Source organism: Brachypodium distachyon, chromosome 5 (assembly GCF_000005505.3).
Source record: "Brachypodium distachyon strain Bd21 chromosome 5, Brachypodium_distachyon_v3.0, whole genome shotgun sequence".
Taxonomy (NCBI): domain Eukaryota; kingdom Viridiplantae; phylum Streptophyta; class Magnoliopsida; order Poales; family Poaceae; genus Brachypodium; species Brachypodium distachyon.
Window position 1 is genome coordinate 21552217 of NC_016135.3, and position 106801 is coordinate 21659017.

The following is a 106801-nucleotide window of genomic DNA, read 5'->3' on the forward strand; positions in this document are numbered from 1 at the left end:
GCTACGTACCGAGGTATGTGCAACGCTTGCCAGCTTGCATCGCCCATGTCAGCCCTGCTTGGATGTTCTTTATTGTTGCAGCTCTGGTCGTGGGAGAGGTTTTCTATCGCCCGACCAGACGTTACGGGTGATCACCCTAACCCTGAGCAGGAGTTGTTTGACTTAGAACACATCAACCTGCCTGCTTTCGCGACAATTTGGACACGTAGCAAGGTATGTCGAATGTGAAATTTATACATTAGTTTACATAAATCATGAATGAAGCTAACTTCTTTTTTTTTACAGAGATGCTTTGCACACGATCAGGTCAGGAATTGCTACCCATCATTCAACGAGCAGTTCGATGTGTTGCACTCTGAGGCGGTTGTCTGGGAGCCGTACACATAGGACGCCATGGATGATAGATACCTTGGCGGGATGTCCATGATCTGCACGAGAGATTACGCTTACTGGATGACAAAATCAAAGATCATCTTCAACGTCAGCGTGGAGGAGATGGCCCAGCAGAGGGTCATGAGGCAGTTTGGGGCACGCCAGTTGGTCGTTCCTCCACCGACGGAGGATCCACTTCCACAGATTGTCCACAGGTATGTGCAGTTCTACAATTTATGATTGTCGTTCAGAATTGTCCATAATTTAATTGTTCAACTTTCTATTGCGATCTCAGGTTTACCAGGAAGGGAAGTACCAGGACCCAGACTCAGTGGCTGCAGAGGGTTCAGTCGTACGTCACAGAGTGGGAGACTGCGACAACACGGGTTTGGTCATTGGAGGCCTTTGATATCGATATATTCAACAGCTATTTGCAGAGGTACATGACAGCTACCCGATTGAGCATCATTCAGCACTCTCACCCCCAAGAGATAGCCGAGCCGAATTTGCAAGATATGTACCCTAGCCAGTCTACTTCAGGCTCTAGACAGCACGCGGTAAGTATTTTCTCTTAACATAATGCATATGTTTGTTACGTACTTTGCCATATATATGTAATACTCTTCGTGCCAATTGCAGGCTCAGTTGACACAGGATCTACAGGCCGAGTTCGTTGCGTATGGATGTTCGCTTTCGACCGGTCCACTTCTACTACCATGGGAGCCGCACCAGTCCTGGCTTAGACGAATGGAGGAGAAGCTACGCTCTGTTTACGCGGCTATCACGTGCACCCGCACTTCGAACTTCGTTCACCACCAGGCATCCGTACGGCCCCCTCGTCCCTCCACGCACCAGCAGCGGCCACGTCAGCAGGAAGCACCGCACCTTCGACACCACTCGCGTCCACGTCTACCAGAGCAGTCGACGCCCAGGCCACCACCTCCTGAGCAGGCCGGAGGTTCGTCGTGGCACCAGCCGCAGTCTTCTTTTGACTATTGGCACCAGCAGCAGCCCTCTTTTGAGGCTGGAGGTTCGGCGTGGCAGCAGCAGCCCCCCTCTTTTCAGGCTAGAGGTTCGATGTGGCAGCACCAGCAGAGTCCCAGATAAACTTTGAGTTTCGTCCACAGACCCAGCCACAGGGTATGTATATTTCTATCTATTGTGTTCATTACCATGACTGCTACATAATTCTAATACTAAGTACTTTCCCACATGCAGGAGCCTACGGGCATCAGTCGTTGTTGTCCGAACCCTCGTGGGGTAGTGAGCAGGATCACGCTCAAGGAGAGGACTATTCTGTCCAACACAGCTGGATGTTCAATACTCCGCCACCAGACCCCACACAGGAGGATACACAGTATCGTGAGGATGGGTCCGTGATTCCTCCGCGCAACGTTGTGCCACCTCATAGGTATGGCTGGACCACGCCACAGGCACCCCCGGAACGCCGTCCCATACGTCGTGCCTGATATTTGCATGTAGGACCTATGTATGAGACATATTTCTACTTATGTATGAGAGAGACATGTTACTATTTTTCGCATTCTTATTCAAGTTACATTTGCAAATAAAAAACGGCAGGACTGAAATACTTATGCAATAGAAAGACTGAAATTAAAACCGACAACTTAAAATAAGATAACCTAACTCTAGCCCTACGAAGATGAAGTGCTCTTGCCCTTAGACGATGATGTGCTCTTTCCCTTCGACGGTGCAATACTCTTCCCCTTGGACGATGAAGAACTCTTACCCGTTTTGCTTGGCATGAAGATATCTTCATCGGACGATGATGTACTCTTCCCCTTGCACGATGATGTGCTCTTTCGCTTCGACAGTGCAGTACTCTTCCCATTGGACGATGAAGAACTCTTACCCGTTTTGCTTGGCATGAAGATATCTTCATCGGATTCCTCCTCTTCAACCCATAACAATGAATGTTTTCTAGCCCATTGTAGGTATGACTCACTCTTACCTTCACTGTGCTTCTTCCACCTTTCGTGCAACCTTAGCAGTTCTTGCCGTATCTCTGCAGAAGTCCTCAATGAGAAATTGCACCTATATAATTGGTGGCCCAGCTCAGTTAGTAGGGTGTCACTACTAATGAGTTCGTCCCATGGAACTATCCTATTATCTACCTTGAAATCACCGGCTAACCACAATAGCTCATGGGACATACCTGACCAAAATCTACGATCATTTGGGAAGCCGGACGACATCTTCCCAGACGAAATGGTGAGACTACACTTCAATACCATGGACGGTCTTTTATAGTTACAGAAGATACAAATAGAGGGGAAACGGTGGCGGGAGAATGAGTTTGAGAGCCTATAAATACCTCATCTCCGGTAGTCATCCAAGCATCCTTCCTACTACTGTTTTTTCTAATATTCCAGTGTCCCCCAATAAGTATGCCTTGCTCCGACCAGGGCGAGAGGCCGAGGAGGATGAAAGATGCGATGTTGCCTCGGGGGGTGGAACATCTCAGGTGTTGGTGCGGCAATCTATGCAAGGTGAAGGAGGTGACAGATTTTTCAGATAAGCTGGGCATGAGGTTTTTCATGTGCGCGAACTATGAGTACGAACCACCTGTCCCGGTTTCGCCGTACGACAAGCCTCCGGTAAGCACATTTAGGTGTTCTAAAACATGTTTTCTGTGTCATATTCGATTTATTTGTAACATTAGGCTATTTTGCAGTCTCCTCCGCCCCTATGCATGTGGTATCGTTGGATTGACACGGAGATGCCGGATTGGGCGATGGAAGAGATCAAAACAAGGTCCCGAAATGCATGGCAGCGTTTCCACGCAGAGGAGTGTGCGGAAAAAGCTGCAGCCCAGGAGAAAGAGGAGCAAGAGAGAGAGCTGAAAGAGCATAGGGAGAAACAACGTCGTTGGATTGACGAAGCACTAAGGAAAAACAGGAAGAAAGCGCTTGAGATGCAAGAGGAGGAACGAAGGCGCAAGGATGCTCGTGAGGCAGAAAGGGAGAGGCAAAGAGAAATGGCTGCCGTGGCAAAGGCTGCAGAAGAACGTGGCGATACGAGTGGAAAATGGCCTAAGTGGACTCAGTAGTGCTTGTGTTTCAAATGTATTTGCTATATTTAATTATGTCCAATTGCAGTATTATCAATGTATGATTCGAGACAAAAAATGGGCCTCGGTCGTGTATGCGTTGATCATGTAACGAACTAGCGGCGAAGCCTAATTAGTTTCAATCGGATTCGGCGTGTTACTTTTATCCAAGTTGTCGACTCTTTTAGTTCAAAACACCGCAAGGATCCGAAACAAAAAATGGGCGTAATTACTTCCAATCGGCCTAGCCGAAACCGACTGCATCCAGTCGGCCTGGCCAAAACCGACTGCGCCAGTCGGCCTGGGCGAAGCCAACTGGGCCAGGCCGACTGCCTCGTGGAGGCCCCGCGCGCTGAGCAGCCCGCTTCCAGTCGGCCTGGCCGAGGCCGACTGGGCCTAATCGGCTTGGGCCAAGCCCGACTGGGTCCATTCGGCCTCGGCGAGGCCGAGGCCGTATTATTTTTGATTTTTTGAAAAATACGTATTATTTTTGAAAATGATTTAAAAAATCTTATTATTTAATTTTTTAGCAAATATGTTACTCCCTCCGTCCAACAATACGGGGCCTAGTAGATTTTCTTTGACCAATGCTTTGACCACAAATTTCTTTATTAATATATAATTATATGACATAGATTCATATCGATTATGTTCCTACTCAAGAATATTTGCTTATGGTTATGATTTTGATCATATTAGTCACACATTCATGAAGTAATTTGTGGTCAAATGCTTGGTCAACCGAATCCTAATATGCCTCATATTATTGGACGGATGTAGTATTCCCTCCAAATCCAATCCATAATAAGTGTCTCATATCTTGTACTAGGTTAACAGATTGACAACCCGCTTTGCAAGGTGTGTCCCTGGTCAGAGTGCGTTCAACGGTATTAGGTTCTCATCTGTTGCGGTGAGCGACTCATGCAGCTATTCAAAACCTATAAGGTTAGTCCGGCTTGTGCAGTTTTAGACTTCTGCAATTTCATCGTTGGAGACATGGAGAGTTTTCAAGATACGGATGACGGATCAAGAGTTGTTTCCTTTAAAAAATCTTGATGTAACTTTTAGTTTCATTAGGGCTGTTGAATTTCCTTATAATTTCAATCACTTGTACTTTGTTTATTGAATCAATAAAGCCAGATGTTTCTAAAAATAATAATTCTTGTACTAGGTTCCTTCAAAACAAAAAGGTTAGAAATGGTCTAGAAAATATCCCAAGTAAATTATATAGGTCATGATATAGTAACATCCCACCAAAATCAGTTGAAATGATACTTTCGTTAGGAGAGTAAAACAGAATTTCAGTATAGTAGCTTTATATGCCCACGTAGGAAGGAAATGTGCTTTTTTTCTACGTGTGTATCACGTTAAGTCGTGAAAAATTGTAGAACACATACGCAAACAAAAGGGTAGAGAAACTGGATATAACAACAGATTTACCAGAAAATGGTTGCAAGCAAGATGCATGGAGTAATCACATTATCAACATGTCATTTTGTTAATCTGATATTCATGAGAATATAACACCCCCAGCTCTTTACAGTCATGAAGTATGAATGTACAAACAAGTGTCAAAATATGGGCTTCTGTTTTTAAGGAAAAATTTCTTCACAATCCCCTAACAAGAACTGACATTGTAATAATCAATTCCTTGTACCAATTTTTAGCAGGGGGGAATAACAGGATATGCACACAGACTACCGTATCAGGGTTCGAGGGTTACAGCTATTTACAACGCAGCATCACGTGAACTTGCATAGGCAACAAAATTGGCCAGTGTTGCAGAAGGTTACGGCAACTGCTGTAACAAAGGGCCATTTCATTTTTCTCATGCAGTTTGGTTTAAAATATACCAATCCTGCATATAGTTAAATCCTTAACTCTTTACTGCCCAGCGACGCCCTCTTATCTCATAGCCATCAGGCGTCTTATCACCACCTCCCCAACTGTCCACAGCAGCCACTGAGCTGAAATCTCTGCGATGTTTTTTGCCCTTCATGACCCCACTGTCACTTGTGCTCCCGCTTAATAGCGGATCATCAATACCACGAACCGGTCGCTCTGGTGATTTCGCACTCACCCAATTGTCATCCTGGCTTTTCTTATACTTGTCTTTCTTTTTCATCAGTTTGTCAAACCGCTTCTCCACTGGCCGCACTGCTTGGTTAACAGTGAACTTAAAATCCTTGATCACCTAAAGATAAGAGGTGGAAGATGATACTGTGAGCAGATGCGAAACATTTATCCATCTAAGAAGAGTGAAGAAGACATGATAAAATAAAATGTATTGACAGTTCCATAGTAAAAGTTGTCCATAGATGTCTACAACTCACATATTCCCCACTGCCGATAACGAAGTCTCGAACACTCTCCTTTATGTTTGTTGCACTTCTCTCATCTGGTTCGAACTGTGGAAGCTTCATTTTGCTGGGCCGGTTGCTTTCCCTGATTTCGTAAGGATCTACAGGCTCAGAAGATACATAATCTCCAAGGACCGAAATGTTTCCAGGTGACTGGTTAGCTAAGAGCTCATAGGGCTTAGCAGGGAACACATAGAGGTGAACAACTGAAGCAATGCCCATCTGTGCTGGAGGAAGACATGATGCTATCAGATATCTACAGCAGCTAATCAAGAAACACACCGGGAGTGTAATTTCATAAACCTAAAGCTAAGAAAACTTTAAAAAGCAAACCAAACTAAGAAAGACAAAGTACCTCTATGCAAATAATGAAATCTTGAATACTTGATTTTAACTCCAAGCTCTGAGCTAAAGGACTTCTAAGCATGCCCAAAGCATACATTATTGCAATCACCACCCCTTGCCACCAAGTCAAGAATACTATTGATTTGAATGAAAGAAACTTAGCCAGAGGCTTTATATGTGCCAATTCGTCCTTGGTAGCTGTGTACCATTCTACTAAACAGTACAGGGCCCAAAATTGACTGAAATTCAGGACTGCAGCAAAGTAAGGGTATCTGCATCAAAAGAGATGTGCAGGGGTTATAAGATAAAATGGAGCAAAACATAAGCATATCGAAAGAAATTCATTGATTTAGCTATCTCAGCTTGGGTTTTGAGGGAAAGAGTGGAAAGTGAGATCTAGATTAAACTTTTGATGATTGGGAAGCAAAAGTGAAGCATGTTCTGATCTGTTTCATTCATCGTGATGAAGATTAAATGAAAAACTCTACAAAGTCAACTCTTCTGCATAAAGAACTCAAGTATGGACAGTACCTTATTCTCATATGAGACTAGATAAGCAGAAGAGAGAGAATAATCTTACCCACAACGCAAATTGAATTCACCCTCACAATATACACCGAAAGCTTCTAGAAAAAGAGATAAGCTGGCTGTGAGTGTCTTTATAATAACCTGCATGAGCAAAGCACTTTAACTAACTTATTCTGAATTTTCCAGAATTAACAAATAGCAATATGAGATAGTGGACATACATATTGGAAGATTCCGAATTTGATAATCTGGTAAAACCGTGTGCCCATTCGCCAGGGTTTCAATATTAAATTCACAGGAAAATGATGGTGTATGATTGCTTTCTCAGGGGCATCATGCAGAAGGGGTTGTCCAGAACCCGAGCCGCCTTCCCTCTTCAAAAAAGCAATTGTTTTATCTTCCCCACCTACATATAAACACATGCAAGTAAAAAAAAACATACAAGTAAACACCCACAAGTACAGAAAAAGGAATTAACAAGCTGCACCAAACACTACAATACATTGCCAAGTCATAGCAGAACACAGAGGATGCAAAATGAAAGGAAACAATTATGGTAAGGCAATTAAGATTAAGAGTCATGATACACTTGTCTTAAGACAAACTATGAACTACAAACTCTTTAGTTCAGCATATGGTGTAAAGATGAGATGATTGCACTTTCTTTTGAAACTGGAACAGACAGGGGAATCGACTGACAGACACCAGCTGGACCACCAATTCATAGGTGGAAAACATTTTTTAATATTCCTACTAATTTAAATTATGCAGTTGTCTTTAAAAAAAATTCATGCATCAGCTAAAACAGTTAAGTTTTTGCGCATGTGAAAACAAGAAAGTATCTTTTGTATCAGCAAAAAAAAACCAGACTAACGCCATTTGTTTTGAGCTCTTTGGCCAATATGAATCAGAAGCAGCTCCCAAAAAGGCACCACTTCTTCAAGCTCCTAGATACCTCGACGCCTGTGATGCTCACTAGGCTTTGTGTGGTCAGATGGACATTCACTGATGACACATTGCAGTATCGCACAAGTAGAGGAATCTCTTTTGTGGTACCATTCAGCTTGCTAGGCCCTTATCTCTCGCTAACTTCCCAAAATTGCCCTAAGTAAAGTAGTGTACAAGAGGGGTCTACTCTGTAAACTAAATTGCCCTGTTCAGTCATAACCACTGGTTCAATGCTTCTTGTATAAACCGGTGGCTTCGAACAACATTTTTCCGGCCCAGCCAAGAGTTTGATCTTTCGGGATTTGGGGATAAGGGAGCGTTGATGCCTCTGGTTAAATTTCTTTCCCGGGAAGTCCAGTCTGGTTTCATACTATGCTATAAATCAACTGAGAAAACCATGCGATCTAGTATTCATATGTACAGGGCAATAATGAAGTCAAGAGGCACTCCCACCACAAGGTTGAGTTGTTCAAAAGTATGTTTTACCCGTATTCTGCAAAAGGAAATTTTAAGTGCGAAGTATAGCAACAGCCTGAACATTAGCACTTCAAAGCAAAAAGTGTATCTTTATCAGTTGTCCAAATCTACACTAAATACAAGTAAAGAAGAAAAGGTAACTGCTGCAGGTAACAAAGTAGAGGTAATCACAATGTCACTAGACACAACTTACCTAAACATGCAGTAATATATCTTCCAAAGCAGTACATAGCAAATGCCTCATAACCATCGCGCAAGATTCCACAGTAAACATTGGTATTTGGATCTATCAAAGAAACATACTGTTCAAAAAGAAGAACAATATCATTAGTACATTACACATATTGTTGAAATAATTTAACACATGGAGAAATCGACTAGAGGTTTTACCGACTCAATTGCATAGCAAGGTACCATCAAGATAACACCGAGAACAAATTTCTGTTCCTGCATAAGTAGAGCAAAACACAAAACTGTAAAAAAAGTGCTTCTTATACTACTTGTAACGACTGACGGGGATCGACCTTCTTTTCCTCAAAAAATACTACTCCGGACTTGTAAACAAAACTAGGTAAAAAAAACTGATGACAAAGTTCAGTAATAGAAAAGCAGATAACCTCTGGGTTGTTGTACGCCGAGAGATGCTCAAATATCAGGTACATGGAGAGGGACAAGGCAAGCAGCACAAAGAATCCAGCAACCAGCGTGGCCCATGTGGGAGCTGTGTACTGCGCCATCAAGGGCATGAGGAGCTCCAAATTGACCCTCATGGCGGCCGGGAAGCACTTGTTCGCGGCGCGGGGGGACGATCGACGGGCGGCCAATTCTGACCTACCCAAGAGGATGCGCGGGGAACATAGGGGGCGTTCCCGGCGTGCGAAGAAATCTGACCTACCGGAGAGGCACGGCGCGGGAGCGATCGATGGGCCGCCGAGTCCGCGGTTGGATCGAGGCGATTTGGGCGTCGCGTTGCGGCGGGAGGGCTCTCCGGGTGATTTCCGGCGAGACGGAGCGGCGGAGAGGGGAGGCGAGGAGTCCCGAGTCGTGACGGCGTCGGCGGTCTGTTCCACCCTCTGTCCTGTGGGCCGGCGGCTTCTGCAAGGTGATGACTTGGCAGAAAGGTTTTAACCAAACCAGCTGCCTACTAAGGTCAAACGGAGACCAAATCGCGGTCCAGCTGGGCCTCTGCAGCCCACACAGAAAAAGGCCCAACCGATCAATCGACCTGTCAGGCCCGCCAGAATCTCGTTTCTCTGCATTGCTTCTTCTGCAGTCTGCACTGATGACTCTGCATCATCCTCTCCGCGGATCTCCTTCGCTTCTTTTATTTTCCCACCCCCTTCTTGATTCCGCTATCCCACTTTCCAGCATCCCCTGTCATCGGCGATGGGTATCAATCGGTAAGGTACAGACGTACAGTAGGGGATTGATTAGCCGGCCTCTCCACGATTTTGGGATCGATTGCTCCATCACTGATGTGTTATCAAAGGGTAAGAGTATGATTGGTTTGCACTCAAAATCTACTTCTGACAATATTTGAAGACCATAATTCTGGTTGTTTTTTGGCTAGTCGCAAGAAATTTAAATCAGTATGACTCCTTTCCCACTCTTTTTTTACAGCACACTCCTTTCCCACTCTAGCTTATCTGTTTTATCAACATTGACCAAACTATGGGCAAAGTAAAACCTTGGCCACATTTGGGCTCAAATCAAACATATTTTCAGTCTACCTAAATTTTGCGCTTGATCCTATTAGCATAGATAGACCAATGATTTTTTTTTTTGCCGGAGGGTGCACTTGGGTTCTCACATCAAACAAATGCAAACCACCAGCGGACTGTAGCTGGCACAGGCTACCTAGTGCAATATAAATAAATAAATGTAGATAAGTATTTCCAATGCGTATAGCACAAAGAAATTCTTCTGCGGTACAAAGATATTTTCTTGGACAGAAGCATAGTTTTATATTTAACATCACTATAGAAAGAATTAAGAAAAGAACCACGACAAATTGTTCAATGTTATGCAATCATTTTCGAATGCCAGAATCTGGACGGAACCACTGTATATTTCATGTATCCAACAATTCGAACAACAAAATGGAACTCCAGCAGATTCTTTACCATCTCGCAGAAGAAAAGAGAGGTTATTGCTTCATTTCATGCAAACACATGTTCTTTACAAGGTTCCACAACACTAAAACGAAGGCTAAACCATTATTAGCCGCGGCATAATCGGATGGACTGACTACTCAGATTGTCGTTCATGACATAACATATACATACTAAGATTATTGCAACGTCACAAGTGTGCTGTAAGGAAATCTGATGCACTTCTGTGCAACATCGACACATTTTCCTTGTTTTGAGAGCAAAGCTAAAATCTATCCAGAGGAATAGATTCAACAAGATCGCAGCCGAATATTCATTGCCTCACCTGACTACAGTAGTAAGAACACCGCAGGCTCCACTTTTGCTGCACACCCGAACTTGAGTGTACTGTATTTCCGGTGCACGCCTGTAAGCTTGCCTCCTCCGGCCTTTTGGTGGAATTGTACCATCATGTTGGAGCACTCACTAACAGAACAAACAAAGAAAGAGAAACAAATGAATAGACAAGTCATGATGACCCTTGTAAATGACATACATATTTGTAAATACGGGTAATTAGTAACTGAACGCAAACTTACATGAGCTGATCTCTGGAGTATCTGCTATGTAACTCACAGATCTTTGTCCAGTGCCGGCAATGATTGATAGCACATTGTGCAGTGTAAACCGCAGCGGCAGCAAGCAGCGAAGGGCGGTACTTGAGCATTTGGTATTCAACCAGGCATAGCTCAAGCATGAAAAAGGAAACTAGCTCTAGCTGTAATTACAACATGCATGGAGTTGTGTCAGTCGCAAAGGCAAAATTTTAATTTTGTGAGTTGCTATTCAAATATGAAAATTCTAAGCAGTAGGTTATGATAATTCACCTGCTTGTCAGAATCTGCTGCCTTCAGAAATCTTCTCATAAAAACATATGGTGTTGGTACGGACATGTTGAACTGCAGAGTGTTTAGAATCAACTTTTCCTGCTCAAATAGAAGGTTTGCCTATTAGTATGGAACAAGCTGTAACATACATTAGAATAAAGAAATCATCAGAAGGTTACAATTGATGACTTTTGTCATGGTGAACCAATTATGTAAATAAAAATGTACTGTAAACATATTTCCACAATGCATTGACCATGCATTTAGTGGGAGTGCATACTGTATTTTTTTTTGGGTAATGCATAGTCTATTTAATGATATTACCATTTCCAGAATCTGTCCTCTCGTATAAGCCCGGTCAGAAATTAGCACCAGATCTTCAACAACTGGAACTGAGACTTCCTCATATTTACATGCAAGAAGCATAGCTGTCACTCCAACTAGCTGCAGCTTCTTCCTTGGCACTACCTTTTTTTCTAAGAATCTGTCGATTATGTTGACCGTAAGAAAGAGTGTCTCATCCATCAACTCAAACTTGTAATGAACCTATCAAAAATAATATAATGTATGAGTCCCAAATTCACAGTTTCAGATTAGTACAATTTACAAGATTGAGAAAGTCCAGGGTTTGCAAGCTTTTCTACCTCAATGAGCCAATCTACCAGAATAGCTCTCATCTTTTCATTTATGTCTTCTTGACTGGACATGTAATCAGGGTGCACACAACTTGTCTCCTGCATAAAACCGTATTGGTATCTAGTAATACTTAAATAAAAGTTAAGGAGCCCAAACCCTTGAACACACAACAGGAGAAAGAGCACTACTAGCACATGCTTTTGAGTCATGTCAATGAGCACATTGCTATCAGCTGCCACAAAAATGTTTTCCATTTTGAGTATAATTTGCATCAAGGAGATCACAATTTGTTATGAGCACATATCAGCAAAACAAGGATAGTATATTTGACATAAAACAAGATGAGAAGGCAGTGTTGTTATCGTGTTTTAGCTTGACGATTGTTATTACAAGGAGAGGGAAGACCATCACAAAATCCCTACCTTGCAATAAACTACTCTAAGTTTCACTCAAAATCCATGGACATTATAATTCATGTCGCACTGTCACTTAGTGATGCAAGGACAATATATTTGACCTAAGCATAATTATGGAAAGGCGAGGTTGTTGTTGCGTTTTAGCTTCACAATTGTATATATAGATGAACCAGTTCCAGTGTCTCCCAATGTCCCATTGCCTCTTGCAGCTTGTTTGGCACCCCTCATTTCATTTCATTTGGTACAAATGAAATGAAATCTAATTTTTGGTACGATTTCATTTGGTTGAATTTGAATTCCGGATTCAAAAATCATGTTTGTCTACCACATGGATTTGTAGAGTTAGAGACAATTCCAGAGAAATGATGGCTTGTAGAGAGGAATTGAGGTTAGTTGTATTGTGATTCCATGGAATTGCAAATTGAATTCATGTAGTCAATTACGTGCCAACCAAACAAGTTAGTTTCTAGAATTCAAAATGAATTCCACAATTCTAGTCCAAAATGATGGGTGCCAAACAAGCTGTTAGTGTCATATCACAATCGCTCCAACCAAAAGTTTCAGCATTTTATACTCAAATTAGTTTCTCAACAGCGTGGAAGATCCTAATCCTTATCAGTAACTTCATTTTCAGGAAGGCATCTTTTTTGTTAATGCATTTCATTAAAGCATACTACAATAATATTGTTGTGTGAAGTGTACTAATTACAGGATCCCGGACAAATTCATTTATTTTATGTTCTTTGCATAGGGAAATCTTAGTCATTCAAGCATAATTAACTAAAGCATCTGGCAACTCCTCCACATTTCATAGAAAATCCATCATTTCTTTTCTTTCCTTTTACAAAATGTAGATACACATTACGAAATGAGGAAGAGCAGATCACCTCATTTTCTCTGTAGAACTTGTATATCTCTTCGACATACTCAGTTGCAGCAAGCGGATTCCCCAAGTCGGCACTGTCGATATCCATGAGAGATTCATCCACATTCTCGTTCTGCTCTTCCTCATCCTGCAGTACCAAATTTATCAGTAAGTTGGATCCATCCCCTTCACAGCATTAAGCATCACAGACGATATACCATTTCATCATTATCGTCAACCGACTCAATGTCGTCGTCAGTAGTGCCATCGGGAATGGGCTCATTATGGGGATCAACTCCTGGTGCTACTGGCTCACCTCCGGGATTCAAGGAGGCCGCGAATTTCCTAATTACCAGAGTACCATCAGATCAATGCTTTGTTCCAAGAAAGTCAGAGCACAAGAACAGTGCGCGTCCTAACCTCGTCACAGGGCGGCGGCTCACCGGTGCCGGCTTCTGCTCATCCCTCTTCTTCCTGAAAAGAAAGGGAGCGCCGCGCCCGGATTAGAATCTCGATCCAATAGACAATGGGGAGAAAAAAAAATATTTTTGCAAGATCTTTAAGGTCCTTAGACTAGGGGATTACTCTAGCATCGGTTTCTTGGCGATTGCGCAGGGGTACGGCTGAGCCCCCACGTGGTTGTTGATGTCCCTGAGCGGTCTCCGGTTCCCCATATCTGCACCGATCAAGGACATATCGAGAGATCAGAAAGGGGGATCGCGACGCCGCAGGAAACAAAACCACATCAAGAAACCAAGAAATCGAGCCGCGGCGGCAGCGCACCTCGGACGCTGGGCACGGGCTTCCCCACCACCGGCCTCCGGTTCTCCCTCGCCCTCTCCATCGCCGACGCCGCTGCACCTACACACCCAAAAAGTCGATTCGTCCCCTTCAGGATCCAAGAACTCCGGTATACAGAACGGAATCGCGATTGAGGAACGGGACGCACCCCCTAGACGCGGATGCGGATCGCACTTCTCCGATCCAGGCGAGAAACGGGGCTGTGGGCTACGAATGCTGCAAGATGCCCATGCGGAAGGGGGATACAAACCGCGGCGGCGGCGGCGTTAATAGCAGTAACAGGAGGCGTACCCGTACAACAACGGCAACGCCTCCAATCCCTATTTCTCTCTCTCCCCCCTCTCTGACCGCGTCGGGATTTGAAGGCGGAGAGAGAGAGGGAAAGATTCAGATTTTGGCGATTTGTTTTTTGTTTCGTTCTGTGGGGAGGAAGGGGGAAGGAGAAACAAAAATGAGAGAGTGAGGGTGTCACGTACGAGAAAGGAGGGGGTTTGTCTGCGGGAGAGAGAGAGGGGGAAAACGGGAGCGGCCGGTGAGGGTTTGAAAACGGCAGAGCGAACGGCCAACGGCTAGTGGGCCGCGCGCACGTGCTTTCAAATTCGCCCGGTCCGTGTGGGGCGCCCTTGGACCCGGGCCTGCTTTAGGTTTTGGGCTAGATCTCCGTCACGGCGCTTCCTATCCTTCCTGTTAACGCTGACCTCAGCCATGGGTTCTTATCTGGTGGTCTTTATTCTCAAAAAAATAAAAAATAAAATCTGGAGCGGGTCTAGGGAGCCGTCAAAGACACGCGGAACAGGCTGGTGGGGGATGAACGGATGATGCTTCTGGGACCACAAGTCAGTCGTGGCAAACGCCCAAAACTTCAAACCAGAAGGGTTGGTGGGTGATCTTGTGTTGAAAAAAAAAAAGGAAAAGTGCAAATTTCCCGGTGTCAAAGAACGACAGAGAGAGGAAACAGTTACAGCCGGATGTGCATGCATTTAAGCGATAAGATCTGCGTCAAAAGAAATGCACAAGTTTAGTGCATTTCTTTCTGTTCTTAAAGCCCTGAGAGTTGATTTCTTTTGCTACACAAAAATGTTCTGTCTTACGTGAGACGTTGTTCATCCTTGGTGCCAAACCTCTTTTCTTTGACATCCTATCAGTTGCAGATAGGGACGCAAGCGAGATTCTACTTAATCGACATGCTAGTTCAAACATGTGGTAACCCATTTGCATCGCTGGTTGCACATGCATGGTCTAGGACAAGGCATGCCCGATAAATCGAGATCCTTTGTCAAATTTGAAATCAATATCTATGCACAGTAAAAAAACTATTCTCTCTGATCCTTAATAAGACTGATGTACTAAATCTCCGACACTTATTATGAATCGGAAGGAGTACGAAACAATGTTATACATAGGACACAGTATTTTTGCGTGACTTGTACAAATTGATTAGAGGCGACTAGTGAAAGAAAAACATTATATGTTAACACATAGGATAGATAATTCGTTTATTTTGAAACATCATGGCTTAATAAATGAGACCAACCTAAGTACTCATCACTTTGTCCCGAACTAATCGATAACACAATAGTCTTGCCACGCAGTAAGATGATTGCATTAAATGAATGATTTTAGGTGATTATAGGGTGATCTTTTTGTCATTTCATGCCTTGTGCGCCTGGAAAGGCAAAGGGAAAGGGACAGAAAGATTGGTGCTGTGCATGTGGTTTGTATGAGTGTGGTCTTTGTAACCTAAAAAAAGGTGATGTGAGTTTACCTAAGTTAATTAACTTACACAAAATATCAAGACGTATTGGGTTGGTCAAGAAAAAACAGACTATCTGGAGAACTTTGCATGAAATACTTACGATGTTGTGGGGTTTAAATGAAAATCGATAGGAGGACCATTTTTTTAATAACAAAATTCATCTAAACCATCAGAACACTTCCGCCAACCTAGTGGAGCAATTTTTTCCTGAAAATGAAAGCTTTATTGATCTCAGTGACCAAGACATTTGTCCCATGTTGCAGCATATTTCCATGAGTGGATATATTTCCCCACCGAAATATGGTCTTAAACACGGTTCATAAATTTAGAAAACGTACTCCTTCCTTCCCATATTAAATGATTCAAATTTGTTCAAATACGGATATATCTATGCTTAAAAAAATATTTATGTACATGTATAGAATGTCACTTAATATGGGACGGGAGCAGCATAGTTTATTGCTTGCTGGGAGCATGGGAGTATTTTTCTTTCTAAAAGTTTCTAAAAGGTAATTAGGCTGGGCGGCGCCCTGACAGCGCATTGCACAGAATAGAAGTTAGGGAGTCTCCGGTGCTCATGGGACATGATTGGCGTTGCAAGTTTGCCTGGGGATGATAATACAAAAATGAGCCGTGCCAGTGCTTCGTCAGCAAAATAACGGGGCAGGCAGACACTGCTGCACTGCGCCTGTCGAATTTGACTGATTGTCGCCAGCGTGGACTGGCCGATTTGAAAACCTTACAATGTTTGAGCCGTTGAGATGAGTGGTCGCATGTATCTGACATGACATCCGTGATGCCGGATGGTCGGTTCACAGCTCAATGCAGGAAAAAGTAGGAGTACTAGCATAACTTAGTTTTTTGGCCAGTTCTTAACCTCATGGGCAGCTTTGTACACTATTTGTCAAACAAAAAAGCTACGCTGATCGAACACAAAACAACCTTTCGGTTTTCAAGTTCTTAGAAACTTGTTAATTTTCAAAAGAGAAACATTGCTAAAACTACTCTCGGTTGAGCAACGCCAAGTACAGAATATAACCTCTCTGCAAAAATGCCTCTTGCAAATGCACAGCGCAAACCAATTCAAACGATATAGTACTACCAAACGTTGGCACTTGGATTCACGCATTGAACAGATACAAACCACCAGCTGAACTGTAATAAACACAAGCTACACTGATCTACATACTCAACTCACACTTCCTTCTCCACATGCCGACACCAACGAATCTAGTTCTGTAACTGAGCTTAACTAATGCACAACCTATTCTATGAATCTATAAAGATTGCTTCCGCCTCTAGAAATGGTGTACTCCTCGCTGTTCCTCCTGCACGCGGTGAGATGGATATGTACATGGAAATGCTTTGCAAACATCCTAAATGTTTAGCTATCAGGTTTGCCCATTTGAAGGCGGAGTCTGACTTTGTTCAATTGGTTTCATGGTTTTTTGAGGAGGGCCACACAGACTCAACACAACCTGAAATATTCACCAATTTTAGGGTGAGAACTCATGGGAATGTGCGAGACAATTAGGAGATGGTAAATGATCAAAATGCTAACCGGTAGGAATATAAGCCCGTGCAGAAAGCCAATGAGTACAAGCGCCAGGTACATTTGGAAGTAATACACCTGCAGCCATTTGGATTAAACAAAGGCGCTTCAAGCTAAGCTCATGCAGAGATAAGAGCTTAAGAAGTGCGGGTTAAGATGGAGGTACCACAAAAACTTCAGACTTTGCAAAACGTAGGACAATAACCCCCACAAGTTTGGTCAAGGTGATTCCACTGAAAAATCAATACGGGAGTCAAGCCAAGGTAGTATAAATTTGTAAACACCACAACTGTACAAAAATCAATGTGGAAAGATGGCTAATAACTGCAACTGGACTTCAGTAGCAAGTATAGTTATAGCATTCAGAATTTTTCTAATGTGGAATGAACATTTAAATGAAACAGTTAAGTGCTTACATGTAACACTAACTAAGTCACATGTATATATCACGAGCAATCAAGGATAAGCTGCAAGTGACTGTATTCAGATGATCTTCCTATTTTCTTATTCAATGCTAATTCCTAATTATGTAAACAATGATGAGGCTAACCTGAATACAGAAGCACCTATCGTTGATAGAGCATGCCTTGCACGGTTTTCTCTATCCCCAATGCCTATCTGTATATTGAAAGGCAATATGAAGGGTGTAGGAATGATATGGAAAACAACAACCAAGATAAACGAAAAATATAATTGTCGAAAAGTAGCAATAAATCAGACCTTATTTCTATGGTCTTCATTACTGGACATAAAGAAAATACTCCCTCCGTCCAACAAAATATGTCTCAAGTTTGTCAAAATTTGGAATATCTAGACATGACTTAGTGTATAGATGCATTCAAATTTAGTCAAAGTTGAGACATCCTTTGTTGGACGGAGGGAGTATATAACTATTCAGAAATGCACAGTAATGCTATCTCCAAGAGTCTAAAGCAACAATCACAAAACTCAGCTAAACCGAAGGATTTCAAACTGATCTGGCATTTCCAAATGTATAATGTACCTACCATAAAGGCATGTGTGATATGAACACAGAATTCAACAGCAATTCCTATTGACATAACAAGGTTTACGATAGAAATTGCATTGAGCTGAATGCCAAGGACAGCCATCACACCCTGCCAAAAGTTTGGAAGAAACTGTTATCCCATGATAATGAAAATTATAACAAACAGTTATACGCTGAAGATCAAATTTCTAGAACAATTGTAGAAAATACAGCAAAGCTACAATAAGCAGTATCATTGCTAAAGACTCAAATTGTGCTGTAAATCCTTAACATTGAAGGTTTTGTAAAAATGTTTGTATGCTTCGGCACAATTAAGCCAACTGCTTTCACCAATAGATGAACAAATCCTAAATATTTTAGCTAATAAGCTACTCCCTCCATTCCTAAATATATGATGTTCTAGCTTTGTCTCAAGTCAAACTTCTTAAATTTTGACCAGGTTTATAGAAGAATCTACCAACATCTACAACTCTAAAATAGTTATATTAAATCTGTCATGATATATATCTACCACTATACTTATTTGACATTGTAGATATTAGTACATTTTTCTATAAACTTGGTAAAACTTTAAGAAGTTTGACTTAGATCAAAGCTAGAACATCTTATATTTATGAAAAGAGGTAGTAGCTGATATATGGTCCTACTTGGCAACCACTCATATTCAAACATATATACCCTTTATGTTCATTAGAGGCCGTGGAATTTGAAAATATATTGTATTTGATCTTGGACAGAAGAGGGCTAAACATACCATCAGATCCAGGACTATCATGGCCAAAACAACTAAAATGATCGCCGAAGCCCACAAACTGAAAATGAAAGAGATAACAGATCATTACGATTTAGCCAGTCGAAGAGCAACCGAAAATAGTTAGCGCCGAGTTTCTGAAAGGTGTTACTGACCTGCTAGTGAGTAGGAAGCAAACAACAAATACTGTACCTGTTATTGTTTTACATACCAATGAAATGTATCAAATGAAAGTAGAAACATTATGAACTAAGCAAATTATTATGTTTGCCATTATTTTATCTGTTAAGGTTTTGGTTACGATTGGTAGGTGGTCCTGGCAGCGGACAGCGGTGACTGCAATACAGCTGCCATGATTATAGCACCGGTAGATCAGCAATGCACAGCCGAAGGCAACTAGAACTAACTTCTTGATTGATCTTCATAAAATAAATCTTGCTTGCTTGTATAGAGGACTTCCAACTCAAGATAGAACCCAATTCAAACAAATCTTTCATAATTCTAAGTCATCCAATCATTCTTCCTAATTCTGACTCCCTAACTTATCTCAATGGTTTTGGAACATAACTTAATGCCAGCCCCTTGGTACCCTGGCTATAGGCCTAGCTCCACCTGATAATATTCAGCTATTAATTCCAAAGGATTGTATGGCAGAAGCATGATTCCTTTATTGTTCATGGATAGCTAAAGTTTCTAAATAGCATGTCTGGAGCATAGAGCATCAAAGCTCCAAGTTAGTTCCCATCTGGGTTTAAATTCAGATGAACCATATTAAATCTTTTTTTCATTATTTGGGGGATAAAATATGCATTCAAGTTTCACAGTGGGTATCACTGTTGAAACTCCAGGAACTGAAATGATGACAAAACGTTCAGGTAGGAAGTTGGCACAGATTTCTACTGGTAACTGGTCTAGTGCAGTAGAAATGTTGCCAAGGCAGCAGTTCAATACATGGCTGAGAATTCGCAAAGTCCAATTAAGCTGGGAACTCAGCGGATCCCAGCAAAACTTTTGTGTCATTAAAAACAGCCGCTAACTCTGACTAACTTATGTATATAAATCTGTTCACTAAATGCCTGCTTTCTAATGCCAATTCCAGCTGATAAAATCAGTTTACCATCTAGCACTCATCAATTTTTTGGTTCTTCAGTGCAATCTAGTGAGCCAATTCTTGCAAACATATTAAAAATAACCAAGCTGCACTATCTCCTATCAGGACCTCCCCTAAAGTTTTCAGCCCCTAACAAGAATCAAGCTAATTTAAAAGAAAATGTCGCACACTCATTCTAGGAAAGAGTATAATAATTCTCTCTGATACCATGAAAAATGCTCACACATAATAAATAAGAACCCTGTTAGAACTATAACATAAGAATATACCAATGAATCTAACAAACTATGAATGTGATAAGAAATAACTAACCAAGGCAAACACATATATGCATGATAGCTGTCTTCCATATGCCGAGATATTGCTCAAAAAATATATAGAACACGGAATATGGGAAAATTTGCATCTGTACAACCAAGATATATCAAGGACTTTGTTAGACAAATATAATCTAGCCATAACTACAAAAGATAAGAATAATCACTAGGAAATGTAGAGCTGTTACTATTATCATAAACCTGCTCTGAAAAGGCAAAGCTTGCACAAACTTGCCTATCTTTAAATAGCTAGCAACCTCTAACATTTATGTTAACATCTAGGGATAAGGTGTTCAGTAGAAAGCCAAAATAATCAGCAATTTAGCATGTACTGGCTAGTTACTTGCAATAATCTTAGACCACTGGTAGAATCATCTGAGGTGCTGAACTCTTCAATTTTCATCCACAGAGTAAATCCACTGGTTTCATTTAGTTTAATGTATATTATAATGACTAAGAGTGAAAAATGTTGAATCTATTTTTTGTAGGTCACAGGAGAAGCTACTTAACAACAGTAACACTTAGTGGTTAGTGATTACATCCTGTAGCTAGTTCTACAACTTTTTTACATTTGGAAACAGCTCGTCCACTAAGATATTTTTAATACTTTTCATACATCAACTGATAATTTAAGACCATCTGCTTCTACAAAATGTTTGCAGGAAAAGTACCTGTAAATCTTTGGACACTTGAGAACTGAAGTCCCGAGCAGCTCTTAGTGAGTTAACATAGTCAGTCTAGAAGAAGACAGTATCAATATTACTTGAACTTTACAATGTTGGAAAGGAAAATAGTGAAAATTATGATGGGCTGCATGCTAATCCATTACCTGCTTATTAAGGGGAGTATGATATGTACGGAATGCTGACGCTTGTATGATGCCACTTTCATAACCTGACAAAAAAGAGAGTTTCCAAATAAAGTATGGGAATATAATATTAAATTTCAATTGATTAAAATGTATTCACATTATAAATATTTGCAATTTCAAAGGCAGCATGATAACATGAATGTGCACCAGCACTACATACCACTGAGGTTCAAACTTGTAGAATAAGCTCCTTTGCCCCCTTTAGAACAATCACTTGATGGAAGTGCATCCAGAAACCATGGAAGTTTCTCTCTAAATTGTGTTGTCGATGGACGCCCGTTTTGCAGGTCAGAATGTAAGAAGCACTGAGACAAAAGCATAACAAGTAGGTTGGAGATATGCTATTTACCCATAACAAGTAATACGGCAAAAAAAGTGCAGAATGAAACGGTCTCAAATTGATTAATATGCTAAAAGGAATGAAGGTCACAATTCAATAGCAGTACCGTTGTGCAATTATTGCAGGATCCATTTGGACTGCATGAACCTGAATCTTGATCAAGTTGACAGCAAGGAGGCTGCAGAGTAGAAATTCAAGTGTCACTAACCAAATCGCCAACAGTAAACAGTTACTCCCTCCGATCCTAAATTGTTGCCGAAATATTACATGTATCTAGACGCCTTTTAAGAATAGATACATCCATATTTTGTCAAATTTGAGTCAAGAATTTAGGATCAGAGGGAGTAATATTTTCTTAGCTAGTACTCGTATTAAGTGTTTCTGTTTCTCCCAGAGAGGGAAATACCCACTGCTTTGGACAAGAATTGGTTGTTTTTTCTGACTAATAAATATATAGCACAAATGAGTTACAGCCTCAAAAGAATTCAGAGATAAGTTCTGAACCTGATCATCTGGAGGGCAATAGTTTCCATTAACAAATTTTCGACAGCATCCAAATGCTTCAGGAGACATCCATACTAGGAAGTCATCAAGCCATGAAGCAGCAGGTTTTGCTATGTAACTTGTCTCGGGAGATAAAGATTGTCTTGCTATCTGCAACCACAATGTTAGTATGAATGCAACCACCATGTTAAATGGGTGCAGTGTTATCAATAAATGATAAAGATTGTCTTTCTATCTAGTACTCCCTCCGTCCCATATTAAGTGTAACAACTTTGTCTAGATATGCATGTATTTACACACTAAAACACGTCTAGATACATGCATATCTAGACAAAGTTGCGACACTTAATATGGGACGGAGGGAGTACATGCTTATCAATATGGCATCACTTGAGTTACATCAGGAGCTGACTTGTAATAAGGAAGCTCATTTTAAATGTATTTTATTACTAAATTGAGCTAGCAATTCAATCATTTTGAGCTGAATATTACAGGAAAAATACATTGATAAAAGACAGAACAAGTTTTATACCTCATTCGAAAGAGAGTTTGAATTACACTGGTTGATCGAACATATCTGATTAGTGTTTTCCGACGCAGAGCTGGAAACAGTGTAACACATCAGAAATCAAGTTTTATTATTTCAGTTAAGTGTGCAACTCAGAAGAGCTCAAGTAAATAGCATCTTTCTAAAGGCAACACTGCAACAGTAACAGATCACCCAGAAACATGAGAAACTTGGTTCATTTATTAACTTTTGCTGTATCCAGAACAACCTGAAGACAAGAATTGTGCTGGATGTAAGGTAATAAAGCACAATGACGCGTCCACAAATATTCAGCACTTTTTTGTTTCCCAGTGTAGAAGAACTTGTGTGTCACATGATTTTCCTCTTCTTCTTTAAAGCATACAGAAAAAATAGCACAACTATTTAACAACTAGTTTTACCTGTAATTGAAGTCCTTCACAACAAAATATAGTGGTGGTCCAACTTTCATGTACTTCTCTAGGTCATTAAAATAACCCTGTAAATATTACAGTGAGCATGATCCTAAAGGAAACTGGAAGGTACCTAGAGAAGCAATTAAGGTTTAAGAAACCAAAAATGCAAGTGACAGTAAACCTGTAAATAAGAATTTCGCGGAAGAACGATTTGCTGTTCCAACCCTGGTTGCAGTCTAGTAGTCATTGCCTAATTAGAACAAACGAAGCACTTAACATAACATTTTTGTCAAAAAATAAAAATGCAAGCGAGGGTATCTCTCAAAAGTCAAAAGAGAAAAACGTAAGCATTTTATTTCTAATTTAATCATTCAGTCCAAATTTGCATTAGTCAACTACTGGAGTTGAAACATGTGACTAGACAAGAGCAAAACTACCTTACTGTAAGAAATACGCATCTGATTCCATATTGATTGCCATCAAGATTTATAACATAAGAAATAGACAGAACACTAAGTTGATGGTCTCTGTTCCACCAGAGTACTTCAATGAAAAAACTAGACTTGTCCTGTACTTAACAGACTGATATGTTCACCAGATGTAAACCTGTTGGTAGAAGCTAATAAACATGATGTTCTGCATGTAAAAATACAGGCACTTACAATGCTTGCAAATGCTAATCCTACAAATGCAGCAATCACAATAAACTTCACTGCCCGATAGCCAAGAATTGGTCCATGAATGTCCTACATCAAAACAGAGCACCTTAAGTTATAAATGAAGACACAATAAAATCTTGAGAACCTAAAACATGAATATCATTGAAAACCAGAACAATGGTTGCTCTGGTAAATGAAGTCTAAATGTTTACCTTCATATATCGTGCAACCAAGTGAGGCCCCTGATGGGGGGAACCTTAATTTTGGAAGACGTTAAAAAGGGAAACCATTAGAGATGAGCCAAAATGACCAAGCATTTGATATAGCTTCTAGCCTTCCTTTTTGGAAAGCATACGCAGAATTTAATTTGGACGCTTACCATCGCCAGCGACAGTATCCGTACTAGAAGTAAGTCTTGCACAAGGGACACAATCAATCCTGCCATCTTCAGCCCTCCTAAAATCAAGTACAATAAGGGCTACGAAGGCTGTCACTTGGAGAAGGAAATCCAGAAGAACTGCCATTGCTGTTCAAAACAGTCGATTGGAAACTCCAACAGGAAGAGCCAATTATGGATGGAAGAAAGGAAAGGTAAAAAAAACCAACCAGCAAATATGGAAAATACTCTGGTGGCAGGCATTGGATTGATTGCACTGACAGCAAAAGCTAAAACTTCAGCCAAACTGGCTAATGTAATGGATGGTCCAACTTCCACCAATGCGTTACTTACACGTTCTTCCAATACCAACCCATATGGTTGGCGCTTGACAGCATGCACAAGGATACACATGTTGTCCACACCAACCTAAAAAGTCACATCTGTCAGTTTCATCTAGTTGCAGAGTGATTAGAACATGTATCTTTTGAACAAAGGGCAGATAAAATGAAGTAGCAGTATTGATCAATCTCCCTTGCAGAAAAATGGCTAATATGGTGAATGCAGCCAGAATATATATATATATAGGCAATGCAGTTTTGTTGTAGCATAGCCTTGTTTTTTGCCTTGTAGCTTAACTCTTTTCCTTATTTTCTTTGCCTTATTTTGTTTTGCTGCAGTTGGTTTGTACTTTGTGCTATCTTAGCACCTTCTCCTTAATCAAAATGACATGATGCTAGGTGTGTTCGAGAAGAATGTCAGGCGATGCAATATAGGCACTAAGTGAGTTTATATATGTGGGGAAAGCACACATTACAAAGCGTCAAGTGCACAACAAGGATTAAACAATATGAAGGTGCCACAGAAAACCAATCTTTAGCAAAGATAGTTTGATAATCAACATGAAGAAGCTATGTTACAACTCAAATGTGTCAAACAGCAATGTATAATGATATTCTTTGTTTTCTTAATGTAGCAAATAAAAAGAGTGTCAGAAAAGTGTGATTGGATTGAAGAAGAGAAAAGCTAGAGACAGAAGACTTACTGCAAGCACAAGAAAAGGAATTACTTCCATTATGATTAGAGTTGACTTCATTCCAATAGCACTAAAGAATCCAATTGATCCTAAAACTGAAAGCATCACCAGGACAACTCCAGATAAGCCAAGAAGTACCTGCAAAATTTATCTTACCAATGAACCATATTGCAAGACATATTTGACATAGTTAGAATAAAAATACTTCTGGTATCTAATGGATAAATTATCTCTGGAAAAAAAAACTGGAGATCAAACTATTATATGAACCAAAGATGAATTTCTTCTCAGAACTTTTTAGCCGGCTTTTGCAGAACAGCAGCGGAGGGCCCTATAATGTATTAAATAAATAACTGCGGCAGCTTACTACCTCCATTCCAAAATAGATGACATTTTAGACTGTGCAGGTAAACTTCTAAATCTTTTAAAACTAACAAACAAAAAATTGTTGACAGTGAATGAATATGAAACTAGCTCTGTCATCAAAACATAGTTTTACATATAAATATTCTGTATTTTCTAATATTTTATCTATCTATTCATTAAAAAAGTAATGGTCAGAGTCAAAGTTACATGTCGGAGAGTGTGAAAGTCCGAAGCCCTCTATTATGAAGACAGGGTATATGCAGCTTTTATGCTTGTAATTTCTTTTTTTTTGCCATGCCTTCTTTTTTCTTATTTTTTTTTACAGTTATCTTGCATTTCATGAGTTGTATTAAATTGTGAAATCTACTGATAAATTTAGTAAAATAACGAATTCCATTGAATGTACAGCATAAGTTTATCCATGTTATAACCTGGCACCCAGATTCACACTGTCAGTCACAAATTAAATATTTTTGAAGATAAGGAGTGGCATATAAAGGATCTTCCCATCATTGATTAGCATATTCATACCTTTGATGAAACAAGTAATGACCACAAGCGAGAAGGACGATCACCAAGTGTGAATGATATGTATGCAAACATCACAATATAGCTTATCTGGTTTCAATCAAAGGAACAAATAAACATCAGAATATGTAGGCAAACAGGGAATTCTGCAAACAGATGAGTAAGAGTTTGCATATATGATATATATCTACCACTATTGTAATTGCATCAGCTGTACTTTCTCTGTTTAATTCATCTTGGATAGAGCTCTCAGATGAGAAGGACAACGTTAGATTCTGTGCTAATACCATTGGCAGTATTTCGTCCTGCAAAAACAAAAAATCTCAAAAGTCATCAGATGTAAGTTTCTGCACAAGTTAAATATATAAATTGCAACGATTGTAGGGTTCATATGAGAAGTTGCAAAACACTGTAGATAAGAAACTCTACAGGAAATAGTAAAGGTGATCTCAGGAAGAATAAATGCTGGACACTTCAAAGATATTTCATTCTTTAAGCAGGGGCAGTGGGAGAGTACTGACATGTGTCATGGGAACTGCTTAAAAATATGAGTTGCTTCGGTACAGAGCACTTGAACCCCACTTAAAAAGGATGCTGATTATATAACACTAATCAACATTAGATGGGTAATTAGGACCTACTGGCTAGTGGCTACCTCAAACGAGGCCTGTCATAGATCCCAGGTATACCAGATCCTCAAGGTGTTCATGGTTACAGTACATGCAGGAGTGCAGCGCATGTCTCAGGGAGATAATCCCATTAATCAGTTAGAATGCACAAACGCCATCCTTAGTTTATTTTAAAAATTATGTATCTTCCTCTTCTTAATGCAAATGCCTGGGGGGTGGCTTACCCCTTTGCACGTCGAGTTTAATCGATGAAGTTGAATACATGTAGAAGGATGCGAACAAAGAGCATTTGCATTGCTTCTTCAGATAAACATGGGTGGAGAAGTCACAAACAAGCAATGTCAACATTCTTGGTTTGCTCCGACAGTTTGGAGGATTTTGGAGGCGGCGGAGATCGGCAATTTGGGGAAGATGAATGAGTGGGATGAACCCAAGTTAACCAATTTGGGCCTAAATTATGGGCAAGTTTCCATAGGGTGAAGTAATCCTACTATGTGAAATAGACTATACTGTCCTCTAGAACTAAAGAGGCAAGTTTTAATCTCAAAAATTGAGCTGGACCAAAAGTCATAATAAAAAGGTGCATCAAAGCAAACCTCTAAAAATAAATGTTCGAGAAATAACTTGTATAGAGCAGGTATCAATTAATGGTGGACTTCTAACTGTAAACTGCTTGCTGGGTACACAAGCTCATTATTACCAAAAAAGAGAGCACATAAGCTTAGAAATTGAGTGAGAATTCCCAACCTTTACAAGATTAATATATGCCCTTTCCCAAGCCACAGCTTTTCCATTCTCTTGTCCTGTTGTCTCGACCTTGTTGTTCACAGGATACGTTATTATGAATGCAGAAGCCTGCCAAGCAATAGTACGTTAACAAGGAAAAATAGGATATCAGAATATGGAATCAGCAAAAAAAATTAGATCATGAAGGTGTAGCATTTTACCTCAGAAAAATTGCTTCCTGGAAAACCACCTAATATCGTACTAGGATCGATAGGTGATTGAAAAGTGCTCAAGCATGTCTCTTCAGAACTGTAATGCTGTAAAATAGCAGATATATTGTTAGGTGTTCGATACATACACCAGTTGACAAAACTAACCAGTATCCTGATATTCAGTTTTCAATGTGATCTAGTTCGTCAATAGTTTACAAAGGTCTACGTTGCGGTAGAAAAGGTAACATAATCAACATAACTTCCAGTAAAAAAATGACTCAAAGGAGATTTCAACTGTGAAGATTTACCTGAAAACAAAATTTAGCATGGTCTATACCTGAATCATCATACTTTTTTCGATCCAGCTGGAAATACTGCAACATTAAACCATGAATTTAATATAATTGCATGGAAGTAACCATACCAAGGTGTATATCAATAGAAAGGATTTTATATATTCTAGAGAAAATATGTTACTCCCTCCGGTCGGAATTACTTGTCGAAATATCACATGTATATAGGCACCTTTTGCACATAGATACATCCGTATTTGGGCAAATTTGAGACAAGTAATACCGGTCGGAGGGAGTAATTAGTTTCAGTATCCAGACTAGACACTACTAAATCATCACCTGCAAAACACTTTGAGTAGCGCAGTCTGTACTGAGTGGTTTTAGGCAGATGTCAGCAAGGGATACTGTCGATCCAGAATAATTTGCACGTAGATCATCAACCTATGCAATTAAAATGAGACATTAGAACCACAAAGTAGGTGCAGTGCAAAATTGACATGACTGGGCTTGATACCTTGTTCTGAATTTGAAATAGCAATTTCATATTGTTCTCATTTACTATCGTAGGAGCTTCAGACTGGTCAGATGCAGAAGTGGCTAATACAAGCTGCAGTTACAATAGTAACATAATTTACTACGAATAGTCGTCTTCGAATGTAAAACAGGACAAAGAAAGCCACGGGTAGGAACATGTTAACATCAACACCTTAAAAATAGTTGGTTGATACGTTGGAACTAAGTTTATTACAATGCGTAAACATTCACATAGTTGAACAATAAGAAAGTCATGAGAACTGAAAAAACCTGCTCAATCCTATAAAATGGTGCAAGATGACTGTCAAAATATTGCTTTTCATCGGCAGCCCGACTTCCAGGACTAACCCAGAGCTGCAAAAAGAAAATGAATTAGACAGAATACCTCTGAAATGTAAATGCATCACAAATTCCTGGAAAATACACACTGAACATCTGGGGTTTAAAATGTTAATTTATCTTGTGGTTTATAATTGCCGCTGCTCTGACTTCTTCTAAATCAAACCATTCATCCAATGGGAAGCAACAATAAATACTGGATCTGTTTCTATAAATGCTGACAAGTAACACCACCATCAAAGTTATAACCTTAAGGATAATCCCATCTTAAGACAGCTAAAGATGTAAACGCTTTAATTTTTAAGATTTTCTCTCCAACATTTATTTACTTTTGCTGATGCCTCTTTTTTCTAAATATTCATCAGCTACTTTGCCAGGACAAATTTTTCCAACATACTTTGGGAAAGTTATTGATATGGCCATAAGCAGGGAGGATAGAGAACACCATATTAGTCCAAATCGATGAAAGAAAATGCCACCACCAAGAAAAAGAACAAGAAATGTTCTAAATGTACATCATCAGTCATCAGTGTATTTGTTATTTTTATTTTATTTGTGACTAAACAATCTAATTATGCATGGGTTTGCATGTTTATCATTTTGTATGCTTCAGATTGAAGATTATTTATGAGTTGTAAGAGAATGTCTAGTATCTGCATGAAACTCACTAAAGTAATTAATCTCAATACAGGTCAAGATATTAACTATAGTTTTCAATCATATAAACTCAAATTTCTCCTAATTATGAACAATTGTAGAAATTTCAGCAACAGTAAAAGAACTGTTGCTATGATAAGATGATATGGTGACATTAGTATAGCGATAAGTTAAGTACCTTTTCTGGCCGTGTCTCAACCTTGAAACGAATAAGACCAATGCATAATATGACAGGGACAAGTATGGATGCGAATAACACAAGAAGAGGATGTCTAGTAACAAAAATTCCATGCCTCCTGCAATACTCTGAACAGATTAACACAATAGGCAAACACCACTGATCTAAATACAACAGGAGACAGAATTCAACCTAAAGAAAGTCGACATGTAAGTTTGGACAACAGAAGATGATGTAGCTTCGGGCACCTGATATAAACAAAAATTAACCAGAGAATCATATTAAATATTGAACACTAGAGGGTAATGTTAGACAGAACCAAAAATAATCTCACTGAGCAAGCAAACTCGTCTTTCAAAGATTTGGAAGAAAAGAACCTGAACATGGTTATCAGGAACATTGTCATTGTTGTTTGAATGCAACTTATCTTCAGAATTCTTTGGTGTTTTTGTTTGTGAGGAGAAGCCAGTTCTTCCTCGTCTTCTGTATAACAAGCCCCATAATAAAATTGCACATAGCAACGCAAGGTACACAATCACTAATGAAAAGTCCAAGCATTCGGCCTGTGCATAAATAAAAATGAATAACAGTTAAGGGTACACAATAAAGGAAACAATCAACAAGGAAAAGATTGATGCAAGTTTGGAATGAATAAGACTTAACTCGGCTCTGAGTTTTTCCATAAAAACAGATAAAAGTAAGGTGCTACCTTTAGGGAAACCATGTTAACTGAACAGGAGGTTACTGTCTTCGACTGAGGCAACAAAGATCCTGTGCAAACTGAAGAAGAAGGACAATCGCCACATGAACAGCCTAAAGATGGATCTCCACAAGAATAGATTGTTGCATTTAGAGGCTTCACCCTCGATGACTGATCAAAATCAGATCGGTATGTTATCAGATAAGGTGAGCCGGGCTCATTAGGATTTGCCTGACGCCCAAGGAATGTAAACCACTCTGCAGTATCAAGTATGGAGGCATCATGGTACATTGTGCATAGGAATTACATAGTCTATTAGTAGCCTGCCACTACTGAAGCTTATAATTATCAACTGAAAACTAGCTCAAAGCCCATCCAGATTGCAAGAATAATACTCCCTCCGTTCCATAATTCTTGTCTCAAATTTTCCCCAAAATGGATGTATCTCTTCCTAAAAAACGTCTAGATACATGTAATATTTCGACAAGAATTATGAAACAGAGGGAGTAATTAATAACACTAAATCAAGTTTCTACAATAAAATAATGCAGGCAATGTAATTGCAATCTTGATAACTGGGATAATTGGATACATGAAACTACAGTCTACAAGCCTCATCAGTTTGAGAAATGACACTGCAATCATCAGGCTTGCGAAAACGTCGTCGCAAGCACTATAAGCTTCGTAAAATGCCGCTCCCCTCCACATCTTCTTCCTCTTGATTATCAAAGCATTGCTAGCAAATCCTTTATGCAATCTGAATTCAATTTAACAACCGAAGAAAGAAATGCTACTTAAGCATGCTTTAGCCTGCCCACAAGAACCTCTTAATTATGAGAGGGATGCCCAGATCTGGTATGGTATGTAATCTGGGTTTTATCTGGACAGTTACCGCATGCTTTAGGCTGCCAGCTTACAAAAGCCACACCACCTTTGTGGCCAAGGTGGTAAATGGGACAACGCAAATCACTTTTTCCTTGCCATCCTTGAAGATGACGATCCTAGGAATGCTTCTGATGTCATACCTCATCATCACGTCCTGGTTGTCATCTGTGTTGAACCTGATGCAATTCATCCTACTAGCATGTCCATGAACAAATCTGATGAGAGGGTGCATCAAGTAGCTGAGACCAAACCACGGACCAAGAACTTTACAAACTCAACCGCTTCCCAAGGATGGCTTTTACAGATTTTAGTCACTGATGATGAGACATTTTGGTGCAAAAGTAGCAAATTATTGAGGGTGCTGGAATTTTGGAAAACTTGGTGTCTCAATGGCATTTTTCAATGCCTGTTGAGTGCAATCGTATTTCTTGAACTATCACTTGTAGAGGCATTTATCCAATTACTCTATTGACGATCTTACAATGAATGGTTTAACCTCTTACCTTTGTAAGTTTTAGCACCCCCACCGAGAAAATCCATTGCACGTGTGTTCAGAGTGCCAAACTTCACATCCTTACAAGAGCTATATAACTCTTCACCATAATTGCTTGTTACATAGTAATCTATGCCATCAACAGTCATAGTTTTATTAACCTAAAAATGACAGAACAGTGTAGCTTGTTAGTGTTATTAAGCATGAGAATTACTCTATGAATATTTCATTTCAATACGTTTGGCGGTTTAACTGATGTAACAAAAATGTGGAGAATACCCATCAAAAAATTCCATAAAATAGTGACAAAAGTTAATTAAGGTAAGCAAATGCAGACCTGTTTTGCTGAAGTCACGTTAATGAAGAGGCTTTGGTTCGGAGAACAAGACATTTCACAAAAGAGATTCAAGAAATTTCTCAGGCAAGCTGGGCATCCAACAAGAAATGGAACAGCCTGCAAAAGCATTGAAATTACCAGTTACCACCAGTTGACCTTTACTTTGACTGAACATAGAAATTTGAAATAGAGATTGCCAAGAAGATGCCACATCATTTGATATGTGAAAAATAATCAAGTTGACAACATGATATGTGAGAGTACGACGGAATTAATCTTTAGTTTGCATGCCGGGAGATTAAGAGCTCATTGTGTAACCAGTTAACATCGTTATAACGTACTGAGAAGTACTGAAGAAATAATGCAACAAAGACCAAGGAAAACAAACAATCAACAATTAGAAATGTGTTGAAAGAGGCTGTAGTTTGCTGCTAGACACAAGTGAAGACAAATCTGATAATAACCCATCAGTGATCACTAATATTTTTTCAGACAGTGATCAGTGCAACAGGAACTAAGCAGAGATAATTCAATAAGTGCGTAGGAACATCATGTTCAAACAAGGCAGCACCTGACTAACAAAATACGCTGCGGTTTCACAGTTCATTTGTCACAAATTCAGCAAAACATTGCTTCAGAACATCAACGCAAGTTGATAGAGTAAGTGCAATCAGTGTATACTACGTTCTTTATCAACTGAATTCACTGCATGAGAACACTTAAGTGTTCGAATAAATATGTGATGTGACCACATTGATATGCTAGTTCGATGAACAGTCCATATTCTCCTCCAACAGTCAGGACAATTACCTGTTGGACTTGTTGGTGTAAAGTGTCAAACTGATCAACTGTACAACAGACATCACCGGTGATAGTGGGGCACAAACTTTGGATCCTCGTGGAAAATAAAGCGTCTGGCTGGAAAAGCAATAACAGCACTTGATAAACAAGTAAATCACAATGGTGTAATAATACAAACTTATGCAAAAAGTAAGAAAGGCACACTGTTATTGTGCTTTCTGTATAAAAAGAGCACTGGAAAGTATCGGGATAGTCTCTCCTGCTATGTTATATTCAAAATGAACAGCAAACAAGGGTTGTACAGTCACCTTAACAGCTTTTGTTGCATTCACACAGTTTAAGACCTTCCCGTCACTTCGGTGTGCACAAATGCCATACATGGAACAGTATCCTTCGGCAGGTACTACCCTAAGGTAGCAAAGACAGCGCAATTAACACCAAAGGTTCTTTACAAAATATGAGCGTGAAGGGCTCCATGAACAGAATATCTCATTAAGTGCCAAAGTATTTTAAATACACCAAATAGTAGCCTATTTCATGAGATAGGATTTCATGCACCTTGGTGCAAGCGCACCCAGTTCATCCAAATAATCAAAACACACTGTAAGTTCTTAAAAAGTTTTGAAAAAATTGTGAGTACATATGTTGGCTTGATGTACGCAAAATTTGAGAAAAATATGTGTATCATCTGATAATTTACATCCACAAATTATTTCAGAATTCTCTGAAGCTTGGACATACGAAAAATCACCCAGGAGCACATGCACCAGGGTGCACTATTCTACTTTTACCTATTTTAGGAGCTACTCATAGATGATCTAAGAAAAGTTCCTGTTAATTGAACACGTTGCCCTGAAAAATTACCTTGAAGTACCACCAGATTGTTGTGCAGTTGTGGGAGGCACAAGAAAGACTATCTGCATCTCAGGAAGACAAAATAAGGTTATAACAGTATGGACTGACCATGTTGATTATACAAGAAATGCATCACATCGAAGTGCAACCAAATGTCCAAATCCACGAGCATGAATACCACACTACATCTGCGCAATTGGCTTCTTACATAATCTTGTTCTCGTTTCAGTCCCTCTATCAGAGGCTGGGGGGACTTTCTCCTTTTCGGGGAAAAAAAATCTGCCCCTCCATGGAGGGTCATGACAGTATTTTTATCCAGCGGCTTCAGATACATAAAATGAAAACAACAGTTTTGAGCACCTATACAAGTAATGTTGATGCCACAAAGACAACAACCTAGCGACTTCTGAGAAGTTAGAAATTTATTACTACCTTGTTGCAACTTATACTCCCACCATATGTGTGGAAATAATCATTAGAGTTTCGTGTATAACCACCAAAACAATTAGTGCAAATAAGACTTATAAGTTTATGACAGCATGAATTGTTTACAGGTCCATGCTGAAGTTCAAAGCCAGTGCAAAAGCAAGTACATCAACAAGATGCCATCTAACAACCAAGATCACCTCAAAAGATCTAACAGCCAAGAATTGAACTGACAAATGAGAATTCGACAGCTAAGCCCCTAAACCGATAGAACAACATGGGACGGAGTAATTAAGCTGCAGAAACAGATGCTCAAAAGAAGGAAAAAGATATGTGCCACATCAAGTCCTTTGAAATCTAAATGAATTACAAACATTGCGATATTCAATCTGAAGTTTTGACATCGCAAAGTTAATATTTGAAATGCCTGTGAAAATTCAGCTGGGCTAGGGAACATAGCAAATTGTGAAGAAAAAAAACTCGAACATGTACCCAAATGTGTGTCAGTTCTTATAAGAAGAAACCATTGATATGATAATGTACAATGAACGCCTCAAACAAAAAGAAAGAAGAGAAACAAACGCCAAAACAACAACACAGGCAAGAAGAAGAACAAAAAAACACAGCAGCAGAACCCCAACTGTACAGGCCCGTCCCTTGCTGCTCAGGAAACAGACTGCTCAGGGACTCTAGCGTGCAGCGGCAAATGCCTCAGCAAAATTGTGAATGACCTTGCAGCATGCAAAACTGGGCCATAGCTCTCTCGTAACTTGGAGAGAGAAACAGTTGCAGCTCTACATAGTCCAAATTAAAACAAAATGCTTCCAAATTTGACAGTTATAATTTCAAAAATAACGATCCTACCCAATTATATAACGGTATACAGAACAAGAGCACATTTCCAATCAAAACGTGAAAATATTCCCAAATTCGGTTAAGAATGGCATACTGATCCTGTAAAACTCTGTCCCCAATCTACACGGCAATAGGCAATTGCACACATATCGAGACTAAATATGAAAACGGAATCGGAACTCTGAATAGAAAAGCAATCACCACGTACTACAATCCAATGGAGAAACCCAAAATCGAACAAAACCCATCGAACACATACAACTCGGAATAAATACAAACGAGCTAAATTTGCTTCTCCAACGCAGTAGCAGCAGAACTGAAAACAACCACGCGGGCACCAGTGAATAGAGACCACATGGTTTCAGACCTCCAATCCAAACACACCGCGCATGTCAGAAACTAGCAGAGTAGCAGTGTTGCAGCAATTTCCAGTCCGATGCTTCCAACCCTCCCAATTCCCAATAGTAATAAACATCCCACAGAGACTCAGGCTAACGACAAAGGAATGGTAAACCAAAGCACGCAGTAAATATGAGGACGTAGTACTGTAAAAACACAGCGTACTGCAGACTAAAATTGAGCATCCCAATATACTCGAACTGGTGGTGAAAAACTTGCGCGCTGATGACGCCATGGACGGGACGAAATTTGCAAGCCCGCACAGGGATAAACCACAGTGCTGAAACGGAAACGCAAAGCAGGGCCAAACCCGAACCAAACGGTCCAAAACACGAGGTGCAGCGACCCCGACCCTTGATGGCTGGCCCCTCGAGAGCGGCGGCGGCGGCGGCGGCGCAACGCCCACTCGAACCAGAGAGAGACCCACCTGTACCAGAGCCACTGCCGTGGCGGCGATGACGGCGCCGCCGGTGACCCCTCGCCGGCGGCCGGCGGGACCCATCTCCCCTCGGATTTCCCTCTCGATCCCTTGCAGCGGAAGCACGGATTAATGCCGAAACGGAAGAGGTGGTGGGAGACAAAGGGTGGACGCGGTTCAGTATTTGGGGGATTGGACTTTTTTGCAGCGAGAGCCGCACGACCGAAATATATAACGGCGAGCTGAGCTGCCAGCCTGCCAGTGCCGATCAGCCGATAGAATGCGCGCTGCGCGGTGGCGGCTGCCGCCTCACGCCGAGAAAACCACTACGGAGTAAAAAGGAGGATTTTGCGGCCAGTTCCTCTCTCTCTCTCTTTTTTGAAAGGGTTTTTAGATCTCGATACATGTGTTCAGGAAAATATGGTCAGGTTTTGGACCCACGTATCAGTGAAACAAAGGTCTAGAAGTTCGTTGGGCGTATGTGGAGCTGGAGCGACCAGGATACGCTGGGAGCCAAGCTGGTGGGTGGGGCTGGAGTACGTATATTAGTTGTATTTTAAATAGCCAGCTATGTAGTAAAATGCTGTCGTCAACAACTAATTAATGAAAAATAAATACGCTAGCTACGTATATTTGCGTAGCCCAAGACAAGTTATGGTTATAGTGCTACCTCTTTCTAAATTTGTACTCCGTATAAAAGTGACTAAATATACGTGTGTTGCTACGAAATTTTAAAAATGTGTATGAGTTGATTGCGTTAAATGTTTGCATCCTCGTGTCTCTAACTTTTAGCTAAATAAGTAATAATCATATCACAATATATATACACTAAACTAATCACCTATAATAATAAAAAGTGCTGTACATATACCTATCATGTATGAATGGATCTAATGGTGATTTTTTTTCTGAAAATATAAGTAGCCTTGATGGAGTGTACAAACGACCACCAATTCAAATATTTATAAGGGTAAAGATTTTGACCAACTATTATACTCCCTTCATTTCATAATAAACCTCATATACTAGATTTGTTTGTTTGAACGAATACACCTCTTGTTTGCGGTGTCTGGTCATTCATGTTGGTTTGAGAGTAATGAGTATGGGCGGTTGTTGGCCTAGTGCGGAGTATTATGAAAGAAAGAAATAAAATTATATGAGATGTAGTATAAGGGAAAGGAGGGAGTATAAATGATACTCAATATATGGTATATAAGTTAACCACTGGAAACTATATACGGATCTAATGATATCATCTCTGCGTCACAATAGCCGCATAGTGCTAGTATAATTGTTGGTCAAATTTTGACATAAATTTTTTCGTTAGGCTTGTATATTTGGAACGAGGGTTTATTAATTTTCCCCAAACAGAATTAAATAAAATCTCTTGTAGATAGCATGCAAATACAAGCCACCGAAAGTGTAGTGTTCAAACATGCACCTTATGTGATGATAGTGTAAACGCAATGCATCAGGTTGTGTCCCCGACTGCGTTCCATCATTGTTGTTGTGCTCATCCCTATGGCCTCCTTCGGCTTAATTTCAACTTCTCCCATGAGCCGAACACTTCCGTTTAGTGCACACAGCCCTCCTCTAATCCAAACCTCGCCACCGAAGTGCGCCGACCTAAGGTAATCGTCAGCTTAATGAGTGTGCTTAAGCGAAAGTAAGTACTCCCTGTCTCTCATTGAACATGTCACCATCCCACCGTATGCACATGTCGAAAAAGGTGGAGTACTGTACTAAATTGTGGACACGTTAAAACACACTGACTAATACAGTTTCTATGAGTACCACTCAAATCCAGCCAGTCACTGAAATGGCACTTGGGACTTTGAGATCAAATAGCGTTCGTTGTTTTTCAGTGTCTTTGGATCGCGCAGGGACGGTGGTATACACACCTATTGATTCGGCAACTGTCTTATGCTTTTGGCAGTACGCACGTTTCTTATGAGTATTTGATCAGATTGTTCGATATCGCCGTATATTCAGTCCACAGAGACCCGAGCAGTGTTACCTTCGCATGCACCCGGCGTCTGCTGAACAACAGTGGACTTGTGGTTGTGGCTGCGTGCAAGAAGCGTGACACGTACTGGTTGGTCAGCAACTCGGAATCAGTTTACCTGTACAGGGGAATGACCATGCCATTCTCTTTAGCTGCTCTTTACTTTAATTTCCGTCCTGCAAGTTTGACTCGAATGAACGATCCACCGCACGCACCGGGCACCCCCCCTTCCTGCCTGCCTGGTGCCTACGCACTGCTTAAGCCAAACAAACGTCAACCAATTCCACGATCATCGTGCAGGCTATCCATAAATAATTAACACGGACGCCGGTCGCTGTCTCACCAACCCAGAAAGGCATGCTTTCCAACGGTGGAGGGCAACGAGTGCCTGGCCGGACTTGTGCAGAGGGACATTTGTCCCACGCGAGACGCGCGAGTGCTCGCTCATTATCGTCTCCATTAGCACAAAAGAGGCACTTGCGTACATCAGGGTCAGGCAGGGCAGGGAGGGCCAGCCCGTGCTCGAGAGATGGAGGGCCAGCGCGCGTGATTCAGTCGACGTCTGTTGAAAATCTCCGGCGGGGAAGTGCAGACAGTTCACACCTAGCTTGTTCTTGGACGCATGGCGCCTGAACTCGCTCCTCTGTGTTCAAATTGGGCAGAGCTGAATGTATTACTACTCCTTGCCGTTAGATTACCTAAACTAAGGTGACACGAGCCAAAATTAGCTGCTACACAAAAATATATATCCATGTACCGTACTACTCCTTTGCCGTTAGATTACCTCTAAACTAAGGCAGTGTTTGGTTCTGAAAATCAAGTAGGACCTAATGGAATGGTTCTACTTTTTGCGAGATTCCCGGGTTTGGATGAAAAAACACTTAAAAATAAAATGGAACCAACTGATTCCTACGAGAGGAATATTTCCATGTTATTCGGAACAAACCCGTTCCGCCGAAAAAGCAGGTATCTACCCGTTCCATCTCTCTCGCGAGTTCCTCTCACCCGACGCTCTCTATCTCTCGTTCTTCTCACCCGCCGCAAGCCGAATCCTCACCTCCACCACCTCCCCCGACGCCATGGCGGCAGCTCCCATCCTCCGCAGATCTCGGCGCCCACCCATCTCCTGAATCCCTTTTCTACGAGATCCCGATCCCGACCATCTACGGTGGCTAGGTAGGCCGGCGGCGGGGTAGTCAGACGATCGAGGTCTGCTCTCCGGGCCTCCGTCGAGATCTGCGGCAGCGGCAACTTCGGGTTCTCGTACACAGCCATGCTCGGCGACGGCGTCGGGCGTGATACTTCTCCGAGCACATGCAGGCGGGATTGGTATTAATCAGTGGGCGATGGATTTGGATTTGGGTGTGCAAAAAGCTGAGGATCATCCAGGGGTGGCGCTCCTGTACGTACGAGGAGTTGCCGATGCACCAATTAATTTTTCTCTGTCCATCTCTTTGCATGGATCGCCATGGCCGTTGCTGCTCAGTGGGATATTTGCGATTGAGAAGATTCCTTGTTCCTGCAATTCCACGATGCTTTAATCTAGTGGTGAATTTTATCTGTGTTATGTTTGATGTATGGGTATAGGAACTGTTGATGTTGAAAAATACAAATAGATTGTTGCCGATTTTTTTTCTAAAGTCACAACTCTGGTAATAAAAATATTATTGCTTATACAAACAAAATGTTAATTCAACTGGAGAGGTAACTTTAACCGAAGGTGAGTACATCATTACATCACATTACATCTCTCCAACCAAACAAAACATGAAACCATTACATTCCACTTTATTCTATCTCAACCAAACAACAAAGTAGAACCAACGTTTCATTCCACCTCTGCAAGCAAACAGAACCTAAGGTCACACGAGCCACCAAAATTAGCTGCTACACAAAAATATCTATCCATGTAACGGCAAAGCCAGCCCTCTCCATCCTCGGCTCGTGAAGCTATACACAGCTTGTCGTACCACAGTGAGGTCTCCTCTTTGTCCAAATAGTACTAGTACGGTGAGGTCTCACAGTCACGTTTTAACTTATCAACTCCCGTTAACTCTTGACCAATATTTTGGACCTGTAATAATTGAGCAGGCCGGGCCTTCGCTAGCTACTCCACTGTACGGCAGAAAAATTGCCATGGAGACGAGCACGAACACGTACGCATGCACGGACCTTCTCCTAATCTCTGAACCCACACATACGGTTTACGGTTATACTAGCTTAGTTTGGCCAGTTAGCTGGAGTACTACACTATTCAGGTCCCTGTCACGTTTTAACTCTCCTCAACTCCTGATTTTGACGGTTTTCCTATTTCAACCAAAGTCGCACGAACGCGTACCTTATCGATATCTTAGGTTGACCGGAAAGATGAGACCTCATCGGTGTACACGTCCCGGCCAATGTCGATCAGGCATATCATGACAACGCTCTCTAGGTAAGAGGTACGGCTAGCTCTGTTCTTCCGACCTTGACGCGCGCGTAGCTCTCAAGCCTCAACGTTCCTTGTCCGTTTTACTGTGCGCCATTTATTTGCGTGAGCTATCTAGTTTGCTGAAAATTTGAAAATTTTGCACGACACGGGATGCGCGTAAACTTTCTGGTTGCGCGTTAAGAGTGGACAGGGACGTGCTCCTGCATCACTGAAGCGACAGCACTGGAGGAAACGGTTCAGATCGCCCGCCTGCTGATTGTGGTACTACTAATAAAAATGATATCCTTTCGTCTCGCCACCTAGTTCATGCAGGGCTGATCACGATCCATCCTTCAACTAGACCGATCTCAATCATCTCAATCTCAAAGGTCCTGTCCGTTTGGTTTTCTGCTTCAGTTTTTGATGTTTCTAGCAATTTCAAAATCACTTCTTCCGTTTACACATGAAGCTGAGAATCACGTCCATGTGTAAATAGAAGAAGTGCTTTTGAGATTGCTAAAAATATCAAAAGCTGAAGCAGAAAACCAAACAAACAGGATCTAACCACCAGATATCGATCAGAAGTGGAGCACGCGCGACGTGTGTGGAAAGCCATCTCCACGTAGTCTTTCTATATAGAGAAAGGAGGAATGATACTACTCCCACGGTCAATATTAATTGTCTCAATTTGCACAGATACGGACGTATCTATACCTAAAAAACGTTTAGATACATGTAATATTTCGATAACTAATATGGATCGGAGTGTCGGGGGGATAATCCCGGGTAGGGTCATGGCGACACAACTCTAACCAAGATAACGGAGGCAAAGCCGGCATAGCAACGTATGCCAGCATCATAAAGTTAAACTAACGATAAGCCGGCATCCCGAGCGTATGCCGGCATAGTTTTCTTATCTTGTAAGTTTGCAGTATAAGGACGAACCCCTTGACCTCGGCGGTGCCGAGATCCTTCAACGGTCTTATCCTGACCACGCGGTGCAAAGTAAAGCAGCGCCATCATCGTCTCAGAAAAGCAGTCAACGCCTGCGTACCGATGTCAGGTGACCACACTAGAGAAGCACCGAAAGGGAATCTATGACGGAAGCCAGCAGAGGATAGTTGTACCCGTTGCAAGCTGGCAAGGAAAAGTAAAGTTATCTTGTCCCCTGCGGTACTGCCTGGAGGGAACCGAGCCGCGTGCCCGGCGGGGCCCAAGGAAGGTGACCTTAGACTCGGCCCGCATGTCAGTGTGACATGCCTGGCCCATAAATAGAGCACTACACCTTCCTGGAGAGGGGATCGAGCACTTAGACATTTTAGGGTTTCCCCTTCTTCTTCTTCTTCTTCTTCTTCCTCCTCAAGAATACAGCTCAAGGAGCGCCATTGTAGAGCTTGTCTATCTCGGCTAATAGAAGTCTTACCTCGGCAAGAGGGCTCCGAACCTAGATAAATCTGTGTGTGTGAATCGTGTGTGTTCTTCTTCACGTCCTCCCTCCTCCGGTTCCTCCTTCGTCCATCGGCCCCAAGTTTAAGCCATTCTATGGCAACTGCCGTGACACCACCACGACACGGAGGGAGTAGTAAAATAAAATATGAGACGACGTGGCTCAACTCATCTGCGAGTACACGGCGCACCGATTAATAGTCTCTTGATTTTGATATAGCTTGCGTTTTCCATGAGCAGTGGTGGCTTTTTATATGCATCTCTAAACTTGCTGCCAAATTTCATTAACTAGTAAATGAATAACAAATTTGCTGACGATTTTACTTCAACTAGTAACTTTTTTTCCGAAACGGTGTAAAAGCTTTATCTCATCATGTTAATTAAGAAAGAGTGTACAAATGAAAAACAAAGAAAAAGATTAGCCGAAGGCTAACAAGCAAGTCTATTCTCGCGGTAAAAAGAATCTCAAATCGGTGACACCCGCAAACCCCCAAGAGGTAGGCTCCCTTTTAATTTTACTTGTGATGACCGTGGGCATCACCCAGAATCTTTCAGGACACCCTCATGTTTCTTCCATTCAAAATCTCTCCCAAAAAAAAAAGCATCGCCAAGATGGTCATGCCTTTTCGTCAGGTCCATTGAATGTTGATAAGGGAGCACCACTAATCCTTGACCGAATTAAAGCTTGATCAAATGAGCATATCAACATGCACATATGAGGCCCAACCAATCTCTAATCATTCTCCAACACGCAGCGAGTATCAACATTTGAAAAATAAATGGGCCTCTGATTCATGACCTCTCTTGCATAGTTGACGTAAGTTGTAGTTTGGCCATCCTCATCGTTGAAGTCGATCAGTAGTCCAAACTCAACTTTGAATAATGAGCCATGCAAAAAAAAAAACTTTCCAAACAACAGTCTACATGATTGAACTGGCCCGCGGTTCCTTCGTCGAACTGAGCTCTATACGCCCACATGTTGTCGAATAGACTCCCGAGGTGCACACACTCCGTGGATGTCGTTCGGAACATCTTCCTCCAGGTTCACGCCTCGTAATCGTCCCCATAGATCAATGAATTCAACGAGATGTTACACCGTGAGACCTCCAGAAATGTTGATGTTTCTAACCCTAAGATGACGGCCCAACACTTTTTTGACACATGAATTCTTCAGTTTTGAATTTGCAAAGATGGAAGGAGCTATGTCTTTGGGCTTGCACCCGTCAATCCAAGGAGAGTGCCAGAACCTGCCGGTTTGCCCGTCTCCGATCGTTATGCATGTCACCTTGTAGAAGAAGTCCATATATATCATCATCACAAGGATGCATGCCCCAACCTAGCCCAAGCTCTTGCCTGGTCCTTCCATCGAAGCCACAGTCACCGAAGGCGGAGTGCTTTCGAAAATTTATCGAGGTCCAGAATCCCCAACCCACCTAGATCAGTTGGAGAACATATCAAATTCCAATTCGCCTTGCATTTTCCTCCCATAACCCTGACAAAAGGTTGTGGTGTAGCTTAAAATGAAAGGTCGGAAAACTAAAAGCTATAGTTGTATGGTTTTTAGGTCCTGTCAATTTTTCTTCTAATCGAATCACAAGGACTGATCATCATGCTTTAGGTCCGGTTTTTCTTATAAACGGGATCAATTTTTTTTCTAATCGAATCGCAAGAACCGACCGATTGTGCTTAAAAAGTAGTTATATTCGTCCAGCATACATGTAAGGGGATGATGAAGGTATGCGAAGCCTCCCCACGGACACCAACCAACACTCAGATAAAACAATCAGGACCTCCTAAGCTGATACTCAGACAAAGCTATAGTTATATGCACGGCGACAGTGGAGTAGTTCCACTGTGCAAGTCGCTGAGCAGTACTGCTTTGCTTCCCCCGTAGTGTCATCGACGTACTACTGATCTTGCAACTTGCAAGTTGCGGGGGTGCTTAATTAGAGAGGATTGATGGTCCATTTTTGTGGCCGTTGTGGGTCGATCGGTTGCTTTCTTTCATCATGGTCCCGCTGTCCCGGGCATGCATTGACACGTATTTGTTCTGGTAGAAGAGAGCAACCACATGTCTCGATTTAATTCCCGGTGTAGTACATCTGATCGCAGCTTTCCTCAAAAAACATATGATCGCCGCGGTGCCGCAACCTAGCCATCGCGCGCGGCTATCAAGTACGGAGTACTATAGAGAGGAGGTCGAACGTTTGCCAAGGAACAGCGCCGCGCGTGCGTGGTACACCTGTCTGCGTCCGATCGATTAACCGGCAACTAAACAGAGCAGCTAGCGTCTCTCTGTTATGTTTATGTACTCCCACCCAATTAATCGAATCAAATCACAATGAGCATCCATCGTCCATGTGATCAGATTGACATGTCCAATTTCTTATCGCCGCTGTCTAAAATAATTTTCCTTTTCGAGGACTAAAATTGACCCCCGGCGCCGGCCGGCCCTGGCCAAAAGGCCCAAAAGGAAACTTTGGGATCCGGTAACAATCCGGGTGCGGCGCGACCGATGATGGCTCGTGTTTAATGGCACGGGCGCGTACTTGCCTCGGCGGGAAGTAGGACGCGAAGCAGAAAGGGACAACTCAGAACAATCAGACTCCTCCAAGTCTGGACCGTAGCCCCGGTTGGCAGCTCTCGACGATCATCAGCCAGGTTGCGGCCATGCAAGCTGCTGAGCTTTTCGTTGTCGCTGTCGTTCTTCTGACATGTACGTGTCGCGGCCTGGCGGGCGTACATACCCGCCATGACACGTATGCGTGTACGCAACCCCGATTAATTACGTGCAGAGCGTAGCCTAGCTATAGGCCCTAGCGAAGGGGACAACTGACAGATCTTGGGGTTCTACATGCTGTGGGCACAGAGTTGGAAACCAATCCTATCCGCTGATCCGCACCTCCTAAACCTGACAGTTCAGCAAACGTCGCAGTGCCAGACCGTCTATCATGTGCCAAAAATTTCAGAAACGCAAGCTCAGCGTGCCTGGTTTTCTTAGGCGTAAGAAATCTCCGCCCCCTAGACCGGGAGAATGCAGATGACAATGCAGATCGACTGAGATTCCGTTCATGCACCCGCGAGTCTAGCTAGCAGCCTAGCACTCGTATGTGCTACGTGGAGTGGTATGTATGGGATGGGACTTGGTACACGAACGACTGTACATTCGCGTGTAAACTCGGGAATGTTCAGATCTGGAACAGGCCATGCCCTTTAAGAGCGAGCTGACAAAATTGTTGTTGTGACTATAAATCGAAGGAGCAATCGTGCTGCTACATGGGTCCCCGGCTTTTTTGAAAGCGGTGAAATTGAATTTGATCCCCACGAATCAGGCGCGTTGCACAACTCTCGAGCGAGACTACCGGCTGGCAGGGCGACATGGTTTGGACTTTGGAGCATGATCACACACGCACGCACGCACTAGCGGCACACCTTTCAAGAGGTTGCTCACCGAAGAAGTGCTGCTGTGTAATCAGATCTCATGCCTGTATCAGCGAGCAAAGGCACGCGTGTTTCTGTTCAACACCTCCACAAAGCCGCGACAGAAACTACATATTTACACCATAAAAAGAGACAGTTCAGAAACTACATATTTACACCATAAAAATACTAAATAAGAGGACACGAACTGAACGGAAAAAGTTCTCCGTATTTGCTACGAGGAGGAGGATGTAGCAAAGATTTTTGCAGAGCATGGACACGGCGTTCCTAGTAGCGCTGAAACGGGGGAGATTAGGAAGGAGCACCCTCCAACATTTGGGCCTGAAAGGCTGAAAGTGTACAAAAACCTAATCTCACTTTACACATTACAGAACCGGGTGGCCATTTGCGTCCACAGCGACCGAAAACGAGCCAAGATCACAAAAGCCCAAGACAGGGAAAACTGGGCCAAAAACCCGGTGCTGGGCTGAGCTCGACCAACATCAGGCCTTTCCGCCTGCTATCTCACCCGAGGAGACGGGTGGCTGCTGCTGCTCCGCCCGCCGTCCGACCTCGGCCGCGGAGACTGGTGATGGTGCGCGTGCCCGTGCCCACCCCGCGGGGCGGCGGAGGCGGCCCGAGGCGACTCCTCCTCCGGCGAGGCGCGGCGGCGGTGGTGGCGCGGCCTCATCCCCTCGATCTCCTCGAGGACGGCGACGACCTCGGCCATGGAGGGCCGGTTCCTGGGCTCGCCCGCGAGGCAGCTCAGCGTGAGCTGCGCGGCCCGCAGCGCGGCCTTGGACGGGTACTGGCCCTCCAGGCGCGGGTCCACCAGCCGGGCCAGCTTCCGCCGGTCCGCCAGGTACGGCTTGGCCCAGTCCACCAGGTTCAGCTGCGGGGCCGGCCGGGCCGTGTCCAGCGCCCGCAGCCCCGTCAGCATTTCCAGCAGCACCACCCCGAACCCGTACACGTCGCTCTTCACGTACAGGTGCCCTGCAGACCGGACAACGCCCGAGCTTAGAAATTTCAGTTTCATTGCATTCCATGCACAATGGGTGCCTAGAGGGTGACCCGGGGTGATGTTGTTACCTGTGGCGACGTACTCCGGCGCCGCGTAGCCGTAGGTGCCCATGACGCGGGTGGTGATGTGGCTGTCGCCGCCGGTGGGGCCGTCCTTGGCGAGACCGAAGTCGGAGAGCTTGGCGTTGTAGTGCTGCATGACGACGAGAAAGAGAAAGAGACAGCTTAATCCACTGGATGTGCGGCGGGTCCGGGCTTTGTGACTTCGCGGGTGCAATCTCGTGGATGAGCATACGTACCGTGTCGAGGAGGATGTTGGAAGCCTTGAAGTCTCGGTAGATGACGTGCTTCTCCGACGAGTGCAGGAAGGCGAGGCCGCGCGCAGCGCCGATGGCGATTCGTAGCCGAAGGCTCCAGGAGATGGGTTGGACGGATCCTCCTTCTGCTTGCAAACAAATGCATGTTATGTCACCTGAACAGGCCCCATGTTTAGTCATGTCACTACACTATTGGTTGGCTGTAATGAGGCAATAATCTCTGTGGCGTCTAATGACCACAACATCACTTTTCTTTTTTCTTTTTTTCTTGCGAGTTGACCATCACATCACACTTAAACAGACGAAATCCAAAATCATTGTCAGACGTCAACCCAATCAACATCAAATCGAAACCAGTGAAGTTGCAAGGAAACAGTCAGGAAGAAACGCCAAGATGAAACGAAAGAACGACAATAATACTAATTGCAGGAGAACTCACTTCTGAAGAGGTGATTCTCCAAGCTCCCCTTGGCCATGAACTCGTAGACGAGCAAGAGCTCCTTGTCCTCCAAGCAGTACCCCAGCAGCCTCACCAGGTTTGGATGCGATATCCTCCCGAGAAAATTCACCTCGGACTGCAAAAAATATTCCACAGAGAGAGCGTCACGGATTAGATCAGCACGAGATCGAAACAGACCAAACACACGCCGGTCGCTGGGCCTAATTAACAGACAACCGGCACGCAAATGCTGAGATTTCAGCAAGAATGTAGAAAGCAGACCGGCCAGGACGGCACCAACCTTCACAGCAGACAGCAATACGGCTAGCTTATATGTCACGTGACGTGAGGAGGTGTGGCTACCGAATAATTAACAAGTTCATTCATAACTCTATATGAACATCTGAAAACGATGGTCTGCTGGCCACGTGAACACGTACGCGGTATGTAGCTGGAAATTTGGCGCTAAGTCGAGCCACAACCACAATTATTGATGCGATTTTTTTTTTAAAAGCTCTTGCAAGTTTATCCTCTCTCAGCATTTCTGGATCAGCTTGACGAAAACTATAGTACTACTGCCGAATCGCGTCACGCGTGACATTACCACCCTCCTCTGTTCTCTAGCTAACGACTCTCTCTACCTTGGACGGCGACGTGAATTAAGCGCGTGCGGCAAACGCTAGTAACAATACGCACCTGCCATTCTTGCAGGCCCTGGACGCTCTCCTGGCTGAGCTTCTTGACGGCGATGACCATGCCGGTGCCGCTGCGCACGGGGTTCATGGTCTTCTCGTCCACCCAGCCCTTGTACACGCGCCCGAACCCGCCCTCGCCCAGCATGCTGTCCGGCTTGAAGTTCCTCGTCGCGGCCTTGAGCTCCGCGTACGTGAAGATGCGCAGGTTGGGGGTTTCCAGGATCGTGCCCTGATCTGGCTCCGGAAAGGCCCCGGTGACGCTGCCGGCTGCCGAGGTGCTGCCGCTGCTGCTCCCCCCGGTCGTGGTGCTGCTGCTCAAAGTGCTCCTGGACGAGCCAGGGGACCTCCTGCCGTGCCCTGCGCCGCCCATGCCGACATGGGCGGTGGGCGCTGCCGTGGGAGGGGGACTGCGGCTTGCTGTTGCTGCTGCTGCAGCCAAGAAATTGGTGAGCCACGGAAGCAAATCTGGAAGGTGCTAGCAAACCAATGCTTTCGCGTGATGAAATTTGGTAAGATTTGGGGCAATCAAGAACAAACCGGTGAAGGTAAACCAATGTCGAATTAATCGATCAACACAGACTAAACAAGGAAATGTTCCGAGGAAGAGAAATCGCGGTGTTACCTTGGGGCTGTCCATGATGGCGTGGTGGTGTCTTGACGGCCTCCGCCTCGGCTTCTTCATAGCCGAAGCAGTTCCCCATGGAAGCAACTGCGCAGAAAGCTCGATCGAAATCTTCTTCTCTAGCCAGAGCCTCTGTTTTTAGCTCGACTACTGGTGGTACTGCCCATTTCTTTGCTGCCGAGCTTCTGATATAAAAAGGCCCGCCTCTGCTCCCCCTCGTGCAGACGTACGTACGTGCGACTGCCGAGGCCGAGGCGTACGCGTTATGGAAGACCTGCCCGGGCCGATGGGATTGGTGGCTTTGTCGTCTCGGGGATTTTGTCTGTGTGCTTACGATGACATGGCTGTTAATGGTGCGCCGCGTGTCAGCCATGTGAGTTTCGATTTAACTACTACTCCCAAATGTCTCTGCGTCTGCGGGGCGAATAAAGTGCAGGATTTGATGGGCGTTTACTTGCGGCAAGTCAAACGGGATGCTCTCGTTAGTATCATAAGTCGTCGGTCCCCCTTTAACTATCCAGGACCCATCGATCTCTTTCGACGTGGCTCCGGTTCCTGGCAGGTTGCAGGGGGCGGGGAGGAAAGTGATTCCGGAGAGTATGACATGTCGTGGTTCACCGTCTGGACGATTAACATGGCGGGGGAAAGCGGGGCTGGACATGCTGTCTTGAATTGAAACCTTGATGGTGATCGAGAGACAAAGGCCGAGAATTTCCCTCTGCACGAACCTGTGCATGAAGGATCGATCAGGTGATGAGAACTATAAACCGATAGCGTGCAGCCTTGTTCCATCTTGTTAGGCAAACACAGGACAAGCCTGGGAACTCCAAAGCAGTGGCGCTCAGCGGAAACATAACTAGCTAGCTTACGCCATCATGCGTGGAAACCATGTCATATGCTAAAACAAACAAACTGGCGTGATACGATCTTCTGTCAACGCGACTGCGACCTGTACTGCAGTGCACATGTTTTGCAGTTCTACCCATCCTTGGCCGCCGGACCTAACCTAAACACGGTAACACCCATGGACAAAATCTTTTCTGAAGAAGCATGACACGGCATGAACAAAGATCGCAAGATCTCAAGCTTGTTCGTCTTGGACCAGATGCACAGCTCATGCGGTATCACCGATTCACCCGATCTGTGGATTACGGAAGCCTACCCGCACTCATTAACGATACCAGATTAATCACTCCTCGTTCCTCTTTCGGGTCGGTGGGGCCCAGCTTTGGACACTTAACCTGAAGCTCATTCGATTTCATGTCACTAAAGCGCATGCCTTTTCTGTTTCTTTATTTGAGTCGAAACTCGAAAGTGCATGGCTTTGACAAAGCAAAGACAAAAGGCGCCGTTTTGTATTTGATTGACTAGTTTGGTAAAAGACCTCACGATGAGATCGGATGGGATTGCCAATCTTCTAGCCGATCCGTGCGTTTGGATTATTATTTGTACTATATAAGCATTGACCCTGCTGATGGACTTTGTTGCGTGTGGAGTTCACATCGAATTGACAACTGAAGCTCGCCAAATCAGGTATGCCCATTGTGTCCCGTCGAGCGTGATTAATTGTATGCCCCATCCCCCCGCGCGGGCTCCAGCTCTACGCGGCTCGATCGAGAGACCAACCTACACGGTTCGTGTGGTGCTACTTGCGAGCAACGACATTTGCGAGCGAGAGGATGGGAAGGGGCTGGGACGAGAAGGAATCTTAGGACCCATGACCTTAACATGAGGCGGATGGAGTAATATGTATAGTTCAAGCAGCAATAATGCACACTCAAAGGGTAACAAAATTAACACAACAACTCGGTTGAACTCCACAACTAGTTAGATGTTCTTCTTGTACTCATACCTGGCAAGTAGAGGTGCAAATAGGTAATCCCGAGAGTAATCATCTAATCCTTTTTAGTTCAAACAAATGAACAAACTATTTAAATTAACGTCATTTAAAAAATCTGGTTTATTATTTGAACTAAGTAGAGTTAAAGGGTACTCTCGGGCTAAAAAAAAATAGGGCTTGTCCTTGTCGCGTCATGCAAGCTCTGGAGTCCGGTGCGAGAAATGGTTTGATGAATCATGATGCCACCAATCATAAGGACAAGCCGGTGCTGGTGTTCTCCCAGCGACTTGATGGACGCTTCACCCCCACGGGCCCACGGCAACCTGGGACTTCCAGCTAAGAAGATTTCAGACTTCTCTTTTGGTATTGTATTATTCTCTGAACTTGGCAGCAGAGTTCCTTCCTCGGCATGTTCAGACTCAGTTTCAGCTAGATCCGTTCGCCAGATCGGCCAGAATGCAAAACCATCCGGAGACACAAAGCACCAGCATCACCATCAGAACACAACAGTACAACACAGTTTACAAAGATGTACTGACTACTGAGCATACATGGTTCAAAGCTAAGTTAACCGGACAGCATTGGCTGTCTTTGGTATCTGGCACTACGAACTTCAGGAATCACCTTCCTGCTGTCCAAGGAGCTCTCCCCTTGCTACACATGACATGAGAGTTCAATGCTAGGTCTGACGAAGGAGGAGAAATCTAGCGGGTCGCTATATTTTTAGCTCTGTATCTCCTCTTGAAGACGTCCTCCCTGAACTGCTTGGTTTCAGCCATCAGGTCCAGGGCAGGCTTCAGTGTGATGGTCTCCTTCTCACTCTCCAGCATCTTCTTCCGCTTAGCCAATGCCCGGATGGCGTCATGCTTCTCCTTCTCCTTCTCCATTTCCCTTTCCTTCTTCTTGTGCTTGGCCTTCTCCCGCTGCACACCATCTCTTTCTGTGTCATCAATCACATACTGCAAGAGATGAAGTATGAGTTGTGCTGGTGTCAGCAAGTGAGAACTACTTCACAGACTATGATTTTCCGATGATTATGTACAGAAAGAATAATTCATATGTGATTACGTGAAGAGGAATAGAAGATGCCGTCAGATCTACCTCAAGATCATGGATCAGGGAATCAAGGGACTTGATTTTTCGGTGAGGCCAGCGGGGTATCCCATATTGCCGACATTTCCTCTTCAGTATGCTGACTCCAATCTTCAGAGTCTTGGATGCTTCCCTGATTGGAAGATGGAAGTACTGAGCTATGTCAACTAGAGTAATGCTAGCTATGTACTTCTGGTTGGCTCTCCGCTGCTTCTGAACTGGTTCTGGGAGTCCTGCATTACCTAACGTCATATGGAGATTATTAAGCATTCAAGTAACAGAAATGCAAATATGAAACAGCACAAACAAGATAAAGCTTCACAAACAGACAGTTAGCTGTGGGTTCAAGAAAAAAAAAGATAAATCTTACAAGGAACAATACTTTAAATGGAACTAAAATAGTTCATTCTATTTATATTTCTATCAGGGAAAGTATGATGTACATAAGAGAGAACAGACAGGCCATAAGTTCCATGAAAAGTAACGGTAAATAATTCAACCGTCCCCTTTTTCATTAGAGTTATTCAAATGCCATGAATCCATTTAACAGCTCCAACATAATTCCAAATTCTGAAAGATTTCAAGAATTGCCACAAACAACTAATGTCACACACAAAAAGTTTCATTGTAACAAAATGTAAAGATTAACCTCATTTCCAACTTTGTATTCAGTTAGCAGAAGTATGGTTGTGTCAATTTTTTCTTCAGATAGTAGTTGTGTCGATTTTGAACTACTCCCTCTGTCCAACAAAGGATGTCTCAATTTTGACTAAATTTGAATGCATCTGTACACTAAGTCATGTCTAGATACATTCAAATTTTGACAAACTTGAGACATCCTTTGTTGGACGGAGGGAGTACATGTTTCCATCTATATAAACTTCGTTACACAAGGAGTAAAAGCATAGTTAAAATTATACTAACAATTGAATTATTAAGCTTGACCATCCTATTGAATTTATCTTTCCTAGATAACTGTTCTGCTGATTGTCTATCAACAGTTTTCTTTGGCAACAGAATGGTAATCAATTAGCAGTTAGCCCATGTTTCTTTTTTGGCAAAGGAAGCTAGCTAGCTACTAACTCATATCATGTTAGGAGGATAGGATGCATTGGATGTCACTTATTTCGGGACGGAGGGAGTATTATACTCCCCTCTAACAGTCAAACTCACTATCATTGTTTACTATGGAGTACTATATAGAGACCACCCCTATCGTATCAATTAGTGTAGCCCACACCTAAACCCCTGGTTGACATCCACCACCTGACACTATCGGAACACTAAACCTTCTCTCACGGGTGTCAGCCTCAGATTTACATTTGATAGATTTCCAAATCACAATGGAAGAAACGCAATCACCTTCACCAGTTTGGGGATCGTCGTCAGAATCAGAATCTGATTCACCAATCTCGTTAGAGGTTCTCTCCCTTTCATCCAAACGGGTCGATTGCTCATCTGGATCACATTGAAGCTCTGGGACCTTTTCAGAATTCTGAAACTGAAACACCTCGTTCAGGTCCTCGTACAGGGAAGGCACAGACATCAGCCCAGGATTCCTGATAGGAAAAAGAAAATTAAGCCTTTTCAGCACTCAGTCGCAATCAGCCAAAAATATTTTCCGGGCAGAAACAGTTCGGGAAGAAACGGAAGAAAAAAAATTGGATATCGAAGAATCGCGCATCAGCATTCGTCTGAGCTTTGGGCGATCGTACCCGGATGGGGAGAGCATGGGCGGAGGAGTGGGCGGCGGCACAACGGCGGCAACGGAATCGAATGCTAGGATGCAGCGCCAGGCGCCCACCATTTTCCCCTCGTGGTACACGGGCCGGCCGACCCAGTCCGCCGAGAGCAACCGCGGCGCGACGACGGGGGCCGGGAGCTCGCGGCACGAGGAAGGGGAGAAGGCGAACTCCCTCTCCACCCACTTCTCCCACCCGCAGTCCCCTCCCTTCGCGACGACCCTATACCCGTGCACGCTCCTCACGGCACCTGCAATGGCCAAAAGCACAGCACACGCAACAAAAAAACCGTACGTCACCACGCCGTGCGCTGCGAAGAAGTAAAAGAGAAAGCAAAACGATCGGGGAGAGCGTGAGAGACCGTGGTCAGTCGTGTTGACGAAGACGGCGAGCGCGGAGAGGGTGGAGACGACGGCGTCCATGGAAGGATCTTGGTGGGGAGAGATGGGTTGGGGGGCGAAATTGGCAGGGGGATTGTTGCTTCCCAAGCGTGGATGGAGAGGATCCGTCCGCTGGCTTGCACCGGCGAGTTGAAGCGGGCTGCGACAAAAGGGAGGGGTGGTCTGTGCCGCGTGATGCTACCACGCTTCAAACCAGAGCTGGCATCTGGACCAATTTTTGAAAGCAGGGGGTTCCTATCCCCCTTCCTCCAAGCAAAATGTGTAGTCTCTGCTCATTAAACCCTTCGATTTTTGGGCTGCAATGAGTTGGATTCATGAGTTGGATTCCGACGTCTTTCTTCCTTGTGCCGGGGACCGCCGTCTTCTCTCTGTGCGGGCTGCCTTCCTCCTCGTCCTTTCTAATCTTCTCTCCGGCGTGCTTTGGGAGCCGCCGCCGCCGTCCTTGGCATCGTCAAGTTGGATCATCATTGTGCCCGATCAAGCATGTATTTAACCCCCGATGAGAGCTCGTTACTCATTGCCGCTCTTTCCTCTTTTTCTTCCTTCCTTCTATTTTTTCTCCTGCTCCGCTTGTCCGCTGCCGCGGCAATGTTAGGCTTACAAGGCTAGTGACAAATGTATGTGTCTTTGTTTCTTTCCTTTGTCTCATGCTTCCTTCTACTCCTCCTATTCCGCTCATCGCTGCCCATGACACCGTTAGTGTTATATGGCTAAGTTTTCGCGTCTTTGTTTTTCTTTCCTCTCTCTCCTCCTTCCTTATACTCCTTCTGCTCAGCTAATTCACCGCCCACGACAGCCTTTGCGTTATAAGGTGGTTTTAAATGTTGGTGCATTCGTTCTTTTTTCTTTTCTTTCCCTCCTCCTTTCTACTCCGCTCATTCGCCGCCGCGACAATGTTAGCATTACAAGGCTAGTTTTAATTAATTGATTGTGCCTTTGTTTTTTTTCCTGTCCTTTTTCCGTCTTCCTTATATTCCTCGTGATACACACGCGACGGTCTTAGCGTCATAATTTACAAGGCTAGTGTCTCAATGTTTGTGTCTTTGGTCCTTTTTCTTTTTCCTTTCTCTCCTCCTCCTGCTCCGCTCATGCGTGCGACAATGTTAGCATTACAAGGCAGTGTTTAAATTTTATGTCTTCGCTTTCGGAAAAATATAAAAATTGTACTTAAAGTCACAAATATATTTTAGCCATGCCGGATGAGCACGGTGCTCTCGACTTCAGGAGCAACGCGGCACCGATACTTTTCTGGTTTGTTGAAGCGCCAGAAATTCTCAAAAAGAAACTGATCACCTCGCGTGTTCTCTTCTGGCTAACTGGAACGCCAGGACCAGTTCAACTGAAACGTATCCGCGCGTGAAAAGGGAAACGTATAACGTATTGGTCCAAGTCCGCGTTCAGGTCCCCTAAAAAAAGTCTCAATTCAAGGAGAAAAGACAATAAACGACACCCTGTCATTCTTCTCCCTACCGATTATATATTCATTTACTATTTATTTTGCCTTTCTACTCATTTACTACTCCTGCTCAGTGGCGCCCTTGCAACAGCCTACTGCTAGCTGGCTCTCCGGTCTCCACTGCCCGTTTTGACGTATACACGTCATGCTTGGTTGCTGCTTGCCCGTGCGGCAGTCATCGCAGCGGTAGTGCGTCACACTGGCAGGCGGGACCGAGGGGCGCACGTATGCGGGGAGATTACAGGTGGCACCGATCACACCTGGAGTTGGTTGGATCCGCTTCTCTTCTTGCTCCACACTCACGGCGTCTGCACTGCACCGGCGCGGGCACCACCGGGCTCCTATGATTCTCGGCTTCTCGCTTTCCATCGGAGCCGCGAACAAATTTTTGTCTTTCTTGAGTGACGCCAACCACCGACCGGACGACGGCCGCAATGCTGGTGTGCGTGTGATAAACTGGAACTGTGGAACAGGACAAAGCCGGACACTCCCTCGGTCCATTTCCTCTCAGTCAGAGCACTGCGCCACTGCCAAATTCAGCACGAGTCGTAGGTCCGCTGCGGTATCCCCGCCTGAAAGAAGGGATGAAAGCAGATGCATTTTTTTCTTACTTTTTCCTCAACCTGATTGTTTGTTTGTTTGTTTTCCAACCTGATACAGACTAGAAGTGGAAACGTTTTAGGGGCCTAAACTCCTAACTGTCTAATCTTCTTCGAGGTAACTCGTAACTGACTAACCTTTGTAAATTTCAGCGTTCACTTGTTTTCCGGTGATCAAAATACAGAAAAGAACATGACTGTTTGCTATACAACTCGCAAGGCAGACTGGTGAAGGGACGATTCTTTTCTGTTGCTGGCCTGCTGCGAACCGAGAACCAATCAATACACCTGACGCCCGGGCTGGAGGACTAGTGGAAGCTGGAGCCTAGAGTGTATTCAGGCTCATTCTTGTCTGAGAATTGAGAATGACCAGATTTCTGTGAGGAAGCCCTGTCGACTGCTCAGACTTTGACATGGTGGATTCATCTGTTCAATCGATTGGGAGAACTGAATATAACGAGTGACTTCTGCAATCCGGTACCGCCCCGTCTTCCTACTCGGGACACAGATAGATATTCGCACTTCTGCAGGGACCTTCTCGTAATCACGCGGCACGCCAGCTCGCCGAGTTCTCCGTCGAGGTCCTCGTCGTGCTCTATCCAATACCCACCCACCCACCGACGAGCGCCGCGATCACCGAGCACGTACGCGCGTGCTCCGACGATCTCCCGATCACCTTCCGCCGCCTCCTCCGACCCGAGCCCCAACCCGGCGATGTGCATCGCGGCGTGGACATGGCAGTCTCACCCGGCGTACGGCCTGCTTCTCCTCTTCAACCGCGACGAGTTCCTCTCCAGGTGCCCCCCTCCCCCCCTTTCAATTAGTTTACCCATCTCTCTGTCTTTCTTATCCGTTTGCTGGCGCGCGAATTGTGTGAAGACCGACGCGGCCGGCGGGGTGGTGGGCCGCCGCTGGGGAGGAGGGCGAGGAGATCCTCGGAGGCAAAGATGAGCTAGGCGGCGGCACGTGGCTGGGGTGCACGAAGGGCGGGAAGCTGGCTTTCCTTACCAACGTCCGGGAGCCCAGTCCCCGGGCCGGGGCGAGGTCCAGAGGGGAGCTTCCTGTCAGGTTTCTCCAGGTCTGACCTTGTCAATTTTGTTCAGCACTTTTTTTTCAGTCGGCGACTCGGCGCAGTGGATCAGTTCAAGACCTTTGTATGTTCTAGTAATCTGCGACCCTGCTCTTGATATGCTCAAATGGAACAAACTCCTCTTGTGTCAATGTATGCCCACAACTATGAAAGCAAAAATGGTACTGTAATTTGCATGTGTATACAAGATCTTTCATAAGCAGACAAATTGCTGGCTGGCGGCATATCTCTCACGCTGGCCACCAGTTCCTATGCCGCTATGCGGGCATATGAGTCTGTCCACTTAACTTTTATGCAGTAATGCAGTGTCTGCCAAACTCCATCATTCATCATTTGATCTGAAAAGAAACATATTAGTTGTTCACATCTATTAGGAAACATGTGTACAATTAAGAGTAATTTGATCACACTTATGGTTTTATGAGCCTGCAGTTATCTGATAACGTACTACATCCGATGTTAATCGACAACAATGCCTTATAATCTTGACATTTACCAATCATGATACACCATCGTATATGATGAACAAACCATAGTCCATAGATGCGATTGGTAGCTTGTTGAACTATTAAAACCATCTAGGATTTACTTGCACCCCTGCACTGACTGTGCCACATGTAAGGAAGCCAGTGAGAGCTTGAAGGAGCACTGAATGATCACGTCTATACCCATCTTAGCCTCTACTGACCAGCATGAGCACCACGCCCACCAGATAGCCGCAAGATGGAGAAAATCAATTGACCAATGGCGTTTGTGGGCTGAGCGGCAGGTCCACAATAATGCCTCTTAAAAGTTTGTAATGCTTTACAACTAGCCACATAGCTATATGCCTATATTACATGAGCTTGAGGAAGCGGGGTCACGGGATGCTACTGCCACCACTTACATCCAAATACAGTGCTGATGCAACATTTCCACTTTCGTACTAAAAAGAAAGGTTTTGCTTCCGTCAAGTGACTTCTTGAATTTGTAAGTGAGCAACCCATTTGGCTTGCTTAGGCCACACTACAGTTTGTACAATCTCGCTTCTCTAGGATACCTTTTAAACCTCTCCTTGACTATTCTCTTGAAAGAATGCATGTGCTGTTCTTGACTATATCTGTTCATTTACTATGTATTTTTAATATAGGGCAGGCTGGGTCCGTTGGAGTATGCAACAGAAATTGCAAAGGAAGCAGATCAGTACAATGGTTTTAATCTTATATTGGCCGATGTGCATTCAGGAAACATGGTTTACATCTCTAATAAACCCAGTGGTGCTCCTGTGGTTCAAACAGTTTCTCCGGGCAGTCACGTGCTTTCTAATGCTGCTATTGACTCGCCTTGGCCAAAGGTAAGCTACACCATTACAGTGCACAACGGTGAATTTTCCCCCTGTTCTGGATATTTTTCTTTGCTACACAGTTCAAATCTCTGTTTTGCTACAAATAAAGTCACAACTACATGAGATTCAGGTGGCCGTGCAAGTTAATGGGACCAACTTTGCTGGCTTTGTTACTGATCTAAAAATTGCCACGACGCGTTTAAATTCTCTATCTGTTTTACGCAAACCCCAATTCATTTTTCAATCAATGATGGCGTGCTTGCTGGGAAATTTTGTTATTCAATCTTTGCTTGGTTCCACTGAAGCTAACTGTATGAAGCCGTGAATAATATAGTCAATTAAATTCCACAAGTAAGTTTATTGAGTTGTTTGTTTAGTTTTAGAACACGCATATGGTGATAACCAGGTTGTATGCACCCATCATGTATACTGCTAAATAAGTGATGTGCAAACGTGTGGAAATTTGCTTCATTCAAAACTATTCCTGCTGTTTATAACCGGACACTTCTATCTCATGATATCTTTAAGCTTGAATTTATTCTAGTTATCTGAAAATGACAACTCTTGGACTAACTTTACTCATGGTCTAGCATTTCTCACCCTACAGGCATTGCGCTTAGGACAGAGTTTCAACAGATTTCTTGCAACACACGATTCTGTAGAAGTCCCTTTAGAGCAGATGGTTGAAGAATTGATGATGGACACCGTCAAGGCTGACAGATCTGAGGTGCCTGACACTGGCGTCGATCCTGACTGGGAATACCAATTAAGCTCTATATTCATCGACACAGAAAAAGGACAGGTAAGTCATAGGGTTCAGTAGTCCCTTCATGTTGTTTCATGCAAAAAACATTTCACTTGGATGGTACAGATCACACAGGCAAATGCTCGTCCTGGAACAGATATGGACTTTCCTGTTTCACTGTTCTGGCAAATTCCTATTGTGCAAGGAGAGACCGAAAATTCTCTCTGTTTTTTTCAGGCACGATATGGGACACGAAGCATGGTTGCCATAGCGGTGAAATTGGATGGTGAGGTAACTTTCTACGAGAGGTCCCTAGCCAGCAGCAGCTTGTGGGAGGAGAACCTGGTACAATTTCGCATGGAGATGGCAAAATAGTCTGACGTGAGATGAACACTAAATCCTCACGGAGTCGAAGAGTGGCAACCTGACAACTGACGGTTTTTTTTTCCATTTTTTTGCGAGAAAACAACTCAGTTTCTTTGCACAGTGAGAATTACCTTAGAAGTTTGCACAGTAAGATTGAGGGAGGTAATGATTACCCTTTCTGTAAATGTATGGTGGTTGTTGTGTGGTCAATGCGATTTTATACGATACTGGTGATTGATTTGTTGTATATGCCCCTGCCAATGCCATTGTAATTCTGAAAGAATAAATTGGTCCTTTCCAGTGTTACAAGTACATGAGGTCCCTAATGCACCCCCTGCTTTGTTCTTCTGTGACCTTGAATCACCGTTTGCACGGCATTTCAGGTTCTGCATGGTTGGTTACCCTTTTTTTTTTGGCAAAAGGAGATTTTATTACAATTTCATAAACATGTCACTAACAATAATGTGCAAACCTGCACATTTAGAGAACTGATAACAGCTTTTACAAGGCAAGATGAAGGATTATGTGCTAACCCTGCACAACTATAAAAGCAAGTTTGAACATTATGGAGTCTGTAAGCATCCTGTGCTTGCCTGTGAGCAATATTGTTGTTTTCTCTTCTAATATTGATAACTCTTGCATCCAAATTTTGAATATAGCTGAGAATCTGGTGCAGATTTGGTCTTATAGACCAATGTCCTGGATGCTTGATCGGGTCGCCTTTTACCACAGCTTCAGCAAGGATATGGCTATCAGTTAAGAAATTCGGCTGTTGAACTCCCATGGCTGCTCCAATCTGTGCTGGCAGCCAGCTCCAGCGTTTGAGCCTCCGCTTCAAGTGTTGATCCTGCAAAAGAAGAAGCCTCTACGAAAACAGCATACTTTTGATCACCTCCAATCCGATGCATAAAGATACCAATGCCCGCTTTACTTTTTGTACCTGCAAGAAAAGACACATTTCGGGACAAATTTGAAGCTGGGGGCTTCCAAGCTGCATCAGAAAAAATATTAGGTCCTTCAGCCATGCGATGCTTGTGAAGCTGAAAAGAAATTGGCGACACATTTTCCTGCACAGGAATTGGATTGCGTTGCCTTCGCTCATCAATGTTTTCACCTGTATTCAATAAAGCACTAGTGGCAAAAAGAACCTGCAAGGGTTTTTTATCTTTCCTTTGAAGACAAAGATCATTTCTAGATTTCCAAATATTCCAAAGTGTTATGAAGATGAGAGCAACAGAACCATCTGATTTGTGAGTGTCCATCATGTGATGTATGGCATCCTCGGTTTGGTAGATTCCCTGTTGGATGAGCCCTTCAATTCGCAAACCTAAAAGGGAAGCAAAACTTACAGTCAAAAAATAGGTGAAAGTCAGTCTCTTCCTTTCCACACCTCACACATATAGGATCAATATGGTTTGATCTAGCCGATGCCCTAACTCCGGTGAGAATAGCTTTCCGAAGAAGTCTCCATCCGAAAACCTGCACTCTTGGAGGCATTTGATTATTTTTCCAAATAGTTTGTATCATGTTCCGCACTTGAATAGAGAGACCAGATTGATTACCTGCACGCAAACCGTAAAAAGAGGGATGAAAAATTTGGTAGGCACTTTTAGTAGAACAAATTCCTTAGGGAGTGTACTTCCAAACAAGGATGTCATCATTATCATTATTGAGAACAGGGATTTGGGCAATTAAATTAGCATTGTCAAAACCAAACAGATCAGTGAGAAGAGGCATATTCCAGTTTTTTGTTCCAGGAATCCAAAGATCGGAGATGGAAGTTGGATAGTTGTAGCTGGGATTTTGAATATTAAGCTTATCATGAATGTTTTCCCAAAAACTGCACCAGGGGGAAGACCAAATGGAGGAGTTACCATTAGAAATTTGTAGAGTGGTGGCGTTGATGAGGGGTTCTCTAACTTTCAGAATGGCTGTCCAAAAAGCAGATTTTGGAATATTTTTTGGGGCTTTCCAAAAGGAGGTATTAGGAAAATATTTGGATTTAAGTACTTTGAAAGTGATGCTATCTAGAGAGATGACAATATTCCAGTTGGTTACCACTTGTAACCGAATATTTCATCATTACAATGAACTCTGCTAGCCTTAATGACAGTGAGTCAGCGAACCGAGAACCGAACTCATACAATCCAAATTGTTGCTTGTCGGTCGATTTGGTCATTTTTTCATTGTATTCGTCTTTTGCGTCATGTTTTTAACATTCAAAACCCAAATTTCTGTAAAAATCTATACTCTAGTCCATAAACCCAATTAATTACCTGCCCCGCCCCAACTTGTTATACTCCATGCAGCCCTCAACAAGGGTCCCATTGTGAGACCCCGAGACTGAATTTATGCAATTTAGCTCCAAATGCTAACTTGCGCATAAATCAAGTCCCAGTGCCTCCCTACGATGAACACTTCACAACATACACGCAATGTGTTCACCGCAGGTTGGAACAACAATGATATCATTACATCACTCTAAGACACAAGAATTAAGTCAAGCTCTTGCATGGAGCAAAATACCGAGTTATTACAACTCAGGGACACATGTCCACAATCATCATTACACTTGCGGAGGCAAATTAGGCCCGAGTACGGACAAGTTACAATTATTGCCTAAGAGGCTGAAACTGGAAAGGAGAGCCCGCCACAAGTTCACAGAACCCTGCTCTGGAATCTTCTGGCTAAGCGTCGAAGCTGTCGTCGTCGAACTCCACGAAGTAACCACTTACCTGTTCCTCCGGAAACTCTGGAGAAAACAACGTTGCAGAGCAACTGAGTACAAAGTACTCGCAAGACTTACGGGAGATCTAAACTAGATATGCAACAAGTCTCAAAAGATGGATAAAAAGGTGGGGTTATGCAGTAGCAATTTATCTGAAGAGACACACTAATGACATCGTCTAATTAGAGGATGAGAAGCGTCTACCAAGTGAGGTGATCTCTAATATCTAACACCAACCAAACACAACCTCTTATCACCCCCTCAACCCCTTGTGAGGAAATGATCCAAAGACACTCACACTTAAGCAGTTTTAAGCATACCCATGGTTAAGGCTAATTACTACTCAAGTTTAAGAGATTAAGTTAATTAATTGGTATGAGTTCTCTATGATCAAGTATGACCAACCAAGTCGTCCATGACCGCGGACACGGCTTTCCGAAAGATTTATCCCTGCAGGGTGTGCCAATTTACCCATACACGTTCGTCCAACCCTTGACGCCACTAGGATGGAACACACGCAAAAGCATGTGCCGGCAGGATTGAGCGACACGACGTTTCCAAGCCCCACAACTAATCCAGGAAACCACCCAACTGAGTCTAATCCGAAAACGAGAGCCCGGCTGAAGCGTCGTACGGACTCAAGAGTTGCGGGAACAGCTGGTAGTGGTTCAGTGTCCGCAGAATGACCACTACAGACGTGTGCCGCAGTCCTATATGTATGCAAAGTACCAACAAATCTGCAAACACAACAACAATGTATATGCGATATGCCAAATGGAACGCCCGAACTATGTGGCCCTTGGAAGAGCTATGAAACGAGTACTAAGCCGAGAGAGAACCCATATATTCTCCCACGAGCAGTTAGCGCGAAGTTTCTTGGGTCGGCGAAAACGAGAACTCAGTCCTTAAGTCGGCGCCAATGGAACAAAACACTAATGCGTTAGCACGGCCTCCCATCGTTGCCTTGTGCAGGTAATAACAGGTCAACTTAATAATTGCAAATACATACAGAAAGTAGCATGTGGATGTAGCAATTGTATAACCCCAAGTAAGGACACTAGACTAGCAATCTAAGCAAACTTCTAATGACCAACTAGGGCAATAACAAACATGTGACATGGTGATAGGATAAGGAACAAGACAACAGGCATTTGAGTAGAGCTGACTAAAGCTATGCAATCCTAGAGGCATCGTGACAAGAACCGAGAACGTAACTTAATGCAAGAATGAGAGAGAGGCATTGGATATAATCAATATGTTCAAGGAATGGCTGCTTGCCTGGATTCTCGGTCGCTGGGCACCGAGAGAGGGGATCCGAAGAAGTGTGGGAACCCGGATCGTTGGCAGAGTAAGTCGGAGTCGCTATCGTAAAGAACCAAATCACACAATACGCAAATAAGTAACCATTCACAGGTGCAATGCACAATACAACATGAGATGGCATGTGACAACACGATGCAACAATATGCAAGTGAAATGATTCCATTTAGCAACAAAGTTAACCATTAGGTGATTAGAACATGATAAACAGTAGCTCTAAAATACACAAATGGCCTAACCAAGTATGCTACTGTGTTCTACCAGTTACAGTGATCAACTTTGATGTTTACACTAATTACAGAAGAGTTACCAATTTTAAATTAGAAACTAAACAAGTACATACGTTTGAATTTCAAATCTGGGACAGATTTGAAATCTGAAACTTAAAAATGTAAATCTAATTGCACAGTTAAATCCCTTGCATTTTTCTGATTCCAAAACATATATGGTTTGCTCAATTTGGATATAGCATGCAATTACTAGGATTTAAACAAGATAAAACAACTTTCTGCAATTTAAACAAAACCAACAAGGAAAGCCCATGCGGATCCAGCGCATGGACTTGGTCCACCGGGTGCAGCGGTGCACCAGGCAACTGACAGGTGGGTTTGTGGGGCCCACTTGTCAGTGGCCGGTGAAAACCCAAAAAAACGGGGTTTTAACCTGCTCGAGGGGGAACTCGAACCCGCGCCGATCAGATCCAACGCTGAGGAAGCAGGCCACTGCGATAAGAATTCGCATCTTAACATAACAAGGGCGTGTGTCCTTTTGAACTAACCCAAACTAGCAGCTTGTGTGACCACACGATGCGGCGGAGGAACTAGCTAGCGCAGGAAAACGGCGGCACGCGGAGTTAAGCTAGGTGGCACGAAGGCCACCACACGGTCCTTAGCGAGAACGGCGGCGCAACGACGAGCAGCAGCTCGCCGGTGGCAAGCCGGAGCACGCGGGCGGCGCTACGGTGCACGAAAGCATGCGCGGAAAGAGGCGGGAGAGAGAGGAGCTCACCCCGGTGACTTGAGAGGAAGCTGACGTGGTTTACACGGACGTGCTCGTCGGAATTTCGTCGGAGACGGGCGGCGGCCGGAGTTGGGGAAGACGAACTAGGCGGCGACGTAGGCGATCTCTGATCGATTCCTCGCGTCCAGACGAAGAGCAGCTCCGGGCGAACAAGGTGACACGTGCGGTTCGTCGTGGTTCGGTCGGAGGCGGCGGCGCGGCGCGACGGCGTCCACGGCCCGGGAAGAAGGCGACGGCGGCGCGCAGAAGGAGGGAGAGGAAACCCTAGCAAGGGTTTGCCTGGCGCTGGGGAAGGGAGGAGGCGCGGTGCATCTTATAAAGGTGGAGTGGAGGCAGCGGTCGCTGTCAATGACGACGTGGCGCGGAGGGGGCTCCATCGGCCAGGAGAACGAAAAGCAGAGGTTGAAGAAAGCTCTTTGAGAGAACGTGTATTTCGCGAAACACTCCTTCAACGCGGGGAAGCGCAAAGCGGGCGGCGCGCGGTGGAGTTGGGCCGCGCTGGGCGGCGGGGCGCGCGCGGAAGAAGTGGGCCGCGGGCGCTGCTGGGCTGCGCGAAGGGAGAGGCCGAGGCGGCTGGGCCGACTCGGGCCGAAACAAGAGGTAAGCTTTTCTTTTCTTTTTTCCTTTTTTTTCTTCTGTTTTTGCTTTTGCAAATAGTTTTTGGATTCAAATTTCAAATACCATTTTGAAAAGCTGAGAAGTAGAAGAATTCAAATATGGCACTGCTATTTGGAAATATTCAAATGGAGTTAAAGGTTTGAAACAAAACCCATTTGAATATCATTTGAAAAATGTAGGAAAAGGAATTCAAACTCAAAGAAGGATGATTCATATTTGAATCTTCTAACAAAAACAAACAACAAGATTTCAAACCACAAGTTAAAATGTAATTTTCAAATTTTATGTGAAACAAAGAAGTGATGACATGGCATGGATGCAAATGTAAAATGTTATGCAACAAGAAATAAATTACAAACAGGTCCACACAAAGAGTTTAAATGTAAATGTTGCTCTTGGACTGTTACACCCATTTACCGAAAAGATGCTACCCGTGCAGTGGGAGGTCGATCAGTTATCGGAAGAGAGACAGGGAGCAAACCCTAACAGCCGAAGGAATGCCACCGGTCCAATCTCCACTAGTTTTTCTCATTTCTGACAACCCAATCGGTATCAGAGGGGAGGGAACCACTAATCAATGTCCAGTCTTTTGTTTTAGTATCTTTATCGTAAGATTCTATGTGTCTTTGATGACGACATGTGAAGGTGGTGAGCACAGATTAAAAGGTCTTCCAGCTCTGTCCCTGTTTTGTTGCAACTATCATGGTCTACTCCATGAAACTTGTTGATCTCATGGCTCGTATTTTCATGATTTTAATCATCTTACTCATTGGTTTCGTGACGATTCAACGGTTTGGTAACTAGTATTGCAAGGTGGTGTGTGTCTTGCCACCGTACGTTCAACGATCTCAGGTCCTCACCCGTTGAGGTGGGCGGCTCATGCGGCTTTGTAAAACATAGTCCACTTTTTTTTTAGGGAAAATGTAGTCCACTTTCGTGCATGTTTGGTCTTCTATTGTTTCATCACCAGATATTTTGAGAAAAATCAAGATGTGAATTACACATCTAGAAAAGTTTGCTTCAAAGGTTTTTATGTAACTTTCTTTATCGGGTTGCCTTGACAATTTTTGGATCAATTATACTTAGTTCGTCAAATAAATGAATAATAATTCATATCACTGTTTTTGAAGAATGTACCCAAAAGACCGAATTGAACACAAAATAGACCGATCATCGAAGACCAAATAATGTCCCACTTCTTTTTTTTTTTAGGGTTTATGGATGATACACCTGCTCAGGCTTATTGTATAGAAGAAGAAAAAAGACCGAATGCCCCAGCCGGTGTTGCTCCGACGAGTCAAAAAAAAAAAGGTGTTGCTCCACGGAATCCCGAACAGGCAAAAGTTCACTGGGCTCCCAAGCGGGCTGCCGTGTGGAGCGTTCAGTTTCTCAGCCCATGGCCCAGGTTTCCAGCCAGCGCAACCGAACCGATGACGACACCCCAGGCCACGCCCCGCCCCACGCGTCCACTCCGCTCCACGCTTCTCCGCCTCGCAGGCTCGCACGCGCAGCCCCCAAACCTACAACTCCCCCCTTCCCTTTCCCGTTCCCTCCGCTCCTCCCACACAACACCCCCAACCCGCAGTTGTTCCACGCCTCTGCCCTAACACTCCGCAAAGCCCTAGTCGCCGCGCGCCCGCCTGCCGCCATGAGGTCCAAGTCCGACGGAGACGCCTCGTAAGTTCCCTTCCTCCTTGCTCTCTCTCTCGTCTCCTACTCGCTCGCGGTTTTGTTCATCGCATCCGGTTGTAAATTCGCATCTAACTGCTCACGGTTCCTGCCCTCGCGCGTGGTGGGTCGATGCAGGTTCAAGGCCTCCGGCAAGCGCAAGAAGGCCACCGGCGGCGTCGCCAAGCCGAAGCGCGCACCCACCCCCTTCTTCGCCTTCCTGTAAGCCCCGCTCCCCCTTCTCGTGCCTCCAGATCTAGACGTCTACCCGTTTCTGAACTTTTTGTTTCCCTTTCATTTGAAATTGCGCAGAGCTGAGTTCAGGCCGCAGTACATGGAGAAGCACCCTGAGGCCAAGGGCGTCGCTGCCGTGAGTCACCGCTCCTCTCCTACGAACATTTTGCAAGTTTGCATCTAGGGTTTCATTTCTAGGGCTGATGGCTCATAAGTACGTGCATGTGATGGTTGTTTGTTTTGCTTGTAGGTGACCAAGGCGGCCGGGGAGAAGTGGCGCTCTATGTCCGATGAGGTTTGTCTGATTTTTATAGTGCTTATGTAATTAATATGTGGGGAAATTGTTCATGTGCCGTTTTCGCCACATCTTGCCATAGTATGACCTGCTTATGTAATTAATATTGAGTAAACTTGCTCCCGCCTCGTTATGTTTCGCAGCATCTTGCCATGATAGAACTCACCATGTAGTTAATGTGTGGGGAAATTTGCTCCTTGCTGTTATGTTTCGATGTATCCTGCTATAGTGCAACTTGAGAATGTACCCTTGCCAACATAACACTCAATCAACTTTCTGTCGCCCCAAATTGATAATTCCACTGGTATCCATTGCTATGTTTGCCAACATGGAAATATGTGCGCGTGCTATGTTGGAACTTGGATGAGGTTTGTCTGATTTGCAGTGTTATGTAACCTGCCAGAATAGCACCCAACCTGCCCCCTTTGCCCCAAAAGGATAATGCCACCAGTCTCTGGTAATATGTTATCATGTTAAAAAAATCGTCCAGGGGCAGCAAATTGAACATGGAAATACATTATCCTCCACGAGCCATAGTGTCACCTAGCTGTCACGTAACTGTAGCACCCATTGAGTAAAGGAAAGGCAAAATATTTGGTCCTAAACTGAATAATTCATCCCTTGTTTAGGAGAAGGCGAAGTATGGCGGCAAGAAGCAGGAGGTCCAAGAGAACAAGGCTGCGAAAAAGAAGGTAGGATTGTGACCGGCATGAATCTCTTGGCTTGACCTTGTACTTTGTATTTAAGTATCTCAGTTTTTGCTAATATTGTGGTGATGTGTTCCATTTATCAGGAGAGCACTAGCTCCAAGAAGGCCAAAACTGATGGTGATGAGGAGGAAGGAGAAGGTTCTGACAAGTCCAAGTCTGATGTTGAGGATGATGGCGAGGAGGATGGTGCTAATGAGGTATATAACATTTATGCACCATAGTAGGTAGGCCATCCTTACACTGCAGGGTGGATGGATTTTTCAAAGCGTTGCTAACTTATGTTTAATTTGTTCATCGCAGGAGGATGAGGATTAAATAGTAGCTTAGGGAACGGCAGCTATGCAAATCTGTGTTTTGCTGCTTATAGCTTAGCTTGCTGCGTTGCTGCCCTTGTCATGTAATGTTATGTCGTATGGAGAATGTTTAGATGATACTTCAGGGCTGTGGCACCTGAAGGTGTCTGTTTAATTAATTAGTAGCGAAGAAAAAGCTGAATACTCTTGACTGCTTTTTCTTCTGCCGACCTCTGCAGCATGTGTAAACAGTTAATCTGCATGCTTTTATCCACTGATCTGATGACTCACCCGCAGTTCGTTTGCTACTAATTGTTTTCTATATTGTCGTGCCCCTGTTGCATTGAATTCCTGGCTATGTTTTTTCCTCACTTATATTGTTGCTTCTTTTTTCCTTATCTGATCACTCCTGTTGCTTTTTTTCCCCTCTGATTCATCTTTCTTGTGCTCCACCCTTGTTATACGTTCTGTTTTGGTTTATAGTGATTGTCCATTCGCCCTTACTCCACATTATATACCTGTTCTGTTCTTGTGCTCTGAAGTTTTGTAGCTGGGCTATAAGGTTGTGCTTTGGTAGGATCGTAGAATTGCTAATTGGGATTAGGAAAGTAGCAGGGAGAAGCTTTCAACCTCGGCAGATGCAAATATAGCAAGGAAGTTTACACAAGATCTGGCAAAATGATGTATGGTTCCCACTATGATCCTATATCGTTGCAAGGCAACACTAATATTTTCATGTAGTTAAGTCCTCAGTTGTTTACTCCATTGTATCTGTTCTGTCATCTTGTGCTCCACCCTTGCTCTCTGCTCTAAAATTTTGTAGCTCAAGTTCTACTTTGGTAGGATCATAGAATCGGTAATTGGGATTAGGAAAGCAGCAGGGGGAGCTTTCAACCTCGCCAGATGCAAAGCAAGAAAGTTTACACAAGATCTGGCAAATGACGTATGGTTCCCACTATGATCCTATATTTGTTATTTACAACAAAATCGTTGCAAGGCAACACTACAATATTTTCATGTAGTTGAGCTTGGTCAAATCCACATAGATGAAGAGGACTTTACAACATGAGCGGGTGAAATGAATATAGGCATTGCTATGACGTCATGACGAGCCTTTCTCGTTCTTTGTGTTCCGCAGCAACTCCTTTGCCATTGCCGAGAAGGATTGAGCACCATGAGCCATATCTGCAGACCTAAGATTAATGCCCTGCGAGAAGTACATTGGTACATTTTAATACCGTTTCAGTACGGGTCTTTCCTGAGTCTTCCCTGGCATGGAAATTGGGAATTTTTGAAGAATGTATGTAAACTGCGAACGAGTACGTAACAGAAGAGTCCAAAACTAAAATGTATGGTAGGTCCTCTGGTCCTGTTCAGAGCGGCATGGTAATAGGAACGAGCATAATACTAGTCCATACTATTATTAGGGAAGCAAAAGATGTTTACCTCCAACTTTTTGATGTTCTCCTGCAGCTTGTTCCCTATCATTTTTGGAACACTGGTTGAGTCCTGTTCAGGTAAACATTAAAGGAATGGTAAGGGAAGGCATACACTAATTATTATATATTTTTTTAGAGGAATTAACTTATATATTCTGCATTATTCTATGCATTACTCATGTAATTCCATACAGGTGCTCAACAATCAGCAATAGATGTGCCCATCGATGTATATAAATGTTGCAGGCCTAGTTATAGAGGGTAAACTCATTTTATGAGCTACTGGTGCTTGCACTCACATCAGTTGTTGCATATCCATACTTCATCTTTATCTGGTCGACTTGTCTAATCGATGGTTCATCTTCAGGTTTCGTATTCCCTGAATTCACCTTTTCTTCTGTTCTGGGCTTCAATTTTCCTGGACATTCAACGTTTCAACAACATGAACATTCAAATAGCTTTACTAGAATGCTAATTTCACAAAGCCACACCTTGAACATCTTATTATTATACTTTTCTGACCTCTAAGAGTTTGGAACCCCTTGCTGAGTTTCTGTTTGCTTAGTCCTGGGAAGTGTGGTCCTTTCTGCTTCTGTGTGTTGTCTTCGATGTCGATATCATCTTCAAAAAGAAAATATTACCATAAGTATACCTACTAGGCCCTTAAACAAGTAAAAGTAATTTAATAGCAATAGTATTCTGAAAAATATAGGTGCTAAGTGGGCAATGTGGTAGTGCCTAGAGCGTGTGGCACCTAGCACCTAGGTGGCCCTATTAGAACTGTAAATAGCATATACCTATGTCTAGCTCAATATTTTCATCATCTTTCAGTGAACTGTTTCTTCTCTCAGATGGTGGAGTAAAGTTAGCCGATGAGAATACTGAAGCCAGTTCTTCACAAGTTGTCATGGTGAACTGTTCATTGCTAATGGCATCACTCTCTTTAGCTTTATTTCCTTTAGTGTCTTTCATAATCATTCCAAATATTCCCTGTAGAGTTCGCATTGTCAGAAAGAATACACAGATGGCTTCAACTGACCCTGAGATTAACTAATTACCTTTTTCTTTTCTTTGGGAGACTTCACTACATAGGAAGGTTCTTCCCTTGGCAAGTGGTCTTTTCTGTACACCGTATTAATATTGTCTACATGCCTGTGTACAAATCACAGTATTTAGACAACTATGCTACAAAGCAATCTGAAGAACCACTAAAAAGAATAGGTGCATGTGAATTCAGTTCTAGAAATGAAAAATGAAATCACTGTGCCAGGCATTTCAAAAATGAAAAATGAACCAATTGGTCTATAGTGCAGAACTTGCAAAGCTCCAATGTTGGAAAACATTTTAAACAACTCATCATTGCCAAATTTACAAACTAGCCATGAACCAGATACTAGAATGCTAGTATACCTGTAGATATCATCCTGACAAAGAGTAGAGAAAAAGTAGGTCTCCTCTCCATTAACCTGTATAATCAAATACACTTTTGTATAGATACTTTCATTTAAACCATGAACGAAGCTACACTGAAGCTACTAAAGAATTTCTTTCAAAAAGTGAAGGGTTAGGGAAAAGGATGGTGCAGCCCATACCAAGATCATTTCTCCATCAGATGAACATGTCATGGAACTAGAGGAATTCAAGTTTTTTGAATACACAAAACCTCGCAAAGAGGATTCCTTTAGCAATGATAAATCTGGGAGGGATCTGCAGTTTCACAAATACACTGGACTTTATTGACTTCATTTCTATACCCTCGCGCAAAGTTTTCAACTCAACTGGCCTCACCTTATTTCAACTTTTCCATTGGAGAAGACTAGTACAAGTCCAATGTTAGAAGGACTATGGATAAGAGATGCAAAACAACAACTACCATTTAATTTCTTCTTATTGGTTATCTTTTTCATTCCCTGCACGAAGGAAACCTCCATAATTAAGTACAGCCACTCACATAAAAGCAAACCTTCTGAGAATTAGTAATAGAAATACCTGAATCGCATGGCTCAAGGAAAATAAGCGGATTGCATTTTCAGTGCAAAGCAACAACAACCATTCCTTCAATGCTGCATTTTGGTTATCAGATACTGATGCATCATTTGGAGATAACTCTGCATAATGGCATTATGTGCTTTAGAAAGAAAGATACTCCAGTGCTACAAAAGCAAGATGGACAAATATGCAAGGCCATATAGCGCACCCAATGTCTGCAACAGAAGGGCTCTTGAGGGTCTGTTTGTCTGAACAGGGTTAGCGTTCAAAAGTTTTCCAGTTTCTTCTTCCAAAACAGAAATAGAAGAATCTTCCATCCCCACAATCAAAAGATCCTTATCGTAGCCATTATGGCTATAGAGTTCAAATTGCAGAGAGGCAATTCCACCAGATACCCGACACTCAAGCTGTTTTTGATACAATATAGTAGCATCTTCTATTTTGATAACTGATATCTGAAACATGAATTTGGGATATGTCACTTCGTTGATTAAACATTGAGCTTAAATATTGAGTGGTACAAAAAATATACGAGGAAGCAAATTTGAGATATATGCCTGTAACTGATCCTACCTCTACAAAGTAATCATCACGTTAATACATGATATTAGTCATATCATGAATGGAAAGACATGGAGTCTTCAAGTAAGTCACCTATGTTTTGCTTAACAAGCTACTCAAAATTTTATGTTGTTTGTAAGTTGCAACCGTTTTATTCTCAACATTCTATGAGATAGCATAGCAAATATATACTGGCACTATGTTATATTTTACAAATTTTATTATTGCAGACAAATTGATAAACATATTGTGCCATTACATGCTGGTAATATGCTTTGAGCTAACAGTTCTAAGAACAGGGGAAAAGTTTGCAAAATGAACAGATAGATTTCTTACAATTCCTTTTTCTGTTCCAACAGCAAAATGCTTCGAGTTAGAGATCATAGAGGTTGAGGTCACAGCTCCTTTGAGCTTTATACTTCTGACATTATTGTTATCCCCTTGTTTTGCTGATGAGTCACGAAATGTTCATAAAAATAGCATAGATAAACTTCATAAATCTTAGACTTAGAAGAGTTAGTAAGATACATCAACCAGGTGATAAAATCAGGAAGTGGTGCTGATAACCATTCATTAGTTTTTCTTTTATCGAATCTATAAATAATCTCCCTTGCAGACACCAATATCAATCAAAGATTCACACTCTTAAAACTCCACGTTATATATTTCCCCTTTTTGTGAAAAGAATGGAGCAACACTACATTAGCTCTTCTCTGCTAATAATAGTGCTCAAAATGGTAGTTGACAGACACACTACTCTTTACCTAGAAGGGTTTAACTGGAAGCATAAACATGATAATTTTGTTTATGCTATTGTTGCTAATACAATCATAATAATCAATATTTTTAACCGGAAGGGTTTATATATCATCTGAGATAAGCTGCAAAATGTTCTTTTTAAGGAAGTGGTATTAGAATCAAAACCTGCCCTTGGGAAAGATAAACTGTATACTGCGATTCAATAGTTAACATGTTCCAAGAAATCACTAAATGTAAAATTTGTCTGCTAAAGTTCAAAAATTTGCAATAATAGCATAAAATCTAATGTGCTAATGCAAACTCTTTCAGAACATCAAAAACCTTAGTATCATGATAGAAACACAAAGCTGCTGGTTTAACTCAAAAGGTGAGCAAACTAGTTACCGTGTAAAAAGGATAATATATTGTCACCGGAGTCCTTTTTGAATGTGATTATGCGGACCTAGAAAGAAGAAAGAGGTTTTAATGCATTGGAAGTGTATCAAACACATAAACTAGAAATAATCTTGGGGCCATGGAATAGCTTACTGTTCCACTCTGATCCCCAGATATAAGAATACTGGAGGGCATATCGAACTGCAATGATGTAATACGGGTGCCACTTGCTGCATTGTCTTCGTTCTGTGAATTATTTAGTACTAAGTGATTAGAATAAAGTAAAGCATAGTAGTGTATGCACATTCATGATCATGGAATGCTCACTAAAATAATTGTGACTTGAAGCTACCTGTGGCTTTATCGTAAAAATCTGCAGCAAAAGAGGACATGATGCATCCCAAAAGCTTATGGTTCCATCAATATGTCCGGTTATATAGAGGTTTCTGGTCTTATGGATGTTGGTAGAACTTGCGGAAATCTGACCTTTATCCTTCATTGAAAGCAACCATGGATATTTGGAAACGGATGATGAAAAATAATCCTGTCCATTAAGAGATGAAGCTGTCTGGTCAGAGAGTTCACAATTGTTTGCAAGGTATAATTTACAAATCTATACATACCTCCTCCAAAGAAGCTAGTCCTGTGGGGCCGGTTGTATAAAACTTTGCAATGTTAATGCCTGAATCACTATACGGTTGTTTTACAGATGAATGATATGGAAGTGTTGGTGGTGATCTAGACTGAGAATGAAGGAGGTAGCGCTCGATTTCTGAATCATCATATAAATAGATTTGTCCAGATTTCAACAGGAGAACAAGAACAGTTTGTCTGTGCTTATTTGGGTCGCTAAGCCCTGTAACAAGCTCCATTCCTTGACAAGCTTCTGTGAAGGGTAATACCATCTTTACAATTCGGGATTCACTCTCTTCATTCAGAATCAGTACCTGTGTTCATGAAACAACAAATGCGTGGCAGAATGAAGAGGCAGTTCTCACTGAACAAAAAAAATAAAAATACTTTATCTATATTGCTCAAAAAAGTATCAGTTGTGTTGTGTGTGATAATAATCACCTTATACTCTTAAAAAAACACAAATGCATGCCATCATTCTAGAGTTTGAGATCCAACATGATAAAATAAAATAAAATGAGTGTACTGTTGACAAACAATTATGCTCTTGATAACCTTGCAGGCAGGTATGATGAAATTTACTACTCCAATTATTTGATACAAGCTAAAGTCTGCTAAGCCATGGTGCCTGTTCAAATAACTAAAGTATCATTTAGCAAGTAATATGCGGAGGGAAAACAGGCACTCACAAAATATGGCAGGAGACAGTATAAAACCACTATGTGAGAATAGTTCAGTGTTTCTACCTGATATAGGTATGCTTCTGGGCTGAACCCATTAATATACAAACGTCCAGACTTTTCGTTACTAGCGACCCATCTCAAAGAGACTATTGGCACCTTGTCTAGCTTGTATCCAAGGTTAAGCCTCTGAAGAGGTAGATTCTGATTACTCGAAGATGAGGAATTTTGTGCACTTAAAATGTCAGGAATAGCCCAAAGATAGATATCACCGCTGTCATAACCAATAGCAATTTTACTTCCCTTGGTACAAGCCCAACATGATGATGTTACATTTTTCTCCTCCTGGTGTGATTGTTGTTGCATAGTTCTACCAGATACAAATATCCCTTTGCTTGTCTTAATATCCCACAAAGTAATAACCCCATCTTTGAAGATAATGAGCAGCCTGAGAGTAAGAGAGTGAAACATTTCATTAGGACTACACACATTGGTATAAATTATGAAAGGTTAACAGGGACACAGCATGGCCGAAAAATCCAATTGTTCATGCCAAACTAAGTAGTAATGAGATGAGGCCCACCTGTTATATTCAGCCAAAGGTTGTGGCGAAAGAAATGAAACTTCTACCTCATTACGCACATTTGCCGTGGAACCTTCAGTAACAAATCAAACTGAGTTGAGATTTGATGTTCAGTTTCTAATTCCATCGGCTCTTGTTAAAATGGTTAGCATTAGTATATTGTAAAGTTTGTTTCTGAAAATTAAACAAATATCTGGATGGGGACAATATTTCAAACACAATTATAAATTGAAAGGAAGCCATTTCGGGATAGATAAGCAAAGTAAAGTGAGCCGCTCACTTAGAAAAAGAAAGACGAGCAAACAACACAGAAATTTGTTGATATGTTAGAGCAACCTACCATAAGATTCAGCAAAAGGAATGCAATATGGCATGTCAGATAGGCATCTCTGATCCAAGTCAAGCTTCAACAGGGATACATTTCCGACACTATCTCCTACATATCTGCACAACGTAAAATTCTCATCAGCACAACTTAACTTGAACCTCTCAGGTTTCTTCTTTTTTTTGCGATTTTTTTTTTTTGCGAATAACCTCTCAGGTTTCATACCATAATGCATTCAGTAACCATCACTTACATGTAGAAGCTCTTCTGTAGCACGGCAAATGCGGTTATTTGCTTCTCTAGAGGATGCAGAAAACACAATTTCTTTGTGTCGATGTCCCAAACCTGCATATGACCCTTCTGTCAATTAACAACGCACGGGAAAGGAACCCCATTTACTGAATTGACCAAGAAAATGTGTGGGAATGAACGTGCCTCGATCTGATTCTGCGTGTTCACATTCAGGAGAACCCCCTGGCCATCGGCAAACTGAAACGGGATACCGCCGGATTAAGTTCACATCCAAGTTCTGCAATGCAGCATTCGACACAGAGAGCAACAGGATTGGAACAAGGATGGGAGAGCAGCAGTACCTGCAAGAACTTGGAGGGGACAGGGGAGGGGGATTGGAGCAGCGCCTGCGTGTTGTCCCGGCCGAACAGCTTGATCTGCCCATTCCTGCAACCGCGCAGCGTAGCAAATTAAGCGCGTGAGTGACAGCAGGGAGGAGAGGAAGCGAGAGGTGAGGGCGAAGAGCTCTGGGTGACCTGGTGGCGACGGCGAGGACGTGGAGGATGGGGTCGTAGGCGAGGAGGGCGGCGTCGGCGGGGACGCCGTAGTGGAAGGCGAGCCGCGGGCTCACGTCCTCGGCGCGCAGCCCGCCGGTAACGCTGCCGTGCTGCTACAAGGAATTACTAATAAGTCTCGAGATATTAAAATTCAAGGCGCGGCTGCTTCCGTAGCATAGTGGTAGTGCGTTCGCTTCGTAAGCGAAAGGTCGCGAGTTCGATCCTCGCCGGGAGCTATTTTTTCTACGTCGTAAAAACAATCCAGAACCAGATCACTCTTTTTGTCATTGTTGCTTGCAGTACCGGTTGCATGCTAAAGTCACATTCAAACTTGAAATCTCTGGGCTCTCACAAAAATAAATGAACGGAAAGGCATGGTTTCTAATACTCCGTCAGCATGTCCTGAACTCCTAATCATCTGGTCCATGAGCCCGACCGACCATGCACATGGCCCAGTCACATCGAAATGAGCACGTAGCACGTCTTAATGTTTGTACAATCTAAACGACCAGATGTCGTGATCCCATTAGATCTGACAAATCATGACGCTTACGGGCTTGCACACGCGTCAGGTTAGTTCAACTTCAAACACAAAAATATTTCCCAAGTCCTAACTCCATATATCAAACAATTCTTTTTCTTTCCTAGTATCTATACTCTAGCTCCGTGTCACCGTCAGTACACGACCTGCTCCCATTTACTAAGATTTTTCTCCCTTTCAAAAATGCAAATCACATATCATCATCGACCATCATCCCTGTCTTCGGCAAGAGTGGTCTGTCAGAAATGAACCATGGATACATGATACTAGTCCCAAGTCTTCGATTACACGGAACAATATGCAAAGAAACCATGATGCAAAACATCAATAGAAGGAGAAAAAAACGTATGATGTTGACGCAAAACGGTCGGTGCCTAAAGGCCAAGGTACAGATGCTGAAACTGACAGCGCGCCAGACCAGTGAAGCCAAATGGCCAAAGCGCGAACGACTACTCCAAAGCCGGCATGCCATACGCTGAACCCAAGCATAAGATAAGCAAATCTCGTTGATCTCGAAGAACCAGTCTAAGATATTTTTATCTTGAACTCCACCTATATGCACTACAGTAATTCATCCATGATCCAATCTATGGATGCATTGGACCTGGTCAATCGAAAATTCTTATCCATCTCGATCGCCTTGCTAAAATATTCTACTATCTGCCATTTTTACTGTGGCCACAGAGGAGAATAATCATGCCTGCGCGCGAAGAGTCAATCAACAATGTGCTCCGTGACGGTAAATTTTGTCGACATTAATGAGATCACATGGGTTTCAAGTAGTACGTGATGCGCCTTAATTTCTGACCCTGCAGGTGTGCTCCATCCCTGGCTAGCAAGCTTTCGCGTGCGCGTTTGAAATTTGAACAGAGTCAAGATCGGCACAACGATGACGCTCCGGCCATCTCTGTCAAGCTAGTCATACGGCACGGCGTCTACGAGGCAACATTCTTTTGTTTTGCACGAGAGAAATGGTTTATAACCGTTTAAAGAAAAGAAGAACGGAGAATGACATTTTTGACGAAGCAGTTTCTTTTTTCTTCTGAAGAACTTAGAGAAATACTACCAGTGCGTGCAAATTCAGTCCGGTGAGCGCTGTGCAGAAAGAGGCGAGGAGATCAAGAGAAACTGCCCCCAAAGCAAGAAGAGAAACCATTCTACTAGTATTTCCCCTCACCACCGAATTTCTAGTACACGCCCTTGCGAACTGAAATTGACTCTTGTCCTATAATCTCTATGCACAGCATCAACCAAGAACTTGAACTGAAAAGGAACGGCGGAGTAGCAACGGAGAGCAGAATCGGGATCACATGTTTGAGAGAGATAGGGAGAGGGCGCACCTTCTTGGAGGCCTTCTCGACAAGCTTCCTGACGAACATGGCCGATCAATCCAAGTCAACCAAGGCCAAAACAACCGAGACGGTCCTGGATCGGTGGCTCGCTCCTGCAGCCGGGCGCGCAGCAGCAGTTTGTTTAGGAATCAGGAGGGAATGGATCGATGAAAGGGAACCGAGAGAGAAACCGACGGAGGCTGGCAGGGTCAGGGAGAGAAGAGAGAGTTCGGACAGAGGTGGCAGGGAGGGGAGGAGTTTGTGTGTCTGGAGGACAGTTAAGGATTAGGTTGGTTGGCTTAAAAAGATGTCCAGGAGGACCGTCTTCCGTTCTCCCTTCTTCTATGTACGCTGTCCAGTTGAGGCTTTCTTCTTCTTCTTCTTTAAGCACGATGAGATCAGGGGCATAGCCATAGCCCACCACGAAACAAACCGACACGGCATAATTCGGCTCCCTGTTCAACGATATCGACCCGGGGGCAATCCCGTGTACAGGCACTTGGCATCGCCTCCACGTGCGACCTTTTTCTTTCCATCAGCCAACACCTTCATGTCAGCTCTCGGAAAACGTAACGTGCCAGTGAAGCGATTCGCTTTCTACTGGGCTGAAAACTGGAATGAATCGAGCCAAGAGAGGGAGACAGCATATGGGATGTAACTGAAGATGACGCGGTGAAAGAAGCCGGCAGCATATGGAATGTACTGAAAGAGTCGTTGGCTCGTTGCATGGTGGCAGAGAGTCACTGGTTGCTGGTTTTGGAGAGCTCGTTGGTTAAAGCGTTGCCTGGACTTTGAAGAGACCATGACTGCTGTGCTTATCCCGCTGGATCTTGTTTTGCCAAGCATCGATTGCTGTGCGAGCGGATCTCGGCAGCGTACTGTATGAGCTTATGGCACCGAAATATAGTAATTGGCTGCAGATTTTGCCTGGGATGAGTATCTGTGGGACGACCCACCACCTGCCACGGGTGGTCGGTGCGGACAAGTTTCAGAGATCAGGACTAGCATAGGAAGATTTCTCAATTTCCTCCACCGTGCGTGTGGTTCCAACGTGTCAAGATCGAGTCGAGACGGACGGCGAGCAATGGGAGTAGGTAGGGGGCCGTGTCAACACTCCGACGACTACGAGTTGCCATGGTTCGCCGGCAAATTAATCCCGAGAACGGAAGTACTCTTGCGTACGAAAAAAACGTTACCACAAAATCACCTCAGAAACCCAGGCCCGGGCCTGAGATTTGTAGCACCCTGTGCCCCGGTACGAAACTAGGACTCGGAGTTCTCTGTTCTTATGGACATCAAAATAATACTATTAATTAACATACATTTGATGCATGTGTTCTTGTTGATGATATCACGGTGCTGAAATTTGGATGCATATTTTCGATCATCGCCGGACTGCCTTAGGCGGATGCTTGAGTTCCCTCCAATAACTGGTGCAATAGATCGAGTAGCTCTTGCTTTAGCTTCTTTTGCTAAGAATGGTGTGCCGGCGAGCGAGATGGCGAAGCCACGCGCAAAGACCAAACTATCTCCGCTCGAGTTCGTTTGGCTCGAGGGTCGATAGGGACGACATTGAAATACATAAGTTGGAAACAGCGAGCAGTGTTAAGACCGTAAGATCATCTAGGTGTAAATCCATCGGTGATTGCTGTCATGTGAATCAACATGGCATGCGGTTATGGGGCTAGAGAGAGAGAAGGGATGTGTACCTTCGCCTTGGGACGACGACGAACTTGATTGACCGGCCATGTCGATGGTGAGGGAGCGACGGTGAGGGAGAGACGGCGGGGCGACGGCGTGGACGGAGCTTCCCGTCGCTTCTGCGCAACCCTAAATCGGAAGGGATTGTCGGTGGGGAGTTTGGCTACGCAGTTCACCTCGTAGTGCATGTCCCGGCCCCCCACCTCTTTATATAGCACAGCGCGACAGGGGCCCGCCAACCATATTGGGTTGGGCGCATCAGATCTAGACCCGATGGGCCATTGGGCCCACACGGCTGGGAGATCCCTCTAACATTCTCCCCCTTGATCTCAACTTTCTTTTAACTATTCCTTTTGCTTTACTCGTTTCACCACCGATTAGTACGTAGAGCATGTTTCATCGTCTCAGCTCAATTGAAGATAGAATCAGACAGCCCCAACAAACATTTCCATGTTGAAACAAATTCTGTTCTTTTCGAGCCAATCTTTATCCAGGAATCATAGGTTTTCCCTTAAACCCAAGCCGGCTAAGTGTTCCTTGAACACACTAGGTGGTAGGCCCTTCGTAAGCGGATCCGCAAGCATATCCTTTGTCTTTATATGCTTGAGACTTATAGTGTGATTCTTGATTTTATCTTTCACAACATAATACTTTATCTCTATTGGTTTGGTAGCATTACTCGACTTGTTGTTTTGAGTATAAAACACTGCGGGCTGATTGTCGCAGTACATCTTTAGTGGTTTTGTCAATACAATCCACTACTTTCAAGTCGGGTATAAATTTCTTTAACCATATCGCCTGCCCCGTGGCCTCATAACATGCTATAAAGTCTGCATACATCGTGGATGATGCAACTATTGACTGTTTGGAGCTTCTCCACGAAATAGCCCCGTCTGCGAGAGTGAATACATATCCAGACGTGGATTTTCTATCATCTTTATCTCCCGCAAAATCTGCATCTGAATACCCTTTTATCTCTAGGGAATCAGATCTTCTATATGTTAGCATGAGGTCTTTTGTGCCTTGCGCGTAACGCAATGCTTTTTTTATCATTTTCCAGTGCTCTATGCCTGGATTTTCTTGATATCTACCGAGTACTCCGGTGATAAAAGCTAAGTCAGGGCGAGTGCACACTTGTGCATACTGTAGGCTTCCAACGGCCGAAGCATATGGAACCGCTTTCATTTGATCGATCTCGTATTGACTTTTGGGACATTGAAATTTCCTGAAATTGTCGCCCTTGACTATAGGAGCAGGTGTGGCGTTGCTCGCATGCATATTGTATTTTGTTAGAATCTTTTCTAAATATGCCTTTTGCGATAGTCCTAGAACCCCATTTTTCCTATCTCGGTGAATTTTTATGCCCAAGACATATGACGCTTCACCAAGATCTTTCATATCAAAATTTGAGGACAAAAACTTCTTTGTTTCTAGTAATAGACTGACATCACTGCTAGTAAGCAAGATATCATCCACATAAAAGATTAGGAAAATGTATTTCCCACTTTTAAACTTTGCATAAACGCAGTTGTCCTCAACATTCTTTTTAAACCCAAATTTCTTAATGGTCTCATTAAACTTTAGATACCATAAATGGATTTCTTTAGGCGTCATCCCATGTTTTCCTTGCCTTCCATGATAAAACCCTTGGGTTGTTTCATGTAGACCTTTTCTTCTAAATCCCCATTTAGAAATGCCGTCTTTACATCCATCTGATGTAACTCTAAATCAAAATGCGCCACTAGTGCCATTATTATCCTGAAGGAATCTTTGCATGAGACTGGTGAAAATGTCTTATTGTAATCTATTCCTTCTCTTTGTGTAAATTCTTTTGCCACGAGTCGTGCTTTGTATTTTTCTATATTCCCTCTAGAGTCATATTTGGTTTTGTAGACCCATTTAGAGCCTACCATTTTGGCTCTTTTAGGAATTTCCTCTAAGTCCCAAACTTCGTTAGAACTCATCGATCTCATCTCATCTTCCATGGCCTCCAGCCACTTCGACGAGTGAGAACCACTCATGTCTTCTTCATATGAAGTGGGATCATTCTCCATATGAACTCTTTCTGTATTATAAACTTTATAATCTTTTGGAATTGCTGACTTTTTAACTCTTTGACACCTTCTAGGGGCCTCATTTTCTGGCACGTTCTGTGCCTCTACATGTGGCGCCTGTTCGGGCTGCTGCAGCTCCCTTTCATGTGCAACAATGGGTTGAGTCGGCTCCTGAAGGACAGGTTCCAGACCTTCACTCATTGTTGCCATGTGTGGAGTCTCAACATGTGTCGGCATCACAATCTTAGGGATTGTCGGTGCGGCAACAACAGGTAGTGAAAAGAATGGCTCTTGAGTCATCGAATTAGGTGCATGCACTCTCTTCTCCTCAAGATCAACTTTTCGAGCTACCGTGCTCCCCCTCATCATTTCGTCCTCTAATAAGACGGCGTGTCTCGTTTTCACAAACTTTGTGTATCTGTCTGGACAGTAGAAACGAAAACATTTTGATCTTTCAGGGTAGCCAATGAAATGGCAACTTACTGTCTTAGTATCCAACTTTGCAATATTTGGGTTAAACATTTTGGCCTCAGCTGGGCTCCCCCACACCCGCAGGTGTTGTAGAGAGGGCACTTTTCCTGTCCACAGCTCGTACGGTGTTTTAGGCACCGACTTGCTTGGCACTCTATTGAGAATGTGAATGGCAGTTTTTAATGCCTCCATCCACAATCCCAATGGTAATGTGGAATAACTCATCGTACTGCGCACCATATCCATAAGGGTACGGTTACGCCTTTCAGCTACTCCATTTTGTCGAGATTCGCCCGGCATTGAATACTGGGCAACTATTCCAGTCTTCTGTAGGAACCTTGCAAAAGGTCCAAGGACTTGGCCATATGGGGTGTGCCGACCGTAGTACTCCCCCCACGGTCGGATCTTACTATCTTTATCTTTTTATCATGCTAATTTTCAACTTCAGTCTTGAATATTTTAAATTTATCCAATGCTTCTGACCTTTCATTTATTGGATAAATGTAACCATAACGGGAGTAGTCGTCTGTGAATGTTATGAATGAATCATAACCATCCACACTTTTCACAGGAAATGGTCCACAAATGTCAGTGTGAATAATTTCGAGTGTGCTGGTGCTACCTATTGCACCCTTTTTTATTTGTTTTACATACTTTCCTTTAATGCAATCTATGCATTGCTCTATTTCTGAGAACTCTAATGAAGGAAGAATTTATGTTTTAACAAGTCTTTCTATTCTCCCTCTTGAAATATGGCCTAAACGACAGTGCCATAATTTCGAAGATTCATTAGTCATCTTTCTTTTCTTTTGTACTTTCTCCGACGCGGCAACATGTTCATTCACTTTACACACAGAATGTACTTTTTCACGTATGGATAATAAATAAAGCTCATTGTGAAGGAAGGCAACACCCACACAATCATTATTAAACCATATGGCACATTTGCCATGTCCAAAATGACATTCATAATCAACTTTGTCCAAACGTGATACACTAATCAAGTTTATGTGTAATGAAAGAACATAGAACACATCTCTAAGATGGATCGTAAATCCATCGGGAAGCTCCAAGGAGATGTCGCCGACAGCCTCTACGTCCGCTTGGACTCCATTTGCAACTTCAATGCATCTTTCGTTTCTTTGCGTAGTCCGCGTCGAACGGAATCCCTGTAAAGAATTTGCAACATGAACAGTTGCACCAGAGTCAATCCACCAAGTAGATTTCGAAAACTGTGTATACAAGGATTCATTTACAAAGGAAATGGAGTTTATGCCATGATTGACTTTAGCCATTCCGGGCAATTTTTCTTGTAATGCCCGGTCTTCTTGCAGTGGAGGCATGTGTCTTTGTCCACTGGAAGAGTCTTTTACTGTTGCTGATGTTGCATGGGAGCTTTACCATGTGGCTTTGAAGGAGAACTTTGATTGCCTTGAGCGAAATTCTTTTTCTTATTATCCCTCACATAGTTAAGGAAACCACCATATGAGGATTTAATTCTATCCTCCTTTTGCACACACATGGCTATAGTCTTTTCAATATCCCACTTCTCTGGTTGGATATTGTAGTTGACAACAAAAATGTCAAACTCTTTTGGCAATGAAGTCATAACGAGATGAACAAGCATTGCAGGCTTAATCTCTAGATCAGCATACATGGGTTTCAACTTAGAAGCCATGTTGCTCATCCTAAGAATATGCTCTCTTATGCCATGTCCCCTTCCTGTGTACTTTTCTGTCACCAGCTGCTTCAGCAGCTGGGTAGCATATGTCTTTGAAGAACCAGTAAACTGGCTCTTTATCTTTTCAAGATACTCCCCTACGAAAGCACACTCTGCAATTGAGCCCACAATAGCGTGCTCAATTGTGTTCTTTATGAAAGCCATGCACTTTTTATTAGCAGTGAGCCACTTTTTGTTCTCGAGGGTGTATGACATCTCCAATGGAGCATACTTCCTCTTCTTTTTCTCCCAAGCATTATCATCATCTTTTGCATCCCTGACTGGTTCTGTAGGCTTTGGTGGCTGTGGAGTGTCAACCACCCAGTCCACCTCGGCACGAACAAAGGCCAGGTCCGCTTTCTTTCTCCACTCAGTGTAGTTGTCACCCCTGAGGGTTGATACGTTCTTGAGGCATCCATCAAGTAGTACCCTTCTGAAACCACAATGACGTGAGAAGATAACAATAATTGCATGCATTAATCCAACGTTGGTCAAAATTGATACATACAACTGTTTGTGCAATTTAATCTATATCACCGTTGGGCAGAAAATAGAATTAAATGCACACTTTAACCATTAATCATGATCATGCTATTAAGAATGTTGGTCAAGAAAAAATAACAGGATCACAATTAACATAAAACACTTGTAATCGTGTTCTTTTGATTTAAACAATACTTTTAAACTATTTGCAGCGGAAACTATGAACAAAAATTATAACTTTGTACTTTTCAGAAGCATTAATTTGCACTTTTCTATTTCCTAAAACAAACATCTCGTTGGTTCAGTTTGAATAGGACAAAAATTATACCAAAATATACAAAAACTGAGCATATACGGCAAAATAAATGCATCTGTAAAAAAATTGCCCAAAACGGCCCGTTCGCGTCGGCCCACGCGGCCGACCGCCAACTCTCCTCTGGCCCGAGGCCATTTTCGGCCGGCGCAGCCCAGCCCACAGCCTGCCGCCTCTTTCACGTGCGCACGCGGCCCACGGCCTAGCAGCTCACGAGTACTCGGCCCTAGGCCCAGCTCGCGCTGGCCGGCGCGCACCCAGCCTCCCTACCAGGAGCAATCTCAGCCGTCCGTCAGATCGGACGGCCGAGCGCGTGTTTCTCCCGAGTCAAAAAACCCCGGCCGAAAACCCTAGCTCAAACCCTAATCTTTTCTCCCCTTGGCTCTTTCTTTCTGGCGGCGGCGGAGCCTTCGGCCGGAGGCAGCCCGCCTTCGGTGGCGAATCATGACAGAAAACCCGAACAACGGCGAGCCGCGCCGCCGGCCTCTCCTCCCGCCTCCCTTTCTTTTGTGTCGCCCCTGTTTCTCTCCACTGTTTCTGTCATGGCGGCGGTAGAGGAGGAAGGGCTGCGGCCGAAGCCGCCCGTCGGCGAGCGGCGACCCGCGCCGGCGGCATCTTTTCTCCCCCCACCTCCTCCTTCTTTCTTTCCGGCAAGCACCGACTGCACCTGACGGTTAACTGTTCATGGGGGCGCCGCCCGTGGCCCCCTTGCGGCGAGCGCGTGCACCCAATGATGCGCGCGCCGCCGCCAAGTGGCTCACCGGCGACACCTCTTTCCCGGCGATGGGGCCCAAACGACGGCGCACGGCGGCGCCATCCCCGGCCGACCCATCGTCGGTGAGTTTCTGTTGGAGCTAGGGTTTTTCTTTTTTGTTTTGATTTTCTTTTCTCTTTTTCTTTCTCTTTCCCGATGGATCTACATCTCTAGAAGGCTCTGATATCAATGTTAAGACCGTAAGATCATCTAGGTGTAAAGCCATCGGTGATTGCTGTTCTGTGAATAAACATGGCATGCGGGTATGGGGCTAGAGAGAGAGAGAGAGAGAGAGAAGGGATGTGTACCTTCGCCTTGGGACGACGACGAACTTGACTGACCGGCCATGTCGATGGTGAGGGAGAGACAGCGGGGCGACGGCGTGGACGGAGCTTCCCGTCGCCTCTGCGCAACCCTAGATCGGAAGGAATTGTCGGTGGGGAGTTTGGCTACGCAGTTCACCTCGTAGAGCGTGCCCCGGCCCCTCACCTCTTTATATAGCGCAGCGTGATAGGGCCTGCCAATCATATTGGATTGGGCGCCCCCGATCACGACGTGTCAGATATAGGCCCGATGGGACGTTGGGCCCACACGGCTGGAAGTCAGTCTAACAAGCAGAACATGCGATACGGCAAATCAGCAAATCTGGAGCAACTGAGCTCGATGGGTAGTTGAAAACAAAATAATATTCGTTTGGGCTGGCTCGTTAATACACTTACGACAATTCACTAGTCAATTTTCGTAGGGGTCTTGGATCAGGGGGCCTGCAAAAACCTATTGTGACTTAAATAATTCTAATGGTTTGGATTAATACATTAATACAGTGTCTTACCTCAGGAATTCGTATTGGCTTTTTAAATATAATTGCATATACTCACTCCGTCTCAAAATAAATGACTTGGATTTGTATAGATTTTTATATAAATCCATGCACGTCACTTATTTCCGGACGGAGGGAGTAGTGGAATAGGATTGCATGTGTAGAGCTTTGTTATGTTGATTGCCTAGTATAGTATACTTATTTAGGCCTATGAATTTAAAAAATCTCCTATTCACCCCTAGTCGATACAGTTGATCCTTCAAATGGTGGGTCCACCTTGACACTGACTAGCGAGGCGCTGACCACACTCAAGACTAGTAGGTGACGAAACAAATAATACTAACGACCTTTGGGATTTAGAGGGAAATCGGCCAGGTCCAGATGATGGTGCCCCGACTCCATGCTAGTATATTTGGATGATGGAGGAGAAAGACGGAGGAGGAGGGAGGAGGAAGAGGGAGTTCACAGGGTCACAGGAAAGGCAAGGAAAGAAAATGAGAGGAGCGTGGGAAAATAAACATGACTACTGGAGCGACAAAGGAAAAGCAAGGCAGACAGAGTGTATTTTTGTTTGCAATTTTTCATAATGATGTATACATGATATTGCGAAGTTATAATGACATTTCTCAAAAGTAATTTTATGTTTGTAAAATGGCATGATGATAAGAACAAGAGACATAAAGAACACATAGATTGACCTTGTTGGGTTAGTTTGACACTCTTTATTCCGAAAAGGAAGCAACCCTCCGTCTCTACATCCATTGATGCATACAGCCGTATGTTAGTTTGAGACTTGCAAGGCATATGCGCATACACTGAAGAAATGTTACGTTGATTTTGTTAGAGCAAGTCGCTCGCAACAGCTAGATTAAGCAACACGGTCTTCTTATTGAAAAATCGCATAGGAGCAAAGGTTGCAAGTGAGTTCCGTCTACGCTGCCTAGGATTAACGTGAAGAAATCAGAGGTCACAAAAATACATTAAAATTAACGCTGGTAGATGTGGTTCCAACTGGTCCTGTAATGGTTGCTAGAATGTGATGGAATGTAATGGTACGGTTTTAGATTTGAAAATGATTCTTGTGTTTGGTTTTTAGAATACATGAAAGTTGAATGGAACTGTTTGGTTGCTCAAAAAAAAATATTCCTCCAATATGACTAAACCATCCCATTGCTAAAAAATATGGAAATGAATTGGTTTCAAATGGAACCTGATTCGATGTTTTGTTCTTAAGGTATGCAAAAATAAAACCATTCCACTCTATTCCGTCCTTGTAAGAATAGAACCATTTCATTTTACTCGGCGACCAAACACTTCGATCTCATTCCAAGTTTTTCATAAATCTCTTGTACTACCCCTGCTGCGTGGCGCCACCTTCCACAGGGTCGAAAACGCATCGGGAAAAGCTGCGCACAAACGTCAAAAATCAGCGAGGGTCAACATTAATTCTAAAGAAAATGTGAGACCGTGGTTGCGCGCCCCTAACACGTTTCTTGCAATCTACAGTAAAAAGGAAGAAAATAGACAAGAGCGGAATTAGCTTTTGGGCGCACCTTCCATCCATGCCGACGATAAGAACGTTGCACGGATGCTGGTGTTGCGGCGGGAACGCCACCAAGTACTTGGTGCCTTCGGGGAGCCGGAACTGAGCCAGCGAGCGCTTGGGACCGAAGTAGCTCGGCAAGTAGCCTGCGCAAATGCAAGCAGATGACATTTCAATTAGGTTCGTTGACGAGAAGAGAAAAAAATGCAAGGAACAACATTGACTCATCAGTTCCAGTTAGTAGATGCACATGTATATAAGTTCTGCCAGGAGGAGCATGTATGTCACCTTTCAAGAATGACAGGCGTGACGAGCCCTCGTTGGCTTTTGCCGGGGCAGGGGAAGGCACTGACGGCACCGGCGGGAGGAGTACACCATCGTCCTCCGGCATCGAGCTTGCGATGCCGTTGACGGTGACGGGGAAGACGTGCACCGTGGCCTTGTCGCTGGACACGGCCAGACATTTGGAGTCCGAGGAGAAGGCTATGCAGTGGATGTCGGCTCTGTCACTGCCTCTCCTCAGCTGCAACAAGTGAATCAGGACAACCAACATGAATATTTTCACCTTGGCAGAGAAGAAACGCGTTAACCTAGTATCACAAGCTGTGCCGGCCGGTGCACGTATAACATACCTCTTGGAGCTTGGCGCGGTCGGCGGTGCTGAAGATGCGCACGAGGGTGCCCCTGGAGCTGGCGGTGGCGAGCAGCCGCGCGTCGGGGGAGAGCGCGAGGCACGACACGGCCGCGCCGTGGGCGCGCACCTCGACGACGCTGCCGGGCCTGCCGCGGCGGCAGACCTGCACCGCGCCCTTGGGCACCGGCATCGGCAGCGCGTACACGAGCGTCCGGGTCCGGCCCGCGCCCAGCGCCATGGCGCACAGGCCCAGCGGGTTCGGGCCCGTGCTCACCTCCTTCTCCCGGTGCCCGTGGACGTCGTACAGCGCCGCCTTCTCCTCGCCGGCCACGAGCATGTGGTCCCCGAGCAGGCGGACCCCGCGCACGGCGCCCGAGGGGTTCAGCACCAGGGGCTTCCCGCCGTTCGTCTGCCCCCAGACCCAGTGGTGGATCGCGTAGTCGTGGACGACGGGCCGGCCTTCTTCTTCGACGCCGCCGCTCTTGTTGCTGGGCCGCCGGCGCGTCACGACGGCCAGGGAATTCGGCATCGACGGCCCGAGCAGCCCGGCGGAGGCCACCTCGGCGCCCGTGAACTCGGGCTTGTGGAGCATGCGCTTCAGCGAGTTGCAGGAGAAGACGTGGGACCCGGCGGCCGTGGACGCCACGAAGTGGGAGGCGTCGTCCATGAAGGCGACGTGGACGAGCTGGGCTGGGGCCATGGTCGATCAAAGTATCGATCCAAGTCGAAATTAACTTGAACTTGGCTCTTCGATTACTCGGCTTGCTTTGCAACGACGTACGATGCGGCCGTGTTATAAATCGCATGCAAGTTCGTAACCACGTCGAATCGGTACGTGGAAGGCAGGCATACTCGGAAACAGAGCGCCAGCTAAACCGTAGTACTATATGTTCTGATTCGTCTTTTGAAACCAACGGGTTTGCTGACAAGCTGACTGTTTTTCGTCGCAAAAAAAAAAGATTGGCTCAACATCGGCCCTTCTTCATTTCTTGCAGACCGAGGCAGGAAGCGGCACATGTTGTGGCAACAGTCAGAGCTCAGAGGACAGAGGTATACCTGGGGCCTGGTTGAGTTCGGACTTCACTTTTCAGCCCAAAGCCCAAAAAACCTGATTGATTAAAATTAAAATAGGCATAAAAATATATCTTTCTGCAAATGATTAATTCAATATTTTTAATAGCAAAAAAAAGGTCTTTCGAGCCTCGTTTTGTTGCAGAGCAAGGTGGATTGAAATGGAACGGTTTCATCCCTAGAAACATAATATAATGGTTACAATTTTCTATATTCTAAAAACCAAACGCTTTTAACCAAATGATTCAGACATATTTGAGTTGTCGTACGCTTCAGCATATTGGAGAAATATTCCTCGAACTATGAGCTTACATTACAGTTTTCTATATCACAAAAGCCAAAACACTTGAATCGTCATCTCTTAGAAGGCAAACATTACTAATACGGAGTAGCACATAAGATAAAAAGTTCGAACTACTCAACCGATAGAAAAGAGAAGAGGCGTAATTGTCGTCACGTGCTCTTCCGGTGAACAACTATGTCAGTGGATCCAAACGAACTGAAGTAGTAAATCCCAAATCCAAACTAAAGAACTCCCCTATTCCACACAGAAAAAAGCAGCCATACATCGGCATGGGACCCTTGATAGACACAGCCGTCAACCTGAACTTCTGCTCGCTTATCCAGTGGTTTACAGGACCATTTAGAACACTTCGAAGAGACGAGCGTAGAGGCATCGCGTTCGTATCATTGCGATATTTTAACATGTCACTCTCATGAACTTGTACTTGCTACTCCGTATTCAGTTTTGCTTCCGAAGGAGAAATCGGAAGAAACGTAGCCGCCATGTAAAACAGGGAACTAATTGAACGGTTGGACTGGACGCACTGGAGCCGTTGTTTTTTACTTCTTCAATCAATGGAGCGAAATTGTGGATTCGGCATCTTACTTGAAGCACCATGCCAATGGTTTTTATATCTACTACGAGCTCTTCGCTCTCTTTTGAATGAACGGAATGAATTGACACACGTTTCAGAATTGGGCGAGGCAGACTGTAGCGCACACCAATATTTTGAAACGAACGAACGTCCTCCACGGTAACATAAATACTCGTGTACAATACACAGATTCGTCGTCGCTTAAACCTTACGATGTCTACAATACAGATTTGCTGGTGGATACCATGATGGCCCATACAATTTGCCCCTTGTTTCCAAGCAATGGCAATGCAAGTATCCAAATGGAACCATAACCCATGCCAAACTCAACATGGTAGCTGAATTGGCCGTGTGTCTCTGCTTAATCCAATGTACAGTCGAACATTCCCGACGCATCCATCTGCTTATCGATGATTATGCGTCGGAAGAACCAAACATTTGCGCCAGCGATGTCCATGTCCCGGACAAGGAAAGCGCGACGCCGACGACGATGACAGCCGCGTCGCCGATAAGCGCAGGCCACCCGATCTCGGCGCCTAGCACCTTGAGGTGGAACGCGGCCGGCAGCACGAACCCGAGCAGGACGCAGACGCTGCTCCCGACGAGCGAAAGGAAGTCGGCGAAGTTTGGCACGAGCATCGCCATGAGCCCGACGAAGACGACGAGTAGCCAGCGGAGCCACCAGGCGTACCGCTTCCCGTAGAGCAGGCGCTCGGCGACCTCGTAGACGGGGTTCATCATGACCGGCATGGTGAAGAAGAGGTTGATGCAGAGGCCCAGCTGCACGGCCACCGACAGCCAGCCGGCGCCGAGGTTGGTGGTGATGATGTCCCGCGTGGACGCGCCGAACGCGAGGTAGCCCATGGCGCCGAACAGCCCGTACATGACGGCGATGAACGCCATGGACATGGCGAGCGTGCCGCCGAACTTGCGCTTGTCCGCGGCCTCCGCCTCCAGCGGCAGGACCATGCCGATGCCCTCGAAGGCGTACACGGCGACCCCCAGGCCGTATAGGATCTCGGCCAGGCCGCCGAAGGCGAACACGGGGGGCCTCTCGGCGAGCCACGTGGACGCGTCCTGGCCGAGGACGACGCCCATGGCGCCCAGATCCACGACGTCCGCGAAGATGCTGAGCGGCGCGAGGAGCGTGAGCGTCTTGATGGAGTTGAGCCCGAGCTGGAACGGCAGCATGGCCCAGATGAAGAGCGCCTTGGCCGTGAGGAGCGGGGAGGAAGAGGACGAGGAATCCCCGACGGCGATGGGGTAGAGGTGCGCGAGGGTGTTGGCGATGAAGATGAGGTAGCCGACGCAGAAGCTGGCCTGGCTGAGCACGAGCATGGCGTCGACGACGTGGCGGCCCGCGGCGCCGTAGACGGCGGCGCCCAGGTCCCCGAAGGAGGCGATCTTGGGGTGCTCGTCGGCCAGGCGGCGGCGGCAGGCCACGAGCAGCATCATGCAGTGGAAGGTGAGCGCGGCGACCGCGAAGAGGAGGATCGACCCCGCCGCCCACCCCGTGCGGGAGAAGGTGTAGGGGAGCCCCAGCACGCCGGAGCCGACCACCGCGATGAAGACGTTGGCGAAGGTCTTGGGCTGCGACGATAGGTGCGCGCCGCCGCCGCCGCTCCCGCCGTGCTGCGGCAGCAGCAGCGGCGCCCCCGCGTCGAGCCGGGAGGACGAGGAGCTCGCCTCCTTGTCGAGCCCCATGGTATACGAATCGAACGCCGGCGGCGGAACCGAATTAGCTTGTGGGATCTCTTGCTGCTCGAGATTGATTGAGCAATCGGAGCGTACAGTGACGCGTTGGGTGCCCAGGAATTGGGGGATTTGGGGGAACGAGCTCGCGAGCTCTACCGTTTTGTAGAGAGGTGAAGAGGCCAAGTCGTGGGTGAGAGATAGAAGGAAATCCCGTGGACTTTCTTTTTGCAAGGTAGTACCGTGGTGTTTGATGATATTTTGTACAAGTCCAATACTTGATCTGGATATTAAAAAAAAAAACAGGGAATATGACACATGCAGCAGCGTGTATGTCTACATATATGCATGCAGGAGCACTTGAGAATTTGCGTTGCAGGCAGCTAGGTTCAATGGTAGGTTCTTGAAAAAAAAATTGCTTGAATTATTTTGGTTCATTTTGTCTTCTTTTGTCTCTAGTTTTTAAAGAGGAAGCCCCGGTCGCCACTCGAATCCAACGTGCTATTCTAATGCACGGTTTGGGTTCAATCTTATTTGTTTTTCTTTTTCTACGGACTTTATAGTCCAACAAAAAAAACAGGCTTTCCCGATGTCGCATCAAGCTGGTGACTGAGGATTATGCTGTCCCAAGACTGGTCTAAAGGAGGCAAAAAAAAAAATACACAAGTTGGAGCGGCTACTGCGCCCACAATGCACGGCACGTACCGACTGCGTGCTTCCAGAGGCCGTGGAGGAAAGTACTTGGGATACTTCAAAGCATCGAGGCTCCACGCACCTCGTGTCTTTTGAGGTGTCTTGAGTTCCTGGGGGCAGCATGCCCTGTGGTAAACTATAGGTAAAAGAGCGAGATGGCACAATTTCGCCTCTTGACGCCCTCAGGGCGTGCTTCCACTAGCCAGAAGGTCTATGAGGGTCGCCTAGTCCACATAGATGGACGGCTGCCTTCTGAATTCTGGAGGTGGATCCCACAACCAAGCAAGCAAAGTAAAGTTCAATCAAACCGTTCCGTAAAAAAAAGAAAAAAAAGTGTCATGAAGATCAACAAGTCAAAGTATCCCTCCTAAGGGGGGTAAATGCAAAGAAGTCCAAATTCTCCTCGCAAATGGAGAAATACAGAGCAAGTCCGATGGTCCAAAGCTCAAGGGATCCACCGGAAGGAGGAGGGTGGTTGTCTATCACCCCTCAACAAGACTTGGAAGATTGCCAAGCCGTTTTCCACAAGCCACTTCCTAATCATCCCCACCTATGTCTCCGGGTTCTCGAGGCACCGATGGGGGCGTGAGGTAGTTGTGGGGTTACTCGGTGCCGCGAAGTCTAGGGTATGAATCCCCGCGGTCCTCTGGAGGCACCATGGAAATATGGTGTCTTCACACAGCCTCACATCAACAAAATTTCAAGTTTACTATCGTCATGGTCAATGCGATGACTCCCAACGACCAAGTCCTTGCGCGGCATTCTCTGATGTCACACCTATAGCTGGTGTTCAAAGGGAAAGCCAATATTTCAGAACAAAATGAAACATTCGTTTTCCGTTTTTCCTCTCGAGTTCTGCTCTTTTTGCTTCTTCTTTTTGGCTACTTGTTTTTGCCTGACACATCCATGCACTATTTGTCAAGAACTCATGCATGAGGCGTTACATGTATGAATCTCACCGACTGCAGCCGACGGCATTCCGGCGCTTAAGTCTCTACACCGGCATACTTTGGCGATGCTGGGAGATGTCCTACCCCTCAGTCATCGTCCTTGGCGGTAGGTACGGTGTACAGGTACTATACATCACCCAACGTGACGGCATGGGGGCAACCCATCACTGACTTGAAGATGGTGCCGACGGCCTTTCCGGCACAAAGTCGTCCAACACGACTCCCTTGATGGTTAACAGGTAACAAGTCTCTGTTGCATGACCATCACTTTGTTGGCAAGCATTCGCCAACTTTTGGGAACACTGTATCGCGCCAGTGCGGCCAGCGTGAATCTGTGAAACCCTTCAATCTAGTCGGGCGGCATCATGATTTCAAAGTGATCGCGATTAGGTTGATAAATCCTTCAAGGTGTGGTACGGTTATTCGCCACAAGTTGAAGACGAACCAAGACCTTCAATCTAGTCAGGTGGCATCACGGTTGCAAAGTGATCGCGACTAGGTTGATAATTTATTCAAGGTGTGGCACCGCGTTTCGCTGCACACTGAAGATGAACCGAGATGTGACATGGTATTTCGTCACAAGATGGAGATACAACCGAGGAGGGTATACCCGTTAGCATTCACACTGGGGTCTAAGAGGATAGATAAACCAAGGATGCAGCGGAAATTTTGCGCCCAATTGGTCACATTTTTTTTAGTTAATTCACCAAGATGAGTCCGATTCGCTCCGCATCGAACTCTGCTTGGCGAGGGGGCATTTGTTTGATGATATTTTGTACAAGTCCAATAATTGATCTGGATATTAAAAAAAAGAAAACAGGGAATATGACACATGCAGCAGCGTGTACGTCTGCATATATTCATGCAGGAGCACTTGAGAATTTTCGTTGCAGGCAGCTTGACTGCGTACGTGCATACACGATGGACCTAGCTGGTGCATGTCCCAGCCAAGGCAGCATGCGTGCGCTCGAGTTCGGCTGGAGAGCTAGTTAGCTAATCAAAAGAGTCCTGCTGTTTGTTCGACCGAGGGTTCGCGTCAACAAGCAGGGGTCCAGAGGAGATAAACACAAGAAGAGGAAATCGCGCGCGCGGACGGAACAGATAAGGATGCCGGCCAGCGTAACTACGCGGAGATCTCGGAGTGTATCGGTTCATCCGCTGCCTATATAAAGCGCAGCACCCCACGGTGCACGGGGGCTTTTTTTCAGACTTCAGAGACGGAGGAAACGCCTGGCGAGACGAACAGATCAAGCACCGGCGCTCGGTCGGACGAAGCGATCACACGTGCGGAGGCGTACAGGTTCATCAAACTCCATCAACATCAATTTCATGGCTTCAGGTAACGACTACGGTGAGTATTAATCTACTCCTGCCCCTATCCTCGGCTCGATCCTCTCTTACATCTAGCACGGTGATGGTGCTGTGGAGCCCGAGCACGGTCGCCCAGCTCAGCCATCTACAGAGCTTGACGGCATGATGTCCTCGGTCGCTTTTCAAGGTGACCATGATGGCCATCGCGCGCCGCCGTCGATGCAGGTACAAGAGGATCGTCGTGTTAGGACACCCGCCCGACGCGGAGCGCCGTTCTCATCGACAACTCGCCGACGTCCGTCCGAGAGCCACCATGCGCGATGGTGCGGACGTGGGCGACGTCGCAGAGCACTACCTTCAGACCGACGAGGCTCGGCGACAAGGTGGGCGTGGCCACGGCTAAGGCCACGCTCAACGGCGCGTGTACTGTCTTGTACACGGGTTCTGCCGGCACCCACACCATCACCCCACCCATACATGCATAGGTGACGTGAAGCGAAGACATGAAGACGGCCACAACAGCTTAATCGGAGGTTTCTCGCGGGTCTAGCCCTGCGGGAGTAATTAAGCAGGAGCCTTTCGAGGCCCCGTGAACCAGGAGATGACCACAATCGCCTTGTCAATCAAGCCGTGCAAGCAGGCCACGGAGCGTACGAGGAATTGTATTTTGTAATCTCAAACAGATTAATAAAATATACGATTCCTCCCATTTTTCTTGTATACACAGTACACTGGCACGTCCGCAATTTTTCTTAGTTTTCCTGGTGCGACGGGATCTATTTTTTCCTCGTCGGAAAATATTTCTTGAGCCAAACACGTGGATTTGGTTCATGGCTGGTTGAGCGTTCCACGTCGTATGGCCCACCCTGGAGGTGTATGTTGGTGCATGAACTCTCTGTGGACTAGGCGTGAAGCGTGAAGGGCCCGTGCCGTGCCGAGTCGAGCTGGAATTGTACCGGCCGACCACACTGGACACTGGAGCAGCGTCAGTGCTCGTGGTGTGTGGGCAAATGGGCAATGGCCGAGTTTCTTCCGGTTCCGTTACTTTCCCACGCTTGTACTAGTGCTTAAGCCAAACACAAATCAGCATTGGAAATCTTGGCAGATAGACCACACAATGTTTCTCAACCAAACCAGCCAGATAATTGACGATTTGACGTCCACGCGGAGATCAGTTTCGAACAAGAAAATGAAGAAAAATGCTCACGCGGAGCACGATTAATTCGGATCCCCAACTCATCGATCCCAAGCACGATTTCCTCTTTAAAAAACGAGTCTGATATAGCGTCCGTGCCAACTCCACCGGACAGCGACGCTGATCGATGGGCGGCCCGTGCACTCGATACATGCGGTTAACCTGCAAATTAGGCAGTTTCCCGTCTGAGGCTGACATGCCGGTGCTAGCCCGGGGGCGCACAGCCGCACAGACTCCTGCTGGCTGCTGTCACGAGCTTCTTGCAGCTGCAGTGCATGTGGTAATTTAAGGAGAAAAGTATGCTTTCAATACTCATGCTCTGACAGACTTCTTAACAAGGTCATAATTGACCTTGTTAAGCCCGGTCAATTATGATCTTAAAGCTGTTTGGCATGTTAGAAAAAGGATGATCCGGTCAAGATTTCTACTTTAAACTTTGATCTTTTAGGCAAAGTCTGAATTGACTCTAACATCTTAATTCTTGGATTTCCAATCCTAACCTTACGAATCCTGATTAATTAAGGCATTTATTCCTGGAAAAATCTGTTTGGTGGACTTTCGGCGCCTGGAGGAGCAGCGTCGCACGTGGGGCCCCAAGGGGCGGCGGCGGAGCTTTGACAAGCCGGCGAAATTTTTGTGATTTTTGTATTTTCTCCTGATCTTCATCAGTGTCGGGTGTGTGGCGTGACCGCCACTGATGAGGTGCCCAATCAGTAACGGGTGGCGTGCCCGCCACCGATTTGCACCTCATCACTGGCATGCAGGTTGCGGCGGGTGAGACGCCCGCTACTGATGTCATTTTACGCCCGTTGCTAATGATTCATTATGTAGTAATGACATAGACTTAACTCACGAGAATTTGTAAGCCTACTCATCAATCCTAGAACCATGTTAGCGAAAACGATCAACCAAACACGATTTCTGGGATTAAGGATTTTAATTAACCGGGATTAGTAAAGTCAGGGTTCGAAATTCAAGGATTAGAAGGTTAAGGTCCGGTTCAGACTTTGTCTACGAAGTGAGGGTTTAAAATAGATTTTTCTCTAATTTAAGCTGCCCTACTTGAGTTCTTTTATTTGCGGCTCTGCCCTACTTGAGTTCTTGCTTCGGTTAGAGCATGTTTCGCTGTCGTTTCTGCTGACGAAAGACTTGAATATTCATACACAGACAAATTTGGTCTGTATAAAAAACAAGTGTGAGACGTGCGGCCGGCATGGTTTGTTTATAGTTTGACGTGCAGCGATTGTATTGGAATTTTCAACTGAAAATAATTAAAACTTTAAATTTTGTGACCTTCATATTTTATGGAAATGAATAAAATAGAAATGAGAGTAAAGAAAATAAGTGTGCAAGAGTTTGCCTTATTATCGTGTAGCGTGAAAGGAAAATCAAAACAAGAAGGCCCAACTGTCATACGGTCACTGCTTTCATTATATTTTATTTTTTGAGAGAACGGGCGTGTCATTCAACGTCAAACAAAGTCATTACAAATGTTTTCCTGCTCCTCCCGGACAGGGACAGGGTGGAGCACATTAACACACCCGAACACGCACACCGTCTAGCGAAGCCGGCGATATCATGCGCAGCCAGATTAGCCTCTCTATTAATCTTCGAAATCTTGGTGTGAGGGAGACGGCGTAGCTGGGCCTTGACCTGATCGGCGACCGAGCTGAACTCACTTCCGCCGACATCTTTGCAATTGAGTTCCTGGACCACAGCAAGCCAGTCACTCTCTAGACATAAGGGTTGGTGGATCAGGTGGAGAAGATTCTGCAGACCCCGAAGAGCCGCCAGAGCTTCAGCCGTGGCAGCGTTGTTACACCTGATATCAGCCCCCCACGCCGTACCGATCGTGAGACCGGAGTGATCGCGAAGGATGGCACCCCAAGAGCCGCTCGAGTCCTCTTGGATGTAGCTGGCGTCGACGTTCAGCTTCAGCCAACCCAGGATTGGGGGATCCCAGCTGACGGGGGTAGGGGCCGCCGGCGGCGGGGCGACCGAGAACCCCGGCAACACAGCTTTTCCATGGTCGTCTTGAGAGATGGGATGGGGGACGGCATAGCCGGGGCTGAGGCCAATAAGCAGGGCGATCGAGGTCTTGATGCCACAGTCCCCATTGTTGAAAATAATGTTGTTTCTGTGGTGTCACGCTCTCCACCAGAGCATGAGGAGCTTTGCTCTGGTATCGCCGTCGACTTTGGAAAGGGTGATCAGGACCCAATCTTCCCCAGAGTAGATTAAGGATTTCTCGCTAGACAAACACCAAAAAATTCTCATAGCCTCTCTCAATAAGCGGGATCTAGTGCACCTCATCACAGCATGGAAGCCATCTTCGGGTTCGGCACCACAAATCTAACAGGTGGGGATCTCCTTTGGGATACGTCGTGCTCTGTTAGTCTGCACTGCAAGGGCTTCGGTAGCAAGCTTCCAACCAAAGACCCAGATTTTTGGTTGGACGTCGGTTTTCCAGATCATTTCCCAAATGCGACAATCACCGTCGGGCCGGCCACTTCCTTGTCCAGAGGGGAGGTTGTTTATCTGATCAGCCAGCGCGAGGCGGTACGCGCTGCGGACAGTGAACACACCGGAAGGTTCATGGTGCCAGGCGATGGTGTCATTAGTTCCCGGAAGGGCAACGGTCACTGCTTTCATGGATGCAATGAGAAGACACGCGGTAGAAACTAGCAGGTACATCCTTCGTTCCTAAGTATAAGATGTTCTAAGAAAACTCTGCCAACATTTAGAGTCTAGATTAGTTTTGGCCGAAACCCTAAGCAAGACTCGGATGCGGACTTAAATTAGGGTTTGGTCATGTGAAGCACGAGAATAGCAATCATAGTCGGCATGAGAAAGTTTTATGGCCGAAACCCTAAACAAGTCTTGGATCCGGACTTAAATTTGGGTTCGGTCATCTGAAGCACGAGAAAATATAATCGGAATCCATATGAGAAATGTGAAACTATAAACAATACTCCCTCCGATCCTAAATTGTTGTCGAAATATTACATGTATCTAGACGTATTTTAAGAATAGATACATCCATATTTGGGCAAATTTGAGTTAAGAATTTAGGATCAGAGGGAGTACTCAAATTCGGACTTAGATTAGGGTTTGAACTTGTTGTTGTTCTAGAAAACAACAGGAGTACGGGGTGCCAATGCGCGATGGCTCAATTGGACAAGTTTGACATGTCGATATTTTTTGAATAGTTTCGGTCGACCCTGCGGGCACGACTTAGTCCTATGTTAGGAGAGGCTTCGAGGGGGTCGTTAGCCGGGTGTTTGGGCCGAACTCGTCTTCCCAAATCACCTATGGCGAGAGAGATCTAGGGGCTGCCTCGGACTTGGGCCGAACTTGTCTTCCCAAGTAGTGAGGTTGAGATACCCTCGAGACTCTAACCCGATCTCTCTACTTCGAATCGAGGTCGTACTAGACGGCTCGGAACCTCGAAACTAGGCTTCCTAAGTCACGTCCTCGAGGTCGAGTCGAGACTAGGCTCGACCCAAGCACTCGAGAGCGGGCTCCTTAGGTTGCTCTAACTCTCTCCCATTTGATCTTATTCCAATGGAGAATGAATGATACATGCCTCCATGGGGGGTATTTATAGCCTAAAGGTCCATGACAAAAGACCATGGCTATCCTTGAGGGAGAGAGAAAGTGAGGGTAAAGTGGTAAACTCATCCCTAGAGGTTTCTTGGCCCCTACTCAAGCTTCTCTTCTCCTTTGACCTTGGCATGAGAGGTTTTGACTCGTTGACTCCTTTGACCGACGCCTAATTGGCATGGCTATGCCTCGTTGGCAAATTGACCAGTCTTTGGGATTTGTTGACTTGGTCGTCGTCACGTAGGATTACGACCCAACCCATGTAAGGAATTTATTATATTACAACAGAACTAGTTTTGAGCAACTTTCACTTTTTAACCTTTTGATGACTTTTTATTAAATCTATCATGGTATATATCTTCGTAGTATATTTATATGATATTGCTCATATAAGTAGATTCTTTATAAACTTGGTCAAAATTGGATAAGTTTGACTTGGGACAAAGTTAAAACATCTTAAATTCAGAAACCGAGGTAATAGCAATCAAGGAAGTGCAATCCAAAAGAGAGAAAAGGGGGTCGAGTTCCGGCCCTATATATGGAGGCCACGGGCTTGATCGACTCACCCGTTTATAAGGAAACCTGCTTGGGAGATCCTCTTTCCCCTTTCCTCTTTAATTTTGCAGCTGATTGGCTCGCTAAGATGATTTTTAAAGCTGTCTCAAAACTTAACTGGTGGCATGATTCCTTAGATTATTCCGCTTGGTGTTTGCCATTCTGCAGTATGTAAATGGTATACTTTGTTGTTGGTGTGGTAAGGTTTTTCAATTCTGATTGTACGCTCCCAGATGAAGATTAGCTTGCATTTTTTAATGTATATGGTTCTCAATTACGTAAGAGATTCTCTTGTGGCAGCAGCCACGTCGGCAAACAACACCAGCTACCATGATTTGGACCGTATGCGACAATAGCGGACTGAGTTCAGGGAGTCAGATGCTTGATTTCGTGCATTGTTAACCTACTGACGTGCTCGAACGCATGTGCTGCCTCAATTCTAGTGTGGCCCGACCAAAACAGGCAATGGGTGCAACGGGCCAACGGGCGATGATATGCCAGGTAGAATTTGGCCCATAACTATACATTTATACCAAGTTTGTGGATCGAAACTAACTTATGCGGGCGCGTTTGGATCTACGACAAAAGCTAAACTAGCCTTGCCGAGCAAGCATGGGTGTTTGGTGGCAACCTGGCCTCCAACTGCCGATAAGTCCTGGCTCTCGGAGGAGAGCCGATTTGGCTCGCTCACGCTGGCAAACGGACGAGCGCGAAGGTGGATTGCTGTGTGGTGGAAGGGCGCGCATACACCAGCAGGGTAACTTCCTTGTACCGGGTCTTTTTTTTTTGTCAGCTCTTGCTCAAACGGGCTACTCCAGTATAAATCTAGCCTGGCAAAGCTGGATCGGCTACTAATCAAACGTTCCCGCAATAGCTGGTTGGCAGCAAGCTCGTGGGCTGCATGGTGACCCTCGCCACGACGCCATCGGCGTATATATCGCCGCGAGCGCCGAGCGCCGCTTGACATCGCCCATTCCTTCAACGAAACCTCGGAGGCACGTCAGATGGCAAGCAGCCAGCTCGTTGCTTCGTTACTCGATACGATTCGCACGAGACGAGGCGTTGCCGAAGGCCGTTGAGCCCGATATCTGCCGTTCCCTGACTCTCGGCGCAGCTCATTCCCTCGCTCTCTGAGACTCTGACACGCCAAAGAAAACAGAGACATGGTTGAGCCGTACAATTTCGCCCCTCGCTGATGCAGCTCATCCTCCTCCAAATGTTAGCAGAAGTAGCATCCTCGAACGAAGCCTTCAGCTACGCGGCGGCGGCTGTGCTTGTCGACGGCCGGCTCCAGCGCAACGCCGCCACGTTTGAGATTGATCTCATTTCGTGTAGAGAAGCCCAGCACATTCCGTGTATTTGGGAGCCTACATATCTCGTATGTGGGAAATTTATATGTAGCCGGTTTGGCTGTGTGGCACTACGATCACACCAGTTCGTACACTGTTGATGTACTCGCTCCGTTCCATAATTCTTGTCGAAATAGTACATGTATCTAGACATTTTTTAGAAATAGATATATCCATTTTTGATCAAATTTGCTACCAGCATCAGCCTAACGGTCATGCTTGGAGCTAACAACCGGTAGCGGGGGTTAGCAATAAGCCCTGAAGAAATAATAAACATTAAACCCCGAGCGCTAGGCATGCCCTAGCAACTTAGCGGGCTCCGATACTGTTTTTGTTCCAAGCCAAGAAGATCAAGACCACCACCGACTTATGGGATGTTGCTACCCTGAGAGGGTAAAACAAACTAGCCTGACCTGACATTTATTCAAGGAAACCAAACGATACAAAGTGAGTAAAGCTTTCTCGGCAAAAAAAAAAGTGAGTAAAGCAAGGAAAAAGCAAGCAAAACAAGTAGCTTCCCATAAAATCCTCTACCAGACCGTCGCACTCGTCAGTCGCAGACTCGCAGCTACAGGCTGATGAAACAAACCATGGAATCGCCGGGATCATTGGTACAGGGAGCTCTTGTACGGCGGAGTCAAGCAGTCCAACAGGCTATTATCTCGGAGAAGTTGTGGGGTGCATGAAACAGGTACCAAGCAAAGACCTCTGCTCCTCAAATCATGTTCTACCCCTGCCTTCTGCTCCTCTTGACCTCCCCATTGAAAGTGCACCTGGAAAAAAGAATGATGATAGCGCATCGTGATGAGGTATTGTTTCATGAAAAGGATTGGGAGCTTTGGACTTCAATACTAATCACTCTTATTATGGATCGGAGGGAGTACCTTTTTTGTGCTATTCTCGATGTAGGGTTCACTGTATAACTGTCCAAGTCAGAAAAATGGGTAAGTAGTCAGCATGGTACTAACAGTTAGTATTACTTTAACTTCAGAAAAAGTGGGTTGCTGATTGTGACTTGGTGGTGGTGTGAGTGTCCCTGTTCTTTATGTTCATTAGTCTCTAGACAATGACAGCATGCTCATTCTTTATAAAAGGCTGGGCATGACATAGAAATCACTAATAAAGAGGAATAACAAGTCAATGTAAGAAATGATTAGTGAACGCAGCAATAATATGAAGCACTGGGTGCAACTGTGCATTGGATCTTGATGCTACCGGGTGTATTTACATGGTTCCGTTGCAGTATATTTCTCTGGAACCTTGGTATCATATGAATGCAGTAACCTCTGTTGGCAAAGCATGCAGCGACAATATGTGAAAAGAACTGTGGTGATGATACCTGTATTTGCTCATATAGATATTCAATGTGTTTGATGGTTTCAAGCAGCACTGACGCTCTATCTGTCTGACAAAACACAACTTTTACATGGAGTTAGCAGCAAGAAGAAATGAATAGAAGATCATATTGATATTTTCATCTAATGGCAAAACATGCATCAAGAATATTGTACCTTTCCATAAGGCGAGACGATGTGCTGCAATGCTATAACTTTCTCTCTCTCCCCCACGGGTGCCTGTGTCTGTGTTTGTCTCGAAACAAGTATATCAAGTGCTTGGTGAAAAAGTTTTAACCAGTTCACTAAATATTCTTCATTATTAGTAGTTACCTTGGGAGGTGATGTATGTGAAGTATCTTGCTTAGACTTCCTCTGACTGCCTCCCAACTTTTCCTCTGATTTTCTCTTCTTAAGACCACTCGCTGCACCACTTCCATTTCTACTACAAGTCCTTGCCTGCAACTGCAAGAATCGAATGTACACAGAGCTCACTTGTGTAGACTGTAGAGTAGGACACATTGTAAACAATAACAAGTTCTACTCTATTATTACTTAGCAATACAAATTAGCATGTCAATCTTACCGAGGTAATATGTTGCACATGTTGATTGGCACGTGTTAATTCTGTGTCTGATCTGTATTCACTGAAAGAGACAGCATCCGGCAAACTCCTAGCATCATCCATTACTTGGTCCTCCGGAAAAACCATTCCATTCCCTGTGCTGGAATAACCCAAAGAGCTTCCCTGAATTGCAACGCTACTAGGGAGCATTTGCTGCAGAAATGCATTCACAGGAGCTTGCTGCTGGTTGCCATCTCGTTTCACCTCAAGGCTGTGGCATGGTATGCGAACCATTATGCTGTCTTGCACCAATGTACTGTTCCCCAGGCACTCCAGCGGCGAGCTCGTATACTCATCGTTCCTGATGGGCAAAGCACTGGAGCCAGTGCACTGGCTGGCGCTGTGCAAACCATATGGAGCTGATCCAGCCATGCTGCTGCAGGCGCCGCCGTCCAACCCTTTGAGGTAGTCGCATGCCGCCGTGGGGAAATCCTCGAGCATTTCCGGCATCGCCTTCCTCGCTTCGAGCAAGGAAAGGAAGTCCATCCCATAGCCGTTGCTTCCCACATGCTCGGTGCTGCTCCCAGGAGCTCCTGTGCTTCTGAAAATGTTGTTTCATCAAACTCTTGTCAGTTGTCACTGGACAAGTATCAACAAGCGTATGACATGCGTACTCACAGGACAGTCTGGTTCCCCTGATACCTGCCTGGCAGGCCTGTGTGGGTCAATGACGTGAGGTCTGTGCAGAAAGCCACAGGGTCAGTAGCAATGCCTGCGTAGGGACTCCATGAGGGGATGGGCGCATGCTCCCAGAAGCCGCCGGTTGGTGAAGTGGAGGAGCTGCTATAACCAACTGGGCACTCGGGTGCTTGTTGGGCCATGAAATATACTGAGCTAGCTGCTGCGCTGCATATGCCTGAGCATTTGTATAGAACAGAAGATGGGGGCACCAAGTGATGGCGTCAATTTTATAGGTGCTTGGAGTTCCCTTTTGTTCTCACCTTCCAAGGGTGTGTTTTTATCTAAGATGTATGCCCTTATGGGAGCATTTCAAATTCTAGCAAATGGTTGATTTTACTTTTACTTGGAAGCAACACATGACTTCACCTAAAAATGAAGAAGCCTAATTCTGGTAGTCAAGTCAGCACTGAGGTATGCGGTGAGATGGAATGCTTCTTAATTCTGAATTCTGATACATTTGATGAACTTGGTTGGGAATCTGAAGTCCTACGAAGTGGTAAGGAAACTAATATCAAGACTGTTTTGGTGGCAAATCATTGTGTTCTGGATATAGTGAATGGATGGTCCATGAAGTTATGTGCACCACATAGACAATGTTCAGTAAATTGTTCTACTGTGAGATCTCATCTCCCAGAAAAAGGGCCACGCGATGTCGAGTGACTCGAGTCATGTATCCCATCATTGGAAAGAAAAAAAAACTAATTCAGATTCACATTTCCCTTAACCCCATGTAAAATTGTAAAAGTGACAAGATTGTCATTTAGATGCCACCCCAAATCTAGCATAAGGGATGCTATAGCCTTTGGGAAACAGATACTGTGGGTGCTGGAGAGAGAGACTGCAGTCAACACAAGTAGAAAGATCCTACCTTTGGGTTGGGAGCGGACGAGTGGCGTTGGTGTGCCAAGGAAAATTTCAGATTACTTCTAGCCTCTTGCAGGGTATGGGTCGAAGGGAAGCAGAGCCTGGACATGCTGTGGAATTTGAAAAACTTCACAATCTCGAAAACAAAATCTTATTTCTCGAAGAAAAATACAGTACCTGAAACAGCTTCTGTTGGCAGTCACTGGTAACAAGAAATGTACTTTCTCACCATAAGATCTCTGTACTTTTCATAAAGGCAAGAGGTCATGATACTCATAATGAGCAAAAATTAGCAGTTACAGACAGTGGCGGAGGCAGGGACCAGGCCAGCCCTGGCCCTGGCCCTGCCCCCCCCCCCCCCCCCCCCCCATGATTTCGTATTTTTACTTAAGTCGTTGTATAATCTATGCAATTTCATCATATGAGCTTCATATTCTTATGCTTTGGCCCTCCCTAATAAATCAACCTTCTATTCTGGCCCTTCCTATATTATTTTCCTGCCTCCGCCCCTGGTTACAGAAACTCACTGGGGGCAGGTACTGCAGTACATTGCCACCTGATGAAGGATGTAGTAGGCACAGCATAGACTTGTCGACTAGCATTTTTTTTTCTAAATGTCCAAAGTACTCCTGCTGATCCATAAAAAGTGCCGCCCATTTTGTACTAAGTTAGTACAAATTTTGTATTAAGTGGGCGACAATTTTTATGGATCGGAGGGAGTACAAACTAGAACATACCTAGGACAGGTTGACAATAAACAAAAAATATCCTCTCCAAAGAATATACCAAGTACACTTGAAAGGTGATAACTCTGTGGCACAAACACAAGTGGCAGAAACACTTGCTTCAAAACTCCCAGTATAGAGAAAGTAAACATCAATTTGCAGTTAAAGCAATAAACTTGCATTCCTGGAGGCTTTGCCTAAATTAATGTAACATCGCTTCCATCATATTTCTTTGCAAGATACACCTCTATTATCGTCTGACCTGACCTACAAATACTGATCCTCAGACTGAATTGAGAGGCTCAAGTTGAATCATTGGAGGGAAAGACCCTTGAATAATCATCACAAAACTAATCACCATCAGCGGCTAGACACTGGTACTTGTATTTGGTTAGGGGAGATGTAAAAAGGAATGCTATAAAAGGGACAGTCACAGGTCACAGCAGCCTCTTTTTGTTAGAGGCTTACTCAACAGCTTGCCCAAAGGCCCTTTTTGGAAAGGGACAAAAAGCTTGCCATGACACAACTTGTATTATACAGGTAGAAAGGTAGGTAGGGGGGGTGTTTTTACTTTTAAGACTCGATAGTTCTGGTGACAAATGATTCTTGCCTGAAAACTTCAAAATATCAATTTCAGTTCACAAACAAAGTAGTCGACTATTACTTTGATAAGAGATCAGAAGAATTCACCCTAACCTCAATCTATATATGTATTTGCTACAGCATGCTTCATAAAACCAAGACCATACCAGAAACCGTCACACTTGCCAATAAATCACTCCGAACACGCATAAGGACATGAGGGGCCTTCCAACTTTTTGAAAAGGGATAAAGCATAAATTTCCAGTGTTAAGCACGCATACTGTTCAATAAGAGGTAAAGCATACCAATTTGCTTGCGGGCTTACATGACTAAAGATGAGCGCGACTTCTGTCTATTCTATGTTGACCTCTACATGACCACTGTGGACAGCCTCGTTTCAAAAGTTGAAGAATGCAAAGTCTTCCTACTCAGATATGACGACCTCAGGTTGGTACATATCGAAATAATGGATGAAAGCTGTGTGTCCCAGTAGGAACAAGGATCTAGAAGCAACTTTGTTTGTCTTTTGTGATAGACTTGAAACAGCCGAAGGGAGATTTAAGACCCAATCAAACTTGTTGTTGTGACATGCAGGGTACATGCTCACTATGGCACAGTTGAGGGCATTAGA

At 44.4% G+C, this 106801-nt stretch overlaps 11 protein-coding genes, 1 long non-coding RNA gene and 1 other non-coding gene across 25 annotated transcripts; 4 read left to right on the top strand and 9 right to left on the bottom strand.

The window, feature by feature from the left end:
• Positions 1-4913: 4913 nt before the first annotated feature.
• On the bottom strand, positions 4914-9210 carry LOC100824148 (protein LAZ1). 2 transcript variants are annotated; one of them, XM_003580283.4, is made up of 8 exons: positions 8718-9205; positions 8491-8547; positions 8294-8402; positions 6897-7081; positions 6728-6816; positions 6158-6419; positions 5776-6024; positions 4914-5636 (listed from the first exon to the last, which is right to left on the bottom strand). In XM_003580283.4, the coding sequence occupies exons 1-8, from the start codon at positions 8868-8870 to the stop codon at positions 5319-5321; spliced, it is 1422 nt and encodes a 473-aa protein (XP_003580331.1). In that variant the 5' UTR covers positions 8871-9205; the 3' UTR covers positions 4914-5318. The 2 variants fall into 2 exon arrangements, with proteins under 2 accessions (XP_003580331.1, XP_010240261.1); XM_010241959.3 differs by lacking the exon at positions 4914-5636 and having other exon boundaries at positions 5830-6029; positions 8718-9210.
• A 1015-nt stretch (positions 9211-10225) lies between these two features.
• On the bottom strand, positions 10226-14295 carry LOC100824456 (cyclin-B2-1). Its single transcript, XM_003580284.4, has 11 exons — positions 13944-14295; positions 13778-13855; positions 13580-13670; positions 13415-13468; positions 13213-13339; positions 13017-13142; positions 11722-11811; positions 11402-11623; positions 11078-11176; positions 10790-10968; positions 10226-10676 (listed from the first exon to the last, which is right to left on the bottom strand). The coding sequence occupies exons 2-11, from the start codon at positions 13836-13838 to the stop codon at positions 10541-10543; spliced, it is 1185 nt and encodes a 394-aa protein (XP_003580332.1). The 5' UTR covers positions 13839-13855; positions 13944-14295; the 3' UTR covers positions 10226-10540.
• Positions 14296-16581: 2286 nt separating this feature from the next.
• LOC100832617 (NPC intracellular cholesterol transporter 1) lies at positions 16582-35998 on the bottom strand. 2 transcript variants are annotated; one of them, XM_010241960.3, is made up of 39 exons: positions 35660-35998; positions 33562-33614; positions 33006-33105; positions 32707-32814; positions 31897-32013; positions 31570-31720; positions 30191-30438; positions 29859-30044; positions 29674-29729; positions 29482-29599; positions 28578-28661; positions 28288-28380; positions 28113-28214; positions 27789-27854; positions 27490-27585; positions 27290-27397; positions 26105-26218; positions 25917-26003; positions 25029-25157; positions 24214-24412; positions 23987-24133; positions 23820-23863; positions 23611-23694; positions 23130-23198; positions 22955-23031; positions 22539-22608; positions 22007-22156; positions 21609-21680; positions 21323-21467; positions 21121-21185; positions 20963-21028; positions 20287-20380; positions 19019-19055; positions 18867-18924; positions 18111-18221; positions 17654-17721; positions 17270-17336; positions 17113-17181; positions 16582-17029 (listed from the first exon to the last, which is right to left on the bottom strand). In XM_010241960.3, the coding sequence occupies exons 1-39, from the start codon at positions 35732-35734 to the stop codon at positions 16943-16945; spliced, it is 3870 nt and encodes a 1289-aa protein (XP_010240262.1). In that variant the 5' UTR covers positions 35735-35998; the 3' UTR covers positions 16582-16942. The 2 variants fall into 2 exon arrangements, with proteins under 2 accessions (XP_010240262.1, XP_010240263.1); XM_010241961.3 differs by lacking the exons at positions 33562-33614; positions 35660-35998 and having other exon boundaries at positions 32707-32810; positions 33006-33098.
• Positions 35999-45052: 9054 nt separating this feature from the next.
• Positions 45053-48472, bottom strand: LOC100832927 (probable serine/threonine-protein kinase PIX13). Of its 4 annotated transcripts, none has more exons than XM_024456427.1 (6): positions 48025-48467; positions 47404-47828; positions 46708-46843; positions 46251-46423; positions 46021-46144; positions 45053-45924 (listed from the first exon to the last, which is right to left on the bottom strand). In XM_024456427.1, the coding sequence occupies exons 1-6, from the start codon at positions 48395-48397 to the stop codon at positions 45452-45454; spliced, it is 1704 nt and encodes a 567-aa protein (XP_024312195.1). In that variant the 5' UTR covers positions 48398-48467; the 3' UTR covers positions 45053-45451. The 4 variants fall into 4 exon arrangements, with proteins under 4 accessions (XP_024312195.1, XP_024312194.1, XP_003581530.2 ...); XM_024456426.1 differs by having other exon boundaries at positions 47404-47831; XM_003581482.4 differs by having other exon boundaries at positions 46251-46393; positions 47404-47831; positions 48025-48458.
• Positions 48473-50255: 1783 nt separating this feature from the next.
• LOC100833240 (protein RKD5) lies at positions 50256-53120 on the bottom strand. Its single transcript, XM_003581483.3, has 5 exons — positions 53060-53120; positions 52672-52948; positions 52319-52515; positions 50966-51189; positions 50256-50823 (listed from the first exon to the last, which is right to left on the bottom strand). The coding sequence occupies exons 1-5, from the start codon at positions 53118-53120 to the stop codon at positions 50569-50571; spliced, it is 1014 nt and encodes a 337-aa protein (XP_003581531.1). The 3' UTR covers positions 50256-50568.
• Positions 53121-55480: 2360 nt separating this feature from the next.
• LOC100824761 (transport and Golgi organization protein 2 homolog) lies at positions 55481-59005 on the top strand. 2 transcript variants are annotated; one of them, XM_014895483.2, is made up of 5 exons: positions 55481-55951; positions 56034-56222; positions 57379-57577; positions 58176-58370; positions 58551-59005. In XM_014895483.2, exons 1-5 carry the CDS (start codon positions 55869-55871, stop codon positions 58686-58688), a joined length of 804 nt encoding a protein of 267 aa, XP_014750969.1. In that variant the 5' UTR covers positions 55481-55868; the 3' UTR covers positions 58689-59005. The 2 variants fall into 2 exon arrangements, with proteins under 2 accessions (XP_014750969.1, XP_003580333.1); XM_003580285.4 differs by having other exon boundaries at positions 55486-55951; positions 56034-56232; positions 57374-57577.
• Positions 59006-65834: 6829 nt separating this feature from the next.
• On the top strand, positions 65835-67877 carry LOC100825064 (DNA-binding protein MNB1B). Its single transcript, XM_003580286.3, has 7 exons — positions 65835-66042; positions 66172-66255; positions 66346-66403; positions 66518-66562; positions 67192-67254; positions 67356-67469; positions 67573-67877. The coding sequence occupies exons 1-7, from the start codon at positions 66014-66016 to the stop codon at positions 67585-67587; spliced, it is 408 nt and encodes a 135-aa protein (XP_003580334.1). The 5' UTR covers positions 65835-66013; the 3' UTR covers positions 67588-67877.
• Positions 67878-68425: 548 nt separating this feature from the next.
• LOC100825373 lies at positions 68426-77911 on the bottom strand. Its single transcript, XM_010241963.3, has 24 exons — positions 77579-77911; positions 75677-75807; positions 75503-75587; positions 75345-75398; positions 75163-75254; positions 74925-75028; positions 74585-74657; positions 74068-74449; positions 73312-73635; positions 73041-73232; positions 72842-72934; positions 72698-72755; positions 71891-72003; positions 71202-71448; positions 70994-71112; positions 70793-70914; positions 70597-70711; positions 70415-70470; positions 70063-70156; positions 69802-69994; positions 69527-69625; positions 69304-69422; positions 69012-69074; positions 68426-68772 (listed from the first exon to the last, which is right to left on the bottom strand). The coding sequence occupies exons 1-24, from the start codon at positions 77615-77617 to the stop codon at positions 68668-68670; spliced, it is 3072 nt and encodes a 1023-aa protein (XP_010240265.1). The 5' UTR covers positions 77618-77911; the 3' UTR covers positions 68426-68667.
• TRNAT-CGU lies at positions 75862-75933 on the top strand. Its single transcript has one exon. It is a non-coding gene; the product is annotated as a tRNA-Thr (tRNA).
• Positions 77912-87100: 9189 nt separating the features above from the next.
• On the bottom strand, positions 87101-88762 carry LOC112269391 (autophagy-related protein 18a-like). The gene is made up of 5 exons (XM_024456071.1): positions 88337-88762; positions 88061-88225; positions 87717-87951; positions 87439-87574; positions 87101-87291 (listed from the first exon to the last, which is right to left on the bottom strand). Exons 1-5 carry the CDS (start codon positions 88760-88762, stop codon positions 87237-87239), a joined length of 1017 nt encoding a protein of 338 aa, XP_024311839.1. The 3' UTR covers positions 87101-87236.
• Positions 88763-90126: 1364 nt separating this feature from the next.
• On the bottom strand, positions 90127-91926 carry LOC100825994 (amino acid transporter AVT3B). The gene has a single exon (XM_003580289.4). The coding sequence runs from the start codon at positions 91713-91715 to the stop codon at positions 90426-90428; it is 1290 nt and encodes a 429-aa protein (XP_003580337.1). The 5' UTR covers positions 91716-91926; the 3' UTR covers positions 90127-90425.
• A 2578-nt stretch (positions 91927-94504) lies between these two features.
• On the top strand, positions 94505-95369 carry LOC112269235. Its single transcript, XR_002960754.1, has 2 exons — positions 94505-94697; positions 94845-95369. It is a non-coding gene; the product is annotated as an uncharacterized LOC112269235 (long non-coding RNA).
• Positions 95370-101711: 6342 nt separating this feature from the next.
• Positions 101712-105204, bottom strand: LOC100833856 (transcription factor bHLH103). Of its 7 annotated transcripts, none has more exons than XM_024455766.1 (8): positions 105041-105203; positions 103937-104964; positions 103280-103859; positions 103027-103158; positions 102871-102939; positions 102699-102760; positions 102245-102282; positions 101712-102134 (listed from the first exon to the last, which is right to left on the bottom strand). In XM_024455766.1, exons 2-8 carry the CDS (start codon positions 104137-104139, stop codon positions 101965-101967), a joined length of 1254 nt encoding a protein of 417 aa, XP_024311534.1. In that variant the 5' UTR covers positions 104140-104964; positions 105041-105203; the 3' UTR covers positions 101712-101964. The 7 variants fall into 7 exon arrangements, with proteins under 7 accessions (XP_024311534.1, XP_024311533.1, XP_024311535.1 ...); XM_024455765.1 differs by having other exon boundaries at positions 101712-102132; positions 102244-102282; positions 102699-102764; positions 105041-105198; XM_024455767.1 differs by having other exon boundaries at positions 101712-102132; positions 102244-102282; positions 102871-103158; positions 105041-105204.
• Between the last annotated feature and the right edge of the window lie 1597 nt (positions 105205-106801).

Bases quoted from the DNA above. Each gene is read 5' to 3' on its own strand.
- LOC100824148 (XM_003580283.4), bottom strand. From the start codon at position 8,870: ATGAGGGTCAATTTGGAGCTCCTCATGCCCTTGATGGCGCAGTACACA. The intron at 7,082-8,293 runs GTAAGTTGTGTC...GTTTATATGTAG, and splicing joins ATATATTACTGCATGTTTAG to GTGGGGAAGATAAAACAATT. The intron at 6,817-6,896 runs GTATGTCCACTA...TTGCTCATGCAG, and splicing joins AATTCGGAATCTTCCAATAT to GTTATTATAAAGACACTCAC.
- LOC100824456 (XM_003580284.4), bottom strand. From the start codon at position 13,838: ATGGAGAGGGCGAGGGAGAACCGGAGGCCGGTGGTGGGGAAGCCCGTG. The intron at 11,812-13,016 runs GTGATCTGCTCT...GGTTTTATGCAG, and splicing joins AGTTCTACAGAGAAAATGAG to GAGACAAGTTGTGTGCACCC. The intron at 11,177-11,401 runs GTAATATCATTA...CTATTTGAGCAG, and splicing joins GAGGACAGATTCTGGAAATG to GAAAAGTTGATTCTAAACAC.
- LOC100832617 (XM_010241960.3), bottom strand. From the start codon at position 35,734: ATGGGTCCCGCCGGCCGCCGGCGAGGGGTCACCGGCGGCGCCGTCATC. The intron at 33,106-33,561 runs GTAATTTTTCAG...TTGCTACCTTAG, and splicing joins CAATCTGGTGGTACTTCAAG to GGTAGTACCTGCCGAAGGAT. The intron at 17,722-18,110 runs GTAGGTACATTA...TTCAATATACAG, and splicing joins ATATCACACATGCCTTTATG to ATAGGCATTGGGGATAGAGA.
- LOC100832927 (XM_024456426.1), bottom strand. From the start codon at position 48,397: ATGGCTGACACGCGGCGCACCATTAACAGCCATGTCATCGTAAGCACA. The intron at 46,844-47,403 runs GTGCGTATTGTT...TATTTTTTGCAG, and splicing joins AGGGCCTGCAAGAATGGCAG to TCCGAGGTGAATTTTCTCGG. The intron at 46,145-46,250 runs GTACGTATGCTC...GTCGTCATGCAG, and splicing joins CCAACATCCTCCTCGACACG to CACTACAACGCCAAGCTCTC.
- LOC100833240 (XM_003581483.3), bottom strand. From the start codon at position 53,120: ATGGACGCCGTCGTCTCCACCCTCTCCGCGCTCGCCGTCTTCGTCAAC. The intron at 52,516-52,671 runs GTACGATCGCCC...TTTTCCTATCAG, and splicing joins CCCATGCTCTCCCCATCCGG to GAATCCTGGGCTGATGTCTG. The intron at 50,824-50,965 runs GTAGATCTGACG...CATCTCTTGCAG, and splicing joins CCCTGATCCATGATCTTGAG to TATGTGATTGATGACACAGA.
- LOC100824761 (XM_003580285.4), top strand. From the start codon at position 55,869: ATGTGCATCGCGGCGTGGACATGGCAGTCTCACCCGGCGTACGGCCTG. The intron at 56,233-57,373 runs GTCTGACCTTGT...TTTTTAATATAG, and splicing joins TTCCTGTCAGGTTTCTCCAG to GGCAGGCTGGGTCCGTTGGA. The intron at 58,371-58,550 runs GTAAGTCATAGG...TGTTTTTTTCAG, and splicing joins TCGACACAGAAAAAGGACAG to GCACGATATGGGACACGAAG.
- LOC100825064 (XM_003580286.3), top strand. From the start codon at position 66,014: ATGAGGTCCAAGTCCGACGGAGACGCCTC. The intron at 66,043-66,171 runs GTAAGTTCCCTT...GGGTCGATGCAG, and splicing joins AAGTCCGACGGAGACGCCTC to GTTCAAGGCCTCCGGCAAGC. The intron at 66,563-67,191 runs GTTTGTCTGATT...TCCCTTGTTTAG, and splicing joins GGCGCTCTATGTCCGATGAG to GAGAAGGCGAAGTATGGCGG.
- LOC100825373 (XM_010241963.3), bottom strand. From the start codon at position 77,617: ATGTTCGTCAGGAAGCTTGTCGAGAAGGCCTCCAAGAAG. The intron at 75,029-75,162 runs GTAAGTGATGGT...TACGTTGTGCAG, and splicing joins CTACAGAAGAGCTTCTACAT to ATATGTAGGAGATAGTGTCG. The intron at 69,075-69,303 runs GTGAGTGCAAGC...TTACCTGAACAG, and splicing joins ATGGATATGCAACAACTGAT to GACTCAACCAGTGTTCCAAA.
- LOC112269391 (XM_024456071.1), bottom strand. From the start codon at position 88,762: ATGGCCCCAGCCCAGCTCGTCCACGTCGCCTTCATGGACGACGCCTCC. The intron at 87,952-88,060 runs GTATGTTATACG...CACTTGTTGCAG, and splicing joins ACCGCGCCAAGCTCCAAGAG to CTGAGGAGAGGCAGTGACAG. The intron at 87,292-87,438 runs GTGCGCCCAAAA...GTTTGTGCGCAG, and splicing joins ATCGTCGGCATGGATGGAAG to CTTTTCCCGATGCGTTTTCG.
- LOC100825994 (XM_003580289.4), bottom strand. From the start codon at position 91,715: ATGGGGCTCGACAAGGAGGCGAGCTCCTCGTCCTCCCGGCTCGACGCG.
- LOC100833856 (XM_014895606.2), bottom strand. From the start codon at position 104,139: ATGGCCCAACAAGCACCCGAGTGCCCAGTTGGTTATAGCAGCTCCTCC. The intron at 103,159-103,279 runs GTAAGATTGACA...CGATTCTTGCAG, and splicing joins ATGTGCAACATATTACCTCG to TTGCAGGCAAGGACTTGTAG. The intron at 102,765-102,870 runs GTACAATATTCT...GTGTTTTGTCAG, and splicing joins TCGTCTCGCCTTATGGAAAG to ACAGATAGAGCGTCAGTGCT.